Below are 144,179 nucleotides of genomic sequence, written 5' to 3'. Positions count from 1 at the left end.
TTGGAGCCTTTCAGTGTCTCTAAAATTGTAACATACCTTTGTTCGGGGCCAGCTGCAGGAGGAACTGTCTTAGGGACAGAAGGACTCCTTCCCTGCAGGGACTTCATAAGTGGGAACCAGGACTGGGACCTCACTGCCCAGAACTGCATTTGCTTCCTTCCAAATGGTTTTATATAAGCACAGATCATCCAGGAAAAGCAGAAATAGTCTTAGTGAAACCAGTCAAAACACCAGGTTAGGGCTTCCCTGGTGGCGCAGTGGTTGAGAGTCCGCCTGCCCATGCGGGGGACACAGGTTCGTGCCCCGGTCCGGGAAGATCCCACATGCTGTGGAGCGGCTGGGCCCGTGAGCCGTGGCCGCTGGGCCTGCGCGTCCGGAGCCTGTGCTCTGCAACGGGAGAGGCCACAACAGTGAGAGGCCCGCGTACTGCAAAAACAAAACAAAACAAAACAAAACAAAAAACCACCAGGTTACTTGAGGTAATATCATGATTGGGAAGTTCATTTTGTGAATAAGTATGTTGCTTTTTAGATATTTTTGTCTCTAATAATACATTCTCCTACACTTTCTGTGTTGGTGTTACTGATCAAATGACACTTCACGGATGTCAAATAAACCTTCTTTTCTATGGCATGCATTAAAGAGGATGTTTTCATATTATATCTGAGACTTCTTTACAGGAAAATCAAGTGGATCGGATCATTGAAATTAGCCTGAGATGAATGTTTCCCTTCCTCAAATTTAATCTTCCAAGAGTTTTAGGTCATATAATTCTCGATCTCCCCTTTTAATTGTGAGAGGTACATTTTCACCCTCCTTTCTTCCCTCTTTACAGTATTATATTATTAAGCTCCCCCCTTTTTTGGTTGGTTAAACCAGGGACATGAAACTGTCATTTCTCAAGCTGCCATCCTCTTTAACTGGCATTTCTTTTGGGGCAGATACCTTTGAGAACATCAGCCTTAACCAGGACCAAAGGCCTGTTTAACACAAGGGTTCTTTTAGACAAATCTTTTAAACAGGGAATGCATCCTTCTTTATACTATTTCTGGTAAATGGGCTGGCACCAAAGGCTAGCTTTATTTTGAGGACTTAGTAAATAAATTCTACTTGTGGTTTAAGGTGGTGTTCCTTTTAACATTAAATATAATTATAATAAGGTAGAGGTGCAGCGTGGGCATGCTGTTGGATAAATACTTTAAAATGTTAGTAATGTGCTAAATGAAGATGTTATTACTTCTCGGGTTTGATATTGTCATTCTGTAGTTATCATGCAATGACATAGGACTCTTCCAAATCTATTTTTCTTCTCCATATTTAAGAAGTTCAGTTAATATTTGTTTAGGAGCGATTGCTCACGAGGTTAGGTTTGGAGACTGGTCAGCTTTTTGGGGAACCTTAATTTAATGGTTGAGTTTAAGGAAAGGGGAGAAGCTCTTTATTCTTGCCCACTCCCCACACTGCCTCACATCTAGTGGAGAGAAGAGGGAGTGAAAGCATGTAGGGAAGAAGAGAGGAAGAACCGAAGGAGAATGAGGGCCCAGTTCCAGAGAGACTGTCATGCGTTTGAACAAGTGAAATAAAAGTAGCTCTCCACATGTAAGTTCAAACTGTTCATTTAAAAATAAAAAAGCCATCAAATTGTGTCATCTTGACCAAAGCTAGTAGCTCTTTATAATATTTTAGACTTTATTTACAGAACATTCAAATATTTCTTTCCATTTATAACCAATATATTTTAACAAAACTCCTCATGTTTTATGTGACCTCAAAAGCCATCTAATTTATTTTCCTAATTGTACAGGAGAACTGCTGAATAATCCATATTATAATTAGGGTGATTACGTACTTTATTGTCCAAATCTGGACACTGAGAGTAAAAGAGGTTGCTATTCATAATCCCCCAGGGCGACAGGTATAAACTGGGAAACTAGGATTTATGAGCACCTTGATTATAAAAAATAGAGACTAAGATTGCCAGGTGGTTGAGTCATTAAAATTAGTTGTAACTGCCTTTTTAGCGTTCTGCCATTATGACTGAGGGAAAAAGTTAAATAGGCCATTCTAAAAATAGCTAACATTTTTTGATCATTTATTATGTATTTAGAATTATTCTGAGCATTTTATTTATAAAAATATGATGAATCCTCACAGTAACTCCATGAGGTTGCTACTCTCTTCCCTATTTTATAGAAGAGGAAACTAAGATCTGGAGAATTACTTGTCCAAAGTCAAAAAACTAGTAACCAAGAGAGCTGGGATTCAAACCCAAGTATTTTAGCTCCGGAGTCCATGTCTCAGTCATCACCTTATTCTGCCTCTCATACATCCAGCATCCATGGTTGTGGAGGCAGGTCTTGAACAAGCATTTTGTAAATATAATCTAAAATTGCAAGATGTTATTTAGCTTTTTTAAAATAATAAACTTTTTTTTTTCTTTTAGATTTTATCACTGTACTTGACCATTTTGCAAAAATATAATTTTCCCATCTTGCTATTAAAATAAAAAAGAACCCTCCAGTTTTAAATTAGAAGGGAGATCAGAGGTTATCTAATTCAATCCCCTTCTTTATAGGGTGAGCAATGAAGGATCAGCCTCTTTCATGTCTTGTGTAAGTTCCTTGGGAACACAAACAGAACTGGAACCCAGGTTTCCTGTCCCTCAAACTGCAGCCCTTTTAATAGTTTTGTATTCACTTAAAATAAGAAAAATTAAATAACATATATCGAATACAGAATGTTCCCTATAAAACTAGCACTGAAAGATAAAAGCAGAAATATAATTCAGGAAGATGTATTTTTTTCTCTAACAAAATAACACATTCCTGTTATGCACACAAAGTACCAGCCAAAATCAGCAAACTGCATAAATAATTCTAAATTCTAATCTTGCTTCTGTCACTGTCTTTGTGCAGTATTTGGTAGGTCAGTTCACCTCAATGACAGTTACCCCATGGTTATAATAGGAAAAATAATGTCTTTACTTTCTGAGGCAGGGAAAAGGCTGCCCTTTTTTTTTTTTTTTTTTTTAATGCATTAACAGTTGGAAGGGACTTGCAAATTCCATGTTATGAGCATGCTACCACGTTTTGATAAGAAGCAAATTATCTAAAGTACTAACAATAATGGTTAAACAAGGCAGAAAATCTTTAAACATTGTAGTCTCTGTTTATGCCTTTGATTTCAATTCTGTTCTTCTGGATAGACAGAATTAAATAAATTTTCTGTATATATGTTTTTCTGTCTTGACCAAATTCTTGTTAGAAATAAATTGTGTTGTAAAACTACAATAAACTTTCCTGAATTTAGTAGGCGAAGCTAAATTATTCAAGCAGTTTCTCCCTGAATCTCCTTAGCTCAGTGGACTATTGCCATTGGTCACATTAACTGGGTAATTACTACATTTCCATTACTTTCTGTTATTACAGCTGAACCAAAAGTAAGAGAGCATGTACACTGAGGGTAAACTGTGAAAAAATAGCACTGTATTTAACTTTTTCTGTGTACATACATTTATAGTTTTTAGAGGTTAGGGGCAGACTTTCATTTAAGGTTAGAGAAGTAAAAATGAAGAACCAAAATAATCTATTTTGGACTAACAGAGTTTTTAAATTAAATGCTTAAATTATAGTATTAGAATAGGTATAACCCCAATCTGTATTTCAACTTCAGCAGATGCAAGACTTAATTATAGATATCATTTAAAATATTTGATGGTTTTTTTTCATAGGAACTGACACTTAAATCTATTTGACAAGGTCTGTTTGCTGTACCTCGTTTGCATTATCTATCGTACAGAATAAACAAAATGCGTATTTTTCTTGTTATTTATTAAAGACATATCCATTTTAATCTTGAAGGCATAGGTTCAAGTCAAAGAAGTATTTATTGAATAGAAATAAATATTCCTGGCAGTTAGTAAGTTGATACTTCTTTTATGGTTCTGATTATATTTTTATTTCAACCATTAGAGGGCACATTAGTTCAAGAAAAATTAAACAAAAAGCACAGCAACAAGAAGAAAATAGGCTTAGAAGTAGTAGGCAGAGAAAATTTATGTGTTTAGCTATGCTTATTTTCACTCATTTTATTGTCATTTGCAACATAATTTATTAGTTTTTTAAATCTGAAAAGAATTTAAATGCATATAGTTTCACATAAGAAATAACTCTTCACTTTTTATTGCTAGCTACTACTCCTAGAAGAATGACGTTGGCCTAGTTGAATTTGACGAGGTTGACTGTTATGTGACCAAGAAGGACATAATAAATCATGACATTTGAAGAACATCCTGAGTTCAAAGGTATGTACGATTAGGTTATTATGAAGTAAGTAAATGCTAGTCCCTGGTCTCGTAGTTATTAAAAAAAGAAAGACACCTAAGTGTGAATGAATGCAGCTTAACCGGCAAGTATTTATAACCTTTACAATTTGGTACAAATTACAGAGAGAACAATAGATGGCCCCAGAGTGAACACAGGGCTTTATTTCACTAGAAAGCCTTGACTGGGGTCATAAACTGCAAGAGGGCAGGCCCCTCAAGTGGCTTATGAATGACTTCGGAGTCTCAGAATGAGTTCATTTGTTTTCAGTCTACAGCAAACTGTTATTATTTCTAATGTTCAGTCTTTTGCTCTAAGGCTGCAGGTTTTTAATCTATAGAGGCTGAAATAGATACTAGCTAGTATTTAACAATAATGCTTATATTATGTTAAGTGAAATGAATGCTTTACATGATTAATTCATTAATTTAGTTAGTAAAATTAATTGAGCACCTACTAACTTTCATGTCCTGGCCTGTGTTCTAGGGAATAAAGACAGCTTAATACATTGTCCCGGACTTGAAAATATACTTTTTTTTATTGCCCTGTGATTTATGAGAAATAAATCAACAAATAACTGTAGCATATGATAACTTTATATATTAGTGGGGAAATAGGAAAGATTTATCAAACCTATTATAAAAATATTTTACATTGTATTTTTAAGGGAACAGAGGGGTTAGGCAAAATCTAGTATATACTATCTTCAGTTTAAGACTGCAGAACTTCTCTGATAATATTTTTTTCTGAGAGTCAGTTATACAATAAATTGTAGTAATTAGTAGCATAAAACAAGGTAATAATGTAATTAAAACCAAAATATTTACTTTCTATAGAAGATACTTCTATGCATCTTAATTCTGCTCCTTGCAAGCTAATAATATTCTATAGGAATTTCTGTGTGGCTTTTACATCTGGTGGTTGTGGAATTAGCATGTACAAAGAGAGCTCAGAATTATGCTTTAATTATGATTTGAATGATGATTTGAGTCTGCGCATGAGTTGTCAACAGAATTGTGAGGTGGGGGAAAAAGAGATAAGGACTGTTAGTGGGATAAAAAATATATTTGCAGTCACTTACTTTAAAGTGCCTTTTGTTTTAAAAGAAATAATTAATGTTAGGAATTAATTGGTTTAGATTCTTGATTTGAAAGTTATCTCTTGGTTGCTAAGATGAAGCCTTTTCAAAATTACTACACGATATGCAATGACAGGAACATTTCGATTGAAAGGTAGAAAACATAATTGACAAACTAGCTTTTGAGTGCCTGCTTATCACCCTAATTGATAGCAGATGAACCTGAGGAACTAAATGTTGTCGTTCAATAAAAAAAAGTATTTAGCTGGATTTCACATTATGTTGCATAGTTTCCTCTAAAAGCTAAACATTATTGCTAATGTTTTGATACAATACTAGGCTTTAAGTGGAGCCTGGTATGCATTAATTATCATAAAGCAATCACGAAGTCAAAATTATATGGAAAAAAATAGATCCAGATATAGCATCTAAAAATCTTTTAAAGTTTGGGTAACCAAATTAGGGCATTCATAAAATTCATAAAAACCATCCATAAAGAATGATGTTTTAGATGTATGTTTACTGGTATAGAAAACACAGTACAAAACAGGCTATATAGTATGAGACCCACTACTGTAAAAAAAAAAAAAAAAACAAGATATATAAGAATGGAAAAATCAGAAAGGATATATGCCGAATGTTAACAGTGGTCATTTCAGGCACTGGGGTTATGGAAGATTTTCATTTTTGTTAGGCATATCATTAGAATATGTTACTATTCCAGTCTACCTAATGTTTAGCAGGAAAACCTTCATATGACTTTAGAATACAACTGTGTACTCTTGCAGATATTTAGTTGGTCCTAACATATATTTACAATTCCTATTTATTCATTTATCCTGTTCTTGTATTTACATATTTTACAAGTATTAAAACTTTAACTAACATTCAGAAAGAATGAAAGGCAAGGAAATAGATCCACATTTTACCACATTTTGAGTCTGCACATGAGGAGGATGATAGACCTATAGGTAGTGGTTGGTCAAACCAATCACTCAGGACAGAAAGTGTGACTTTCCTTTAAAGAAAGATGATGGGTCAGCTAACATGCTGGCTGCCTATTTCTATAAGGCTGTATCCCTTTGAGTGAGGAGGAAACATGGTCCAATTGTTCTGCTCAAGGAGAATTTATTTTCTGATTTCTATTTAAAAGAAGAGTAGCTTTTGGCAGGTGTATTTTCAGGGGCACTGTTCACATTAGTGTGAACAGTCGGATCACTCATACAAAACTCAAATGAGACGGGTGGATTTGCGTGGAGGTTAAGCAGGAATTTCCAGCAATAGGAAGAGCAGAATTAGCCTCTAAATTATTTAGTTGAGAAGAAACACAGGCTGCCAGATATACATATATATCATAGTGCTCTGGGGCATCTGTACTCTAGGTCAAACAAAATCAAGCTATAACAGAAAAAAGATTGCTTTGCTAGTTGGGATTAATAGCTAATCACAAGGTGAGCATTTAATAAGTTGTTGGAAGTAAATGTTATAAAATCACAGTTTAAGGGAAGAAGTTATGTTTCTGGAGACACAGTAGTAAGCTTCTTTCTTCCCTTTCTGATTAAACGAGATACTCTAGTGGGGTTTTATTTTTTCTGCTTCATAGCCAGTCTTCATTCTGACATGTGGAAAACAGCTTTTAACTACTAGTGAATAGTCAATTTTCTGTCACAATTTTATTAACAGTAAGTAATTAATCAGTCTCACAATTTTATTTAGAATGTTGGTTCAAATATCTGGCTGTAATTTTTTTCAGCCCAAATGAAAATTTGTAAACCATGTTTCAAATTGGTCCTGTAACTGACGAACTGATTTTCTTGAGAGAGAAAGCTTAGAAAATTTTCTAATTAGTGCTAAGACCTGATTTTCTGTGGCTCACTGCTTCCTGTATTCCACTTCTTCAAATTATGCTGTAGGAAATTGCTTTAGAGGTTGGTGTTTTCTATTGATCTCTACAATTGTTCTCAGTAATTTAGAAGTTAACTGTGCAGTGAGTTTTCAAGAATGCGCTAGAGCCTTGAGTCAGCACACACTCCTCTCCACTGAGCCCAGGGGCAAAGATTCTTGTAGCCCCTCCTTGGCTCCAAGAGTTAAGAGTGGGAGGCCCGGACTTCAGCTGTCAGTTCATTTCCTCTGTGTAACTTTCCTGTTCTTTCAGCCTGCAGTTCACGCCTTAAAAGCCTCTTCCCTTATAAGCTGAGAAGGGATTTGTGCAGCGTGAGCTTACCTGAGAAACTAAAGGATATCATTAATTAGAAAGGTGCTTCTGGGCAACAGGAAATTTTTCACTGGAAAGGTTTCAAATCTAAGAAAGTAATTAATTTCTCTGTGGAAAAGGATCACATTTTTCTCTTCTGATGTCCTTCTTTACCGCAATTGAATGGTTTAAGGCACGACACAGGGAATAGGACTCCTCTCTCATTAACCCTCACAGTTTGGCTCCCTCTTTTCTGTCTCTTTCCTCTTCCATTTCAGCAGCAGTGGTGCCTTCTAGGGATTTGGGGGGACATTTTATTTTCTCTTCCTGAGGAAGAGTTAAGGAATGTAACACAGTAAGTATTTTTCTTAATGTACATATACTGTCAGAAGGAGTTTTTAAAAATGAAATATTCCTGTTTACTAAAAGAAAAATGACAAACTAGGAAAAATAGTTACAGTAAATATGATAAAGTTTTGTTAAAAGGAACACGACAAGTTGCAAATTTAGCTGCAATAAATATGATAAAGTTTTGCCATCATAGATGTACTATGATGATCAAAATATGGGGAAAGGACATGGGCTTATATTTCAAAGAAGAAACAGACGGATCTAAAATCCATTGTTATTAATAATCAAAGAAATTAATATTGAAACAAGATACGTTACAAAAGTTTATGTATTTAGGTATGTATGTGTCATCATCATCATTATCACTGTCATCTAGTATCAGTACGGACTCATGGATTCCTATTTTATTCAATAGATTATAATTCTTACTGTAATTATTTCCATGTCAAATTGGCCCAGATTGGGTCAGTGGGAGGCCCTTCAAGCTGGCTCTTGTGTTTTTTTTGACATGCTTCCATCATTTTTTTGAGTGCTTTCTTACTTTCTGGCATAAAAAAGATGTTTAAGGCTGATCTTAAATTCTTCCTGCCCCAGACCTGGAATCGGTATTTCTTCAAGGAGCTCGTGCAGAACTTGTGTATATTTGTGTATTAGAAACCATGAGCTCTTGCTGAGACCTCTGCTTTTAATCCAAATTCACAAGGCTTTTTACTTGCCTTTCTTCATTCCGTATTTACCTGTCTCTTCTGCACTGAGAACTCTGGCTTCTGGCAACATCAACGCATTTTCTCATTTGCTTATCCCTTCAACGCACATAAAATAGTTTAAGAATTCATACACCTTTGCCACCACAAAAACAAACCTACTAAGATGAGGTCCAGATTTGTTTGCTGTTCTTTTACTCCATGGCTGGTGTTCAAAAGTAACTTTGGTTAGTTCTTTAATTCTCCCACAGTATGCTTATATTGTTTAAAATACTTTTTGGATCACTTGTTTCTGTTTGCATTTAATTTTGTGGTTTTCCTCATCTGTGTTGATTAACTTTTATTTTTTTGGCTATATAGAACATTAACATGTTTCCAAAAGTATCTAAAAAGGTATAATCATGTATACTCAATCCCTCCTCTATTCTTTTCATTTTATTGCCCCAACCTCTTGGTAGGTAACTAATTTCATTCTTTTCTATATTATCTTTTCTATAGTTTTTCCAAAAACAAGCATATTCTTATACGTTTCCTGCTTTCCCTTCTTTCTTAGACAAAGGAAGTATATTGTATACACATTTTTGCACTGATATGAAAATCACTGCATATCAGTTCATAGATATTCTCCTTATTTCTTTTCACTGCTGCATGATATTTCAATGCATTTTTGTACCATAGTTAATTCATTCAATGTTTGGGCTCTTGGATTTTTCAATTGCAAATAATGTGGCAATGAATAACCTCATATTGTTGATGTATAACTTCTTGGTAAAAATAGTAGAAATGGGATCATTGGATTGAAAGGTAAATGTGTTTGCACTTTTGTTAGATACTGTTAAATTCCTCTCCATAAGGGTTGTATCATTTTGCATTACTCTGGTGTTGTATGAGAGTGCTTTTCTTCCATAACTTCGTGAACAGAGTATATTGTCAAGCTTTTGAATTTTTGCCAATTTGATGGTAAAATGGTAGCTCAGTGTAATTTTAATTTTCATTTATTTAATGAGTAAAGTTGAACATCTTTTCATATGTTTAGAGTCATTTTACAATCTTTATTTTTTTGGTGAATTGACTGTTCATGTCTCTTGCCTACTTTTCTGTAGAATTTTAGTTCATTATTTTCCTCATTTCTTTTTATATCAGAGATATCAGCCCTTTACCTGTGATATATGTTACCGATTTTCTTCCCAATTTGTCATTTGTCTTTTGATTTTGTTTGTGATATTCAAGTCAAGCAAATGTTTTTTTAAATTTTCATGTAGTAAAAATATCAATTTTTCTTTATTGCATCTGGATTTTGAGTTATTATTAGTTAATTTTTCCCCTATAGCAAGATTATAGGGGAATTTGTGTGTTTTCTTCTAGTGCTTGTGTTGTTTCATTTTGTTTTAATGTATGCTTCGGGAATGGATTTAATTTTATCTTTTCATCACCCCAGTAATTTGAGATACCACCTTTATCATATACTAAATTTCCATATGTAATTGGGCTTGTTGCTGCACTTTTTATTCTACTTAATTGGTCTGTCTGTTCACACATCAGTAGTACACTCTTCTACAGTATGTTTTAATATCTCGTAGGGTTAGTACCCTCTCACAGCTTTTCTTTTTCAGTGTTTTCCAAGTATTCTTGCATGTTTATTTTTCCATATGAACTTTAGGAGTCCCTTGTTTAGCTCTAGGAGAGAATTTGTAGGTATTTTTATTGGGATTGCATTAAATTCATAAATTAAGGGAGAACTGACATCTTGATGATGTTGAAATGTCCTAACCAGAGCAAGGAATGTCTTTCCACTTAGGAGTGCTTTGTAGTTTTATTCATATAGGTTTTGAACTTTTCTTGCTAAGTTTGTTCTCAAGTATTTTATCTTTTTTGTTGCTGTTGTAAATGGGGTTTTCTTTTCTATCATATCTTCTGTTTATTATTGTGTATAAGGAGGTTGCTGATTTTTGCATGTTAATTCTATATATTCCTACCTTGATTAATTCTTTAATTTTGTGAGATAGTTTTGTCATTGATTCCTTAGAGCTGTGTAGGTATATTAAAAAGTCCTCTGTGAGTTCCAGTTCAAGATGGCAACACAGGAGGCTCCTGAACTCACCTTTTTGCTGGCACACCAAGTCTACAGCTATATATGGAGCAATTTCCTCTGAAAGAAATCCAGAAACTGGTTGAGTGACTCCTACATATGGGGTAAACAAGAAGATATTTACATTAGGATGGATATGAAAGGCTAAGACAAACTTATGCCACAAACCCTACACCTGGCACAGGAACAAACAATCAGGAGGGAACTTACAACTCCCAGCTTCTCCCTGAGGAGTGAAGGGTTTGGACCCAACATCTAGCATCCCAATGTTGAAGACTTCTACCTGAGGGACAGGCCCCCCCAAACATCTAGCTCTGAGGGCTTACTTCCATGAGACCCACAAGACTATAGCAAAGAAATAAACAGTTATTAATGGGAACACAAGGACTCTGTATGGCTATTCCCCCAGGGCTCAGCACAGAAGGAGCAGACAGAATCACCTATCTTCCAGTCTGCCCCTGAAAGAGACCTATTTACACACTTTAAAAGCTGCTGCCTGAGGGTCAGGCTTTAATTTAGGACACTGGATTATTATTGTAAATGACAAATAAATAAATAATAATTATTATAAATGATTATGATCCTCCCCTGAGACCTGGGAGGCTGGTGGGCACTGTCTCCACATTCTCCCTCTGGCCTGCTCCAGGTCACTGGTGTCTCCCTGGAAGGAGCTTGTGCACACCTCTGGTGACCTAGCTTTTATGGCTTCAGATCAGATGATGAAACACTTGATAGTGCATCTCTGGTAGCCAGTACAGCTTGTGGTCATGGACCCCACAGGACTATAGCAAACAAAGAAAAAGTTCTTAACTGGCTATCCCCCTAAGACTCAGTGCAGAGAGAACAGACAAAAATGCCCAGCCCCCAGTCTTTCTTTAAAAGCTGCTGCCTAAATGTCTGGCTTCCCATCAGGTGCTGACTGATATCCTCCCCTTTGGGACACTGACAGGTCTTGGCCCAGCTTCAACTTCTGGGAGTTCTAAGAACAAAGGAGGCAACTTGGAAAATCACAAAGGTTCGAGACACAAACAAGAGCTAGGGCCGTGTTATAAGTTTCATCTCCTACATAAGACCACTGCGTCAAGATGGAGAGGTGGCTATTTTATCGAATGAACAGAAACCAACACAGAGAGTCAGGGAAAAGGAAGAAACAGTCGAATATGTTCCAAACAAAAGAATAAGATAAAACTCCAGAGACAGGCCTTAATGAAAAGGAGATAAGTAATTTCCCTGATACAGAATTCAAAAGGATGGTCTTAAAAATGCTCACTGAGAGCAGAAGAATGCATAGACAAAGTGAGAATTTCAACAGAGGTAGAAAATGTAAGAAAATACAGAGCTACAAACAGAAATTACAGAGCTGAATACAGTAATTGAACTGAAAAATTTATTAAGGGGTTCAAACTATATTACAGAGCTATAATAATCAAATCAGTATGGCTTTGGAATAAAAACAGACACATAGATCAGTGGAACAGAATAGAGCTCAGACATAAACCCATGAATATATGGTAAACTAATTTTTGACAGTGGTGCCAAGAACACACAGTAGAGAAAGGATAGTCTTTTCAATTAATAGTGCTTGGAAGACTGGACAGCCACATGTAAAAGAATGAAACTGGATCCCTATCTTACACCATATACAAAAATCAACAAAAAATGGATTAAAGACTTGAACATAAACCTGAAGCCACAAAATCCTAGAAGAAAACATAGGGAGGACAGACCTTCAAGATGGTGGAGGAATAAGACGTGCAGATCACCTTCCTCCCCACAAATACATCAAAAATACATCTACATGTGGAACAACTCCTACAGAACACCTACTAAATGCTGGCAGAAGACCTCAGACTTCCCAAAAGGCAAGAAACCCCCCACGTACCTGGGTAGGGTAAAAGAAAAAAGAAAAAACAGAGACAAAAGAATAGGGATGGGACCTGTACCTTGGGGAGATACCTGTGAAGGAGGAAAAGTTTCCACACACTAGGAAGGCCCTTCACTGGCAGAGACGGTGGGGGTGGGGGGGAAGCTTCAGAGCCACGGAGGAGAGCACAGCAACAGGGGTGTGGAGGGCAAAGCAGAGAGATCCCCGCACAGAGGATTGGTGCCGACCAGCACTCACCAGCCCTAGAGGCTTGTCTGCTCACCTGCTGGGGCTGGCGGGGGCTGGGAGCTGAGGCTCGGGCTTCGGAGGTCAGATCCCAGGGAGAGGACTGGGGTTGGCTGCGTGAACACAGCCTGAAGGGGGCTAGTGTGCCACAGCTAGCCAGGAGGGAGTCCGGGAAAAGGTCTGGACCTGCCTAAGAGGCAAGAGACCATTGTTTCGGGGTGTGCTAGGAGAGGGGATTCAGAGCACCGCCTAAACGAGCTCCAGAAACAGGTGCGAGCCGTGGCTACTAGTGCGGGCATGAGATGCTAAGGCTGCTGTTGCAGCCACCAAGAAGCCTGTGTGCAAGCCCAGGTCACTATCCACACCTCCCCTCCCGGGAGCCTCTGCAGACCGCCACTGCCAGGGTCCTGTGATCCAGGGACAACTTCCCCTGGAGAATACACGGAATGCCTCAGGCTGGTGCAACGTCACGCCGGCCTCTGCCGCTGCAGGCTCGCCCTGCACTCCGTGCCCCTCCCTCTCCCCGGCCTGAGTGAGCCAGAGCCCCCGAAGCAGCTGCTCCTTTAACCACCTCCTGTCTGGGCAAAGAACAGGTGCCAGAGGGCGACCTACATGCAGAGGCGGGGCCAAATCCAAAGCTGAAACGCAGGAGCCGAGCAAACAAAGAAGAGAAAGGGAAATTTCTCCGTGCAGCGTCAGGAGCAGCGGATTAAATCTCCACAATCAATTTGAGGTACCCTGCATCTGTGGAATACCTGAATAGACAAGGAATCATCCCAAAATTGAGGCGATGGACTTTGGGAGCAATTATAGACTTGGGGTTTGCTGTATGCAACTGACCAGTTTCTGATTTTTATGTTCATCTTAGTTTAGTTTTTATTTTTAAACATATTTATTAGAGTATAATTGCTTTACAATGCTGTGTTAGGTGACAAAGAAGACATCAAAGTTGCATAAAGTAGAAACATTGCAAACAACACACACTGACCAGAATGCAATAAAATTAGAAATGAAAAATGCAATTAAAAATAAAGGCCTTCCAACCTAGAAACAATTTTTTAATTTTATTAAACAACTCATTGAAAAAGTGAAAGAAAATATAAACAGAAATTATCAAACTTATGAATAATGTAAAAATGAAAAAACTACATGTGACAGTCTGTTGGATATATTTAAGGCAGTGATCAAAAGAAAATTCATACCCTTGAATACCTATATTAATTAAAATAAAAGAATAAAAATAAATGAATCTACAATTTAAAAAGGTACAGAAAGAGTGATGAATAAACCAGAAGTAAGCACTAAAAAGGAAGATAAAGATAAAAGTATAAATTAAAGATGCAGTGAATTGGGGAAAAAAAGATCAAAATTGAAAAATTAAAGTTCTGGTTCTTTGGTAGAAATTGACAAATTAGACAAACTACTAGTTAAATTAATAAAGGAAAATCAAGGGTTTTTTTTTTTTTTTGCTGTTGAGTTGTATGAGTTCTTTATATATGTTAGATATTAATCTATTATCAGGTATGTGATTTGCAAATATTTATTCCCATTCCAGAGACTGCCTTTTCACTTTATTGATGGTTTCCTATGCTGTGAAGAAAATTTTTAAATTGATATAATCCCACTTATTTATTTTTGCTTTTGTTGCTTTTGGTGCTAAATCCAAAAAAGCCATTGCCAAAAAATGATGTCTACAAGCTTACCCCCAATATTATCTTTTTTTTTTTAACAACTTTATTGGAGTATAATTGCTTTACATTGTTGTGTTAGATTCTGCTGTATAACAAAGTGAATCAGCTGTATGTATACTTACATCCCCATATCCCCTCCTTCTTGCGTCTCCCTCCCACCCTCCCTATCCCACCCCTCTAGGTGGTCACAAAGCACCGAGCTGATCTCCCTGTGCTATGCGACTGCTTCCCACTAGCTATCTATTTTACATTTGGTAGTGTGTATATGTCAGTGCTATCTCCACCTTTATCTTGCATCACTCTTCCCTTTTCACTGTTAGATATTATGTGGAGCCGGGAGGTCTCTGGTGGACCAATGTCCTGAACTCGGCTCTCCCACCTCACAGGCTGAGGCCTGAAACCTGCCCGGAGCACGAAGACCCTGTCAGCTACATGGCCTGGTATGTGGAGAGTTTCTTGCGTTTTGGGAAGTCTGAGGTCTTCTGCCAGCATTCAGTAGGTGTTCTGTAGGAGTTGTTCCACATGTAGATGTATTTGTGATGTACTTGTGGTGAGGAGGGTGATCTCCACATCTTACTCCTCCGCCATTTTGAAGGTCTCCTCTCCTTAGTTTAGTTTTTAGCGCTTCTTATCACTGGTGGATTTGTTTATTGCTTTGGTTGCTCTCTCTCTTTTTTTTTTTCTTGTATTACTTAAAAAATTTTTTTTATTTTAATAATATATTTAAAAATTTTTTATTTTAATAACTTTATTTTATTTAGTTTTCTTTCTTTCTTTTTTTTCCCTCCCTTTTCTACTGAGCCATGTGGCTGACACGGTCTTGGTGCTCAGGCCGGCTGTCAGGCCTGAGCCTCTGAGAGCCGAGTTCAGGATGTTGGACCACCAGAGACCTCCTGGCCCCATGTAACATCAATTGGCGAGCGCTCTCCCAGAGATCTCCCTTTCAGCGCTAAGACCCAGCTCCACTAAAGGACCAGCAAGCTCCAGTGCAGGACACCCCATTTCCAAAACTAGCAAGACAGGAACACAACCCGAACCATTAGCAGAGAGACTGCCTAAAATCATAATAAGGTCACAGACACCCCAAAACATACCACTGAATGTGGTCCTGCCCACCAGAAAGACAAGATCTAGCCTCCTCGACCAGAACACAGGCACCAGTCCCCTCCACCAGGAAGCCTACACAACCCACTGAACCAACCTTACCTACTGAGGGCAGACACCAAAATCAATGGGAATTACGAACCTGCAGCCTGCAAAAAGGAGACCCCAAACACAGTAAGTTAAGCAAAATGAGAAGACAGAGAAATACACAACAGATGAAGGAGCAAGTTAAAAACCCACCAGACCAAACAAATGAAGAGGAAGTAGGCAGTCTACCTGAAAAAGAATTCATAGTAATGATAGTAAAGATGATCCAAAATCTTGGAAATAAAATAGAGAAAATACACAAAATGTTTAGCAAGGACCTAGAAGAGCTAGTGAGCCAACAAATAATGATGAACAACACAATAAATAAAAATTCTCTAGAAGGAATTAACAGCTCAATAACTGAGGCAGAAGAATGGATAAGTGTCCTGGAAGATAAAATACTGGAAATAACTAATGCAGAGCAAATAAAGAAAAATGAGTGAAAAGAGTTGAGGACAGTCTCAGAGACCTCTGGGGCAACATTAAATGCACCAACTTTCGAATTATAGGGGTCCCAGAAAAAGAAGAGAAGAAGAAAGGGACTGAGAAAATATTTGAAGAGATTATAGGTGAAAACTTCCCTAATACGGGAAAGGAAATAGTCAAGTCCAGGAAGTGCAGAGAGTCCCATACAAGATAAATCCAAGGAGAAACATGCCAAGACACATATTAATCAAACTATCAAAAATTAAATACAAAGAAAAAATATTAAAAGCAGCAAGTGAAAACCAACAAATAACATACAAGGGAATCCCCATAAGGTTAACAGCTGATCTTTCAGCAGAAACTTTGCAAGCCAGAAGGGAGTGGCAGGACATATTCAAAGTGATGAAAGGCAAAAACCTACAACCAAGATTCCCCAGCAAGGATCTCATTCAGATTCGACAGAGAAATGAAAATCTTTGTAGACAAGCAAAAGCTAAGAAAATTCAGCACCACCAAACCAGCTTTACAACAAATGCTAAAAGAACTTCTCTAGGCAGGAATCACAGGAGAAGTAAAACACCTACAATTACAAACCCAAAACAATTATGAAAATTGTAATAGGAACATACATATCGGTAACTACCTTAAATGTAAATGGATTAAATGCTGCAACCAAAAGACATAGACTGGCTGAATGGATACAAAAAGAAGACCTGTAGATATGCTGTCTAAGAGACCTAGTTTAGACCTAGGGACACATACAGACTGAAAGTGAGGGGATGGAAAAAGATATTCCATGCAAATGGAAATGAGAAGAAAGCTGGAGTAGCAATTCTCATATCAGACAAAATAGATTTTAAAATAAAGACTATTACAAGGGACAAAGAAGGACACTACATAATGATCAAGGGATCAGTCCGAGAAGAGAATATAACAATTGTAAGTATTTATGAACCCAACCTAGGAACACCTCAATACATAAGGCATATGCTCACAGCCATAAAAGGTGAAATTAACAGTAACACAATAAGAGTAGGGAGCTTTAACACCCCACTTTCACCAATGACAGATCATACAAAATGAAAATAAGGAAACAGAAGCTTTAAATGACACATTAAGCAAGATGGACTTAATTGATATTTATAGGACATTCCATCCAAAAACAACAGAATACAGTTTCTTCTCAAGTGCTCATGGAACATTCTTCAGGATAGACCATATCTTGGGTCAGAAATCAAGCCTTGGTAAATTTAAGAAAATTGAAATCGTATCAAATATCTTTTCCTACCACAATGCTGAGACTAGATATTAATTACAGGAAAAATAATCTGTAAAAAATACAAATACATGGAGGCTAAACAATACAGTACTAAATAGCCAAGAGATCACTGAAGAAATCAAAGCGGGAATAAAAAAATACCTAGAAACAAATGACAATGAAAACACGATGACCCAGAACCTATAGGATGCAGCAAAAGCAGTTCTAAGAGGGAAGTTTATAGCAATGTAATCCTACCCCAAGAAACAAGAAACATCTCAAATAAAGAATCCAACCTTACACCTAAAGCAATTAGAGAAAGAAGAACAAAAAACCCCCAAAGTTAGCAGAAGGAAAGAAATCATAAAGATCAGATCAGAAATAAATGAAAATGAAATCAAGGAAATTATAGCAAAGATCGATAAAACTAAAAGCCGGTTCTTTGAGAAGATAAACAAAATTGATAAATCATTAGCCAGACTCATCAAGAAACAAAGGGAGAAGTCTCATATCAACAGAATTAGAAAGGAAAAAGGAGAAGTAACAACTGACACTGCAGAGGTACAAAGGATCATGAGAGATTACTACAAGCAACTATATGCCAACAAAATGGACAACCTGGAAGAAATGGACAAATTCTTAGAAAAGCACAACCTTCCAAGGCTGAACCAGGAAGAAACAGAAAATATAAACAGACCAATCACAAGCACTGAATTTGAGACTGTGATTAAAAATCTTCTAACAAACAAAAGCCCAGGACCAGATGGCTTCACAGGCAAATTCTATCAATCATTTAGAGAAGAGCTAAAACCTACCCTTCTCAAACTCTTCCAAAATATAGCAGAGGGAGGAACACTCCCAAACTCATTCTCCGAGGCCACCATCACCCTGATACCAAAACCAGACAAAAATGTCACAAAGAAAGAAAACTACAAGCCAATATCACTGATGAACATAGATGCAAAAATCCTCAACAAAATACTAGTGAACAGAATCCAAAAGCACATTAAAAGGATCATACACCATGATCAAGTGGGGTTTATCCCAGGAATGCAGGGATTTTTCAATGTACACAAATCAATCAATGTGGTACACCACATTAACAAATTGAAGGTTAAAAACCATGTGATTATCTCAATAGATGCAGAAAAAGCTTTCGACAAAATTCAACACCCATTTATGATAAAAACTCTCCAGAAAGTAGGCACAGAGGGAACTTACCTTAACATAATATAGGTCATATATGACAAACCCACAGCCAACATCGTTCTCAATGGTGAAAGAATGAAACCTATTCCACTATGATCAGGAGCAAGACAAGGTTGCTCACTCTCGCCACTATTACGCAACATAGTTTTGGAGTTTTAGCCACAGCAATCAGAGAAGAAAAAGAAATAAAAGGAATCCAAATCGGAAACGAAGAAGTAAAGCTGTCACTGTTTGTAGATGACATGATACTATACATAGAGAATCCTAAAGATGCTACCAGAAAACTACTAGAGCTAACCACTGTGTTTGGTAAAGTGGCCGGAAACAAAATTAATGCAGAGAAATCTCTTGCATTCCTATACACTAATGATGAAAAATCTGAAAGAGAAAGAAGGAAATACTCCTATTTACCATTGCAACAAAAAGAATAAAATACCTAGGAATAAACCTGCCTAAGGAGACAAAAGACCTTTATGCAGAAAACTATAAGACACTGAGGAAAGAAATTAACAACGCTGCAAAGAGATGGAGAGATATACCATGTTCTTGGATTGGAAGAATCAACAGTGTGAAAATGACTATACTACCCAAAGCAATCTACAGATTGAATGCAATCCCTATCAAACTACCAATGGCATTTTTCACAGCACTAGAACAAAAAATTTCACAATTTATATGGAAACACAAAAAACCCCGAATAGCCAAAGCAATCTTGAGAAAGAATAATGGAGCTGGAAGAATCAGGCTCCCTGACTTCAGACTATACTGCAAAGCTACAGTAATCAAGACAGTATGGTACTGGCACAAAATCAGAAATATAGATCAATGGAACAGAATAGAAAGCCCAGAGATAAACCCAGGCACATATGGTCACCTTATCTTTGAAAAAGGAGGCAAATATATACAATGGAGAAAAGATAGCCTCTTCAATAAGTGGTGCTGGGCAAACTGGACAGCTACATGTGTAAGAATGCAATTAGAACACTCCGTAACACTATACACAAAAATAAACTCAAAATGGATTAAAAACCCAAATGTAAGGCCAGACTGTATAAAACTGTTAAAGGAAAAGATAGGCAGAGCACTCTATGACATAAATCACAGCAAGATCCTTTTTGACCTGCCTCCTAGAGAAATGGAAATAAAAACAAAAATAAACTAATGGGACCTAATGGAACTTAAAAGCTTTTCCACAGCAAAGGAAACCATAAACAATACAAAAGACAGCCCTCAGAATGGGAGAAAATACTTGCACATGAAGCAACTGACAAGGATTAATCTCCAAAATATACAAGCAGCTCATGTAGCTCAATGTCAAAAAGACAAACAACCCAATCCAAAAATGGGCAGAAGACCTGAATAGAGATTTCTCCAAAGAAGATATACAGATTGCCAAGAAACACATGAAAGGATGCTCAACATCACTAATCATTAGAGAAATGCGAATCAAAACTACAGTGAGGTGTCACACCAGTCAGAATGGCCATCATCAAAAAATCTACAAAGAAAAAATGCTAAAGAGGGAGTGGAGAAAATGGTACCCTCTTACAGTGTTGGTAGGAATGTAAATTGATTCAGCCACTGTGGAGAACAGTATGGAGTTTCCTCAAAAACTAAATATAGAACTACCCTATGACCCAGCAATCCAACTACTGGGCACATACCTTGAGAAAGCCATAACTCAAAAAGAGGCGTGTTCCACAGTGTTCATTGCAGCACAATTTACAATAGCTAGGACATGGAAGCAACCTACGTGTTCATCAACAGATGAATGGATAAAGAAGATGTGGCACATACATACAATGCAATATTGCTCAGCCATAAAAAGAAATGAAACTGAGTTATTTGTAATGAGGTGGATGGACCTAGAGACTGTCATACAGAGTGAAGTAAGTCAGAAAGAGAAAAACAAATACCGTATGCCTACACATATATATTAATTCTAAAAAAGAAAAAAGTGGCTCTGAAGGACTTAGGGGCAGGACAAGAATAAAGACACAGATGTAGAGAATGGACTTGAGGACACGGGGAGGGGGATGGGTAAGCTAGGACGAAGTGAGAGAGTGAAATGGACATATACACACTACCAAATGTAAAATAGATAGCTAGTGGGAATTAGCTGCATAGCACAGGGGGATCAGCTCAGTGCTTTGTGACCACCTAGAGGGGTGGGAGGGAGACACAAGAGGAAGAAGATACAGGGATGTTTGTATATGTATAGCTGATTCACTTTGTTACATGGCAGAAACTAACACACCATTGTAAAGTAGTTATGCTCCAATAAGGATGTTAAAAAAATTATATTAAAAAAATCTAAAAGTAGAACTACCATATGACCCAGCAATCCCACTACTGGGCATATACCCTGAGAAAACCATAATTCAAAGAGAGTCATGTACCACAGTGTTCGTTGCAGCAGTATTTACAATAGCCAGGACATGGAAGCAACCTAGGTGTCCATTGACAGATGAATGGATAAAGAAGATGTGGCACATATATACAATGGAATATTACTTAGCCATAAAAACAAACGAAATTGTAGTTAGGTGGATGGACCTAGAATCTGTCATACAGAGTGAAGTAAGTCAGAAAGAGAAGAAAAAAATCCCGTATGCTAACACTTATATATGGAATCTAAAAAAAAATGGTTCTGAAGAACCTAGGGGCAGGACAGACATAAAGACGCAGACATAGAGAATGGACTTAAGGATACGGGGAGGGGGAAGGATGAGCTGGGACGAAGTGAGAGAATGGCATTGACATATATGCACTACCAAATGTAAAATAGACAGCTAGTGGGAAGCAGCTGCATAGCACAGGGAGATCAGCTCAGTGCTTTGTGACCACCTGTAGGGGTGGGATGGGGAGGGTGGGACGGAGACACCAGAGGGAGGGGATATGAAGGTATAAGTATACATATAGCTGATTCACTTTGTTATACAGCAGAATCTAACACAACAATGTAAAGCAATTATACTCCAATAAAGTTGTTAAAAAAAAAAGATAACATAGAGGGTAAGCTTGTAGACATCATTGTTTGGCAATGATTTTTTTGGATTTAGCACCAAAAGCAAAAGCAAAAATAAATAAGTGGGATTATATCACATTAGAATTTTTCTTCACAGCATAGGAAACCATCAGCGAAATGAAAAGGCAATCTCTGGAATGGGAATAAATATTTGCAAATCACATACCTGATAATAGATTAATATCTAACATATATAAAGAACTTATGAAACTCCACAGCAAAAAAAACCCCTTGATTTTCCTTTTTTAATTTAAGTAGTGATTTGTCTAATTTGTCAATTTCTACCAAAGAACCAGAACTTTGATTTTTAAATTTTGATCTTTTTTTTCCCAATTCACTGCATCTTTAATTTCTACTTTAATCTTTATCTTCCTTTTTAGTGCTTACTTCTGGTTTAATCAGTCACTCTTTCTGTACGTTTTTAAATTGTAAATTCATTTATTTTTATTCTTTTATTTTAATTAATGTAGGTATTCAAGGGTATGAATTTTCTTTTGATCACTGCCTTAAATATATCCAACGGACTCTGTCACATATCGTTTTTTCATTTTTACATTATTCATAAGTTTGATAATTTCTGTTTATATTTTCTTCACTTTTTCAATGAGTTTAATAAAATTTAAAAGTTTTTTCTAGGTTGGAAGGCGATTTTTATATTTAATTGCACTTTTCATTTCTAATTTTATTGCATTCTGGTCAGTGTGTATTGTTTGCAGTGTTTCTACTTTATGCAACTTTATGATGTTTTCTTTGTCACGTAACATATTAAGAATTTTGGTGAATTTTTCATGTGCACTCTGAAAGAATATATTTTTTATTTTCAAGGTTAGTGTTGTAGTTCATATATATTTTTTAAAGAGACATCCAATAATTATATTGTTTCTATCTTCTATATCCTTATTTATATTTTTTCTTTGGTTTTGTACTGAAAGTGATATTCCATCTCTTTCTCCTTGTATCATCGATAGTTTCTGATTTGCATAGGTACTATATGTGTTATTTGGGGCATAGGTATTTATAACTCTCCTATCTTTGTGGATTCTGGCTTTTAGCATTATATAGTGCTTTTATTTTTCTTGAATGTTGCTTTTTGGCCTGAATTCTACTTTATATTAGGATTATAAACCCTGCTGACTTATTGTTTCCATTTGGGCACTGCTGTATCCGTTAGAACCTTCCTTCTTTTAGTCTTCCACTTTTGGTTGAGAATCTTAAACATCCACTCTATATCAATCCCTTGATTTTTATTACCCTTAAAAATCCTTAAAATAAATTCTTCTCTCATGTTATGCTACAGCTACTATACAATCTATTTCTCCTCCTTTTTATTTAAACTTTTCAAAAGAGTAGTCCTCATTTGCTGCCTTTAATTCCTCTCCTCCTTTTTATGTTTGTACTCTATGCTGTTGTGCCTGCGTCCATAGGACTTATCAAATGTCTCTCTGTACCGTTACCGATAACTTCAAAATTTCCAATTCTAACAACATTTATATAACTGGAATTCTGTAGTTCCTTGGCTTCTATACCACAGCACACAGTAGTCCACCTTTTGGTTTTGTGATTGGGCCTCCCTGGTTTCCCTTGTGAGCTTTGTTCAGGGGAGTGACGAGAGGGATGTATCCTTAATAAGTCATAGTAATCTTTTGCCTAGCTCAGCGCTTGGCGTAGAGTAGAAGCTCAACATTTTCAGAAATACTACATAAGTGAAATAAAACCTGTCTCTAAACTATGACCTTCAATGTATGACCTGCTGTAATTAAGCCCAGCTAGGGCTGTAGACCCCAGTTACTCTCTAGTCTCATCGTTCACTTGAGGGACACTTAAAATTGGTAGATTTCATAGGTAAGTCTGGATTTCTTCCTTCTCTTGCTTGATGTGAAGCTGTGACAACACTGAGCTGGCATTTCTTTAGAGCAACCTGTCATGGATTTGAGTATCTAATGGTCTCTTATGGCTAGGCATGTATGACTTGATTCATTAATTTACCTTGCCTGCCTGGGGCATTTTAATTTAGACCTCCTAGTTCAACCTGTTATCTACACCCAAACTTTATGCTACCTTATGATATCCCAAGGAAGTAATATGGTCCGGGGTAGGTGTCTGGTTAGGAAAAAAAGGACTTGTTATCCTGAACACATTTACTTCTAACAATTAAGTCTTCCATTTGTGATTATTGGTTGACTTAGCATATAACTGACTTATAAAGAACTTTTGGAAATTTTAATCCAGGAAACAAAACTGGTAAAATCAAATCTCAATTTTCTGTGTCTTAAAGAGAGGACCATCACAAGCATAAAATAACATTTATGCTGGCCAGTGAAGGTATGCCGTGTTTTAAAAAACCACAAAACGTAAAATTTGAACTTACAAAGCAGAAGCACTATGACTTAATTTTGTTATGCATGTTTACTTTATAAAAGAAATCAGTGATGTATACTTTTGAGTAGTACCTGTCAAACCCAGGTAAGGCATGACTTTATTTATAAATAACTGTTTGACCTTTTTTGTTGAATTTAATACTGATAACATCCATTATTTTGAAAATTAAACATTTAAATGAAACATACAAATATTTCAGAAGAAATCTATATAATCCCTCAGTAACTATGTTTATTCATCTTCAGCTTTTTTATTTAAGCTCATATATCTTTACATGGTTGTAGTCAATGAGTTATGCCACATTTTCTTCTACTTTTTAATTTAGCATTATTTTACAGGAGAATTTATTTGTATGTATTTCATATTTAACCCTTTATTGGCATAATATATTCTATCAAATCAATATGTCAGAGTGTGCCCTGTTTTGAAGATTTGGATTGTCTTCGTTTTTCACTGCTATAGTAATGGTGTTATAAATATCTTTAATATACTTTTAACTCTCTTTAAATGATTTCCTCCCATTCCTTCTTAAAACTCTTTTCTTCCTTGGCATTTAGGAAAGTACTTGTCATTCCTTCTCCGTCTTTTTTTATGGCTTCTTTAGCTGTTCTTGAACCTTAACTGCTGTCTAGATCTCTGAAACAACTCATTTGGGAATTTTGAAATAGGAGTAGTTGTTCAGTAGCTTCAAGGGGTGGAAAGTATGAGTAGGGGAGATGTGGAGAGAAGGGTGCTCCAAGCAGAAAGAGTTACCCAAAGATACTGAGATGCAAACCAGATAGACTATTCAGACAATTCCATATATTTTCATTGTTTGGAGCTCTTAAGAAGGAAAAAAGGATAAGATTTTGAGGACCTTAAATTCTATATAGACCATGAGAATAGAAATTAAAGAATACATGATGATCTTATTTGCATTTTAGAAGATCATTCTGATAATTATATGGGGAAAGGCTAAAGTGGGAAGCAGGGTAGAGACAATGGAAGCAGTTAGGAGACAATTGCTATAATCAGGCCTGAGATGACAAGGGTCTAAGCCACAATGGCAGTAATAAGGATGGACAAATGGGAAGGAGGAGAAATCAACCAGGATTTGGTCACTAATTGGCTGCAGTCAGTGAGGTATTATAAAAGAAGGAGATGAAGATGCGTCCCAGGTTTCTGACTTCAATGACAATAATAAACAGCATGGATAACAGTATTAACCAAGCCTGAGAGTTCACATAATGAATTCAGTTTTGACCAATCTAAATTGGAGGTACTAGTGTCAGATGAGTGGTTGGATATATGATGATACTTTGGAGAGAGGCTTGGGGAGAGAGTTTGGAGAGTTTGGAGAGAGGTCTGGGTAGGAGCTGTAGACTGTGCTGTGAGCCCTGAGCAGTTCCTTATGTCCAATTGTAGGGCATGTCTACCTAGATATTCTACTATCACCTGAAATTCAACATAATCAAATTCTAACTCATCAGCTTTTCTCCCAAGCTAGTTATGTTAACTTCCTCATGGCTAACTGCGGTATTGTTAAACCACTCACCTCTAGACTCTAAGCCACAGAAGTAAGCTTTATGCCTTTTATCTTTATTGTTATTGCCAAACTAGCCTTTTATCAAGTCCTACAATTTCTTTCTTCAAAATTTCTTTAGTAGAATTATCCAGGTGCCCAGAAACCTAGGTTTCAGTCCCGACTCTGCTGCTAACTGGGAAGATGATCAACTTGTACAAGCCTAACAACCTTCCTAAGTCCTAGTATCCACATCTGAAAAAAGGAGGGCTTTGACTTAGTCAGTGAATTCTCTTCCAGGTAGTCAGTTCTATATCTTTTCTTTCTGATTCTGATACTACAATCTGTTATTCCAGCTTTCAGTTTCATTCCTACCCAATCCCATGCATATAGTTGTCACCAGAAGCTTCCTTAAACACTAATCTTTCATATTATATCTTTGTTTGGACACTAGCCTAGTGACTCCCTTTTACCTATTGCATCAAGCCTGACTTCTTTGTCAACTTATCAAGATTCTATAAAATGATTTCTGCCTGGCTAAGTTTATCCTTCATTACCTTCTAACATCATCCCTTATCTCCAGTCAGTCTAGACTTCTGACTGATTTCTTTAAAGAATTTGATCATGACCTTTTCTCCATTTGAAAATCCAGTACCCTTCCCTCTGAATCCTAAATTATTTTTCAAAGATCCACTCAAGTCCTCTCCTCCGGGGAGATTATACTGAACCATTCCATTACTTAGTGTTCTCCTTTCTTCTGACTTCCAAGCACAGTTGTATTCTGTGGCACGATTTAGCACTTAATCCGTAGGCTTAATTTTTGACAGATTCCTGTGTATGGGCCACCTTTTGTACCTGCCACAGCCTCACAGAGTACGAAGCCTAATGCACCATAAATACATGTTGGTTTATTAGCTTTCAGGAGCACACACATTTCTCAGGATAAGGAACAGACTATATAACCTGCACGTTTGAGACAGCAAAACAAAATAACAAAGCAAGAGCTCTGTTGGAGAGGTAACCTGTTAGATGATTTAAAAATCATATGCTACAATGGACTTGGGTAATTGAAGAGCCTAAATAGTCTATTAAATAGAAAGTTAACTCTTGAATTATTTTTGGTTGTATTTATACACAGTTGCCAATTTGGGCATTATGGGTCAAATATTGTTATTAGAAGTTGTGCATTTAGGATTTGAATCATCTATGCTATGATAAAAGCATTTTGGTTTTAAGGATGCCACTTTTAACTACTGGAAATCTTTAGTGAAATTTCAAGTTATATATTGTTTTAATAGGTCAAGGTTTCAAATAGATTCCATGAGTTTCTTGAAGAAAGCAGTCACAGAATAGGCCGTAAATTACTTGAGTATGTCCCAAAGTAATATTTTAGCTGAGTTTTGAAATTTAAATGCCTTTTTGGACTTAAGAATTTATTTCACAAGAGAAGAGAACTTATCTGCCACATCTTATCTTTTCTCCAGATCTGTCATCAAACATTTAGCTGGTTTTGCAATTATTATTTAGTACTTTTATATTTTGCAAGGCACCCTGAAGTAATTTTAATTATTATGACAAGCCTGTTGCAGAAATACTGTGTGATTCTTTATGAATTTTCTATATGACTTTCTCTGGTATCTCTGGGTTTTTGGCTGTCTCCTATTTATAAGAAAGTTTATTTTGCCATGCCACTGCCTTCAAAAAGTTTAAAGCCTCCCAGATTAACAATGTACCACAGAGCAAAGACAGGCCAACCTACATTCAGAATTTAACTATAAACCCTCATGGGCCAAAGACAGGATTCTAAAGAGAATCATGATTCATATTCTGTGTTCCCTAAGGTTGAACAAGTGTCTAGGCTCCTGAGAGCAGGTGTCAGCAGGCTTTACCACAGTGATTCTCAGTGTAGCTGAAGTTGTGGAAAACCATATCAAGGACTGAAAAGCTGAAGGGGACAAAGCTGTCTCTCAGAACACAAGAGACCCAGAGAATACGAAGTATGGCAGAGACCTCATGGTTTCCATCTGTTCAAAAACCACTTGGGTAAACATTTCAGTTGGTTTCCATTCCCTGCCCCATCCTGCTGGTGTTTACTTACTATTCACTGCATCTGCATTATATATTCTTATTAACTGAGAGAAATCTGCTTTTCCATAATTTGGGGATGTGATTGTACAGCCACTTATAATGATAATGGCACCATCACATAATTTATCTTTTACAGTTTTACAAAGCACTTTCATAGACATTATTGCATATGATCCTATGACAAGCCTGTGAGGTACGTAGGGCAGACGTTATTCTACTCGTGAATAATTTGAGGCCCAGAGCAGTTAATTGATTTTTTCCAAGATCACACAGCTAATAGAATGGTGTTGGAACCCAGGTCTCTTGACCTAAAGGCCAGAGATCTTTCTATTATTCTTGGATTTCTGTTATCAAGCTTGTTAATTATCACATTCATGGGTGACTGATTAAAGGGAAAATGATAAAGGTGTGAAAGGATTCACATTTCATGGAAAATGAGGATGAGAACTGTCTCCCTATGTTGCTTTTCTGATTTAATTGTAGACTTGTAGGAATTGATAATCAATAGAGAAATGAATGGATACAACCTTTTTTTATTATTATATACAAAGCCCGACAGTTACCTGAGCTCTTGATTTATGGATCCTGGAGGAAAATACATCTTGTTTTTCAAATAGGGTCAGCGGGGGCGGGGGGGCTCTAGTTTCTCTCAATATGACCCTTTCCAATATCTTAACTTGCCTTATCACAAAATATTTATTTCTATCTAACCTAAATCCTGACTGCTGTCATTTAGGCCCAAATCCTTTTGTTCAGCAGGTGCTAGTGTACAATTTTAATTTATAGCTTTGGAAGGGTGCAGGAAATATATTTGAATGATTTCTGACTGCTGACAAGCCCTAATAACTGATAGTCCCAGTCATTGAACTGAATGTCCTTTGGCAGGGATGGCTATTTTGAGGGCAGAAGACAGAAACTGGCAAAAACTTTTTTCATGCAGGTGTGGTTTTATGATGGCATTTTATGACAGAAATTAACCAAGTGTCCTTTATATGGTTTATGATGTTATCAGCTCCTAGGCTGAGATTTCATTCTCATTATTCGTGTTTATTTGATGTAAAGCAAATTAAATATCAGACAAGAATATTGTGATATAATTTCGATTTTGCAGATGTAATCTGACACCTGAGCAACTTCAGAGAAGCTGGCTTCTTTTATGTGTGCTATTTAGTTCTGTTCTGAAAAATGCTTTTGCATTTTCAAAGGCAGATGTTGTGCTTGTCTATGGCTTGTACAATTTTGAGCGCTGTATCAGCACTTGATATTAATGGCAAACAAGAGAAGCTTTACATATTATAGTTATTTTTGTAGCTTCAAAGATTTTAAAGGTAGGATTTAAAAAATTGCTCTGAATAAAAAACTGTAACTGGAGTTCTCTGACGGCAGTATATATTGATGCATTTCTTTGATTTTTTTTTCTTTAGTCTATACAATAAATGGGGTAAAATACATGGACAGAGTTTGTGTGTTTTCCCTTCTGAAAAGACTCCCTTCTGAAGTCCCAGTTTGTTATCATGCATGTTAAGTGCCAGAAATAGGTGTCGCACTAAGAGGGGTCCTAGAGCACTTGTCACCTTCACAGCTTTCTTGTGAACGGTCACTTTTCCACTGCAGCAGATGAACCTGGCCCTGACCAAGTCTGACTGGCCCAGTTGTGAGCATCGGACCAAAAGGCAGCATTTATAGGCTGACCAGTCTGTCCCGTCCAATATTTACCTCCCAGTTCCCCTGGCCCTTATGCTTTGCACTCAGCATGCAGACATGTGTGCGAAGATGATCTGTTTAGCTTGGGGTTTCAAGATGGTTCCTGTTGATCATGCCATTGTAATTTGTTTTTTGAAACCTGAGTCTGTAACCTCAATTTAGATGAGCACATATTGAAAATCAGACTCAGCTTTAAAAATGATAAAATAAACAAGTCAAAAAATGAATTGTACATTATATCACACAAATCGGAGGCTCAGACAGATAATGTGGTCCGTGGTAACAGGAAATAGCTTGTGGCTGTGAGTCATGCACATGTGTGTGGCCTTGCGTGTGTAGGACACGGCCTCTGTAACGATCCTCTGCAAGGGACCGTGTCAGTCAGGGGTTGGTTCACAACAGGGCCACTGTGAGTATTACGGGAATAAGAGATTTCTTATAGGAATTAGACCTGAAACAAATGTGGGAGGAACTGGGAAGTAGGGTCCTGCAGAGGAGTTGGAGGATCCAAGAAGGAGTTCTTAACCAATTTGCCTGAAGTGCTGGCCAGGATGGACAAATTGGAGCTTGCAGGGAAGTCTGTGTTGCCTGATCTGGGAAGCCAAGCTCATCCAGCTGCCAAAGTGGAACCATGGAAAAGTCTTTGGGAAACTGTTGCCTCTGTGTGGTTACTACCTCTGAGGGTCTGCAGCTGAGCAGCTGGTGGTGTTCCTGGGGCCACTGTTGGCCAGCAGGGCCATCAGTTGGCAAGAAGAGCTGGATGCAAAGCAGAGCAAAGTGAGAACAAGCTGGCACCTACCTGGCTCATCTGCATCTGTTTGCTACCATGTCAGACTGTGACCACCTTCCAAGAGTAAAGGCTGCTGCTTCGCTTCTGCCTTCCAAATCATGCACAAGTTCCTCTTTTGGCCAGCTTTAACCTGGAAACCTCAGGATCCTCAGCTTACCCAAGTAGACAAAGCACAGCACAGAACAGGACTGTCAGTTTCCACAGGGCTCTGTAGGACAGAAGAGTTATTATTTGTGGTTCAGAACCGGCACCATCCTAGGAGTGTCATTTGAGGGCTGTTGAAAAGTAAACCTGCTGACCAGTATCCCCCCATCTACCAGTTTGTGTTCGGTGGTGCCCAGGGTTCTTACCATTCATCTCTATTTTGGGTTAAAGTGTTATATCTATAAAAATTCCCGGTTAAATTGCAAAATCTTACTGGGAGAGTTAATACATTAAGTCTTGTGAATCATTTATATAAACATGGCTTTATCACTTAGCTGGCCTAACATCTGAGAAGGTGTGGAGAGAGAAGGTGGAGAAAGCTCCAGTGCTATCCTAGAAGGTAAGGATGAGTCAGGTATCTTGGTGGAAGCCCTTATACATATATCAATGGAGAAGAGAGGTGCCAAAGTGGAATTTGCCTACCTAACTGTATTTCCTGGTAATAATTCTGCTTAGAATTAGCCTCTCCACTATACTGCTCAAGGGTGAAATTACAAATGGTACTCGTGAGGTGTTACTATTCATATTTACGTTCATGGAGTTAAAACTAGAATATTTAGAATCATGTTCAGTTTGTAAAGATATATAACTGTGCAATGATTTGTTCTTTAGTACCAGAAAAATCAACTTAGTTTTAGGTTGCCTGCTCTTCACACATACTATTTTAATCTAGCATTGCTTGATTCCATTATAAATCTTGGGATAGAACTTTAAGACAAGAGTGTTTATTAAGTTTCCCTTCCCTTCCCCTCCCTTCTTTTCTTCTCTGATGTGGTTCTTTAAACAAAATGCAGTGGTGATTTCTGTCTCTGACCTCCGGCAAATTGTGATCTCCTGCAGTTGGCCTAGGTGCGTTCCTGTCAATGGGTAAGACTTCAGGCAGAGACGGGCACTGGGAGGCAGCCGCTCGTGTTCTGGTTACTGTGAGCCGGGAGGAAAATTAGGCAAAGACGGTTGATTGACATCAAGGACATCTGAGGTGAGCAAGTCCTTCTAGTTTATACGTGAGGCAGGAAGATAAATTAATAAGGGAAAGTGACAGTCATTTATACTGGCTGGCATCAGCAGGCATCTCAACTAGGCTGCCGACCAAAGGTCACAACTCACCTGCCATTGAGACAGCCCACAGTGAGGCTAGAAATGATTTATTTTCAACAGTTCTTTAGATACTTTATACTTTGTGGTGACAGAAGAGTGTCTCTTTTCCTCTCCCTCTTCCTCTCCAACCCCTTGACTCTTTAGCTCACTTGTGAGCATGCATGTGCTGTCTCTAAAAACATGCAGAAGCAATAAATCAGCCAGTTTAAGAAGACCCAGCCAGCCCAACACAGATCGATTTCACAGGGAAGTCGATGGCCTGCTAATAGAATTACAACTACCTGTCAAAACAGGGAAAACATATCTGTGACAGTGACAAAGGGCAAATCAATTTAAGAAGAGGTTTTTTCTTCTTCCAGAGACATAGATGTGGAATACATGGGTGTCTCTGAGAGTCTGTAATTGTGAATAGAAACCATATACTTGGACTGTTAAAGATAAACTTATGTCAATGATTCTGGAAGAGCAGACTGACTCTTCTAGGTTTGTCTGGTAACTAGCAGTTCGCTCTGAAATAGGATATATAACAGGAAGCCGCTGCCTGAAAACACATTCTTTTAACTTTGTTATACCAAATAAGTTGGTCTTGTCCATTAGATAAATTATATTCCCACAGACTTTGCATTTTCATGTTTCCTGTTGTGTCTCATTTCAGGCAAGGAGCTGTGCATTGCCAAGGACGACGTCTCTCTGGCAAATCTTTATCTTCTAAGTCAACTTGATCATTTTCAGAGACCTTGTAAAGCTGTTGGCAGTGTGACTTTTAGTAACAGCAACTTTTGTGTTCAGGCTTAGTTTCTTGCAAAGGGAATCTTAATCCTAAACACAGCTCCTAGCCTAAACCCTTTGTGTTTTAACGTGAGGCTCTTTCAGACCAAGGACTTGATTTTTAAAAACAATTTAATATGCAATAACTTAGCACAGCAGCATGGATTTTCTGCAAAATAAAGAAAGAAAATGTCACATAGTAAGAGATATATACTTGATTTCTGCCCCCATTTCCTGGCCTACAGCTTCTAACCCCCTCAGAGTCTCCAAAGTGACAAGTGTCTTTTTGTATGCTAAGAAGATTACTGGTGGCTAGGGGGCTCCAGGATAACCTCTGATGGAGGCTGGTTGTCAGGGGAACCAAACGTGTAGTTAGAAGTTGGAACTTCTAATCCCACCCCCTGACCTCTCTGGGGAGGGGAGGGAGCTGGAGGTTATTTAACTACAATGGCCAGTGATTTAATCAACCTTGCCCATATAATGAAGCCTCCATGAAAATCTTAAGTGAAGGGTTTCAGAGAGCTTCTGGACTGGTGAACACATGGAGGTACTGGGAGGGTGGCAAACCCTGGGAGAGGGCATGGGAGCTCTGTGCACCCCACCCCCAATACCATGCTCTATGCTTCTCTTTCATTCGGCTGTCCCTGAGTTGTGTCTTTTACAATAAACAGATAATAGTAAGTAAAGTGCTTTCCTGAGTTTTATGAGCTGTTCTAGCAAATTATCAACCTGAGGCGGAGGGTGTGGGTACCTCTGCTTTACAGTGAGTTGATCAGAAGCACAGGTGATAATCTGGCTTTTTGTGATTGCTGTCTGAAGAGAAGGGGAGGGCAGTCCTGTGGGACTGAGCCCTTAATTTATGGGGTCTGTGCTAATTCCGGGTGGTTAATGTCCGAATTGCTTGCTGGGGAAAACCCACACGTTCAGTGTCAGAAGTGGTAAGGTTAGTAGAAGCAAACAGGAGAGTTTTCCCTTTTAGAAACAAACAAAAAGTAATCCACTGTTACAAGAGAATCTAACCATGTCATTGTAATCAGGAAGCACACTGGGTCTTATACTCACCAAAGCTCAGTGATCAAATGGACCCGCATTGCTGCTCCCTCCCTGGAGAAGAGCTGCTTTGTGGCAGTAGAAGCATGGTTTGATAAACATTGTTCTGGAATCAGACACATTCGCATTTTGATCTGCAACCCCTTACTAGCTGCAGGACTTGGGTAAGAGCTTAGCCTCTGGACGTGCTAGTTTCCCATTCTGTACAATGGGGCCATTAGTAGTGCTTAACCTCCTTTGGTTGTTACGAGGAATAACTGAGCTACTGGGTAAATCCCATGGCACTGACATAGTGGGGAGGAGACCTGCCATCACTCATTTCTGTAATCTCCCTTGGGCTTATGACTAGGCCAAGGATTGAATGATCTCACTGGCCAGGTTTTGCTCCAGGAAGCTGGGCGATGTCTCCCCATGCTGTGTTTTAAGTTAACAGACACTGTGATTGTCTCCAACCCCCTCTCTCTATATATACCCTTTCCTTGTTGTGTCTTAAGAATCTTAATGCCTTCCATTGTCATTTCCATCTCTACCTTTCAAGACACCAGTCTCGTCCCTGCCTGGGGAACTGGTTAAAGGGGCCAGGAAAATGCCCGGTGGTATGTCTGCTGCCTTGTGTTTGGTGGGTGGTGGCTTTGGCACCTGGCATTGAGGGTCAGCGATTCAGCCTCCTGGCCCAGTCTGGCTTTGCTGACTACAGTTCTCATTCACAGGAACTCATTTGCATCCCCACTCCTACGGAAATGAAGACAGGAGCAAGATTTCAATCACTTCTCAGGAATGTTAGAGAGTAACCAATAACTTTTTTTTTTTTTTTGGATTCTTTTCTTCCAGACTAATGCTGATGAGAGCTGCATTCCACGAGGGCTTAGTAATAGAACCACAGTTGGCCCAGCTGTTTCAGAATGTTGTCTGTAGAGAAGGGGTAGTAACCCAGTTTGATGCTCTGGTATGAGCTTATATCCACATGCCTCTCACTTGGGCTCTAAGTCCATTCACTTTCCACTGCAGTTCCATGAAATTCATCCTGGATCTGTCCCAATTTCAGAGCTATTGTATTAGCATCATTGCTGGACATAAACAAATATTGACTATAGCCTTAATTTCTGTTCTTCCTTAAAGAAATTTATAAAAATGGCACTGTGGTGCATCTATGTGGATAAAGACAAAAATGCAAGTTTCCCTTGGCATTGATAGGATAAATGTACACTTTGTCTCACTTTTTAATTAGGATAATTGTGTGATGACTCTATACTTAGTACATTTATACATCATTACCCTGGAACTACTTCCTCATCATATTGGAAATTTCCTCTCCAAGGGCCGCGGAGCATGATGGCCTGTGGACTCAGTGTTGCATATTTTAAGTACGGCAGAGCCAGAGGAGGTGTGCTGAGTGACTGAAGATCTCTGTGTTAGCCCCTGTGTTGAAGCTCTTTGTGTAAGTCTACACTCTCTGCCTCAGATTCCTCTTGCTCTTGTGTGTGTGGGGAGAGCCTAAAAATAGTGCTTGAAAGTGTTGCCAAGATCTTAGCTTTGTGTTGGAGAAACCATCCACTCATCTTATTGCCTGAAACCAGAGTCAAAGAAGGTGCTCTGAAATGAAGGTTCAGAAGAACAAACATTTCCAGACTGATTTCCAGCAAGGCGTCCAGCCTTCTACTTGGTTACTGAGGAAATAAGGCAGATGAGAAGGTGCCTGGGGATCAGGGCCGGGGCGGGCGCATATCTCCCAGCTCTGGGTCCCTGCAGTTTGTGCCATGTTTGATGTGTAACTAACCCAACTCAGCCTCAGGTTTGCGGTACAGCAAGTGGAGGAAAGCTTTGCTGTGTTGCCCGTGACATAAAGTATTTTTAAGTTTAATAAACTCATTGTAGGATTATTCTTTTTTAGAACCACGGGCAAGGAGCCTGTAAGGCTCACTGTTCTGCAGCTGGCGCTGTGATTTCCTTCTCCTCGACAGACTCTCTCCACTCTTCCTCCAACCCGGAGACCTGCTGTGGCTCTCTCCTCTATTACAGAGTTAAGACTGTCTGGGGAATACTAGTTAATTGCTGAGCAGCTAATCAGAATCGTAAAGGTCAGTGATAACAGGCAAAGCTTACTCATGTTCACAAACAGCAGGATGTGACAAAAGCGATTTACCTTGAGAAATCTACTGAGCTTATGCTGTCTCCCTCGGGCCCTGTCTGTCCATCTTCATCTGCCCCTTTCAGTTTCTGCTTCTGCCCCCTCTTTGGGTCTTGCTTCTAGGTATTCCATGTTGCTGTTTGGTCCCCTTTGAAGGGGTTCTGCATCCAGTTCTGGTTTGTGAGGTTTGTGCCACACCACCACCACTGTCCGACACCGGCCGTGTGTCCTACCATTCAACTCCATCCTGACACTATCCACCCGGAGAGAGCGTCAGATTCCACAGGTTACGGGCTCAGTCCCGCAAGACTGCCCTCCGCTTCAGGTGCCAAGCAAAAGCCCAGGTTGTCACTCGTGCTTCTGACCCACATATAGATCAGAGGTTCCAGGCACCCCCTCCTCAGGTTCAATTAATGTGCTAGAGTGGCTCCCAGCAATCAGAAACATTTTACCTACTAGATTACCAGATTACCAGTTCTGGGCCTCCCTTGAGCTCCACTGTTTCCTTGTGAAGTCACATGGAACAGAACGCCTTCACCACTACTGCCTGTCCCACCGGTGGCCACGCTGACCGCTGTGCGGGGGTCAGGCTCCTTGTGCCCTGGAGGCCATGAGCCCTCCTGTTCCTAGGTGATGCACACATCCCGTGGCTGCTGCCATGCCTCATACTCCTCAGAAGTGGGGAGGGGGTCCCAGCCCCACCTTTCACTCCAGGACCGAAGCAACTTTCTTAGTGGCTTGCATCCAACAGTCCCAGAAGGAAACAGAGGACACAATTGAAAGGGGTTTTGGGGAGAGTTTGAAGGAGGGATTCTTTTCAAAGGTGTTATTAGTTATTAATAGTTCACAAAATATTTTTGCTGCCTTATTAGTAATACATAATGACAGTCACACGATCTTCTATATGTTGGGTATACAAATGAGATCATTACAGACTATTCAAGGCTTCCTTTTGAGACTTAGAATCAAATCCCAAACCCTTTACATGTCCTGTGACAGCGGTCCCCAGGCTTTTTGGCACCAGGGGCCGGTTTCGTGGAAGACAATTTTTCCACGGACCGGGGGAGGGGATGGTTTTGGGATGATTCCAGTGCATTGCATTTATTGTGTGCTTTATTAATAATAATAATGTAATGATTATTACATTATAATATATAATGAAATAATTATGCAGTTCATTGTAATGCAGAATCAGTGGGAACCCTGAGCTTGTTTTCCTGCATGCAACTAGGTGGTCCCATCTGGGGGTGATGGGAGACAGTGACACCCGAAGTGTGTTGCTATGTCCAGTCTACTACGTAATCTCGTTTTGGGTGCTGTCACTGCAGAAACCCTGCTTCGCAAAGATAGGATGCTGGAAATGGAAGCAGGCTTTTCAGGCCTCTTGTGGCAATCTCAGGATATCCTGCCTTGACTTTAATCCAGAACGTATGGAGATTTGAAATTGTCTCAGACATACTTTTAAGGACACTGTCACTTGCGATCTCAAGCAGTTGATTCTCTTCTAGCAGGGACAAAGTCGATTCACCTGCTTATTCACAACTGGGTCGCAGATCCATTCCTTCCCAGTTCGGGGGTCTTCTGTGGTTGGGAAGTAATGCTCAAACTCTTTTGAAAGCTGAGATAGGTGATCATGCACCAGCCGAGAGAAAGAAGGCCCTGGCTCCGTCTCTTTCAAAATCTCTGCTGATGTTTGAAACATGTCAGAGATCCCAGTGTTCACTAGTTGCCCCCATAATTCCAGTTTGGCTTTGAATGCAGCCACTCTATCTGCCGACTTGGACACAGTTGTTATTCTCCCCTGAAGTGACATACTGAGTTCGTTGAGCAGGTTGAATATGTCACACAAGTAAGCAAGTTTTGCGACCCATTCTGTGTTACTGAAATGTGCTGCCAGTGGTGACTGTTTTTCTAAAAGAAATCTCTGGAGCGGCTCTCATAACTCAGAAACTCTGGTCAGTGATTCCCCTTCAGAAAGCCTACTCACTCCTGTGTATAAGAGAAGACGTGTGTGCTCTGCCTCCATCTCCTCACAGAGCTGCACGAACAGACGTGAGTTAAGGGCATGTACTTTAATGTGGTTGATAATTTTAATCACATCCTGCAAAACGTTATTAAGTTCAGGTGACATTTTTCTGCTAGCCAGCATTTCTCTATGTATGACACAGAGCGTAGGCTCCGTTTAGAAGTGACCCCTCTGACCCAAGTAGTGAAACCAGGAAGCCGTCCAGTCATGGCAGCCACTCTGTCTGTGCATATACTGACACAAAATAACCAATTCAGTTTTCCTGATATGTAATCATTCAAAGACTTGAATAGTGCTGCAGCTGTGGTGTTGGTTGGCAACAAAAGTGCATGTAACATATCCTCATGCACATCCTCCTGAAAAATACAGCGTACAAAAACAAGCATTGTTGCCTTGTTGTCAACACCGGCAGACTTGTCAACCTGGATTGCATACCACAGTGACTCATTAATCCTGTCTAACAATTGTGCCTCAGTATCCTCTGCTATTTCATCATTTCATCTAGTTATGATGGTAGCCGAAAGAGGAACACTTGCCACGTTTTGAACTGCAGCCTCTCCTAAAAGTTCATGACAACTGTCCTTAGCAGCAGGCAGGATCAACTCTTCACCAACAGTAAAGGGCTTTTTAGCTTTAGCAATGCAGTTAGCCACTAAGAACGATGCTCTCAGTGCAGACGTATTTGATGAAGTGGTGGCCTTCAGTAATTGCTTCTGTTCTTCATGTTCACGTTTTTTTCTTTTGAAAAATTCCAGAAGCTTGTCTTTCATTGCAAGGTGCTTGGTCTCCATGTGGCAAAGTAATTTTCAAGGTTTTATGGTTTTGTCGGATAGCCAGTCACCACATATTATACAAAGCGGGATTGGAGAATGTGAATCACCTGTTGCAATGAACCCGTAATTTAAGTAGGACTCATGATATTTTCTTTTAAATGCAGCTTTCTTTGGGTTGGCAGTCTTAGAGTCTTCTGCTGTCTCATCATTTGGTCTTTCCCCCTTTTCAAAGAAGCTCTCCAGCGACGTTTGTTTTCTACTCATTTTGGCTAGGGTTAGTTAGCTTGTGGGCTTACCAAAACTGTAACTGAGACAAGTGCGTAGTGTGGGAAAGAGGTGCGGACAGAAGTGGTAAATAAAATAATGGGTGGGCCACGTGCAGACTAAAATAAGTGTTGGATTCCGACTTAAAGCCTGCCACCAGATGCAGCTTGTCACTTGCCACTCACTGATAGGGTTTTGATATGAGTCTGCAAGCAACTGATTTATTATGGTCTCTGCACAGTCAGACCTCTCTGCTAATGATACTCTGTGTGTTTGCAGCGCTAGCATCACCACCTCTGCTTCACCTCAGGTCATCAGGCATTAGATTCTCATAAGGAGCGGGCAGCCTAGATCCCTCACGTGCGCAGTTCACAGTAGGGTCCGAGTTCCTATGAGAATCTAATGCCGCCGCTGACCTGACAGGAGGTGGAGCTCTGGCGGTTATGCAAGCAGTGGGGAGAGGCTGTAAATACAGATGGAGCTTCACTCGCCTGCCCGCTGCTTACCTCCTGCTGTGCGGCCGGGTTCCTTACAGGCCATGGACTGGTACCAGTCTGTGGCCCGGGGGTTGGGGACCCCTGGCCTATAGGCCTCCAACCCCTCCCTACCTACCCAGCCCGATATTTAGACTCTCCCCAACCCCTAAACTCTTCATTTTGTTTTGCAAGTGGGCCAAACAGTTTTCCTCCTCAGGGTCTTTGCTCATGTTCATCTCTGCCTGTAACACACTTCCTCTGTCTTCCCTTCCCTCTAATGGTTAAGTCTTGGCTCAGCTTGCAGTGTCATTTCCACAGAGCACTGCTATGCACTCATAACAGCGTCTATGTTTTCTTCAAAGAACCATGGCAAACAAAATAAGGCAACAGAGGAGCATTTCACAGACCTTTCATGACAGTGATCAGTTTAACTCCGGCATGTGAGGTTGGGTGGGAGGGTTTATTTATATAATCTGTGATTGCTTAATACCCATCTCCCCACCACATGACTACAGGGATCACATGTACTGATGCTTCCCCAAGCCTAGCACATAAGAGACTAACTACCCACTATATGCCAGGGGCCTTACTTACGTTGTGTGGGTTACTTCAGTCCTCATCACAATTCTATAGGCAGAAGTTAGCAATCTATAGTTCATGAGCCAAATCCAGCATATCAGCAGTTTTTGTCAGTGAGGCATTATTAGAACATAGCAATGCCAATTTGTTTCTGTATTGTCTATGGCAGCTTTTGGGCTGGGAAAGCAAAATGGAGTAGTTACAGGAGAGACTTGTCTGCAAAGCCAAAAAGAATTACTCTCTGGCCTTTTAAAGAAAAGGTCTGCTGACTCTTGCTATATATAAGGTAACACAGAATCTCCGTTTCACAGGTGGGAAAACTGAAGATCAACTATCTCGTAGCTAGACTTCAAGTGGCAGAACTGAGATTCAAAGTCACCACACTCCCTTTTATCATCTTTCCCCAGAAACCAGATCTCCTTGCTGACATATGTTTAGCAAATTTCCACAGGGGAGGTGACATTTGGTCTAGGTCTTAAAGGAAAAGTTGGAATTCCGCAGTGGCCAGGAGAGGACAAAACATTCCACGCTGAGACACAGAGGTATGAGGGAGCTTGGTGTGTTTAGGAGATAGCTAGTCAGACTGACCAAAACATGGTGCTGGTAGTTGTGGGGATGGTGGGCAGAAATTGACAGGGAAAGAGGCTACTAGAATGAGAGAAAACCGTGCCAGACCAGGGAGCCTGAACTTTAGCTTCCAAATTGTGCTTTCTGCTTGTACATCTTCTCTCTCAGTAAAATAACTTGAGCATTTGTTCTAACTATATTTTCCATAAATTATCTGCATGTAACACTGTATTAGTACTATACTGTATACATTATAGTACGTACAAATATAGAAATTTAAAAAGATAGACTGAAGGTAAAATTAATATTTAAATACATTTTATTTTAGTTTATTAATGTCTTACAATACCTTTTGGCTGCCTTATAATGATGATGATGCTCACTGAGAGTGCTGTTAATGAATATGCTTAATTATATTTGAAAATCTTGGCTTAACACTGATACAGCTGTTTGAAGCTATTATTTCAAGATTAGTTTTCTTTAATTTGGGGTTTTAATGGTATCACAGCCAAAAATGATAACTCACAAAGATACATGGATTCAAGTGAAAGATATACATTGTTGGTTTCACTTACAAATTATGATAATTATTTTTCAAAACTATCCACCAATTATGCAAAAGTTTTTGTTTTAATTTGTGTGCTATGTTTGCACCTTCCCTGCTGTCAATTGCTTGTCAATATGCAAGTGAATTTGAAAGTGCTTTGTTTTCATATTTTGTACAATGTGTTTATAATGTGTTCAAGCCAGTAAAACTGTTCACCTGGAAATTTTTAAACAGGTTAGGAAATTGGAAGTTTAAGTCTCCAGATTTGGCAGTTTTTAAAGGTGATACGTATCATTTCCAGCAGCAAAAATCATATAACAAAGAAAATATTTCTAAACATTTTACTTTGAAATGCTCTCTCACAGGTTTCTCCAGGAAAGAAGTTATTCCCTATTGCCTTACACCGTCTCATTTATGTAGAAGGAAAAGATTTTGTGCTTATTTTTTGAAAAAAACTGTATCTCAGTGACAGATCTGATTATCTCATTGTTGCATTCACCTCCTCTTGTGGTTGACTGAGAATTCAAACTGGAAATGGAAGAAATGTTTGTCTGGCTATTTTCTTGTTATTCATTGGCTTCATTAGCATTTTCTTTAATCCACAGCTTCTTTGAAAGATCTCTTTAAGCCGTTTATCCCTTTTGTAATGGTTGGTCTAGTTGAAGGTATTTCATATACCCTGTAAGTCCACTTAGCCTGAGATATGGACACTGAACTGTGTTGTATTGTGCTCAAGTAACCGAATGACTGAGGGCTCCACTGTCAAATCCTTGAGATCAATGCGTATCTTTTTTTTTTTTTTTTTTTTTGCGGTACGCAGACCTCTCACTGTTGTGGCCTCTCCCGTTGCGGAGCACAGGCTCCGGACGTGCAGGTTCAGCGGCCATGGCTCACGGGCCCAGCCGCTCCGCGGCATGTGGGATCTTCCCGGACCAGGGCACGAACCCGTGTCCCCTGCATCGGCAGGCAGACTCTCAACCACTGCGCCACCAGGGAAGCCCAATGCGTATCTTAAATATTAGAAATCCTTAGCTACTTTCTTATATTTTAGATATCTAAAAATAGAAGTTCTAACATTTTACTTCTGCACCCCAGTGGCTCATCTTGTTTATCCCCTGGGTGTACACACCTTATTTTGGAGACTGCTGCTCTAAGTACTGGAAAGCAAACCACAAGTTATTAAATGGGAGGGGGTGACATGATCAGGTTCAGTTTGTCTTTGGGATTATATTTTGTGGCTTTGTGTCTAGACACTTTAAATATTCCCCTAAGGTTTTTATTGTGTACATATTCAAATAAATAAGTTAACTGGTTTTAAATAATATTATCCAAACATCTTCAGAATAGCAACCACTCTGAGCCTTGTGAAGGCTTGTCTAGCCTCATCAGTATCTCAGTGCCCCCAGAAGTTCCCTGATAAGTCCAGGGGCTTTGCCCTTTACGTTGGAGAATAATGTGCTTTGGGTACAAGGAGACCACTAAGGTGACTTAAGCGCCTCTGTGTGGAAAGAAGAATAGTTGTGTTCTGCAAGAGTCATGGCAAATACTTTTTGTGACCCTATTAAAACTGAAGATTTAAGAGGAAGAATTATTAGCTCTGACTCCATATTAAAAAAAGAGGAAGAAGAATTTAAAAAAATGAGAAATGACTCTAGGTTAAGAGTTGCTTGAGGAGTTATGCCCTTTTTAAGCTTTAATGAAAAATTCTTGTGTTTTTTCTTTAATATGAGCATATGAAGATAAAGAACCAACCACTGACCTTGAAACAAGGAGAGAAAAAAATGGAGTTGGTCCCTGAGAAATAGAAGTTGTCAAAACAATACCTACCTAGGCAAAATTTAATAGCCATTTTGGTTAAAAGTGCTGTGCTAGTTTATTTTGCAGGCCATGTACACAGTACATAAGGGACTTCATCCCTTGTTACGCCTGCAGGTTTACTTTTGAGAGAAGAATTTTTGTTATCTCTTTAGGAAATAATTATGTAAAAAGTCCATTGCTTCATTTTATAATTTTTCCAATTACAGTAATTGTGTGAGTTTAGAAGACAAAATAAATTAAAAAATTTAAAGACTACTCTGTGCAACTGCAAATGGCTTACAGCATGGCATCCACATAGAACTATGCTTTCCAAATTCTTGAGTGGTTGGAAAATACATTTTATGTCTTGGGAAAAAGAAGATATAGATATACAAAATGTTAAGGAATCTTACCCAAGGTACCGAGATATGATCAATATCAGACACCAGAATGTTGTGAGACAGAGCATCTGTTTGGAATTTCAAAGTAGGTGCTTAAAACCTGGTTTTATGACTCTTCAATCTTTTACTCACTTTGCATATAGAAAAGAGTTGAGAAGGTTCATATTTGTGGACAGGGAATTTTTGTAAAGGATTTCTTTGGAGGAAGGTGCTGGTTGAGTTGTGAGCTTTGCCCCCTCTTCCGTCAAGGGCAAGGGTTAGAAGTTACCTGCCTCCTGCTTCTGGTCTTCAACAAGACTACCTGGAGATCCTGAAATGTGCGCCTGTAGTTAGCCAGGCACCATGGACAGGGATTTGCCTTCTGCGTGGGGAATCTAGAACATGAGGGATGAGCTGCCTAGCTGCCTTGGTGCTACAGGAATGAATTGTTTCTGATATACTAGGATTAGCCTATATCCCCTGAATTTGTTTAGGTAAAGGATTTGTGGGTATTTCCCATGAAAGGTGTAAATCCTGCATGAGAGAGAGTTGATGATTGGAGGGGTGGTGGCACCCCAGCAGACAGAGTGAACTTTAGGTCACTGGTGGAGTCCCAGCAGCTGAAGGAGAAATCAGGTGACCAGCCAGACTGGAGATGCATTGTTTGAGTCAAAGAAGTGACCACAGAGGATGGCGATGCTTGAGAATCCCCAAGGAGCTCTCAAATGTGCTTCAAAAATAAGAGCTTTAGATAAGCCCAGAAAGCACGATGCTGTCTTGCAGTGTTACTAATCAAATGAAGCTTTCTTCCTCCTTTCCCTCTTTTACCTCCCCCAGTATACCCATGGCAGGACAAGAAGAAGAAGATGAGGTTTTGGAAGTATATGACAGGGACAGGAATGGAAAGCTAAGACAAGATGACCTGATTACCAAATTGAACCTGTGTTTGTGACCCACGGTGCCTGGAGGCATTTTGTACTCTGACAGTGAACTGAAAAGTATGGTATTGCCCAGGGTTGCAGTGGGGGGAGTGAAAGGACTTTCCTCCACTGAGTAAATTTTAATAGTATAGTGGGAGGCAAAAGTAAAGGCACTTGCTGATTACATCTCATGAGTCCTGCCTCGTCAACGTCCTAGTCACAGAGCCATCCCTTAACTCAGGGCCCCGAGAACAGAGGCAACAGGACATAGGGAGAGCACTGTTCTGGGGACCTGGAGGAAAGGCTGTCATGCAATGTTTCAGCCCCTTTCCCTTTCCTACTGGCTGCAGTGACTGGGGGCAGAGGGGGACTCTGCTGTGGAGTAAGCAGTGAGTGCTGTTTCCTTTGGTCTGCAAGGAGGGCTGTTTGGCAGCATCAGCTGGTCTCCTCATTAATGATCTGTTAAAGGGTTGATGGGCATTGTGCATCTGAGGCTTGGAAAGCAATGCAATATATATATACCCTCCCAGTTTTTATATATGTCTAATGCAAAGGTGATGATACTCTCAAGTATTATTGAATATGTGATTTTTTTGCATAAGGAGGTGAGGAAACATGGTAAAAAGCACTGGAGTATTCAGGCGTGGGTTGTTTGTGATCAGGTAAAATCACAGTATCTTACCGGTTCAGGGTGGGAAAACTAGTGAGACCCCATTACTGCACAGGGATTAAGAGTGCAGGTTTTGGAGTCAGGCTGTTGGAGTTTGAATCCTAGAACCTCAGATAAGTCCAAACCTCTGTTTTCTCATGTGTGAAAGGAGTAAACTACTGGTCTCATGGCATTATTATAGAAATTAAAGATTATCCCCATAGAGTACTGCCTTAGTTCCTGGTACCTGATAAGTGTGCACTAATTGTCAGCTAAGATCATCATTGTTTTGCTAATCGATAGAGTTGATTCTCACCGTTGAAGGTAGTATGTTCTATAAAGTCACCACAAACACTGAATTAGCACATTGCTCCTAGGGGAAATAAAGGGTTAGGTTCCTGTGAGCCTCTGGTCACAGTATTTTCATAACTTTGTATTATATGTGCTTCTGTTTAAAGACACCTTATTTAATATATATTGTTGATTTGTTAACATTGAACTCATGGATAACAGCACTGAAGCTCATGCCTGAATGAAGATTATCTAACACACCTATTTTCTCTAGAGGGCACATTCTCGTGCTTAGGAACTCCAGACAGCACTTCAGCACTGCACGTAGGGGTCATTCCAAATAGCAAAATCACCAACAAAAAGTACAAAACTGTGAAAAACATGACAACAAGGGGATGATACTCATTTATAGCATGAAAACTGAAATAAAAAGGCAGCTTGTTTGGCCTCAGCTGGGAACATGGAAATGGTGTAAAGCACCAGCAGTTCCGATCCATGAGAACACCCCAGGGGATTCTTCATGACCACCCTGGGAGTCATGTGCTCCAGATCACAAGGCTACAAGGCAGCTCTGGGTCCTGAGTTACCACATGGTACAGAGCTGTGCAGAAGAGCCGTTCAGTGCATCACCAGACTTGAAGTGACTGTGAAATTCAGTTTTATTATTTTAAACACCGTGATTTTTGGCAGCATACAATGTTAATTACTGTGATGAATATAATCTGTAATAGCTTCTTGTGTGGCCATATTGTGCTGTTGACTCACATAGAATGTGCTATAAGTTAAAATCCATTGTTCTTTTTAACACAGGCAGCTTCTTAGATACAAACCCCTATCATGAACTTGCTAAGTTTGGGGGAACTTAAGTCCAATATTACATTTTTCCCAATTAGATTTACTTTTAAGACCTAGCTAATCCTTTTCCAGCTCTCAAGAGCTTCTTAGATCTTGACTCTGTCAAGCGACCATCCTTTTGAATTTTGTGTCTTCCACAAATGTCCAAGCCTTTAACCTGCTCACTGATAAACATTTCTTATCCAATACCCTGGGCTTTGGTATTATACAAAGAGAATACAAATCTTGTTTCTAACCCAATTACATATTATTTTCCCATGTGAATTACTGGTCAATTCCAGTGCTGTTCCTTTTCCTTTTTTCCCTTTTTTAAGATATCTGTCCTTCAATATAATTACTGATTTTTTTAATCTGGATCTTTTTACCTCCCTTTAAAATTTTTAGCCTTAATCTTCAGTTTCTGGAAAACATATTCTTCCCTTTTCTTGAGAAAGTACCTGTCAGTAGCCAAGGTTATGTCATCCTGGAATTTGATGCCAGGGCCCAGGTACAAAACCCCTGCTCTTTGCCACCATCAGCAAAGTATTCTATTATTCCCCCTCCCATTTCCATAATCCTGGTTTTTGGAAGAACAAGTGACCATTACTTATAAAAAAGCTTAAAAACAGTATTGCGTCCTCAAGTATTGTGCACCGGTATTGTGTTTGCCTGGTGCAGTGGAAACACACTGCCCTCACAATTAGAAGACTCTGGTTTGAATCCTGGTGTTTCCAGTTACAAGCTTAATGACCTTGGAAAAAGGCCTTAATGTTTATGATACTCAGTTTTTACAAAAAAATCTGTAAATAGGGGCAATAGTTATCATTCTTGTGTGAGGATTGTATGAGTGAATGGTGCCAAACATTTAGTTCTAGATGAGTGTAGCTAGTTGCTGTCTGCTCCAGGGATGCTGCCTGAGTCTTCTCTGTCCCGGTCCTTCATCCCTTCACAGATCAGTAGGAGTGTATGGTGGTCAGTATGTCTGATATATCTTGGCACGTCCTTAGATATACGCTGTATATCTGTCCGAGAGAGGAAAATTCCACACTGACTATATTTGATCTATGCCTAGTGACTTTCACTCCTCAGTGGTAGACGAGGGCGCCAGCTCTGGGACTGCAGGCACCTGAATTATTATTGATGGGCTCAGCTTCAGACGTCCCCGCTGTCCCTCTAGATGCTCTATGAAAAAAAAGTCTTTTATGGTCACAGAGGTCTAGAAATAAAGAATTCATTTTGCAGATTTAGAATACATCATTACATATTAAAAGCTCCGAGGAACGCTGCAAGAAAGAAGGCTACTTAACTTCACTGAATCCAGTGGTTCTCACAGTTATCTGATCTTGGAACCCATTCTTTCATGAGATTCATATTAATGTCACACTAGCTTTGAACAGAAGCCCCTTCTGAAAATGTTGGACAGTAAGATGACAGTTTACTTATTTATTTAGTTCTGATCTTTCCTCCAACCTGGCCCTGGCCCAGCAAGGTTTTGGAGAAAACTCGGAAACCGCTAGTCTGTGTATAGATTGTTAGATACTTACACACACACGGAGAGAAGTAGTTCCTTATTTTAATTTCCTCTGCCCTGCCAGCTCTCCAGGATGTTCCTGGAAATCTTCCCAAACTGGCCTGTTTCCTCCCTTGGGGCCATCCTGTATGTAGGTAGTGTGGCATCAAACAGCTGTGGGGGGCTGGGTGACTTTTGTCTGTGACACTGAGAACAGGTTCTAAAAGCTGGCGGTGGAAGGGACACAGGAGGACACCGGGGATACCCCCCCACCCTCCACGGCCATCGCCACGTCCTACGCTTCTTCACAGACACAAAACCTAGTGCTGGATTTAACACAGCCAATCAGCTCAAGGAAATGTGAGGTGTAGGCAAACTCTCGCCTATTTCTGCAGTCCTCATATTCTCTATTATAGTCCACTCCTAAGGACTCCACTGTGACCCCGATCAACTTCACCAAGTGACATCACTGAGATCTTGAACTTTAGGTTCTCATTTTCTGCCAGCAGCTGGTGTTCATCTGCTGCTTGTTTCCTTCTCTCAATGCACTAACATGAATTCAGCCGTGAGGGTCACAGCTATTGCTTCCTGAGTACTTACTATGCGCCAGGTGTCGTTTGAAGCCCTTCACATGCATCAGAGTACTTAATCCTTACAACATCAGTGTGATCTAGGAATATCTACTGCACAATTGCAGAGAAGTTAAATAATTTTCATGAAGACATATAGCTAGTCAGAGGTAAAGCTGGGGTCTAAAACTAGGTCTGTCTTTCCCCCAGGCCCATGCTAATATCAATGACTGTAGATTGCCTTATTTAGGATATATCGGGCACCTCCACACCAGATACCCTGGAGAGCTACCGCAATCCGGTACTCTCCAGCATCTTTTATTTCCTCACTTCCAATATTTAAGGCTGCATTGAGCTAATTGTGCCCCAGACAGTTTCTTCAGGGGCTTTCTCTTCTCCTGTGGCTAATATCCAGGCACTGCTAGAGGAGACACTGAGTCACAGACATCTAGAGCATAGCATATATATAGGGTCCAACTTTAATCTGGCCCCACTATGCTTGTCAGCCCTTTTCATCTCTCATTGACCCAAAACATTCTTCATGGGAGTTAGTCTTTTCTCTCTTAAGCTCCCAAACCTTCCATTGACATCATATTGATTTTACGCAGAAGACTGAAAGAAATGATATGGTGAAGAAAAGGCAAGGTGTTCAATGTTAAAGCCAACCCTAATATCTTTATGTCCTTTGCCTTCACTCTAGCAAATCGCTCACCCTCCTTCTCCTCTCATCCCACCTTTGAAACTCAAAGATGGCAGGTTCTTGGCTCTGGTTACAGCCTCCCTTGTATTCTTGGACATCATTTCTTACTGTTTCCCTCTGTCTCTCCTGCCCAAATCATTCTTTTCTCTGCTACTTTAACCCTTAATCATTTGACGTCTGTTTTGTATTTGTATTACCCCTGTGCACTGAGTCTCATTTCTCAAAGATGACTACTGATTTCTTTCTTTCCAGATCTAAAAAACTTTCCTCTGTTTTTATCTGCTTTGACTCCTTAGACATTTGATAATGCTGACTACCCATTAGAAAAAAAATTCTCTTCTCATTGACTTCTACAGTGAAGTGCTTTCCTGTTTTCTTCCCCTGCTCTTTTTCTGTGTTCTTCGCTAGCTCTTATGTCACTCTCAATTCCATTCCTATTCCTGTTTCCCAAAGCCAAAGCCATGTTCTTTACTCTGTTTCCCACATGTACCTCTCTAGACTTCAGATATTGCTCTATGTTGAATAACTTCCAAATATGCGTTAGTAACCTTACTTCCTCCCTTGCTCCAGTTATGCATTTCCAGCTGTCTCTGGCATAAGTGCACTTGAAAGGAAAATTGAAGGCTTTCACTTACCTCTGAAACGGGTTCCTTTTTATAACCACTTTATTTCTGTTAGTGGCCTCACCAATATTACAATCTTCACATAATTTTGAAGTTGTGTTTTACATGTTTTCTCTCCTTCATGCACTCTACACTAGCTTTGTCCTTCATTTTCAAAATGTTTTTCATATTTTCTGCATGTCCACTTTCCTCACACGGTACCCTGGTTGAAACTGAAGCCTGTGAATTTTGCGTATGGGACCCTCACTCAAACAGTTCTAGATCCTGAGCACCCCTAGTGATGTCTGTTTCCTGTTCCCTCAAATTTATAGTGCCAACAGTCTATCTGCCTTCCTCTAATCAAAATTCTCTTTCTCGAAAAACAAAAATGCCTATCTTGAGGTAGGAATATCTGATAGCAGTTTATCACGTTACCCAGTGTAATTTCTATTACTATTACTGCAACTCAAGTTTTTAAAAAGTGGAATCAAGCTTTGCATTGAAGTAATGAAGGCTCTGAATCTTAGATATCATTCACCATGAATAAGGACCACTGAAAATAAGCAGCTTATATGGTTACCTACTTTGCTTGAATGAAAGCCCAGTGCCCCTCTCCTTGCTGAAGTCCTAATCTTACCAGTCTTTGTCTTACCTCTTTGATCCCAGGGTCTCATTTTTCCAATCCATCCAGCTACCAACTTCACAGCTGTTACCTCCTTCACTGCTTCCAACATTGCCTGCTGTACTGAGTTAGGTTCATTGTTTTGGACACTGTGGACCCTACTCTCTCACTACCTTTCCAACACTGTTTTCAATCACTCTCTATATTCTCCCAGTCAGCAAGCGGGCCTTTTATTCTTGCTCTTCTTTTGTGCTCTGCTTTTGCTATTCTTTTGACCCTTCTCTGCATCTATTGAAATCATATTTGGCTCTTAAGGACAACATAAATCCTACTTTCTCTAGAAAGGTAATCTTTCACTTTAGCAACACCAGTTTCTCTTTCTTTTGAATTGCTCTTTTAATTACAGTCATCAGAACCACTTAAATCAGCATATAACTGTTCTCTAAATTGTTCATTACTCTTTATTTTACCTCTCTAACTTGTGGGCCAGGGTGACAGCTCACCCTCCTTTAAATATTTATACATTATAAGCATTCGGTAAGTATGTGTGGATTGGCAGCTTGTTCTTCGATGTTTATTAGAAGTTGACCCACATTGATAACTACTTGAATATATTGCTGAAGTTATTCTTTTGAATTAGTGAAGAATGGATTTATTTTTCCCACCTGAAGAGGTAAAATACATGCCTATCATATTCACAACATTAGTGTGAATTCCACAGATGTTACTACAAATACTTGGTTTACAATAAAAGTTTTGGAATTCGGTTCTAAATGATAGGGTAGGGTTTAAAGGAGTTCGATAATGAAGGCATTTAAAATAAAAATGTAAATGAATGTATGAATATGCCTCAGACCGAGTCACACAACCTTTCCAAAATGAGTTGCAAAAATAAGGATTAAAATAATTTCTCGGGCTCTTACTGTTAAATTATAGTGAAATGAAAGCATTTAGATGGGTGTTATAGGCATTGCATAGTTAATTATAGTGGTTGTACTTGCTTTTGTTCCAGCGCATTGTAATTAATGAAGATCTACAGCTCTGTGCTTTGTCTTGGAAAACATACACTGCTTTCAATAAGCATCAATATAGCTACGATATTCTTCACTTATTTCTCAAAAATGACTCTTTCTAACACAGGGGAGCCGATTGTTGAGGCAGCAACACGAAAATCAAAGCAAGATTTGAGCTTGGACGAATAAGAGCGATTGACACTATTCACATATGCCTAACCTTGTCTTGACACCCCACAAATGTGGGCTATAATGACATATACGACATTGTTTAGACCAACTCAGTAATCATAGTATAATCATGCCTTTTTGAAAAATTCAAGCTGTAAGAATGACTTTAGGGTACAAATGAGGAAAAGTTAGCAATAGTATAAGTTAAAATATATACTCTGGTCCTGAATCTTAGTTCAACCTGTGTGATTATGTACGTTTGCCATTTTGAGTAGAAGGCTTTAACAAACTTTGGGGGAGAGAGACAGAAGGTCTCCAACCTTAATGGTATCAGTGTTTTATAAGCACGAAATATGAAGAGCCAAACACAAAAGGGAGGAGAAGGTAAGACTTCTGCCTCCTGTTAGCAGTATTCCATAAATGTAGAATTAATAATAAAGATTATAACATCCATCTTTTTCTCTGATGAGCCCCAATTGCTATGATCCATCTGCAAGGGGCACTAGCTCCAAAAGAAAAGGCAATGGATTGGACTTGGCACGTGGCCCAGCAGGAGCCTGACAGTTACCTCAGCACAGCCTTCGTGGACATTTGAGGGCTTTGCGCTGCTGCTATTTTGAAATAATCGGTGTGCACACAAGAGTGAACATACAAATTGTGCTGCTTGATCCTTCCTCCCTGCTCTGCAGGGGCCAAAAGGGCCCCCTATGGAGATGTGGATGGCAGAAAAATGTCTCTCTAACTCTCTCCCAAATTACCTGTTGGAGATAGGCGTGCAGCCTAGTAGGTGTTGGGACTGATTGCCAGCACCTTTCTGTGAGGCCGCTGGCTCGGATGTGGCCCTCTCTACCTCTCCGAAGTGAGCCCTTTTCAGTGTTAGAAGCCTCTAAGAATTCTCAAGGGTGCAAATGGTGGCCCAGAGGGTGGCAGCGAGAGGGCAACTCCTTCAGTGCTCAGGAGCTGACACAGTCCTCTGTGCCCTAGGGGGCAGAGACGATTGCACCCTCTCTCCTAAATCCATACAGGCTTATGAGCTATGAGTTGATAAGAGCCCCACTTCCTCTCTGGGTGTTGAAAAAAGTGGGCTGATTTTGATATTTTGAAAAGGAGTTTTAGAATTTTGTTGTAAGTGCCACTTAAGGTTTTTCAAAAAAGCACTTCCCTGTTTATAGAGGAAAACACTCCCTACATAATATGAAGAAGAAAATCTCTCAAATCTGGAAGAAGCTAATTGACTTTAGATTGTCTTATCAAAATATGAACTGATATCATAGGACTCCAGCAGATTTATCCACTACAGATCTTTTACTTTAATTTATTGGTTACTTCACAGAATTGCCAACTGCATTACAGTCCCGTGTGTAGTGGGAAAAGCACTATCATATAACTCTTGAGCAGATGTGCTACAAGAGTCTTTTCATTTCCTTTCTTAAACCCAAAGAATAATGACACTGCAATATCATGTGGTGAAAAGAGCAATAATTTGATAAACATTGTCTTTCCATTAGATTAGAGCAATTAATCTGATTCTAATTTGGCTGAAACATTATCATGGTGGAGTCCCCAGAGCCCTGTGAATAATCTCTAAACACATTGGCACACTCAGTAGACAAACATTATCTCCACTCGAACTGTTCTTCCATATGGTCTTCTCCCATGGTGATGGAGGGCACCCTGCTGTTTCAATCAAATAAATGTCAATTATCTGAGATAGATTTTTAGTTCTCGAGTCCAGGCTTGCAGTGCAGCCAGAGTGACTGGGTAGAAGGGTCTGCAGCTCTTTACTGCACATGCTGCTTGCATTTTATAAGGAATTCACACCTTGCCACATCATCCGGCATTCCAGGAACTCCATAAGTAAAATGGGTGGTTTCAGAGACTGTGTGTGTGTGTGTGTGTGTGTGTGTGTGTGTGTGTGTGTGTGTATGTCTGTGTGTGTGTGTGTGTGTGTGTGAGAGAGAGAGAGAGAGAGAGAGAGAGAGAGAGATTCTTGACTTTCATTTAGCTTTATTTACTTATTCTGGGAGGTAGAGAATATTTTTACATTCAAGAAGAGATACTCTTCACCATCCATGGTCTAAAATAGGGTTTCTATGAATGTTCACTCCCTATTCAGTCACTTCCCCCTTGGTAGCAGCCCTCTCTGTCCCTGAATGGAAATCTGGACATAAAGATCTCAGAAACAAAAACCCGTATCTGACTGCTGGTTTATTTTGCAGGCCTTTCCCTAGACATGCTTGTTCTGAGTATGGAGGGCCTTGGTGGTAAGAACTGCAGGATTTTTACCAATCTTGTGGGGCTTGCTGATGAGATCAGGGGCAGTTCTGGGCTCCAAAAGGCAGCGGAGGGAAGGAGGGCACTTCTGGAGCCAAAGAGAAGGATCTAGCCTTTTCGAAAGAGGGCTCTGGATATGAAGCTGACAGCATCAAACTGAGCAAAAGTTGACTGGGCGAAAAGTGACGTGCTGAGAAGACTGTCAGTTCTACATTTCTTTGCAGTGCTCTTTATCTTTAGGGTGTCAATTATCAGGTGTTGGTTTTGTTATCAGACAAGACCTTGCTTTAAAAGCTTGTAAGTTTGCCCAGAGACCTGAGGGCCCCTGATGACTGCATGTCTAGACTAAAAGCACTAGGTCACCTTCCTTGCTTTCTACTACTGTGACAAGCTGGCACAAAGAAAAAGACAGTCCATGGGGATCTGGACTAATCCACTGTGGCAATCCAGCAAACGTTGTCAGAAAGGATTTCAGTTTCCACGTTGACTGTGATCCTGAATCAAGGAGGAAATCCACTGAAGGCTCAGTGAAAAAAATACAGTCGCATCAAACCCTTCCTGTCCCTGAAGTGGCTTAATCAGAGACTGTGAGTCATTGACAACAAACGTCAGGCCCTGGGTCACCCACGGCAATTAGAGCAAAGGAAGTTCCTTACTCCAGAGGTGGGTCCTGTGCACCTGCTCTGCAAAGCGGGAGATATGGAGGATGGGTATTTTAGCAACAACTGGAGCACTTGCTGAAGAGAGCGACCCTTCTGCTAGGCTGACATGTGGAGGAGGTTTGTGAAGAGAAGACTGAGATGAATTAGAGGTGGTGAGGTGCAGTGGTTAAACACGGAGGCTCTGGCAGGAGGTGGCTTGGATTCAAAGCCTGAGGCCACCACTTGCTATATAATCAGGAGAAAGTTCCTTAGCCTGAGAATTCTCAGTCTCCTTATCTATAAAATGGAGATGGAGATAGCATCTAGCCCCTGTGTTTGTCCTGGGAACTGAATAAGGTAATGAATGTAAAGCATATAGCATACTCTGGCACATAGTATGTGCTCAGTGAACATCTGCTGCTATTCTTAGAGAGCGAAGGGTTCAGGAGACTTGGCTTTGAATTGTGTGGCTTCACCACTAACCAGTTTTGTGTCTTCGACTGGGTCGCTAAATTGGTCTAAGCCTTAATGTCCTAAGAATCTTACTGATGTTACACAGTTATTTTGAGACTCAAGTGACAGCGATGCATTGTTGTAATGAGGACATGGCAAAGTGTCTATAATGTGCATGGCAGCAGGACTATAGACCTCTATATGCAAACCAGGCAAAGTGCCTTCTTCAGTGCTATAGTACAGAGCTGCTGAATATGTAGGTTAAACATGCATTGTATGGGGAAAGGGCTCTGAGTCTGTACAAGTTTGCCAGGACTGCCATAACTAAGTACCACAGACTGGGTGACTTAAAAACTGACTCCTCAGAGTTCTGGAGTCTAGAAATCCAAGATAAAGGTGTCAGCAGGGTTGTTTCTTCTGAGGACCTCTCTCTTTCTATATTATTATTTTTTATTTATGAATCACATTGGTGTAGATGCTGACAATAAATTATAAAGGTCCGACTTCTCTCTTAAAATTCAGATTTCAGTTTTTCTTAGGGGGCAAAACATTGCAGTTACCTTACTGAGAACCTAAACAAACTTGTGCTCATTAAAAAAGTAACATCCCCTAGAGTCTGATGGTTCTAGGATAAAGTAGAATCATCAATCATCTGTTTATTTATTTTTAAAAGATACAGCCACTATAGAGAACAGTATGGAGGTTCCTTAAAGAACTAAAAACAGAACTACCATACGACCCAGCAATCCCACTACTGGGCATATACCCTGAGAAAACCATAATTCAAAAAGAGTCATGTACCACAATGTTCGTTGCAGCTCTATTTACAATAGCCAGGACATGGAAGCAACCTAAGTGTCCATCAACAGATGAATGGATAAAGAAGATGTGGCACATATATACAATGGAATATTACTCAGCCATAAAAAGAAATGAAATTGAGTTATTTGTAGTGAGGTGGATGGACCTAGAGTCTGTCATACAGAGTGAAGTAAGACATAAAGAGAAAAACAAATACCGTATGCTAACACATATATATGGAATCTTAAAAAAAAAAGAAAAATGGTCAAGAAGAACCTAGGGGCAAGATGGGAATAAAGACGCAGACCTACTAGAGAATGGACTTGAGGACACGGGAAGCGGGAAGGGTAAGCTGGGACAAAGTGAGAGAGTGGCATGTACATATAAACACTACCAAATGTAAAATAGGTAGCTAGTGGGAATCAACCGCATAGCACAGGGAGATCAGCTCAGTGCTTTGTGACCACCTAGAGGGGTGGGATAGGGAGGGTGGAAGGGAGGGAGATACAAGAGGGAAGAGATATGGGGATATATGTATATGTATAGCTGATTCACTTTGTTATAGAGCAGAAACTAACACACCATTGTAAAGCAACTATACTCCAATAAAGATGTTAAAAAAAGAAAAAACGATTTATCATGACTGCCTGACCGTTTCTTGTGTGTATGTGTGTGTTCTCATTCAGAGAGGCAGTGTGATGCAGGATGAAATGATCACAGATGTGTATGTGACAAAAATATTTCTTTTCCCCCCAGTTTTATTCAGATATGATTGACATATAACATTGTGTTAATTTTAGGTGTACACCATAGTGATTTGATATATGTATATATTAAGAGGTAATTACCACAAAACAGTAGTCAACATTCATCACCTCACATAGTTACAGTTTTTTTTTCTTGTGATGAGAACTTTTAAGATTTACTCTCTTAGTGACTTTCGGATATACAGTACAATATTGTTAACTATAGTCACTGTGCTGTACATCACATCCCCAGAACTTACTTAAGGAAGTTACTAAGGAAGTTTGTACCTTTGGGCCACCTTCACCCATTTTGCCCACCCCTTCTCTTATTGGCTTGTAGTTGTCTTCACGTGGTCTTACCTCTGTTTGTGTCCTAATTTCCTCTTATTATAAGGATACCTGTCACACTGAATTAGAGTCAGCCCTAGGGACCTCCTTTTAACCTAATTACTTCTTTAAAGGGCTTACCTCCGTATCAGCTCACATTCTGAGGTACTTGGGGTTAATATTTACACATATGAACTTTAGGAGGACAAAACTCAGCCCATAACTGAGTCCCACATCAGGCTTATATTCTCGTCGTGATACTCTCAGTATCTCAGATTTGAAAAAAAGGAAGGTAATCAAAAGAATATTGGACGAGGTATCATAGCTGCTGTGGTCTAGTCAGCATTTATATAAACTAGCTGAGTGACACTGAGAAAATCCTTTACTATTTTAGACCTCAGCTTCCTCTTCTCTAAAGTTCATTCCAGCATTAACATAGTGATTTAAATAATATCTATCCATCTGTCCCTCTTTCCATCCCAACATCCACTCATCTCATCATCTATCCATCCATCTTCTCATTCAATAAACATTTATTGAGTACCTATTGTATTCCCAGCACCAAGCTAATGTCTCGGAATACAATGATGGATGAAACGCATTCTCTTCCCTCAAGGCTTTTGCTAGTCTAATGGGGGAGACAGACAAGTAAAACGGACGTAGACTCTCTCTATTCCCTCTTCTATGTGACAATCCTCCAAATATTTGAAGAAGGTAACATTTTGCACTTTTTCTCTCCTGGGTTTTTATTTCTAGATTACATATAGTCTGCTTTCTTTAAATACTCCTCACAGAACACAGTCTCCAGACTCTTCATTCTTTTAAATTAATGTTATGTGGTATTTTCTAGTTGCTTTTTAAAAAACTCAGAAATAAGTTAAGAACTATATGAAGATACTTTAATGCCACTTGATTAGGAAGCAGACAATAATCAGACTTTACCCATGCTGGGGCCTCACACTGATTTAATCTAGATCAAGATGGGATGTTAACAAATTACATTGGTGTCTCAGGATGCATTTCTCTCCCATGTTCTCCAGTTGTGTCTTATAGTCACATTTATTGAGCTTCATTTCTTGTGGAGTGCTGTACTGGGCAAGGTTAGCATATACTTCTTAGTCAAACACAGAAGTCATAATATTGACATAAGTCACAATATTAAACAAAAAAACAATGAGACCTATTAATCATGTGCCAGGCACTTTGTGAACTTTATCTCTTTTAATCATTGTAACAACTCTATGAAATATCCACTATTTTATAATTGAGGGTACTGAGTTTTGGAGGTTAAGTGACTTGTTTACGGTCACACAGCTGGTGGGAGGAGCCAGAATTTATCCCCAGATCTCACTGATTCTAGAGATTTGGCTCATAACCCCTAATCTTAAGTCCCTCTCTAAGAGCCCTCCGTTCAGTGAAAGGTCAGGGGACTGCGTGGTGGGTTTTCTGGGCTGTTCAGATATTGAGTTCCCTTGTAAGGTTGATGTTAGCAGCAGATTTAGGCCAGGCCTCATGGGCATTCCACCTTGACAAAGACGTTATGGCTCTGTGCCTGGGCCTCAGCTTTTCCCTTTTGAGATCTCACTTTTACTATTTTGTCAGGGTGGTCAGGCTTTGCAGGATAGGATCTCTAACAAAATACAAAAGAGAATGAATTATAAGCCACAGTTCCCATTTACCATGGGAAATAGAAAGAATTTTTTAAAATCAGGAGTATTTCTTTAACAAGTCACTCCCTTTCTGTGGGGATCAGCCACTCAGAAGGACAAATAATAATTCAGAAGGTTGCTTGGTGAGCATAGGATTTACAGCAAAGAGATTAGGTTTTGCCCAAGGGAAGTCTCCTCAGGCTAATATAATTTAGAGTTAAATCCTTCTCTCCCCTACCGTTATTTCTTCCTAAATTACTGGAATCCATCTTCTAGAATCACAACATGATTTTCTTTGGTCACTGTTAGACACACTGACAGTCTAACCTCCCAATTCTCTTTAGGCAGTATTTCTCTTTTGGAAATATCTATTATCAAAAATATTGCTTGTGGCATCCTTCATGTTATAACATGCTAAATTATTGTTTGCCTTTACTAGTTTACACTGTAGGTTGTCTACTCCTTAATGAGTTTGGATTGGACCTTGTATTGGATGTAGGAGTTGAGTCATCCATTTCACAGTAGGCAGGGGGTTTGGGGCTTTGACCTCACCTAGAAGGATGAGCCCTAATTAGGCTAAGCGACTCACAGTAAAGCCTTACTCCCAAGCCAGCACTGGTGTCTGTTTTAGGATGCTGGGCTTAAGCTGGCATGCCATTTCCTTAGCTAGAGGGATTGGTCAAAGAATTTGTATATATTCCAATTTTGGCAAATGGACATGAAGCGAGATTTGGGGGAGGGGAACTTCTGGACAAAAAAGCACACCTGCTTTTAAGAGGGATCCATAGAAAGAGTAAGGGTGTGAGGACAGAATGTTTGGAATTACTTTTCTGCCGATCTAAGGATGAAGCACCCATGGAGGAGGGAAGAACCTAGAGCAATGCAGGGGAATGGGGCTGGCGTCACTGTACTAAGTCAAGGCCAAAGCCCAGCTTACCTCTAGACATTCACTTACATGAGCAAATACATTCCTTCTTTGTGGGAACCAGTTTGATTTAGGTTTTCAGATACATGCAGCTAGAAGCATACTAATTGAATGATGACTTTCTCAAATCCATTTCAAATTCACAAACCACCAGGAAAATTTCTGCAGATGGCCAAACCTATCCCTTATATGTAATTTTTTGATACTCTCAGTTCAGAAGGTGAGATCTTTTAAACAGCCATTAGATTATGGGATCCAATTTACTTTTGTGCAATTTTGTAGTTATTAATCCAACCATAGCTCATCAGCATAGCCAATTCTCTGAGCTCGAGGCAAGAAGTGTTCTGAAAGTATACCTATATATCAGTCAAATGCATCTTTCCTCAGCACCATCTGATTACCAGCTCCAAAAGTCTCTCCTAGACCTCACCCTGGCACTAAGAGCTTCTTTGTTTAGCACTGGTCCACAGACATTGTCAGAGACTTTACCACCTCTGGGTCCCCAGATGAATCAAATTTAGTGGCCTGTTGTTCAGGATCCAACCAGAATCATATATGTTATCAAAGTGCTGGTTCCTGATGCAATTAAGAGCTAATGCTGCAAAGTGAATCAATGTACTGTTTCGTTCATAGTAACAATAAAAATGTCTGCTGAACTAAACAATATACTTCATGACCTAATTAACTTACTTTCTGGAGCAAGTTCCTTATGTTGTTATGGATTAGTAATAAACAATTAACACTTTGACAGCTGGCCTGTAGACCCCACTTTTGAATAGCAATGAATATGGTTCTAAACAAACCATTCACTCATTTCTTCATTCTTTTAATAAACAATTACTAAATGAATATGTGGAAGTAACCCAAGAATAATCTGGGGAGTTATCTAAGAAATCTTCTGCCTTATTCTTCAGCCATAGTCAACCAGATATCATGCCTTACTCTGCATCCCCGCTGCCATTGACTTGATTCAGGATTCCATTACTTTCTGAAACACTGCCATTTCCTTGCTGCCAGTCTTGCCCTCTTTAGGCCACAACATGCTCTTAAAATATATATCTGTGTGCTCAAGGTGCTTTGCTACTTCTCTGCCATGTTGGGTTCTTTGCAGAGCACACTGAACGGATGTTAGTGCCTTGTATTGTAAATGTTCTTGGTTAATGAGACTTGCACCCTGCTCTCCTGAGATAAATTATCCGCAACTTGTGTGCTTTCCTCTGTGGCCTCTCTTCATGCCATTTGTGTTTTGGAGGAAATTTTTGACTCATAATGGTTGACAAATGATGTGCAAATGATAATGCTAGACCTGTGGCAAAGAGACAAAGAATGTCATGTTGGGTATTATAATGCAAGTTATGTGGTAGTTCCGCTATCTTCAGGAAGTGATTCAAGAAAGAGAGGCTATGACAGGGTGGGTGGACATTCTTTGAAGTTAGGAAGTGCATCATAGCTATTACTGCAAGCTGAGAGAACTAACCAACAATTGTTTGATTGAGAGTGGAGAGAAACTATAGTTAGAAGCATATAATGACTTCAGATGATTTGATGAGAAAGGAAGTGCAATGATCTTTGGGTCACTGGGGGGTTCTGGGACCTCTTCTCTCAAGGAAGCATGCTTTAATGAACCCTAAGTGCTCAATTTTGGCTCAATTTCCACCAATGTATCCCTGTGCCTAAAGGATTATTTTTTTTTATTATAGATGCATATTAGTGATCTCTGTCCTTTAGTTTTTGAAGAGCTAAAATTTTATTTTATTATACTATTATTTTACATAAATATCACTAAAATGCATCATATTCTTTTCCGCTTTATTTCTGTCAATGCTGTTAAGCAGATTTAAAGTTTTTGTGATAATTTTTGGAGTCATCACTATGAACATTAATTATATTGTATTATTCTGTAATGTGTGATATCTTTGGTAGGCAATTAACATGTAGAACTGTTTTACCTCTGTATAAATCTCATATGTGGGAATAGCCTAGAACATTTTAGATAAACAAGAGAGATGATGGGAGACTGGTTCTACCAGGTACTTTAATGCCTTATAAAGCTACTGTAATCAATACTGTCTTTATGGTATAGAAACAGAATATACAGTCCAGAAATTTAATCCAATATATATATGTAAGTATTTAGCATATAATGAATATGGAATTTAAAACTAGTTGAGAAAGAAAGATTATTAAGAAATGACAATAGGACAATAGTCCAATCACTATGACCGAAGAATTTTTTAGTCTCTACTTCACATGATTAATCCCAGATGGATTAAAGAAGTGCTAGAAAATGTAGTAGAAATGAATCTTTATATAATCTTGGGATGGGGAGGGGTTTTTGAAACAAGATATTAGAGCCTTAAAGATAGAGATTGCTAATTTATCTACATAAAAATTTAAAAACTTCCCAAACACATAAATTAAGAGAAGGATGGCGTCACATCCATTAAGATGGCTACCATTTAAAAAGAAAAAAAAAGCAGAAAATAGCAAGTGTTTGTGAGGATGTGGAAAAACTGGAACGTTTGTACACTGTTGGTAGGAATGTAAAATGGTATAACTGCTATGACAAACAGTATAGCAGTTCCTCAAAAAATCAAAAATAAAACAACCATATGATTCAACAATTCCACTTCTGGTACATATCCAAAAGATTAAAAGCAAGAACATATTGAAGACGATATTTGTGCACCCATATTCATAGCAGCATTATTCACAATAGCCAAGGGGTGGAAGCAATTCAAGTGTCCACTGACAGATGAATGGATAAACAAAATGTGGTACGTCCATACAATGGAATTTTATTTACTCTCAAAAAGGAAGGAAATTCTGACACATGCTGCAACATGGATGAACATTGAGGACATTATGTATGTTAAGTGAAATAAGCCAGTCACAAAAGCACAAATACTGTATGATTCCACTTATATGAGAAACCCAGTGTAGTCAAATTCGTAGAGACAGGAGGTAGAATGGTGGTTACCAGAGGCAGGGTTAGGGGTGGTGGGAAATGGGGAGTTAGTGTTTAATGGGCCCAGAGTTTCAGTTTTGTAAGAGAAAAAGAGTTCTGGGGATGGCTGGTGGTGACGGTTGCACAACAGTGTGAATGTACTTAATGTCACTGAACTGTACACTTAGACATGGTTAAGGTGGTAAATTTTATGTTATGTGTATTTTACCACAATTAAAAAAGTAATAATAATAAGAGGAATGGTGATGCTTAATGATTAAGAGCATGCTCCAGAGTCAGACGCACCCGGTTTATCCCTACTCTTCTTTCCTCTTATTATATCAATGACTTCAGGCAAATTTGTTAAACTCTTGGGGCCATACTTTTTTCATTGGATGGTTATTTTGAGTACTCAATGAGTTAATTCCTGTAAAGTGTTATTTATAGTGCACGGAACATAATAACTGCCCAATAACTGCTGTCTACTATTATGTTAAAAGTCAAATGATGAATATATACTACAGATTTATAGACTCGATGTGCAAAGAACTCTAACAAATCAATGAGAAAGTGATAAAACCCCAGAGTTTATGGACAAAGGACATGTTAGGCATTTCTGATTTCAAGGAATGAAGACAGTTCCAGGCTAGTTTAAGTAATTAGGGACTTTTTGAGAAAGAAATTAAAGAGGCAGAGTCTCAGAGAAATCCAAGAACAGGAAATTAGCACAAGATTAGAAATAAAAGGTAGTTCTAGGGATTTTGACAGTAGAACCTCCATTTATCTCCTCTTTAATCTGTGTGTCATTTCTTCCCCTCTGATAAGTCATTGGCTCACTCTTTTATTTTATCAACATCATCGCTTACTCTTGCGCTGTGCTTCCTTATATCTTTGATTTCTTCATGACTTCGGTTTGCTCTTTGCCCCGCAAGGGTCTTACGCAGAGCATCTTTTCAGCTTCAGTTCCCATTGCTAACAGCCTGATTTTTCTCCATGTATCCAAATCCTATTAGAAATGGAATCTGACTGGAACTTTCCTTGCTTTTGTCAAGAATCTCACTGGACCTTTCTTTCTGATGCATCTTTTCGTACTAGGTCATCTTGAAGCGCACTGCTCAGCTGACTTTTGGCTGTATTTATATCACCTGACCAGCCTTAGTCCAATCAGCTGTGGTCTGGGTGGCAGATTTCTGTGTGGAACCAAACAGGATCATCTAGGGCTGCCTATACTCAAGGCGCCATTTGTATTTTCTAAATTTTCTTTTTATTAATCACTTTTGTAATGTCCAGATTTTGTTGGATTTTTCTAGTTGAAGATTGACGGACTCCTCCTTCAGTTTTTATGTCTGTTTTTAATAGCTTATCCTTGTTTCTATCACCTTGTTTACAAGCTGCTAGTCTGTTATTCAACTTTCCATTTGTAAATCAGAACAGGACAGAGGCGCAGTGGGAGCATAAGATAACCAAGTTGGTAAAAGCTTAATTTACAGTGATTTGCAGAGGTGAATAAGAGAATGAACTCTGCTTTGAAAGCAGTTTTTTTTTTTTTTTTTTTCAATAAGCCCATGATGTTGGAGCAGAGGCTTTGTGGATTACTTCAGGTTTGTTCTGGGTTCTGGGAAGCTGAAGTGGCTAAAGTCTATCAGATTCAGGGTAAGTATCTTATACATTTGAGCAGATGTGACACCTTTATCCACAGTATATCATAGTCCTTTATGTACTTGTGTTACTTTTTTCTCCACAGTTCCCTTGCTATGAAATGTTTCCTTTTCAGTAAAAAAATAAGCCAAATTTTCTTGTTATCTTTTGGTTAAGGGAGGGAGTGCTCCTTTCAGGGAAAACAATTAAAAGTAATACAAAACTACAGTGTCAAAGTATGATGATCTTTTTATGCAAATACTACCTTGCAGTTTTTAGCCATCTGTTCTTAATTGTACTTGCCTGAGATTATCCTCATATTCCAAGAGATGTACTGTGAATGCTTAGGTACGTGCCTAAGAGAGCCCAAGAAAGTAGGGATCAACATCATGTATGTTAAGAGAAATTAGTCAAAGAAAAAATTTTACCTTTGTTTGTGCATGAAAGATGGAACTAAATTGAAAAGAAGGAAATAATTTTTCTATTTCAGTGGTGGAAACAGTCAAAGGTAAAGCATGGTGATTCTGTTTGGGGACCCCTATATATGCATATCATGTAGTGAGACACAGTTGCTTCCATAGCAATAAACTGTTTCTATTTCTTCCTGTTTGTTATGAATTAAGCTTTGTTGTTCTCCTGGACCCCCAGAGATTTTAAAGGAAGATAAGACAAAGATGGATAAAGCATAGCCTCTATCACATCTATACCTGGAGAAGTCAATATATTTTTAGTGTAAAAACGTTGGTTGTAGGGCTTCCCTGGTGGCGCAGTGGTTGAGAGTCCGCCTGCCGATGCAGGGGACGCGGGTTCGTGCCCCGGTCCGGGAAGATCCCACATGCCGCGGAGCGGCTGGGCCCGTGAGCCATGGCCGCTGAGCCTGCGCGTCCGGAGCCTGTGCTCCGCAACGGGAGAGGCCACAACAGTGAGAGGCCCGCGTACCACAAAAAAAAAAAAAAAAAAAAAAAAAGTTGGTTGTAACTTGTTGATGAGGGCACCATGGCTTGCAAAGGAAGACTCCCTGAAAACTCACAGAATGAGTCTTGAGTCTTGGAGAGCTGGTATAAGGTGGGTAAGACACTGGGGCAACAGTGAGTTGACAGCATTTCTGGAGCACACATCAAGTGCAGAATACTGTAAAAGATGTAATACTAGTTCCAGTTTTGCATCATGTGACATGTATAGTTTGACAGATTTATAGATTGATAGAGAAATATCATTAGGACTGTTGGTTTGACTGCAGAGAAGCAGCATAAATGAACCTCTGTCCAAGAGGGAATTTGTTCTGCTGCTTTTTCTCCCATTCTAACTCAGCAAAATCACATGAAAACCATAGAGCTGAAAAGGACCTTGAAATCCAATTTCTGCATTTTAGAAATTAGGAAATGGAGCCTTGGAGAGGTTGTCCGAGTTGCTCTAGGTAACCCAGCTAAAGAGTGGTCGATTCAGGATGGGAAACCAGATCTGCGGTCCAATTGTCATTTTAATATACTGCACAGAACATGCACCCTGTTGTGCTTGCAAAAATAGCAATTCATTTCACACTGTGTTACTAAAATAATTATTTCAAAGTTTACTGTTTATTGAGCTTTAGAATGATTATTTGTTTTGTATCAGGCAGCCTTGATGCTTCTTCTCATACATAGACAGAGAACTTATGACTAGGTCCTCTTCCTGTGTATTCTGTAAGGTGACCAGGGGTCATTAATGGACATATGGTGGGACTCTGTGTCAGTGTGAGAGGAGGAAATAGGGCTGTGTAATTGCCACATGCTGGTAATGACTCCAAACTGCGAGCTAACACATCTGGACTATGGTCCCACCTCTGGATTAACTAACTTTGTCTTCTGTCATCTGACCAAGGAAAGCTTCAGTTAAATAATCTCTAAGGTCCCCACAAGCCGAAATATCAGAATATTCTAGATCTAGGAAAAACCTAGAGAAAATTTAGTCTATACTTATTACAAGGCTGTTATGGGCTAACGATGTGAAAAAGTCCAAGTCTGCTTTGTCACAGTTCACTAAACAATTGCCCAACTCTTAATTTCACACTGTGTTTTGGATTTTCTTACTCACCAAGCTGTCTAAATTGAACTGTCAAGTAGTAAGAAGTGAGTACATCTACCTTAATGTATGCATTATAAACACACTGCACTCTCCAGTCCACTAATGAAGTGCTGGAACTCGCATGCTTGTCTGCCTTTGTATGGGTCGTTTTCCCTTCCTACCATCCCTTTACCCCATCTTGGCCTTGGCCTAGCAAACTCCTACTCACTTTTTAAGATCCAACTCAAATGTCACCTCCTCAAGAAGCCTCCCATAACCATCTCAGCTGTCAGTCAAACCACATATTCATTGTTCACCTACTATGTGCAAAGCATTCATCAGTAGCTAAGGGTGGTCACAGCTCAAGCTCTCATAGCTTAGTAACAAAGACTGACATCAAGTAAATGATTACAAATAAATCATAATTACAGAAATGCCAAGTGATGTGAGGGAAAAGCTCTGAGAGCTCTTGGAAGGTCTACTGGAGGGAACTAAACTCAGGCAGAATTAGTGGCTCTCTCCTCTCTCCTCCCAGAGTGCTTTCTTGCCTGTCTCTACTGTACACTAATTATATTGCATTCTTACCGGTGTTACAGGTTAATAGATCTACCTCGTCTTCTAAACCTGTGTTGTCCAGTATGGTAGCCACTAGCCACATGCTACCTTTACATTTAAACTTAAGGTAATTAACAGAAAATAAAAATTCGTTCCTTAGTCACACTAGCCACATTTCAGGTGCTCAGTAGCCACTTGATGCTAGTGGCTGCTGTATTGGACGGCGCAGATGGAGACTATTTCCATCACCATGGAAAGTTCTGTCGAACAGTGCTGCTCTAGACCGTGAACTCCTCAGTGTCAAATATTGTGTTTCATTCGTCTCTGTATCCCTACCTGGAACTGTTATTTATGTAGCAGGAGCTCAATATTGATTCATTCATTCATTCATTTACTTACGCAAAGAATATTTGTATATGTGCCTATTATGTGTCAGGTACAGTTCTTTCACAGAGCTTACATTTTAGTGGGGTTGAGGGGAAATGGACAATCAACAAATCAGTAAGTAAATATGTAATATAAGAGATGGCGACGAGCACTATGGAGAAAAATAAAACAGGTTAAGTTATGTAGGAAGCAGCAGGAGAAGGGGTGAGGGGTAGGTGTGTTGCTTTTTTATATGCAGTGGGCGGGAAAGGCCTCACTGAGGGAATGAGTCATGCAGAGGGAGCAACAAGCCCCGTGCCCCTGGGGCGGGCGTGTGTTTGCCTTGTTCTGGGAACAGCGAGGAGGCTGGTGTTCCTGGAGCTGAGCAAGTGCCACAGAGAGTCACAGAAATGAGGACAGTGGGCAGCAGAGGCGGGAGCAGGGCCTTTGGCTTTTGCTCCCGAGTGAGATGAGAAGAGATGGGAGTGCTTGATCGGAGAAGTGAAGGGGTTGGACTTAGGTTCTAAATGTGACCAGAATGGTTGCTGCTTGAGAACAGACTGAAGGGAGCAAAGCTGGTGACTGGTTGGAGGCTGTCAGGCAAGAGAAAAAGTGGCCTGTTGGATGGTGATCATGAGGGCTGCAAGAAGTATACATTTTTTAAAAAAATTGTGATTTATTTATTAAGTATCTTACTAGCTTTATTTAGATGTAGTTGACATGTAACATTGTATAAGTTTAAGGTGTACAGTGTGTCAATTTGATACACTTTTACATTGCTAAATGATTACCACCATAGCATTAGCTAACACCTCCATCACATCATATAATTATCATGTCTTTTTTGTGGTGAGAACATTTATTTATTTACCTACTTATTCTTTTTCAAATTCTTTTCCCAGTTAGGTTGTTACAGAATGTAGAGCAGGCAGGGTATACTGAGGGATTATATAGGAAGTGTGAGGGAAACAGAGGAGACAAGGATGACTCCAAATATTTTGGCCTAAAAGCAAGTAGAGGAATGGACTTTGGATCCACTGAAGCGAAGAAGCCTCTGGAAGTTGCGAAGTGGGTAGGAACATCAGGAATTTGGTTTTGGACATATTAAGTTGAAATATTGGTTGGTATGACTTAGATATTTGATATCTGAGGTCCAGGGGAGAGGTCTGGCTAGAGGTGTACATGATTGTTGACTCACTCACTAATCAAACGAGTGAATGAGACATTTTCTTAAAAGAGCAATTCTGAATGTGAAGCCGCAGGACTTAGTCCTAGGGAGCAGTTTACATATGGACGAGACAAAAATCAGTGTGGAGGCCTTAGAATCTGAGCAGGCAAGGGATGTATAGTGCGACAAGTAAGATTTATTCATTCACTCTTAGGATTATTATTTGAAGAGGGATTTTAAGGCTTTAAATCCAAAATTTCCTCCTCTTCAGATGTAGGGGCAAGATGTGTTCACTTCCCATAGTTGTTATAGAAATTACTACAAAGTTAGTGGCTTACAACAACACAAATTTATTATCTTCCAGTTCTGGAGGTCAGAAGTCTGAAAGAGTCTCAGGCTAAAGTGAGTCTCAGGTGTATGCAGGGCTGTGTTCCTTTCGAGAGGCTCCAGGGGAGAATTTGTCTTTCCCATATTATGTCACTCTGACTCTGGCTCTCCTGCCCCCCTCTTTCACTTTTAAGAATGCTTGTAAGTACATTGAGCCCACCTGGATAATCCAGGCTGATCTCCCCATCTCAACGTAGTTGGTTAGCAACCTTAATTTCAACTGGAACCTTAATTCCCCCTTGCCATGTAATATGACATATTCACAAATCCTGGGGCTTAGGATGTGGTTACACTGTGGGAGGTGATGTCTTGAGTTTGTTCATTCTTTTAGTGCCCAAAGATCAATATACAACAATAAAAGTGATTGAGAGGATATCTAGAGTATAAACAAGGCCTAATTAGACATCCTCTCAGTCATTTTTATTATTGTATATTGATCTTTTGACACTAAAAGTCAAAAAAGGCTGAGAAAAGCTAAGCAAAAGAGGAACTTGAACAGGAGTCAACATTTACACCAAGTCGTTCACATGTTCTGCTTTCAATTAACCTTAAGAATATTTATGGTATGTGTAAAAACAAACTCAGACCTAAGGATATTGTGCTGGAGGGCATATGTGTGTGAGTGTGTATATGTGTGTGTTTGTGTAATTATTCTGTATAAACATTTTTATTGGTTATAAATCTTACATGAAATCATATAAATTGAATACTGGAGTTTGTACTATGCTGCTCTCAGGATTTATTTTTTGACTTTTATGTATACCTCAGATTTATGAGGGCCATATTTTCTGAACCCACAGTCCGTAAAATGCAAATGCCCTTATGGGTCATGGCATAGAACATATGAAGCTGAGATTATCCTGGGGTAACGACTATATGTAATTGGTCCAAAACTGTTGAATCTTTTTTTTAATAAATTTATTTTAGACTGCGTTTGTTGCTGTGTGCGGGGGTTTCTCTAGTTGCGGCGAGCAGGGGCTACTCTTCATTGTGGTGTGCATGCTTCTCATTGCGGTGGCTTCTCTTTCTGGCGGAGCATGGGCTGTAGGCACGCAGGCTTCAGTAGTTTTGGCACGCGAGCTTAGTAGTTGTGGCTCATGGGCTCAGTAGTTGTGGCTCGTGGGCTCAGTAGTTGTGGCTGAAGGGCTCTAGAGCGCAGGCTCAGTAGTTGTGGCACACGGGCTTAGTTGCTCCGCGGCATGTGGGATCTTCCTGGACCAGGGCTCTAACCCGTGTCCCCTGCATTGGCAGGCAGATGCTTAACCACTGCACCACCAGGGAAACCCAAACTGTTGAATCTTACTCTGAAACGTCTTCCCCAGCTATTCTCACCAATGTTCTCATGACTGCCTTTTCAACCCAGTCCAGGACCAACATACCAGCTTCCTAATTGGCCTTCCTTAGGTGAATCTGGAAGCAGAGAGTGCAGTGGTTAAGAGAGAGGGTTCTGGAATCAAATTATCTGAGTCTAGTCTTATTTTGACTATTTACTAGATGGATGGCTGTAGACAATTACCTCATCTCAGTAAACCTCAGCTTCTATTCTGTACAATGGGGATGGTACTGATCTCATAGAGCTGTCATGAGGTTTATACTAAATTAAGGAGTAAACAAACTTGACTAAGACAGCTAGTTATCAAATTATTGAGTATCAGATCCAAATCTACCTCTTGTTGCCTCCTAGTTCTTGCGTCTTTTCTTTTCGTCCTAAGGCTCAGCTATCAGTATGTGGGAGACCCAGTGGAGTTCACCTGCTGGCATTCCAATGGGCAGTTTTCTACATGCCACCTCTGACTTGTCCATACCCCAGCAGGCAGCTTCCAGCAGACCATCCCTGGCCTATAGTACCCCAGCAAATGTTGCTGGTACCTCATGGACAGTTTCCTGGCCTACAGCACCCCAGAAAACTTTGCCACCCAGTAGGCTCAAATCACAAGAAGGAAGACAGAGGCCAGAGGGATCTTTCCCTTCTCAGATCCAACGCCGGTTCTTGATCATCTGATTGAGGCTAGTTACAGGAGTGACCCAGCAATGCCCATATATTCGAACTGGAATTGTCATGGTTGCTGAAAATGTTTAGAGAAGGAAATTTCATAGTACTCAGATTTCATGTAAAGGGAACTCATGGTTGGGGAGGGAGAACTCTAAACATATCTGACTGCATTAAACCATAGAATTATAGAATCCTATGTTATTAAGGCTGGGAGAAACCTTAGAAGTTTTCTAGTTTAACCTTTTCATTTTTCATCTATTGTGGGGTTATTTAAAGCTGTGTCTAAAGGCACAATTGGCTCAACTCTTTTCTAATTTATCTTGACAATCATAACAGTCAAACCAATTGTGTGTAGAAAGAGACATAGAGACAATTTCAAGTGGGGTATTAACCTCTTGATACATTATTTAAAATATCAATCATAAAAAAACCCGAAGTTTAGAAGCCCAGCGTATGGCTTATGTCATCCTGCATATTTTAAATGCACCATAGTTGAAATTTAAATGCCAGGTTGTCTAGATATCACATACGGCCAAATATGCCTTAAATAGACAAGGACTATGCTATTTATAACCTACAGAACACCATGAAAAACTTCATTTTCCTAAGTGTAAAGTGTGGAAGCTAGGATGAAAGAGAGTGTTTCACTTGATTTATAAGCTTTTAATATTAAAAAATAAAGCACTCCAAATCAAGACCTGGCTTCCAACATTTGACGAGTATTTATTTGACTGCATGAACTGTCTCTCTGCATAAACTGCCTCATTACGGTTAGAACGCTTTTTCAAAGTGTTCTCGAAAATTGTCTTCCAAGTAGATGTGAATAGTTCACAAAGTGGGGAAATTGACCAGGAGGAATTTTTTAAAGTCCATGCAGTTTTTCTGGAAAAAATGGAGAGAAACCTCTGGAGGCTGTCTATATGAGGCATGATAGAGCTTGTAGGAAACATAGAAATCCTTTTGGGCTTCTAGGTCACTTGTGTGCTGTCTTCTGGCAGAGAGCAATGGAATTTAATGTGCAAGGCTTTTATTAGGGGTGCCTGTGAAAGGAAATGTAAGGCTGGGAGAATCAGTTCAGGAGGCGAGCCTGATGCTGAGAGAGAGGAAGAAAATGCTGGGTGGGAGAGTCCTAGATTGCTGTGCAATCTAAGGAAGGTTTGTCCTGGCCTTGAGCCCAACTTGGACAGTAAAGTAATCTCATGTCTCCCAGGAAGCAGGAACCTATCCACCTGAGTGTGTCTGCAGCACCTGGTCAATGGCAGGCAGCTGCCTGTGGGGCGTACATCCTTGGGGCAAAGCGCAGAAGGATTTCATAGAACAGCAGCTAGGGCCCTGGATCAATTTCACTCCCTGATATGGGATGTCTACAACATGTGTTCTTAAAGAGGCTGCTACATGGAACCATGGGAAAATGATGAAATAGGCAGTTTCATCTGTATTCTTTCACCTTCTTTTCTCCACCACATCTCTTTTCCTTTATAGGGTGTTGCTTCTTTTCTACTCCTCATAGACATTCAGTCAGAGCCTTTGAAATACCTCCTGCTCTAGGAAAATGGTTTGATTCTGGAAAAGATCTGATTATTGTGCAGTAGGGCATAATTCCATGTTCTTCAAATATTTTGTTTTTGTACCCCTTAAAAGAATTTTAAAAAATGATGTACGTATTCACAAATTCTTGATTTGGAGTACCTTATTTTTAATATTTTAAAGCTCATAAATCAAGTGAAAGGCTTTCTTTTATCCTAGCTTCCACACTTTACGCTTAGAAAATGAGGTTTTTCATGGTATTCTGTAGGTTATAAATAGCATAGTCCTTGTCTATTTAAGGCATATTTGGCAGTATGTGATATCTAGACAATTTGCATTTAAATTTCAACTGTGGTGCATTTAAAATATGCAAGGTTGCATGATTTAAAAAATGACGTACACATTTACAAATTTTGTTGTAGACATCTACCAATTTTCTCCTATAATGCCTCTGTGTATCACAGTGGTGACATTCTTTCCTAGGATTCCATAATGAGGCTCTCTTTTATTGTTTCCTATATTATGCCAGAGATTCAGGGAGGCTGCAGTGAGTAGAGGGGATTCAGGTAGCAGGGCTGCAGTGGCTGAAAGTTGAAGATGAGTTGGTGGGCACCTTTTGGTGGAGGTCCATCCTTTTCTGTTATCTCACTTACCCCACGTGTCTCATAGAGAACCTGCTGAGGACGATGGCATTAAAGGGAACTATGGCTTAATTTAATTGACTCTGGGGTCCTGGCAAGGCAGGTGCTACTTGGTTAGGCCCCACTCAGTTCTTAGGGCCCAAAATGGCACAATAAAGGTTTGTTGCATGTTAACACAAAACTTAATCATTTGCTTTTCTTCTTAGATATGTTCTCTCTCAATTCCTGAACTTCACTAGTATCTCAAGAAGTTTATTTGCTTCAGGTTGACTGCATCTTATCAAATTTAGGCCCATTCCCCCCACTCCTCCCAGGAAGACTGTTGCACTTTGCACTGGCTGGTATTGTTTGTCTGTCCTTAACTGTGACCCGAGGAAGAGTGGATTGTTCCTAATGTGCTCAAAGCACTTCTAATTTCCTCCAGGTGAGTGTCCATGTGCAACTTCCTAGTTGAATTCTGATGGGGAAATACATTACTGACCATGGTGGAAATCTGGAATTTGCAGCCAGTTGAAGACTTAAAACAGGGGGAGACCCCATGCAGAGAAGATGCATCATTTGTCCTCAGACATCTTTATTCAAATCTTCATTCAAGTTGTCTCTTCTTACTCTCCTATATTGGTTGTGGTTTATACAGAGTACAATTCAGTCATTTTGTTTTCATCTGTGGTTCAAGGACATCTTGGCTAATGCAGCATATTGCTAGTACTAAGTCTGTAGACTCTGCTTTTGTTTGGGAAAATGATCTGATTTTTCAATAGAGTAGGATTCAGTGCCACTAATACACTTTAAAATAACATTTTAAAATTGCCTTTCCCCCTTACTTAGACATTTATTTGCTTCTCCTACATACATTTCTTTATGGATGAGATTTTCATTTAACACCACAATTTAGATTAAATTACTTTCTTAAAATCACATTGCTCCCATAGTCTACTTAGTTTTCTAATTCCCATACGTTCCACTATAGCCGAAGCAACTTCATCTGTATAATGTGACTGAAGATGCAGTTTTCATTCACAACACGGCACAATCTGTTAAAGTGGTAAATATTACCCATTTCTATTATTAGAGCTGAAATAGAATTTTCTCTTGTTGCATTTTCAAGATGTGACATAATTAGATAGCAAGCATGGGAAAGTCAGAAATAGTGGAAGCTAATGGTTGTCATATCAGTACCAGGGAAGCTTGAATTCGGTCTGCCTTGCCTGGCTCCTGACTCCTTCTCACAACATTCCAGGCCGTCTCATTCCCTGTGTGAATTACAGGGTGCTATGTGAGCTTTGCAGGTACTGGGGTAAGGAAGTGTGAAGCAGCGTTTCCAGTTCTATATTGGTTTTCAGACTGAATGACAACAGGGAAATTCTCACTTGATGTTTCAATTCTCTTCAGCCTCCAAAAGACACACCTTCTCAGTTCTGAGAAGTATCTTCATTCTACCTAGAGAGGCTTCTGATTTATCCCTTCTTTACCACAAATCAGAATTGTTAAAAAACAAAAAAAAACCCACAATTGCCCTTTCTGCAGAAGTGTTATTGAAAGTACTGCAGTGTTCAGTTCTTGGCAGAAATGGGGGGAGGGGATGGAGGAATGGGACTCTATGTGTGCACGTTTGTGTGTGTGTGTTGACTTCACAAAAGTGAATGAGGAAGGAACTGGGTTAACTGGAGAAAACTGCAAAGCAGTAATTTTTTTATGATAAAATGTTACCATAAGAACTTTATAGTTAAAAATTGGATTTATTTTGGGCCTATCAACTTGTTAAAGGAAAACTTTTATATCTTCAGCAGGGCTATTAACATTATAGCATAGCAGTTAATGCCTTCATTGAGTGCATCAGAGAAATTCAACTCAGTTCTCCCAATACCCAAGTTGTGCATTAATCACTGATACAGCATGGTCTGGATTGTCTCATTGCTTAGTTTCCTACTCTTTTATTTTATTATTTGACCCTAGCATATTGAGGATTCTAAGAAAAATTAATAGGATAGCATGGCTTGATTCGTTTTAATAAACATTAGGTAAAATTGCTGGTTTCACTAGAGTCGCCTGATTTGCAACTCCGCATGGAGATCTTCCTTTTGACTCTTGTACTTTGGAATTAGAAGAGGTGCAAACCTCTGGTCCTCCTTCTAAGTCATATGCGGGAAGTGCAAAGAGGCCTGGATGGACTCTCAGGAACCTTGCCTTCTAATACAGCTTTGCCTATAATGAGCCTTCTGACCTCAAGTGAATTACTAACCTCTCTGTGGCCTGCTTTTTTCATATGTACAATCATAAGGGATGAACTTTATGATCTTTATGATTTAGGCATGACGGAAAATCCCTAAGATCTGACAAGAAACACAAGTGGAGTTCTGGATGTTTGGCCTTGATCTTTGTCTTCCTCAGTGAGTAAATAACAGGGACACCAAAGTTTATTCATGTCTTTGCCAACACTCAACAAACCGTGTTGAGATTGTGTCTCTTTGACAGATGGAATATGGTTTTGGTGGAAAGAGGAATGACTGAATCAGTAATTTATTTTGTTTGTTAAGATGTTTGCAGCAGGCTAGCTGAAAATCAGGGTTTAGCCACACACGGCAGTAACTTTTTCAAATTGTCTCTGTTCCCCTTGATGACAAACTGTTATAAGTTCACAGATAATTCACAGGTATCTCAGAGGCCTCTGGAGCAACCATTGTAGAGAGACTTGATGACTCCTTTCTAGATCCGGTGCTTAAGGGTATGTATCTTCAGCTTTTTTCCAGAGCTGAGGGTAATGATGAACTCAGACATTTTATGTGTGGCCATAAGAACTCACCTATAAAAGTATACACTAGCATCTGAGAATGCTTGTCTTGTTTCTATGTAAATGATTCCCTACCTTAAACCTCCCTCATCACACAAAAATGTTTTGACCAGAAAGGTTCATATTATGAGCTTGATATAGTCATTTTCTAAGATTAAAATTTCAGTGATGAATAATGATGTGACAGGTCGTTGTCATTTATTGCATTTCAGGCACTGTGCACTATACATTCATTACCATTTATAGGCATTACCTCATTTTAATGTTAAACAACAATCTTATAAAGAGGGATTATTGTTGTGCCCATTTTGCAGATAATGTAACTGAGGTTCAGAAGGATTAGGTGACTTCTCCAGCCTCAACCTACATAGGAAATGTCAATTTGACCAGAAAGCTTTGTCTTCATGAACACTACACAATTCTGTCTCACCAGGTCATCTTCCTTTTGCCCAGGAACAAATTCCCTCACCACCAGCAGGTGATACCATAAGTGCAAAGATACTTTCTTTAACACAGAGATACTTTAAAGGACATATGTTCCTGCCCCATCAGCTGAGTATTCTGAAATTTCCCTTCCCATGGAGAGCCACTGGAAAATATCTGGAAAGTCACATATTCCTATTTACATGAAGACATTGCTCTTTCCTGAATTTAAGGTGATTCCTCCAAATTTAAATGAACGTCTCTCTTCCCACTGAAAACAAAAGTGCCTCTCAGCCAACAAATGAGTGGAACATCTCCCCAACAGTTCTTTTAATTTGCAGATGCTTGAAAATGAATTAAGATCAAGAGCTTTTTAGCAGACTGCTTTTCCCTCTGGGGGATATTTGAACATGTTAAGAATAAGCATCATTTAAAAAAAAATAATAAAACAAGTTGGATTTTAAATGTTTCAAAAAATAGGTTTGCACAAATATGCCATCTTGTGCTGTTCATCTTGTGTTTCAGGCACCTAATAAATAGTTCTTTCCTCTATCTAACCCATGTTGTTTGTACACATAGGTTTTTGTAGCACAGAACATCTTAATTTAACTGGAAAGATCATTACCAGGCAACACATTGGTATATTGCAGAAAGCTCCACAAAAAGGTATCTGTGTCCTTGTAGATAAGGATGTTCCCATTTAGATTAACTGAAAGAAAAACAAGCCTAACAATGGATGTTGCCTTTAAAAAATAATCTGATTTTCAAATAACATCCCAAAGCCACTGTGGGGATGGCTGTCATTCCGTCAAATAGAGTCGGCCTAGTTTGTAGTGGATCGTCTTAAATGGCAAGGGCCAAGTGTGTGTTTCAGATTCCCAATTGAGTTCTTTCTTCTGGAGGCATATGGACTGTTTGACCATCTCTTTTTGTTAGGATTAGGGTTAGTATTTTCTGTCTTGTTTATTGGATTTACTTAGCCCCGACTAGGACCAGCTCTAGACAAAAATATGATGAAGATAAAGCTTGTTTAAAGTATCCCCTAATCTTCCTTCGAGCACCTTCCTGTGGGATGCATGTTGTGTACCCCGCTTCTACGGGGGTGGGAGACCTACTGGTTCATTGCCTGTCCCTCTAGCTGCTGAGCCCAGTGCACTCTGTTTAACCGCCCCCATTCATATTTCTGCTCCCCACACAAGTTCTGGAACATCCCTTTCACCTTGCCTTTCTTTAGTGCTTACCCGACCAAGTTCCATTTTCCCAGGGTGACTGAGGCTAATGTGATAAACTAATGACTGATATTGGGTGAGCAAAACATTAGCATTTAAATTGGGACCTTCTGGAGGGGATGCACTTAACAGGGACGAAGGTCTTCAGAGGGAGCAATTTCAGACATTATGACAGAACCGGGTCAAAGATAATTTTGTCAGATGGGGCCATGAGGTTATGAGCAGGGTCAGCCCTAGTTTCTAGCCTTTCTCTCAGTCAGGATTTCAAACATTTATGGCAGGATCCCAACAGCTTTCACAGGACTTTTGACATAAGTACATTGACCCAAGAGCATTTCTGCCTGCTCCTTGACAGGCCCCACCTTTCCTCCTTCAGAGGAGTAGCCTGCTCTTGAGACAATTGAAAATAGAACTTCTCTAGAAGTTAGTAAGGAAACAGGATTAAAAGTGTGGCAAGTGGAGATTTTCAAAAGGCCCTAAGTCCAGAGCCTCAGCATTGCCCAGCTCTGGGGCACTGTCCACGTAGAATCGCAGTGATCACTGCCTCCTGGAGATTTGAACACAAAAGGCTCTGCAGAAATCTGGATTTGTGCTTGGAGCTCCTGAACAAAAGGGGGCTTTTTTCAGCCTAATCAGAACTACAGATGAGTTTTCAGTCTCCCACTTTCTGCACATACAACATAAGTCTCCTGATTTAGGGCTCCATGCTCACCATCATCCATTTACTGCCCGAAATACTGGGAAAATAAGAGGTTGCTACATGATGCAGAAACTACAAGGGGTGCTTTGAAACCGTTTAACAAGTCTGCCTGAAGAATACCTGACTAAAAGCGGCACTGACTTAAGGCTGGTTGCCTTATTATCTTTATTTATATATTCAATGTCCCCTCCCTGGTTCTTTGTATAAAGACGATGGGAGACACATCTGTTCCAAAGCTGTTCCACAGAATGGTGATTTTGATGACTTAATGCCTTTTCAGACTTCTGCTGCCACTGCTGTTCTTTGGTTTTGCTTTTAAAGCAGCTGAATGGAATCTCTAAGCCTTCCATTATGTCTGCTTTTTTTTTTTTAATTCTGAGGAAATAATTCAGAACACAACAAGGACAAATGCTTGAGTTATAGAAACTTTTTAAAAAATTACTATTATTATTACAAAGCAACGCAAAAGATCTTTTAATTTCTTTGATTGTTTAAAGCACTTTGGTAGAAACATGATGTCTTAGATGTGGAGACAGTTTATAATTGAGCACGAAGTCTGAGTGCCAGGACAGTGCAGTCGGTTGCTGGGATTCCCAGGGACTCCGGAAAGTGAACAGGGTCAGGAAAAGTTTATCGGAATTTGATAGCAGCCTCCATACAAGCATCCCGATAAAACTACAGCCAATTACTATGCACGGCTTATTATGCTCCCCCGCCCCAAATTCCCCTAATTCTGTGGAGATTTAAATCTTTCATCCAGAATAAAGATTTGTAGCGTAATGACCTGATTTAGCTACAAAGAAGAAATCAATCTGACAGCTGGGACCAGAAGAGGTATTAATCTCCAAACTTCATGTGCGCCTTTGTCTCCCTCTTTCAGTTTTTATGCAACAGGAGCAAAAAAAAAGAGTGTGAGCGACTCTGTTTGTATTTCAGCTCAAGTTACATTGCTTGGGAGAAAAAGGGCAGGGAAGTGGGGAGTGGGTGTTAGACTGAGTAGAAAGAAAGATTTTCCATTCTTTAGAGACGGAGCAACTGATGAGAAAGCGGAGAGCTGGAGCCGTGCTGGTCCCTTCCATGATCTGCCCAGGGCTGCGGAGAGGCAGGTAGCTAGGGGGCTTCAGCAGGAGGAATGCTGGGGTCACCTAGATGTGGTTTCTGATCACCCAGGCATAGTTCAGTGGTACTTCCACGATGTGTGTGGAGTTGGTACTGAATGGATAATTATTCTACTTTTCAGTGTCAGGTGACTCCTGGCACACACTGACCCCAGGTGAAGACAGAGCCCACTCTGCAGTTGACCAAAGATGGGCTCTGATCTCAGCCCTCTGAAGCCACCTTGGCTTCTGGATATATGACCTCTTCAATTAAGCTTCTTTACGTTTCACATGGATGGAGAGCTTTTGGCTCACGTCCCCACTCTGCCTTTGCTCAATGTGAAAACACACTGTAAAATATAATCATTTGAGGATGATTCTAACAGTTCTAACCAACTGGCTGTTCTGCAAGAGAAAAATAATACAGTTTTAAAGAACCCTAACTTTGAAAGTGAAATGAGTACTGCACGCCGCAAAGGAGTATATTGACTTAATGCTCACACAGAATCCTGTAAAATTAGCCATGAAACAGACACTAATTTTAAAGAATCGTGCTGCTATTAAAATATATCTCTACTCAGCTGTAGGACAACCAGATTTGATTCCCCTAGGGGGAGACTGAGAGGTCTGTGTGGTCTTTGCCAGTCTATGAACTTGCTGTGTGTTAGTGACAGTTTGAGTACTTCAGGCCATAGAACTTGGATTTCTAAACAAATTCTCTAGGCTCCCACAGAAATAAGCGATAAAAATTGCCCTTCTGTGTTTTTAACTTCCCTTAGATCTCACTGAGCCAAGAGTCAAATCCACCGTGAATAAATGTGTTGAGCATTGTCAGAGAGCTGTATTAATGGACAAAGGCCCACTTTAAAGATCATAAAGTGTTTCTCTCACATGGGTGATGGATGGCAGTTTGGAATTTTCTTGGCTTTGTTATACTGTGTGCTGAGGTGGTGGTAACGTTCATCAGGGGCAGCCTTTCTTGGCTCATTGAACTAAATGAGAGTCTAAGAATTGAATTCTCTGCCATGGCAGGGTCTTATAGATAAGTCATGATATTTTCTCTACTGAGGTTTGCAAAGGATCAGTTTTTTTTTTTTGCGGTACACGGGCCTCTCACTGTTGTGGCCTCTCCCGTTGCGGAGCACAGGCTCCGGACGCGCAGGCTCAGCGGCCATGGCTCACGGGCCCAGCCACTCCGCGGCATGTGGGATCTTCCCGGACCGGGGCACGAACCCATGTCCCCTGCATCGGCAGGTGGACTCTCAACCACTGTGCCACCAGGGAAACCCAAAGGATCAGTTTTAACATTAGAAGCTATAGCTACTGGTTATAACTATTGTTCAAAACAAGCTGGGCTTGAACTCAGTGAAACTGTTAGAGTTTCATCCAAGACCTGTATCACTGGAACAGAAAATCTAACCCATAGGGCTACCAGATATCCATACAAAACTGGGCAGAACTTTGAGAATATGGGGTTAAGATTTAAAATCTCATTGAGGGGCTTCCCTGGTGGCGCTAGTGGTTGAGAAACTAGGGAAGCAGAATAAAGCAGAAGAGGTCTGGTAATGACAAGATCATAGTATTAAATCTGCAGAAAAAGCCATTTGTGCAAAAATCAGGTAGGAAATAACAGCTAGTATACATTACTAGCCGAAAACATAATTTGCTCACGTCTAATTATTTTCTGTTCAGTTGTTCCATCATTTCGTAATTCAAGATGCTGTCTGGTAAATCTTCTTCCAGTGGAAATAGACCCAGCGGGGAGCACAAACTTATTAGGAGTTTGCTTATTTCCCCACCTCCACCTTCAAAGCAAAGGTGGTTTTGAGGCAGGGTTGTGAGAGTCCAAATACTGAAAAATGACAGCTCACAGTGAAAGTTAGAGAAGTCTGAGGCTGTAGAGTCTCCCATTAGGGAGCAGCCTGGGGCTATTTGGTATAGAGACAAACAGCCTGTACATCTAATAGTTATGAGGCTACTACTACTACTATATTAAAGCATAGCACAATAATTATTTTTATAATGCTAACACAAAGTCATTATGAAAATGTGAAATGATGTCCACTAAAAGTCTGGGCTCTTAAAGAATTAAATGTATCTATGGGGAACTTCTTATTCTATAATGACACTGGATAAATTTACTGACTTTGCAATCTATTATTACTGTTATTTTCTTTTTACAGATAGCACTAAAGTAAACTTCAGAATAGCTCTTCACAAATAATCATGCAGTGTGAAGTAGTAGGGGCTAAATTGATAGGTTTTCAAGGATATAATTTTGAAAGCAAAAGTAGTTAGGAGACTTTAGATATTTTAACTGTTTCTTACCTTTATTCACATCCATCTTTACATAGCACATTTCTTATAAAAATTTAAAGCATGCAGAGGAAATGAGAGAAAAAATATCTTTCTGTGTATTGTACTTACATATTGAGTCCAAGAATAAGTAAAAATGATTCTCTTATCTGGTTAAATGATTCCCAGCTTGTGTCATCTTCTTCAAATGTAACATTTTTTCATGGCTTCTGAAGCTAGGATAAATAAACACGGAACCTCATTTTAAAACAAGGATTGGGCTTCCCTGGTGGCGCAGTGGTTGGGAGTCCGCCTGCCGATGCAGGGGACACGGGTTCGTGCCCCGGTCCGGGGAGATCCCACATGCCGCGGAGCGGATAGGCCCGTGAGCCATGGCCGCTGAGCCTGCGCGTCCGGGGCCTGTGCTCCGCAACGGGAGAGGCCACAACAGTGCGAGGCCCGCGTACCGCAAAAAAAAAAAAAAACCAAAACAAGGATTTCAAGCAAAACAGAAAGAAAAAAACCCTTTGGCATAACTATTTTAAAGATCCTGGCCTATATGATTTGCTGTTGAAAACAGTTCCTCAGTGTAGGGAAAACCAACCAGTCATACACATCCATGGATAAGCTGCAACACCATGTTATCATGTTGAATACTGCAAATGTCCGTGACTATTCACACTGGTAGATCCAAATAGTTCATAGCAACTTTGGTTCTATCTATGCAAACACAGTTTGCTAGATTAGGACAGAGTGTGTTGGTGACACAGGCCAAGGGAAATGGAGTGTGATTTCAACATAAGAGAGCCTCCTCAGTGCAGAGAGAGAGCACTGTTTTTCCTTGGCTTCAACACAAACTTGTCTTTGACAAAATGACCAAAAGTACATTAAATCGCAACTTAGTCAAAGCCAAAGAGATACAACCTCACAACTGCCCCCCGTATTTTGGCTGTTTTCTTGGTCCATCTTCATAGTACAGACTCTAGTTATCAGAATAAAGGCCTTCTTTCACTTTGTTCTGAATTAAGGATTTCTTGGAATTGTGCACTGGGTCAAAAATGTAAGCCAATTCCAACTGCTCTCTTTCATCCTGTTGAAAAATTAGTAATGAATATTCTCTAAATATTGAGTGATCTTTAGTAGTGCAGAATGCATTTTTAAGGTGGTAGGCTGTGAAATATTGCTAATGGTGTCCTTGTAAAATAAACACTGGGGTGACAGAGCTAGTTGTTTTTGCTTTATGTTCTCTTCAGGAACCAGTTCATTATGAGTATTCAATAAATGTTAAACAATTAGGGTAGCTCTGGAAGCATAGCCAAAGGCTAAGTGGCATTTTCAAGGTTGTAAAACGTGTTAGCAAGAAAACGTGGGATTGAAATGAAGAGTTCTTAACCTCTTCCTGGGGCTTGGATCTGTATGTCCCTCTGTTTCCTTAATCATATATAACCATTGGGTTCCTTGGCAACTCCTAATCCAGTGCTCAGTTAGGCAAAATTTGTAAACCTCCAGGCAATGACCTATTTTTCAATGGGAGAACGTATTTACTTCTAGCTGGAACACATCAAGACAAGCCATTTCTCTTATAGCCCCATTCTTGCCAAAAGACTGGAAAATACCTTATTAGTGAGTCTAACATCTCAAGAGCCACAACAACAGCTGCACTGAATATAGAACACACAGAATGACTGAACGCTGTGAAACTGGGATGACTGAGACCAATGCAATGATAATTCCAGGCCTCACTTTGATCTTTTCAGCTGGAGGGAGAGTCGGAAGGAAACATTAACACCTACATGATCAGATTGATTTCGCTCTTCTGTTCATTTGTACATTATTTTTGTAGCCTTTGTGTATGTGCTACTTGAGATCATATCTAAATTAATTATAGAGACTTATGACTGAATTTTATTTTTAGAACCTCTCTATAGTTCACATTTCAAGATTCTTAATTAGGCCAAACAGCATACTGGGCATATAAACTCAGTTTAAAAATATATGTATGTTAGTCGTGAAATTCAAATACTCAATAAGATCAAAGGAAACTAGGTTCAAATAATACATTATTTGTAATATGCACTCCCATCACAGTACTGAATATTTAGAGATTTAATGAATTGAGTAACTTAGAAATTATACCATTTACCAAATATATGAATTTAATTGGTTTTTGGGCAGTGGTATTTGCTTTTCAGCCAGTTGGCAACAGCATTTTTGGAAAATCTCCTGTGTTCTGGACAAGTATAAAGAATGAAGAGGGAATAATTCCAATCCTTTACTGTTTCATTTCTTAAAAAATCTCATTCTTGCTAGTTTAATAAAAAGATTTAAAAGTTGAAAGTAAATACTATCACCTAACCACTTAAGTGCTGCTAAGATACTAGACAGTTCAAACTTTGATAGTTTAGAAGAGGAAAACCTCTTATCTTTTCTTTAAAATTTGAATTTATTTCCTATTTGGTCCAATTATGTCAACTGGTATGCATCTCCTCAACAGTGTTTTGGTAGTATATACACAATCTAAATGTTGAGCAGACATTTAAAAATATTTATTGAAATATGATCATTTATATTTGTGTGGCATATGAGCACTAGTCCTAGATATATTGTATAACTAAGCTAATTATCATATAAATAAACAAAAAGAAATTAAAATTCTAATAAAAGTTTTGATGGCCTAGTGATAAAAGTAGGTTTTGATTTCAGCTGTTACTGGGAAAACAACAAAAATTTAACTGCAGTAGTAATAATATAACAAAATAAATGAATGCTATTATCTTTTATATGTTGTACTTTATGCACATTGTTTCATTGACTACTACAGTAACCCAATGAGTCCGGACTACTCTAATGATTTTATATGTGAAGAAACTGAGCTCAGGGAGAGTGATATCACACAGTTGGACAATGGCAGGGCCAGGCTTTGAACTTAACCCACTGTGTCTCTAAAACCTTTTTATGCTCTCCTGCATTAAATGTTGAAAGATGTTACAGGGTTAGATTCCAGTCTGGAGCACTGTATATATATATCAGAATGAAAGCCTTCACTGTTATCAAGTACACTTGTACTTAATGAGATTGGAGTAGATGTTGTTTACCCACTCATTTGTCTGAAAGATGGGTAGAAGGAAGAGGAAGTGCAGAAACAATGTATGAGTGTGAGTCTGTATGTAGTTTTACTCTCAAAAGTACACAGATACTGTGGGTCAGGGGAAGGTGCTTATTTTGTTAAAATAAACCATATGCTGTGAAATTCTATCACCACTTTCACTGAAAAAAAAATTTACTTCTATATTGTTTGTATATATCTCATAGAAATATGTTGGAGTTTAAAGAACATCTCTGAAAATTGTTGTGATTTTAAGATTGACAATAAATGACTAAAATAATTTTGGGATAACCTGTACAGTATTGAGAGGACCTTAAAGAAGAAATACAAAACTGTGCATAGCAACTCTTAACAATTGTTTATTTTTCCAGTCAAGAGTAGAGCATGGCCTAAAAATTGGAGCTTTCTTCTTAAGCTTGTCTATTAAAGTAAAAATTCCTGAAAAATTCTTTGACACTGCAGAAGAATGCAAGGATAGCAAATGGGTTTCAATTCTATTGCCAACTCCAGTTCATTAATAGTTGCTATAGGGGGGGAATTCCCTGGTGGTCCAGTGGTTAGGACTCCTCATCTTCACTGCAGGGGGCATGGGTTAGATCCCTGGTAGGGGGACTAAGATTCCACATGTCACTAGGCCAAAAACCAAACAAAGAAAGAAACAAACAAATAAATAAAATGAGTTTATGGACTTAAAAAAGAATAGTTGCTATCTGGAAAAGCATTGTGTTGGGAAGGATTCTGAGGCTATGTCTGAGCTCAAGAAAGAAGTCTGTGATCTATTAGCAATATCTACCATGGGTGAAAGATTTAGGCCAGGTCACACATGTGCCATACATTACTTTTCCTGACTAGTATTTTTCCCTCCACTAATTTATTACGTTCTCATTAGATACGAAATAATCGAAGGCAGAGGCAATGCTTTACATTTTATAAAGTGATCAACTGTCCCAGTTTGCCAGGATCTGAGTGGTTTTCGAGGATGTGGGAATTTTAGTGCTAAAATGGATAGAGTCCTGGACAGTCGGTAACCCTATTTTTTTAAAAAACTATTTATTTTGAAACAATTATAGACTCAGGGAGATTGCAAAAAAATAGTACAGAGTCCCATGTACTCTTCCTTCAGCTTCTTCCCGTGGTGCCATTTAATATAGTTATATTGCAGTACACACCCTACTTTTGTCTCCCCATCAGTGTCAGGTGCCTACATAGACACCCAGCAAAAGTGTGTTGAGTGATGAATAAATACTGATGTCAGGTGAGATGTTCCTCATCTGTTTTTATGAGCACTTTTATCCCCTTCCAATAAAGAAACAAGGTTAAATGTTTTCAAAGCTTAAAAATTATGCAAAGGCCATGTAAGAAGCACTTGATTTAAACACAGGAAAAGTGAAAGAAGCATAAAATCCTCTTTAAACTGGACTGTACACAAAGGAAGTTGGGATTATAAAGTCAGAATTGTGACCTTTAAAAGAAGGTCTGGCACAACGGTTCAAATCTCAGTTCAATAATACAAAACTATGGGCTTTCTTCAATTTCTAGGCAGTTGAAAAGATACATTCTGGTAGATTTGAAAGTATACTCAGTATGCTCCAGTGTACTATTTAGTGTAGAAGCTAAAAGCAGAGAGAGCTGGCAGCTGTGTGTGAGTGGTGAATCATCAGGATTCAGTGTGGGATGGACAAGCAGAGCGGAATTTTCTTATCTTCTTAGGAGACAACCAGGCTGAAAGTGATCTGGGATGCTTTTTTGCAGAGTGCATTATAGTTTGCTTTGGTCTTTAGAAAATGCTCAGTTTGGAAATTGTCCATGTAGCAATAGCATGAGTCAATGATTCAAACTTATGGGAAAATCAGAGTTTTATGTCTCTGAAACCATCATGGACACACACACACACACACACACACACACACACACACACACACACACACTGCATACACTAAACATCCTGTAGACATTAATGCTATAGGCAAAGTTTATTTAAAACTTAGAGCATCTAAAAAAAGTGATTTAAGAAAATTGATCACTTTTCTACTTTTTCTGTTGATATTTAATTTTGAGCTCCTTTATCTAACTTCTAAGTTCATGCTAAGTCTAATTCAAAACCAAACTCCACATCCCATAGAACTTGAGACTTATTCTATCTTGTCTTTGACCTCATAGTCACCTTTGACCTCCGGTACTATTCATTTTTACCTCAACTTTCTCCTTTAATTTGTTTCCCTGCTTTCTTATCTTCTCTCTTCCCCTCCCCATAGTTGCAGCAGTGAGGAGTCATGTAAATAATTTTATTATATGCCTTTCTCCTCATTGTGTGATTAAACTCCCTTTGAAGTCTATGAAATTGGACACTAAATGACCTGTAAGAAATTAAAGAGTGCTGGCTTTCATTATACTGGTGCCCAAAAGATATTCCTTTAAACCAATTAGGGGAAATTTTGCCTTCTACTAATAGACTGAAATCAAAGTTGTCTGTGTGTTCCTAACAAACAGGTTAACATCAAGTCTTTCTTCTTAGAATTCTACTCATGCCATATATCTTTCCATATCTTTTGCTTGGAGCATGGTGGGGGTGGAGTAAGAAAAATAGAGGGGCATCAAACCTCCTCGCCAGCTGTGTGGAACAGGGCAGTGACCCTAGCCACTGGGCATCCTGCTCCAGAGAGGGAGGAAGCCATAGCACCTCACCCCAGCTGGGACACACCTCCAGTGAGGTAGCAAAGCTGCCCTAAAGGGAAACTACAGGTTTGCTCACATTGTGTCCACACATGCACCAGTGTGACTGAAGTTAATTGAAAGCAAAGCCAAATAAAGTAAGATACACACTTTGATGCCAATCAGTTGTTTTTTGCTAATGTTTTCACTTCTGTGATTCCATTCTCAGCTCTGGCTGGCTGTGCTGCACAAGTTCAGGCAGCTGCTGTTTTTAGGCCCGTCTTTTCCTCACCTCCCAGGACTCCGCTGGCATAACCCTCCTTAGTGATTGATGGGACACCACCCCCTACATCTGGGGGAGCGGCGATGGCCTACTTGCAGGGGGGTTCCTGGATCAGGGGCACACACAAAGCAGCCTGTCTGCCTCTGCATTCCTGCGAGAATTGGGGTTCCCAGCTTCCTTTGTGTGAAGTGAAAGAATAGAGCTGATTTACAGGGTAAATAAAATATCAGCAGAAGTAGAGGTTAGCTGATACTTACGGCTAAGAGAGATTTATGAGATTACATAGTAACTGAACCTACCCTTTAAGCTGTAGTCATTATGGCCTACGTAGTTCCATACCTCATTAGAGGGAAATAATTGTGGAGAATGGAGAACACTAAGTCCTTCTTCTGTTGAAAAAAAGTTTCTGGTCTTGGTGCAGATGTGATCCATAATCAAAAGAACACTCTACATTTTTACAGCGTCTTTCCATAGCAGGTTTCCCTAGAGACTGTAAATCCTACTCCAACAAGGTTGAGTAGAAAAATCCTCTCTTTTATGTTTGGACAAACTGAGGCTCAGAGCAGTCAGCACTTGAAGGTGCTCGCAAGAAGCGAATGACTGAGGCAAGAAGACCTGGAAATTTAATTTTGTTTCTAGTCTGTTTTTACATCTCAAAAAAATTCAGTGAATAACGAAAGAGGGGGAAAAAAGCCCTTACTGGATTCACTGATATGCTAGGCAGCGCCCCATGTTCAATTCCATTTCAAAAGCTTTTTTACCCCAGAGCACTGATGGATTCTGCAAGTCTTGGAGCAGGTGAAGGGACTGAAGGTGCTTGTGGGTACAATGAGCTCTTCTGAGTACGCTTTTTGAAAACTGTAATTACTGGAGCAAAATCTGTAAAGGCTCGATGTTGTACTTGTTATATAAGGGGAAGGATTCCTGTAAATCCAGTTATGCGGCTCAAGAAGTGGACAAAGTTAGAGGCAGCCCAGTCTCCATGCCAACATCTCCTTGGATGCTAAATCCTTGCTACTAAAGGTGTGGTTCCTGGACCAGCAGCAACAGCATCGCTGGGGTGCTTGTTAGAAATGCAGAGCTTCAGACTCCATCCCAGAAATAGTGAGTCAGAGTATGCCTTTCAGCAAGATCCTGGGGATTTGTATGCAAATTTGAGAAGCACTGTGCTAACGGACAGCAAGGAGGGGGTCAGACCTGGGCCAGAATAGGTGAGACCCCATTGCTGAGCCAGGGACAGGCATGCAGATTTGGGATGGCATGATGAGGAGAACTAATGCTAAGTGGGACGATCAAGGTGAGTGGTGGTGTGTGTTCATCGAATCAAGACAGGGAAAGGGAAGGTGAGAAGAGTCAGCAGAGAGGCACAGGGACATGGAAATGGACAGGTTTGAGAGCCCCTTCATGGAGTGAGCCAGCAAGTAGTAGGGCTGGGGGGAAAGCCAGGTGAAGAGAGGGCTAGTGGAAGAGGGGGTGGGGGGAAGGCAGCTCCCAGAAGATAGCGAAGAGAAACGCTGGTTGTGTTGTCTGAAAGAAAACCATGCTTGGAAACTAGAAAAGCTGTGGAGGTTGAGGGGGGTTCTTGCGTGGTTAAGATCCCTCTCGGGAAGGAGGGTTTTGTTGATAAGGCCCTTAGACAGATGATGCAGGCAGTGCAGGCCCTTCTCAGGGCGGTCCCATCTGTTTTTAGAGGGATAAGGCATATGGATCCTTGCTTTGGCCTCTAACACGGGCATTTTCCAGTCAAATCAATTTCTTTGTTTCTATTCCATTTAACCCAGAAATGGAGCTAATAGCAATTTTCTTGGGCATACTGCTGCTGGCTTTGAAGAGAATGTTCTAAATGACCATTGGGAAATACATGAATAAATAGGAAGTTTGAAAACCTATAGTATTATAGGCCAAATTATAGTCTAACTTCTGACATTGTGGCTACTAAATTACAAATGCTAATTTATAAGGAAGATTTTGTTTTAGAAGCCATTAAAAAATTTGGTCCTGAGCTTGCTTAACTCCTACCTCTTCATCCCCAGCCAGGGATAGAATTAGTCATACTTAAAATTAGTAACGGAAAATAAAATCCTAACCCTATATCTGGTGCCTCACTTCACATGGTTGTTTCAGAGAGAGGAATGTATGCACTGAGCCTGATCTCATTGTTACACACTATTTTGTAAGCTTGTTTTATCTGGAAATAAAAGACCAATTTAGGGGCTTCCCTGGTGGCGCAGTGGTTGGGGGTCTGCCTGCCGATGCAGGGGACGCGGGTTCGTGCCCAGGTCTGGGAGGATCCCACATGCCGCGGAGCGGCTGGGCCTGTGAGCCATGCCGCTGAGCCTGTGCGTCCGGAGCCTGTGCTCCGCAACAGGAGAGGCCACAACAGTGAGAGGCCCACATACCGCCAAAAAAAAAAAAAAAAAAAGACCAATTTAGTCCTTGGGCAATGTTAATTATAAACCAGAGGAGGCACCATGCCTGTCTTTGCAGGATGAGGAAGCACATAAAGTTTCTTTGGAGACTAGATTCTTTTAATGAGATAAATGCAGGGCCATGTTTCTATTTGTAACTAAGTTGTTTAAGGAGAAAAAGGTCTTTGAATTCTGCAGATGAGCCCCAGGCTAGAAAACACAGAAATACCATTGCCTTCTGTGCACTTGGACCCCAAGTAGCAATCTTTTTAGAGGAAGAAGGGCTCAACCTTTTGCAAGAGTGACCATGATTAATACACATAATAATACAAATCCAAGAAGGGTTTCCATAATACTCCACCTCTTTTGCTGAAAGGAATTTCTATGTGATGGACTGAGTAGGAGCCTACAGAGCCTTGTAGTTGCTGCTGGAATTGGATGGCACCTCTGCAAGTTGTTCAAGCCCATATGGGAACAGTTATTAGCAAATGCAATTGCTAATTAAGCATCACCTCCTCCCATGAAGAGGATAGGTATATTCTGGAGGAGATGAGGTGGAGTGGGGAAGGAGCAGAAAGGTCCTATAAAGATGAAGTCCTTAGTCTGTACTTAAATGATCCTTTCTGGATTCACCACCAACTTTTGATACAAGAGTCAACTGTGTCCATAGGCCACTGCTTCTTGCTCTTCAGTGGTATAGTCAGTGGTAGAGTTAGAACCTCCATGTATCCAGAGTTGGTCACCAATATCTTATAATCATCTAATTGATTTAACTACTTTATCACTTTTTATTTTTATTTCCCTAAAGAGGAAGAAGAGTTGACCAAGAGGCAGGGAAAACTGATGAAACTCAATGAAGAGAATCTCTTTATTGACCACGAGGGGATTCTTGTTTGGCTATGGCTACCACCTATTCATTCTTTCATAAGGCTCTTTTGGAAAAGATGACAATGCCAAGAATATTTTTATTTACTGTATAACAATTGCTGCCATTTATTGAACGCTTAATATGCACCACTGTACTAAGCATTTTACATGTATGTAATCCCACAATAACCTTATGACATTGATCTTGTTACAGTATGAGATGAGAAAAATGATGAGTTTTACAGATGAGAAAACTGAGTCTCAAAGACATGTTAACTCTTCTGTGGTCAAACAGCTTGTAAGTGTCAGAGTTAGAGCTCAAACCCCTGATTTGTTTGGGACCAGAGACCATGCTCCAAATCCCTGTGCTAGCTTGTGTACCATAGAACAAAGGCTTTGAGCTTTTCAGTTGAAACATACCATATCAAATAAGAATGATTACACTTCCAATATAATCAAGTACTTCATTGTCCTCCATCAACAAGTTAACATATTTCCCATCTTTTAGTGGGTTTCCCAGCATGACAGCTCTACTTGTGTTCCCTTTTGTGGTCCCTTAAATTCTCCTTCCCATATATTCTAGTAAAGCAAACCATCCTGGGTCCCTTAAGTTTCTCTTCTTTTCTTTTTACTCTGGCTTCCCTTCATTTTCCCACATCAGACAGACACTAAATGAGAGAGTAGATGTGAAAGTATTTTGAAATGTTAGAAGGAAATCAAGCAGAAAGTATTATGATTATGTCTGAAACAGCTTTCTACATCTGCTCAACGAAACTACTCTTCTCTGTCCAATCAAGACACTCAGCAAAATTCTTTCTGGAAATTCCAGAAGGCAGAAAGGCTATGAATCAGGCGCATGAGCTGCCAAGTCAGTCAAAAGTAGCAAACCAGGTTACGTGTACAGGTGCACCTTAAACCAGGTTACGTGTGTAAGTGCACCTTAAACCTAGTGAAGGCCAGTTTCCAGGTAAAGGTCGTGAAGAAATTTTGGAGCAGAGTGAGTACTGTATCACCTGAAAGGCATTGCATGACCAAGAGGTTAAATAACCTTATTTTGCCAAGAAAAATGAGTAGACTAAGTACGATAGCATACAGACTGGCTAAAATGAGGTGAATGAGGAAATAAAAAAGTGACACAAAAAAGAGAAAAAGGGCCAAGAACTCTGTTTCAAGAAGAAGCAATACATAGTTTTTAAAGAAAAACTGACTGCTAAAACCAAGACTTTCTCTTAGTTTGTATACCTGACACCACAACTAGTTTGGGGATACTATGGGAGTTATAAGTCAATGAAGAGTAACTGATTGCAGTGAGTGGCTCTGAAATCTCAAACTGGGTGCAATTTTTGATTTATCTTCTTAAAATTTTATGCTCACACAGTTGCTTTGTGAGTCATGCCAAGTGAATCACCATCTACATGTTCTCAGATTTCTACCACGGCCCCTAGACACAATCCTGCTATTAGTTATGGGACTTAAAATTTGGTTCTAGTCACATGATGATTTATAGACTGCACAGCAATTAAAGTATTTAATGACTGTTCACAGCACCAGTGTCTCCTCCAGAAAGTTCTCCTTCTTGCTCTAGAGATGCTCTCTACTCTTCTGTTCTGCCCTGCATTTCAGCTGGTAGAGACCAAGAAGGTCTTGGCCAATGAAGTATTCCAAATGGCAATGAGGACACAGCAAAGGAATTCATTTTTATAAATCTCTATTTATTTGTAATGAACTGGTTTAAAAATAGTTTACAGAAACCTCTCAAATAAACTAATTATTGAAAATGAAGAAATGAAACTTTATTGTTTTGTAAATGTAGGTCTCATCCCTAGGTAAAATATGAAGCATGCATTACTGCCTTATTCGCCCATCTCATCTTTTTTGCATCTCTTTCCTGTTTCCTGACACCTCAGTTTTTCAGATCCTATGCTGGATGTAGGAAGACTTTACTCAGGCATGTATACTATCTTTGCTGCCTGCAATGTAATGATTAGATCAAGCCCAATCAATCAATCCGATCATTTAATGTATACAAACTGTGTTGAATAAAGTAATGTTTTACCTCCTTAAGGGGTACTTAAATTTTAAAGAGAGTTTCACTTTGTTATAAAGCAGAAACTAACACACCACTGTAAAGCAATTATATTCCAATAAAGATGTTAAATAAAAAAATTTTTAAAGAGAAACCTGAAACAATAAATGCTTATGCAAAGGAATGAATGTAAACGTGATGGCAGTAAAAGTGTTTTTACTTAAATGATTTGTGAATAAAATTTTCACTCCAAAATTCATCATGGATTTGGGGTACCCACAGAGACTCTGAAAAAAGGGATATTGAAAAATAGTTATGTTTTATATGCATTCATGTTCTGGGAAGATATTTTTGAGAAGAGATACTGGTCCAGAGATGACTAACTGCACAGAACTTCTGGGAAGTATGAAACTGTCTTAGCCCAGGATTCCTAGAAAACAGAGCATCTGAGGGGAAACTGCTAATGCTTTACTGAGGTGAGAGGTGCAATACCAAGTCAGCAAGAGTGAGGGGACAAGGGAAACGAGGCAGGGAAGGAGGTGGTGCATTCATTACTGAGCTTCATGAGAAACACAGCTTGGTAATACTGTATCTCTGAAGAGTCCTTATGGTACTAGTACAGCTCAGGACAGTCTTGGTGGAAGGAAGGGTGTGGAATTTATCTGCTGACACTTCCTGTCTCCTGATGTCACTGGTTCAGGTCTATTCCAGAGGGCATGAACTCCCCTGCACTCTGGGTTGTGTTGCCAGGGAGGCTGCGATAGGCAACTAGGCTCTCCCTGCAGTGAGAGGCTGAGGCCAGACATCGAGTGGGGGGAGGAGGGGAGGGCATATATGGCCCAGTGAATCTGGGGGGCCTGTTGGTGATCCCAGGTGGTGGCTCTTCATGCTGACAGCCCCAGAGAGAAATGATGGTGGTGAGAAAAGAACAAAACCACAGAAATAGTCCCAAGCAATATGAAAATAACCCAAAAAGAGAAAATGGAAGTGTTAAATGTAAGTTAATAGTCATGGAGAACATTTTCAGGTGAGGTAGGCTGGTGCAGGATGCCTGGAAGAGGGGAGAGGAGAGATTCAGTAACAGAGATGCTGCTTCCTTGTGGTTCCAGTCGACATACACTGTGACTGGATTCTAAGGCCCTGAGGACAAGCTCATGTCCTTTTCAGTTGTGTCACTCCAGGCACCTAGCATATGGCCTAGGTGAGCTGTAGTTACTCTAATAAGCATTTATTAAATCAGGGATCAAATGCTTTAAGTTGAATCAAATTCATCTCTTTGTTTACAAATAAGTTTTGCTTTGGCAAATGAGCTTAAAGCTTTTGTATGCGGGGGCCACGGCTCTGTATGGAAGAATGCAGGCTTCCTTAGGGCAGAGAAGAAGCCTGTATTGCTTTGGAGTTCATACAGTAAAAGGGTTAGAATCAAAGAAATTTAGGTCAAACACACCATTGTAAAGCAATTATACTCCAATAAAGATGTTAAAAAAAAAATTTAGGTCAAATCCTGGCTCTGTCACTTACTTGCAGTGTGACCATGGGCAAGTTAATTAACATCTCAAAGCCTCACTTTTCCTCATCTGTAAAATGTATATAAATAATAGTACTTACCTGTGGGATCATTGATACAAGACTAGGGGGTATACACTAAATGGGCAATTACTATTAGCTGTAATTACCGTTGTTATTATATGCTCTTCCTGCTGTGAATAACTACAAAAGGTAGATTAAACCTGGTCTGACAAAGAATTTCTTTTAAATTTATTTTATGTCAATATTTATAAACCTCTTTATAGGAAAGTGAAATAGTAAAAAGCATTTGGTTTGCAAGTCCTATACAATTATTTTTAAGGCAGTTTCAAGCTTCAGTGCTATGAAAAATAAAAAATTCTAATGAGTTCAGTAGTTTCTTTTTTTTTTTCAATTTATTTATTTATTTATGGCTGTGTTGGGTCTTCGTTTCTGCGCCAGGGCTTTCTCCAGTTGCGGCGAACGGGGGCCACTCTTCATCGCGGTGCGCGGGCCTCTCACTATCGCAGCCTCTCTTGTTGCGGAGCACAGGCTCCAGACGTGCAGGCTCAGTAATTGTGGCGCACGGGCCCAGTTGCTCTGCGACATGTGGGATCTTCCCAGACCAGGGCTCGAACCCGTGTCCCCTGCATCGGCAGGCAGATTCTCAACCACTGCGCCACCAGAGAAGGGAAGGGAAGGGAAGGGAAGCCCCTCGTAGTTTCTTTTTAGAAGATAACTATATGGCATGTATGACTTATTCAAGTTAAATTGAAATGAGACTTAAGTGGCTTTAGTGTCTCATGCTATGAATGTGAACAGAATTTGAACTGAAACGTCCTATTTGCTACTTTCCGTGTTATTACGATGCTCCATTAACAAACAGGAAAAATACTGCCCATAAATAATTACTACTTAATCATGTCCTAGGTGGATTTTGTAGTTATCTATTTGATATACAGATGATAAAAGTTACTTTCTTTTTAGCAGCACTCTTCGCTATAATTTAACAAGTAAAAATGTCACATAGTAGTCGTTACAAATCAAAGCAGATGTGCCAGCCTCTACACAGTTGTTTGAATAATGTTAAAAACTCAGAGCCAACCAACATCTATGTGAGGCAGAAAAGTAAGCAAATTAATAATTTGCTTTGCTGTCCACAGTTACTTTTGAAGAAAATTATTTATTTTTCTCTAATTAAGATTTGTGCCCTTATCAGAAGTGTAACCACAATGAAATACTTCCTGGCTCTTGTTTCCTACTACAAAGTGGAAATCTCATGAAAGCAAAAATGTGAGAGGAGGGAATAGCAAAAACAAACAAAAAATCTCACAGGAATTTAAATATATTAGGGGATTTATAATCAAGGCATAAGCCCTTATATCAAGGAACACTTAGTTTTGGAAATAAAATTGTAAATAGAATCATAGTTCACAAATGTTTCCAGAAGTAGTGGGTTCAAACACTGGCTCTGGCACTTACCAGCTGTGTGAACTGGGGCTAATTAGCATACTTGTTTCCCCTTTTTAAAAACTGAAGTATGGTTGATTTACAATGTTGTATTAGTTTCAGGTGTACAGCAACATGATTCATATATACGTGTGTATATATATACATATTCTTTTTCAGATTCTTTTCCATTGCAGGTTATTAGAAAATATTGAATATATTTCTCTGTGCTATACAGTAGGTCCTTGTTGTTTATCTGTTTTATATATAGTAGTGTGTATCTGTTAATCCAAAACTCTTAATTTATCCCTCCCTCCCATTCCCCTTTGGTAACCGTAAGTTTGTTTTCTATGTCTGTGAGTCTATTTCTGTTTTGTAAATCAGTTCATTTGTATCATTTTTTCAAGATTCCACATATAAGTGATATAATATTTGTCTTTCTCTGTCTTACTTCACTTAGTATGATAATCTCTAGGTCTATGCATGTTGCTGCAAATGGCATTATTGCTTTTTTATGGTTGAGTAGTATTCCACTGTGTGTGTGTGTGTGTGTGTGTGTGTGTGTGTGTGTGTGTGTATACCACATCTTCTTTATCCATTCATCTGTCGATAGACACTTAGGTTGCTTCAGTGTCTCGGCGATTGTAAATACTGTTGCTATGAATATTGGGGTGCATGTATCTTTTCAAATTAAAGTTTTCACCTTTTCTGGGTATATGCCCAGGAATGGGATTGTAGATGTTCTGATGATGGCCATTCTGATTGGTGTGAGGTGATACCTCATTGTGGTTTTGATTTGCATTTCTCTAATAATTAGCAATATTGAGCATATTTTCATGTGCCTAATGGCCATCTGTATGTTTTCTTTGGAGAAATGTCTATTTAGGACTTCTGCCCATGTTTTGATCGGGTTGTTTAGAACACCTTTTGAATTAAAATAATATTATTAAAAAATGGAAACTCTAATAATCACTTTACATACTTTTCTGGAGTTTTGGATTAATGAACAAAGCACAGCGTGAAGCATCTGTCAGACAATAGAAATTTAATAAATACAAGCTTTTATTATGTTCCTACCTTCAGTGAATATTGTTATCGTACAAACCACCTCCTCTATGAGAAACCCCTGCCCTCACTGTGTTTATTGACTGAGACAGACTGCATATATTTTGTCAGACATAGAGTTCATTATTAATTGCATTTTGATTGAGGGGAGCATGGAAAGTTCTAGGTAGCCCCTCATCTGGACACTCTCATCTATTATCCTAAATATTGCCTGGGGACTTGTTTCTGATGTAAATTTCTAGGAAAAATGTGGCCTTAAGAGAAATGTTATTTAGATTATTGAATCCAGTACATAGCCAGAGAAATTAATATAAAAAGATTGCACAACTGCAATTTCGTTTCTGTTGATTAGTAATTTGTACTTTGCAGTGAGGTTAAAAAGAAAAATAAAGTAATCTAGTTTGAGACCTCAGTTCTGGGGATTTAGTAGCAGAGGAAAGCTCTCAGCTCCATTATGCTGCTGACCTTCTGAAATTAAGAAATAAAGAAGTTATGGGATTTGGAATTCATAGCAAGGATTGCATTATGATAGCCTGATAAATAACTATGAAAAGTTTATTAGCCCACTTATTAAAATCAGCGTCCATTTTTATTCCTTTGAATAAATCGTTTCTCACCTTTGATGAAAAGGTGAGTGGTTATTTCTATTACTGTCTCACAATGTCGGTATTTTATGGTTTCCCGGCTTTTGGAATTCCAATCACCACAAATTTTTATCAGGCCCCAACTTTATAATAATAATATAAAGTAAACCCGACTATCTATTGACCATTACCTATTTACTCGAAAATGGTATTCATTTAATACCAGGGAAGATATACTCCATATTTTTTAGCTTTCTACTTGTGTATACAAATTATGTTAGAGCTGAAACTCTCCAGTAGTCATTGACTTGTTGAAGAAGAGAAAATCCATCAGCAGACATCAGGGATTATTAACTGGAGCAGAGGGGCCGTCCTTTCCTGCTCCTATGTGACGACTGGGGACTGTACCAGAATCATTTGAGTTTTTTCAAACATGCTCCTCTCTTCAGGTATGATATGCCCACCCACTTCCTGGCAGGTGATGGCGGTGGTGGGATTCTTCTATCCTGTGGTAATCACACTCTAATAATGTGAGCAGTTCATATCTCTCCCTTGCTTTGTCTTGGGACAGAAAGTTTTTGAAAATCCCTTGTCCTGATAGAATGTATAAAGTTAAAGAATGTTCGCTTGAGATGCATATAGACAGGGCCTCTTGTTGCCTAAAAAATTATCAAAAAACACACAATCTAATAAAAAAAATTCTTCAAATCAATACATTTCTTCCTTGAAAACTTAGAGACTAAGGGCTTGATATCAAATTGTCTGAGTCTGTTTATATCAAGCTGCCTGGTATTTCCAAGGTAAGTCTTGGAGGCATGAATATATCTTAGGAAAGGTTTTTGACTTTGTGCTTTCTAGACTGGTGTCCTGGAGAACACTGCTCTTGCAAGACATACTGGGAAAGAAAAAAGGGAAAAATTTGGATGGTTTGCATGGCCACACTAATTGGGAAATCCTGTATCATACTCCAAAGGTTGAGAGGTCTTGCAATTAAAACATCCATCATACTCGAAAACCAAATGAAAATGCATGCTGCTCTCTTCCTTAGCTTACACTTTGAGCAAATCCTGACTATTTGAAATACAGGGGTGGGGGAGGGATTTTTTTTTTAACATCTTTATTGGGGTATAATTGATTTACAATGGTGTGTTAGTTTCTGCTTTATAACAAAGTGAATCAGTTATACATATACATATGTTCCCATATGTCTTCCCTCTTGCGTCTCCCTCCCTCCCACCCTCCCTATCCCACCCCTCCAGGCTGTCACAAAGCACCGAGCCAATATCCCTGTGCCATGCGGCTGCTTCCCACTAGCTATCTACCTTACTACGTTTGTTAGTGTGTATATGTCCATGACTCTCTCTCGCCCTGTCACAGCTTACCCTTCCCCCTCCCTATATCCTCAAGTCCGTTCTCCAGTAGGTCTGCGTCTTTATTCCTGTCTTACCCCTAGGTTCTTCATGACATTTTTTTTCTTAAATTCCATATATATGTGTTAGCATACGGTATTTGTCTTTTATTTGAATCACCATCATTGACTTGGTGGCAAGCAACCAAAATTGTTAGCAAAATTCTTAGAAATTTTAATGATTCTAAACATGGTGCATATTCACTTTTTTTTTTTTTTTTTTTTTGGTGGTACGCGGGCCTCTCACTGTTGTGGCCTCTCCCGTTGCGGAGCACAGGCTCCGGACGCGCAGGCTCAGCGGCCATGGCTCACGGGCCTAGCCGCTCCGCGGCATGTGGGATCTTCCCGGATTGGGGCACGAACCCGTGTGCTCTGCATCGGTAGGCGGACTCTCAACCACTGCACCACCAGGGAAGCCCCATATTCACTTTTGATGTAGCCTTATATCTTCCCACCACAACTGAATATGTTGAAGGACATTACAAAAGGATGCAGTAAACTTTTTGAAGCATGAAAATTAATGAATGAAGGAAGCTACTTTACCTTTTGATGTTTTACTACTTCGCTGTGCGAATTGCTTTTGGCAGCTCAGAGACAACTTTAAAAACCTAAACGCTATAAAGTAATCCTTGCATTTCCAAGCATGAGTCAATCAGGGGCAAGATTTGAATATCTATGGCTCTGTGATTGGATGGCCCTACCTTTGTCCTAGGTCAAAACTTGGTTTTCCAAGGCCTTCCATGACCAGCTGACAGTGACAAGTAGAGCAAAGAGTTTTTGCACAAAATATAGGGCCCAGTGATGCCATCCTTAGGGATTCTGTGCTTACTCATGGAATCCTGCTTACTTGCTTGTTTCCATTGCAAACTGTTAGCTTACACAGCTTCACCGTTGGAACTGAGGTCTCAAGGATGTACCAGAAACTCTATGATACTAAATACCTGAGGATAAAAAAAAAACAAAACAAAACACATCCACAACATTTAAAAAGTAAAATGTACTTTCTAGTTATAAAATAAATACACATGTAATGTTGTAAGTGGTTTATATGTATAACTTATTTAATCTTTACCATATGACATATTTAAACCATTTTTAAATACAAAAAACTGCAGTCAGAGATCATACAGCTAGTGTGTCCTGAATGGGTCTGGTATTGAATCTGACCATCTGGCTCCAGAAACCCTGCTCGTAACCTCTGTGAATGACTGCCTCCCATGCCACTGAAATAGATGAATCAAGATGTGAAAAGTTAAATGAACTCACATTCAAGTAGTTATTGGAAATGGAAGATATGTCAAAAGGCAGTGTATGATTAATTACCAAATAAATTATATACGCCATACATATTATTGGAGTATAAAAAAAGAAGGAATTAGATTAGATTGGGGATGCATTGTCAGGCCATGCTTCCTTGAGCATGATTGGAGAGGAGAGTGTGGTATTAGCTTAGGCTTGAAGGAAGGGCGATGTTTGCAACATTAGAGAGCACAGTGTCTTGGGAATGAAGTGGGTCCTGGTCAGTTACCTACAGTTGGGCAGGTTAGTCCAGGAGAGATTCCATGCCTGGAATTAGATCTCTTTACTAGAGTAGGATAGAAATTGGGGAGCTGACTCAGGTGTAGGTGCTGATATGCTGCTCAGTCTGACAATCATGGAGCTGTTTTCAAGGGGCAGAATTACTATTGGTAAACAGTTGACTTTGGAAGAATTATGATGACGTAGCACTTTACATTTTTGATAAAAATTCGCTCTTTTAAATATTATCTCAGGCGGTGGAAGTGGAAAAGTGGGTGATACAATAATGAAGCAGGTGATTTAAGTGTCACCTTCGGTATCTTGGTGCTCATGCCACATGCTTACTGAGGCTGGGGCATTAATTAAGGGGCTTGGTAGCAAAGTGGCAGGGTACTGAATCTTATGGACTATATTTTGAAGCCTCAATAATGTCCTACCAAAAAGAGACAAGCTTAAATAGAAGCTGTCCTGTTTGAAGTCAGAGAGGGAGAAAAGTGTGTCTTGCTAAGAGAGGCCTTTTATACCCATAGCCCAGAATCCAAGACTGTTTAAGAGTCTGGTTTTATAGGTTTGAAAAATACTAATCCTGAACCTCAGATAAAAGATATTCACACAAAGTCAGGATGGTGTGTTCAGGCAGGAAGGTGGGAAACAGTAGGAACTAAGATGGAGGCCTGGGAAAAAGTCTGATTCCCCAGGGCTTTTCAGGCTACTTCTATTATGCCTTCCTGCCTTATAAAAGAGGCCAGTTTTCCCACAATAGCTGAGAGGCAGTTTTGGGCACAGGGCAATTAGCATCTTGTTGACAAATTGCTCCCAGGCAGAAGCCAAGATGGATGTCATTAGATTGAGCCGAGAGAGGATGGGCTGAGCACCTAGACTCTTGCTGAAAGACAAAATTCCCAGGTGGGTTCTAGATTTGAAAATGATGACCTAACCAAATCCATGGAGTTGAATACTAAGTCAGTGAGTCGACTGGGAATGAAAAAACCAAAAACCTACCAGGGATTTAAGAGAATTATAATGCCAGAGAAATGCCAAGTTTGGCACACTGGCTCAACATCAGTTACCTCAGACCCCAAACCTCCACCAGCAAGTGTATTTAAATGAAATATTCTGAACCAATATTTATGTATTCTGTCAAAAAATATTTAATGGGTGCCAAGGGTCAGGCACTGTGCTCCAAGTGGTCATATGATTTTAAATGAAACAGATGTCCCTCTCCGCCATACACAATGAAGAGAGCCAGACAATAAAAAGTAGACAAATAAATGAATAGATGAAGTCAGATTATATTAGTGTTACAAGAAAAAAGGAGACAGCTGATCGAGGTTGACTGAAGGAGGTGGTAATATGAAAATCTGGAAACTCTCCCTTTTCTTCTATAAAATGTGGACAGGTTATTTTGGCCCTTCTACTAAAAAGCACTGAAGTAGTAAATTAGCGTTGGCTTTGATGTTGTACTTGTGTCTTCAGAAGGTCCAGATCTTTAGTATATGTCAGTTTCCAGTACAAAGGTAGGCAGTAGCGAGTTGACTTAATCTTTGGTATATTTGAGCAGATTTGTCAAAGGCCATCTTCCTTGTGCAGAGACAGTAACCTGAAATGCTGCCTGCATGGCATTTTACAACCACCTAATGAATCTTTTCCCTCCCAGTTGGGATCTTGGGCGCATTTATTCATCTTCAACCAGTGTAATTAAAGATGAAAAGTATAACAGTGATGTATACTTCTCTGGGGAGGGAGTTGTTTTAATTGTAGACCCATCAGTGGAAAATGAACTATGCTGGAGAAAGATCAGGCTTAATTATACAGCTGTTGGTGGTATCAAGTGAAGCTATTGCACTCTGCTATAATAGGGGAACTACCTAGAAAAACCCTGCGATTTGGCAAAGCTCAAAATATCACCTCATTAGAGCTTGTAATTTCTGTCTTTTAAATTATTGAGTCGTCAAGTTTTAGGTGAAAGGAACTTGAGGTTGTTTAGTCTAATTCACCTAATTTACAGATGAGAAAACCAGAGTCTGGAGTAGTTAAGTGACTTGTTCAAATTCACACAAATGATTTGAGAGGCATTTTATTAAGGTTCTTTGCTAACTTCTCATGTCTTCTAAATGCTATCTTAGATTTGAAAGTGGATGGTAGAGGCCAGGACCTCCATTCAGAATATTAGAAAAAGTTTAAAAATCAAAACTAGACAAGTTTCATTTTCAGACAGCTTTTCTCAAAATGTGAGATGCAGACTGTTAGTTGGAGAGAAATAACTATGATTCTAGATCTTTAGACAGCTGCTCACCCACTGGAGCTATAACTAATTCTTCTAAATTCCTGAAAGATGTAAGGGATTAAAAGGATAGAGAACTCTCTGGGAAAAGTTGTATTTTCAAATGTCATCTCAAAATTTAACCTCAAATTCCTATTTAATTTCTTTTTCCTGGTTACTGTTCTGACGTGTGTGATCCTGAAAGTCTTCTCCTACCATTTTGCTTAATCCTAGACTGCATGTGGGTCTGAGTTGTTGGCCCCATGCATCATTTTCCCTGGGCTACCTCCTGGGATCTGCTTGGCTTTCCTAAGGCAATGTCTTCCAAAACAAGCTGTACACCTAGGCTCAACAGAGGGAGAGTACTCTAAGATGCAAGACAAAAGGTGCATGTATTCTCATGCGCACGTGTGTATGAGAGAGAAGTGGGGGAGGAAGAGAGAGAGAGATCCATCTACTAATTCAACAACTTTTTTCCTGAGAGCCTAGTTTGTGCCGGGCGCTCTGATGGGTTCTGGGTATAGAGATATAAATGATTACTCTCTTTATGTAATCTACAGCTTTGGAGGAATTTGAGCACACTTTTGGCACGATTACTGTCTTGGGCTAGATAATTCTTTGTTGTGGGGGCCGTGCTGTATGTTGTAGGATATTTTGTAGGATTCCTGGCTTCTACCCACCAGATAGCCCCAGTTGTGGCAATCAGACATGACTCTAGACGTTGCCAAATGTCCTCTGCATTGTTCACAGCTGAGAACCACCGAGCTAGAGAATAAGCAAATGTTCACACGTCATTAATCACAATGGTATCTAATTCCTTTTTGTTATATTTCCTGGTTGGTTACTTTGGACAATCAGTACAGAAAAGAAATGCTATTTTTTGGAGGTAAAATTTGGAATAGAATATACATACATGAAAATGCATAACTCCTAGGTGCATAGCTTGGAGAGTTTTTACAAATTGAACACACCATGTAAATACCCACATAAAGAAATAAAATATGGCCAGTTTCTTAGAATCCTTCTCACGTCCCATCTCTGTCACTATTATAACTTCTAACACCACAGTATGGGCTTCTTTTATGGGCTTCCTCTACTCATTGTGTCTTTTATGAGAGTCATACATGTTGTTGCATGTGAAGAGTTTGCTTTTTTCTCGTTTCTGTATAATATCCTATATATTCTACTTTAGTGGACATTTGGGTTGTCTCTAGTTTTGGTCTGTTAACAATTATGCTGTTTTGAGTGATGTCATTAAGATGGCAGAATAGGCGTTTTCTACTGTCTTACCCTCAAAGAACACCGATTTTGACAATCACCTATGAACAAGAGTACTTTTGGGGAAGTCTGGGAGTCCAGTGAAAAAGTACCAATACACCACTGGAGGAAATATATCTGAAGTTTGGACACAGTGAAGAAGATTTGAGGAATAGTTTTACTTTACTTGCATCACCCCTCCTCCAAGGTGGGACAACTCAGTACCAAGAGAGACCTTCTTGTCCTGTGATTTCTCCCATAAGGGAAAGTGAGAGCATGAGAGTGAGTGTCTGATTTCCCCAGCTGTGCAGGATGCTGTCAAAGAGGCTCACTTCTTTCTTGCCCCATCCAGAAAACTGAGGTGTGCTGTGTGACTGAGGGGCAGTATGGGGTGGGAGAATAGCAGCCAGGGCTTGGAACATATAAAAAAGACATGCCTATTAGCTGCTTTGTGGACTCCATCAGGAAGCCCATCCATGGGTCACATCAGCCTTACCTGCTGATACTCCCAATGGGCATGACGAATACTCATTGTCTCACCAACCCACACCCCCCAACCCTGAGGCTGGCCTGAGGCTGGCTCCCTGTGTGTGGCCCCAAGGGCAGTAATGGTGAGGTTTTGTAGATGGCTAGTGAGCATGCACAGAAATCCAGACTGACTCTGTGGTATTGGAAGAAATCACAGGAAGTTGAGCATTTAGCACCACCCTGGGGAAAGCAAACAGGAGGCTGTCTGCACCTGGCCTGGCTTTTCAGAATTGAGAGAAGGCATTCATAGAGGAATAGATAGAGGAAATTTTAAAAATTTCTTCTTGTTAGGAAACAAGAGCAGGGGTGTCCGTAGAAAATGTTGAGAAAGCCTCAGAATCCCCAGCATCACTGACAGATGGTACTTCTTTCCCAAAGCCAGTCAGTAAAGACTAGAGGAGGTGACTACTACTTCAGATGCAAAGATAGCAACATAAGACTTCAAGGAACATGAAAAATCAAGGAAACACAATAATTTTCTTGTAACCAACCACAGAGATATGGAGATCTGTGATTTGTCTGATAGCAAGTTCCAAATAATTATTTTAAGGAAGCTCAGTGAACTACAAGAAAACATGGAAAGTCAGTTCGAGGAAGTCAGGAAAACAATACATGAACAAAACAGCAAGTTCATCAGAGAGATAGAGATCATAAAAAAGAATCAAACAGAAATTCTGGAGCTGAAGAATACCACGAATGAAATGAAAGATACAAGAGCGAGGATCAACAACAGACTTGATCAAGCAGAAGAAAGAATTCGACCCGTGAACTTGAAGAGAGATCATCTGAAATTATCCAGTCGGTGAACAAAGAAAAAAGGATGGGAAAATTGAAGAAAGATTCTATGAGTTATGGGTTAACATCAAAAGCAACAATTTACACATTACTGCAGTCCCTGAAGGAGAGGAGAGAGAGAAAGGGGCAGAAAGCTTATTCAGAGGAATAATGGTTACTACTACAATGTTATATGTCAATTATACTTCAGTAAAACTGGGAAAAAATAATGACTGGGAATTTCCCCGAATCTGAGGACAGATTTGGACATCCAAGCTCATGAAGCTCATAGGTCCCCCGAAAAATTCAACCCAAAGAGATCTTCTCCAAGACACATTACAATAAAACTGTCTAAAGTCAAAGACAATTTTAAAAACGGCAGGAAAAAAAAAATCCTTGACTACAAAGGAATCCTCATAAGGTTATCAACAATTTCTCAGCAGAAACTTTGCAGGCCAGGAGAGAGGGAAATTGTATATTCAAAATGCTGAAAGAAAAAGAAAAACCCTGCCAAACAAGACTACTTATCCAGAAAAGCTGTTCTGCAGAAATGAAGGAGGGATAGACTTTTCCAGAAAAATAAAACTAAGGGAATGCATCACCACTACACTTGCCTTACAAGGAATGCTATAGGGAGTTTTTCAAGCTGAAATGAAAGGATACTAATTAATAACATGGAAACATATGAAAATATACACTTGAAAAAGTAAGTATATAGTCAAATTCAGAATACTCTAATACTCTAAAATGGTAGTGTATTCATCATTTAGCTCTAGTATAAAGGTTGAAGGACAAAAGTAATAAAAATAACTATAGCTACAACAATTTGTTAATGAACACACAATATTAAAAGATGTAAATTGTGATGTCAAAAACACAGAAGTTGAGGGGAAGGTAAAAGGGTAGAATTTTATATGTGGTCAAAGTTAGCAGCATAAAATAGACTGTTATAATCGTAAGATATTTTATGTAAACCTCATGGTAACAACAAAGCAAAAACCTGTAGTAGATACACAAAAGATAAAAAGAAAAGTATCAAAGTTTACCACTATGGAAAATCATCAATTCACAAAGGAGGACAGTGATAGAGGAAGAAAGGAATAAAGGAATTACAAAACAGCCAGAAAACAAATAATAAGATGACATTAGTAAGTGCTCACAAATCAATAATTACTTTAATGTAAATGAATTAAATTTTCCAATCAAAAGACATACAGTGGCTGAATGGATAAAAAAATCAAGACCTGACTGTATGCTGCCCACAAGAGACTCAGTTTAGCTTAAAGAACACACATAGGCTCAAAGTGAAGGGATGGAAAAAGATATTCCATGCAATGGAAAGCACAAGAGAGCAGGAGTATCTATATTTTATATTAGAGAAAAATAGACTTTAGGTCATAAGCTGCAACAAGAGACAAAGAAGATCATTATATGATAATAAAGAGGTCAATTCATGAAGAGATGTAACAATTTTAAATATATATGTACTCAACATTGGAACACCTAAATACATAAAGCTGTACTATGAACAATTATATAACAACTATTTGAATAATATAGAAGAAATGGATAAATTCCTAGAAACATATAACTTACCAAAACTGAATCATAAAGAAAGTCTGAACAGACCAATACAGATAAGGAGATTAAATCAGTAATCAAATATCTCCTAACAAATTAAAGTCCAAAACCTATGGCTTTGCTGATGAATTGTAGTAAACATTTAAAGAATTGCTACCAATCCTTCTCAAACTGTTTCAAAAGAATAGAGCAAACACTTAAAATCTCTTTATGAGGCCAGCATCATCCTCATACCAAAGCCAAATAAAGACACTACAAGAAAAAATTACAGGCCAATATCTCTGATAAAATTAAATGCAAAAATCCTCAACAAAATACTAGCAAACTGAATTCAACAGCACAAAGATTCATAAATCATGATCGAGTTGGATTTATCCCTGGGATGCATGAGTGATTCAACATGCGCAAACCAAGAAATGTGGTACACCGGGCTACCCTGGTGGCGCAGTGGTTGAGAGTCCACCTGCCGATGCAGGGGACACGGGTTCGTGCCCCGGTCTGGGAAGGTCCCACATGCCGCGGAGTGGCTGGGCCCATGAGCCACGGCCGCTGAGCCTGCGCATCCGGAGCCTGTGCTCCGCAACGGGAGAGGCCACAACAGTGAGAGGCCCGCGTACCGCAAAAAAAAAAAAAAAAAATTAAAAAAAAAAAGAAAAAAGAAATGTGGTACATCACATTAACGGAATGAAGGATAAAAATCACATGATCATCTCATACCATAAAACTCACCCTTTTAAAGTGTACAGTTAAGTGATTTTTGATATATTCCCAGAGTTGTGCAACCATCACCACCACCAAATTTTAGAACACTTCCATCACTCCAAGAAGAAATCCTGTACCTTTTAGCAATGACTTTCCATTCCCCCCCTCCCCCATCCTCAGCCCCTGGCAACCCTAGTATACTTTCTGTTTCCATTGATTTGCCTATTCTGGATGTTTCATACAAATGATCATTTAATGTGTGGTCTTTTGTAACTGACATCTTCACTTAACAGGTTTTTTTTTAAGGTTCCTCCATGTTGTACTTTGTGTCAGTACTTCATTCCTTTTTATGGTCAATTAACATTTCATTGTATGGTCACATTTTGTTTATTCATTCATCAGATGATGAACATTTGGGTTTTTTCCACTTTTTGTCTATTATGAATAATGCTGCTGTAAACATTCATGTACAAGTTTTGTGTGGATATATGTTTTTATTTTTCGTGGGTGTATACCTAGGAGTGTAATTGCTGTATCCATTATGATATCACTATGTTTGATTTTTTTAAAAACTCTGTTTTCTATAGCAGCTACACCATTTTACAATCCCATCAGTAATAATGTGTTCCAATTTCTTCACACCCTCATTGACACTTGCTGTTGTCTGTGTCTGTCTTATTTTAGCCATCCTAGTGGGTATGAAGTGATATCATATTGTAGTTTTGATTTGCATTTCTCTAATGACTAATGATGTTGAGGATATTTTCATGTTCCTATTATCTTCTTTGGAAAAATTTTGATTCAGATCCTTTGCCCATTTTTAATTGGGTTATTGTTGAATTGTAATAGTTGTTTATATATTCTGGAAAAAATGTCCCTTATCAAATATATGATTTGAAAATATCTTCTTCCATTTTTGTGGGCTGCCTTATTCACTTTCTTCATAATGTCCTTTGAAGCACAGAAGTTTTAAATTTTGTTGAAGCCCAATTTATCTATTTTTCTTTTGTTGATTGTGGTTTTAGTGTCATATCTGAGAAACCCATTGCTTCATCCAAGCTCACAAAGATTTACGCCTTGTTTCCTTCTAAGAATTTTACAGTTTTAGCTCTTACATTTAGGTCTATGACCCATTTTGAGTTAATTTTTGTATATGGTGTGAGGTAGGAGTCCAACCTCATTCTTTGGCATGGACATTCAATTGTTCTAGCACTGTTTGTTGAAAAGAGTATTCTTTGCCCAGTGAATTGTGTTGGGCACCCTTGTTGGAATCAACTGATCATAAGTGCAAGGTTTCATGTCTGTATTCTCAATGTGCTCAGTCCCACATTGTCTTGATTTCTGTAGCTTTGTAGTAAGTTTTGAAATTAGAAGTGTGAGTCTTCCAACTTTGTTCTTTTTCAAGATGCTTTGGCCTTTCTGGGTTCCTTGAGTTTCTATCCAAATTTTAGACTTAGTGTGTCCAAATAGCAGCTGGGATTTTGACAGAGATCACACTGCATCTGTAGAACAATTTGGGAAATATTGCCATCTTAACCCTATTAAACCTTCTGATTCATGAACATGGAATGTCTTTCCATTTATTTAGCTCTTTAATTTTTTTTCACTAATGTTTTACAGTTTTCAGAGTACAAGTCTTGCATTTCTTTTGCTAAATTTATATCTATTTCATTCTTTTTGATGCTATTGCAAATGTAATAGTTTCCCTAATTTTAGTTTGGGTTGTTTATTAGTCAGGCATAGAAATACAGTTGATTTTTGTGTATTGATATTGTAATGCTGCAACCTTGCCAAACTTTTTTATTTGTTGTAATAGTGTGTATGTGTGTGTGCATTTTAGAATTTTCTATATACAATATCATGTCATCTGCAAATAGAGATAGTTTTACTTATTTCCTTCCAATCTGGATGGCTTTTATTTCTTATTCTTGCCTAAATGTCTGGCTAGAATATCCTGTAATGTTGAAGAGTGGGGGAGAGCTGACATCTTTGTCTTGTTACTAATTTCAGGGGGAAAGAATCCAGTATTTCAGGGTTAAGTATTATGTTAGCTATGGATTTTTTTGTAATTCTTTTTATAGGTTTCCTTTTATCAGGTTGAGGAAATTGTATTCTTTGTTCATTGTTTTTATCATGAAAAGGTGTTGAATTTTGTCAAATGCATTTTCTGTGTCTATTAATATGATCATATATTTTGTCCTTCATTCTCTTAATTGGTTGTATTACACTGATTGATTTTTTTTTTTTCGCGGTACGCGGGCCTCTCACTGCTGTGGTCTCTCCCGTTGCAGAGCACAGACTCCAGATGCGCAGGCTCAGCGGCCATGGCTCATGGGCCCAGCCGCTGCGCGGCATGTGGGATCTTCCTGGACCGGGGCACAAACCCATGTCCCCTGCATTGGCAGGCGGACTCTCAACCACTGTGCCACCAGGGGAGCCCCACTGATTGATTTTTGGACGTTAAATACATTGTGCTTCCTAGAATAAATCCCACTTTGTCATGGTGTGTAATCCTTTTTATATGTGATGAGTTTTAGTTTTTTGTGTGTGTGTATTTTGTTGATGATTTTTGGTTGTATATTCAGAAAGGATATTGGTCTGTAATTTTGTCTTCTTGTAACATCTTTGTCTGGTTTTTGTACCAGAGTAATACTGCCTTAATAAAGTTAGGAAGTGTTACCTCTTCTATTTTATGGAAGAATTTTAGAGGAATTGACATTAATTCTTTTTTTGACATTGGTAAGAATTTGCCAGTGAAGATTTCTGGGCCTGGGATTTTCTTCTTGGGAATTTTTAAAATTACTAATCCAATCTCTTTACTTGTTACATGTGTATTCAGATTTTCTATTTCTTCTTGAGTTGGTTTTGTAGTTTGTATCTTTTTAGAAATTTGTCCATTTCATCTAATTTATCTAATATGTTGGCCTACAGTTTTTCATAGTATTCCCTTATAATCCTTTTTATTTCTGTAAGAGTTGTAGTTTTGTCTCTCTTTCACTGAAGATTTTAATAATTTGAGTCTTTTCTCTTTTATTCTTGGTCACTGTTATGGACTGAACTGTGTCCTCCCAAAATTCATATGTTGAAGCTCTAACCCCCCAATATTACTGTCTTTGGAGATAAGGCCTTTAAGGAGGTAATTAAGATTAAAGAGGTAAAAAAATTGGGACTCTAATTCAATTGGATTGGTGTCCTTATAAGAAGAGGAAGAGGAAGAGACACAGGAGTGTGCATGCACAGAGAGAAGGCCATATGAGGACACAGTGAAAAGACAGCTGTCTGAAAGCCAAGGGAAAGGATTCCCCAGAAACCAATCCTGCCAGAACCTTGATCTTAGACTTCCAGCGTCCAGAACTATGAGAAAATTAATTTCTGTAGTTTGAACTCCCCAGTGTGTAGTATTCTGTTAGCAAGTACTTATACATTAAAAAGAAAAGTAATTTTATGATGTCTATTTTTATCTTTTGGCAAGTTTCAAGAATTTTATCTTCATCTTTGGCTTTCAGTAGTTTTGTTATAACATGTATGTTGTGATTTTCTTTGTATTTATCCTGCTTGATATTCATGGCTACATAGCTATCAGTTTTGAAAATATTTGACCATCATTTCTTCAGATGTTGCTTCTGCTTCATTCTCTTTCCCTTCCCTTTCTGAGACTGCAGTTTCACAAGTTAGACGTTGTTGTCATGTTCTAAAAGTTATTTGTGCTCTTTTCTATATATACCATTTTTTTTCTCTCCTTGCCTCAATCTGCATATTTCTTCTGACATTTTCCAGTGTATTATTTTTTCCTTCAGCTGTGATTAACTTGCTTCAAGCCTTACTGTTGAATTATTATTTTCTGTTATTGTATTTTTTGCTCCTAGGATGTCCATGGGTAATATATTCTATCACATTTACATTTGGTAATTTATTATTTTCTGGTGAAACTCTTCATCTTGTCCTCAAATTCCTAATACACATTAATTAGAGTTGTTTTAAAGTCCAAATCTTATGTTAATATCTGGATCCCCTCTGGGTCTGTTTCTATTGTTTGTTTTTTCCTTTGGCTTTTTGGCCATGCGGTATTGTTTCCTTGTATGCCTGGGAGTTTTTAAATTGAAGGCCAAGTATTGTGTATGAAATGTTTTATGGATAATTTCAGCCTCTGCATTGTATTATCTTCCTCCAGAGGGGGTTTATTTTTGCTTTGGATTAAGGACAAGAGTATCTCAATACATTCAGAGATTGAGCAGAGTTGACTGTTTCCTTCAAGAGTATTTTTAAAGTGTGTCAGTATGTCACAAAACTTCTAAGGATGTCTTTGTTATAATCTCACATTTAAATTCTTTTCTAGCTAGATATAAAACTCTCAGATCAAGATATTTTCTCTTTATTTCTTTTAGAAGCATTATTCCATTATTCTCTTGCATCTGTTCTTTCCTATATAAAGACCTGCTCTTTCTATTTGTAAGTTTTTAGTCTTTTCTATTGTTCTCTTATATTTTAAAATTTTATTATAATCTGCCCAGGTGGAGACTTTATTTATTCTTTTAAGCATTACATGACCATTTATCAAATTGAAGCTTTTAATCTTCCTTTAATTCTTGGAAATATATCATCATCATTTTAGGAATATTTACTTTCTTCCATGAAAGAGAGCATATTATAGTGGATAATATCACATGTTTTAGAGTCAGAGAGATCTAGATTTGAATGCTGTGTCACTTATTAACTATGTGAATCACTCAGTCTCTATTCTGTGTCTTAATTTCCTCATTTGTAAAATGAGAATAATAATGTTCCCTCCTTCTTAGGGTTTTAATAAAGGTTAAATAAAATTTATGCCTAAAAAGTGCTTAAAAGAATGCCTGGCATAGAATAAGAGTTGCATAATAATACTTATTTTTTTTCTTCTGCTTCTGGTCTTTCTATACTCCCAGAGAAGACCTTTCCACTTCTATATTCAAAAACTCATCTTTCCTTTTTTCTATTTCAATCTACTTTTGCTTTCCTGCTGCCTTCTGGCAGAGTTTTTCATATGATCTATCTGCTAGCTAACTTGTTCTTCAGCTGTAATCATATACTTTTATCTCATGTATACTATGTTTTAAAATTTCAGCCATTTTGTCATTAATTTCTAATGTTACCTCCTAGTCATTTTTATGATTTCTTGTTCCTGCTTCAAGTTACTGGTAGCCTTCTTGCTTATCTTTTAAATTTTTAATCTTAAAAATAATTTATTTAATGTAGTATTTCAATGTTAGGAGTGTAATAAGTAAAATTAAGTATTTTACCTAAAGTGATAGAGTTCTGTCTAGCAAAAGCTTAGAACATCTGAAATGATATCATGTCTGAGATGTTTCAAAATAGTTATGAGCAGGGGGAGTGGTTGGGGATATAGATGAAATAAGACTGGCCATGAATTGATAACTATTTTAAGTTAAGTGATGGCTTACAGAGATTTTTTTATACCATTATATTTATTTAATATGTGTTTGAAATATTCCATAATAAAATGTTAAAAGAAATAAAAGCCTAGGAAAAACGTCAGAAAATATAATTCAAGAAATGATTTTAGGTTATAGATGCTCCTCCTATAACAGTAAACAATTTTCCACTGATGATTATCTTTGGGAATCAAATTGCACAAAATTGAATCATTTATTAAAACATCAAGCAATAATTTCCTTACTCATGCCAAAAATTGTATTTTCTTATAATAAGGAATTTTCTAGAGATTTAAACCTAATGTATTTTTTTGAAATACTGAAATTTCTCTGATAAACTAATTTGAAATTAATACTAAAATAAGAGATGAGATGGTTGTTTCCCCAAATGCATACTCGAAAACTACTGTTCATGGGAGAGAGTTACACTAGAGTTAATCATGTTTTTCTCTAGCTGGTGGAAATATGGGTGGCTTAAATAGTTCATTTAAAACTTTTTTGATAGTCTCTCAATGTGTTGTCTACATTAAGTTTCATCTTCATGTAGGTGAAAAATAACTACAGTACAATTAATTCAGATTCTGAATAGACAATGCTGGGAGGGAGGAATGGATGATAATACTGAAATCACATTTTTTCATTTTTTAAAATGGAATGAGCTTTATAATTTTCTCTAGTCTCAAAAGAAATATATGCTCATTGTAAAATATTTTAGGCTATATATAGAAACATATAAAGTATGAATAAAAAATCCACTGTTCCTTTGAAGATGTTTTAATGTAAACCCACACATTTCTTTTAAATGAGATCAAAAAACATAGACACAGTGATTACGACATTTCCTAAGTTTTATGCAACATCCATATCTTTATTTTTTTTTATCACTAGCTTTATTTCTATTCCAAGTCCTGTTACTAATGCTGAAACCTCTGGAGTCACTTCCAGGTAGATGCAGCTTTTTGAAGTGATTTCTCAGTCGATTCACCCCTCTCCCAGTCTTCAGGTTATCTCAAGATGACGTCTCCCCTCTCTGCTCGGGGTAACATCGCAGTTTCAGTTGCTGTGCTTATTAGGCAGTGGTGGAAAGGGCACATGGCCAGAGAGCATCCTCAGGCATCCACTGAGGGGTAACTCATCCACCGTGTCTTTGATCGTTCATCTCTGCTGCATTGCATCTGCTGATAGGATGGAGTTGGCCTTGGCCATGAGTTATGCCCATGCAGATCACTTTATGTTTTCCTGGTCCTAACTGTAAGCCTTCACCTGCCCTGTTTTGGACCCCTTTTGGGGATACAGGAGAAATTTGAGCTCTTTGATGTATAGTCAGACTCTTCATTGACTATTGTTACTATCTATTATATAGTTTTTATACATCGTTATTGGAGTATAATTGCTTCACAGTGCTGTGTTAGTTTCTGTTGTACAAGAAAGTTAATAAGCCATATGCATACATATATCCCCATATCCTCTCCCTCTTGCCTCTCCCTTGCCACCCCTCTACGTTGTCACAAAGCACCAAGCTGATCTCCCTGTGCTATGTGGCTGCTTCCCACTAGCTATCTATTTTACATGTGGTAGTGTATATATGTCCATGCCACTCTCACTTTGCCCCAGCTTCGCCCTCCTCACCCAGTGTCCTCAAGTCTATTCTCTATGTCTGTGTCTTCATTCCTGCCCTGCCACTAGGTTCATCAGTACCATTTTTTTTTTAAATTCCATATATGTCTTAGCATACTGTATTTGTTTTTCTCTTTTTGACTTACTTCACTCTGTATGACAGACTCTAGGTCCATCCACCTCACTGCAATTCTTTTTACGGCTGAGTAATATTCCATTGTATATATGTGCCACATCTTCTTTATCTATTCATCTGTCGATGGACACTTAGGTTGCTTCCATGTCCTGGCTATTGTAAACAGTGCTGCAATGAACATTGTGGTACATGTCTCTTTTTGAATTATGGTTTTCTCAGGGTATATGCCCGGTACGGTAGTGGGATTGCTGGGTCATATGGTAGTTCTACTTTTTTTTTTTTTTTTTTGCCATACGCAGGCCTCTCACTGCTGTGGCCTCTCCCGTTGCGGAGCACAGGCTCTGGACGCACAGGCTCAGTGGCCATGGCTCATGGGTCCAGCCGCTCTGTAGCATGTGGGATCCTCCCAGACCGGGGCACGAACCCGTGTCCCTGCATCGGCAGGCGGACTCTCAACCACTGCGCCACCAGGGAAGCCCTAGATTTTTTGATAATGACCATTCTGACCGGTGTGAGGTGATACCTCATTGTAGTTTTGATTTGCGTTTCTTTTTTATTAATTGCATAAATTTTAAGCCCAGCTTGCTTCAGTAAGTTCTAACATTATCCAGCTCTGGTAAATTAATTGCCTTGACTTTCAAACCTTTCATTCTGTTAGAGGCTCCTACAGCCTATTTTGAAATTCAAAGTCCAGAATATTTCCTCTCTCTCTCTCTCTCTCTTGTTTTGGAATGACCTCTGAGACAAAGAATAGTATTGAATTGATGGGGCTATCAAGGGGAAGGGACAAAAAGAAAATGCAGGGGGAAATGCTAGAGGTAAAATATATCCAAATTCAATCCCACCAAATGGATCTACCTTCTTTTTTTCTCTAAAATGGGAGGTTTGTGATTTCCTTCTGCCATATGAAAATGATGTATAATCATACAGAAGAGTCAGTCTTTCCAATCAAATATGTCATCCTATATATTTATTTTTCCTAGACCACTGATAACTGATTCACCCTGTCTACATCTCATATTACCATTTGTTATACATCCATATGCCCTTATTTTATGTGGATGATATATACTCTATTTGCCATCTTGTAACCTGCTTCTTTTTTCAGAAATAATTTTTAGTAAACATTGAGTAATAAAAATATATTATAAAATATGTGTGGTATGTAAAGGATTACATAACAAATACTAATATGCTAACCACCTAGTTAAAGAAATGCAAACTCATTTACCTCTGAAGCCCCCTAAGTCCTCCTTCCAATTTTCTTTTCTGAACTCTCCCCAGAGGAAATTATTTTGAATTTTATGCTCATCTTTTCTTGTTTTTAATTATAGTTTTCCTACATGAGTATACTCCTAACCAATAAGCTAACTAATAATTAACCAATAAATGCAGTTGTGCATTAAAAAATTCTGTAGATGGACTCATACTTTATTTACTTTTCTGTGACTTCTTTCCTCCCCCTTAACATTTCAATCCTAGATTCTTCTACGTTGTGTGTACAGTGTACTGTATTCATTTCCACTGCTCTATAGTATTTCATCATAGAATATACTATAATTTATTTATCTGTTTTGCTGTTGATAGATGTTTGGGTTGTTCTAGTATTTTGCTAGTACCAAAAGTTGTCATATGACATAACCTTCTTGTACATACCTCCTAGAGTAATTCCAAGTTCTTCAAGCTACGTAGATTCCATTTCTGGATCAAGAGTTATGGGTAATCCACATTTGGTTGTTACTTTTTTATATTTTCCAATTAGATGAGTGTAAATGATGGTTTACTTTGATTTTAATTGCATTTTCCTGAATACTAGTGAAGTTGAGCATCTTTCAATGTCTACTAATCATTCAAATTCTTTTTCATCTTTAAAATGAAAAATTCTATTTCATACTTGTCCAGATATTTTTCTGCTGATTTCTTTGTCTTATTAATTTGTATGATTTTTAAAAACTTGTTTTTGATAAGAATTCCTTATTGTTTATGTGAATTGCAAATATCCTAATTTATGTTTATGTATATTAGGACACATTTGGGCAATTAGATGGCTTTCAGTGTTTTGCTATCACAATATACCATTGAATATTTTGTAGCAGTTTGTTCCATTTAAAAAACTGGTATTGAGTAGACTAAATCTTGAGTTCAGTTATTGGGTCAAAGGGTGTGAATATCTTCATGAATTCTAGATAAATATTGCTGAATTACTTCCCAAAAAGTTTGTACCAATTTGCAATGCCAGAAACAGTCAAAGATGTAGCAGTTTCACTCTAGTAAACCTTAGGTTTTTTTTTTTTTTGCGGTACGCGGGCCTCTCACTGTTGTGGCCTCTCCCGTTGCGGAGCACAGGCTCCGGACGCGCAGGTTCAGTTGCCATGGCTCACGGGCCCAGCCGCTCCGCGGCATGTGGGATCTTCCCGGACCGGGGCACGAACCCGTGTCCCCTGCATCGGCAGGCGGACTCTCAACCACTGCGCCACCAGGGAAGCCCCAACCTTAGGCTTTATCATTAAATATTTTTAGCTAGTATAACGTGCAACATGTTTCTCAACATTGCTTTCATTTGCATTTCCTGATTACCAGCACGGATGAACATTTTTCACAGTGTTTGTTCACTAATAGTATTTTCACTTATGTAAATTGTGTATTTTTACCTTCCAGGTCTTTATTTTACGTTAAACTAAGAATAATAAATATAGCTCTTGCAAACCAAAAGTAGAAAGTGATCTTCTGTTTTCAAAATGATTTCAGTAGATTTTCAAAGTCTGAGTGTCTTACATACAGTTACTTGCGATAATTTTAATAAATATAAAAAATGTCATCTATGTCTTTGGCTTTGGGAAAAGAAAGGTAAAAGAATTGGCCCTTCCTCTCAAAGAGATTTAGTCTTTCAGGTTAAAGCAGAGTTATGACAGAGAAGTTCTCCAGTGTTTGGGGGCCCTGAGATGGTATCTCTACCTCAGATGAAGGTTCTAAAGGCATCCCAAGGCGTTAACCCTTGCATTAGACCAGGGAGATTAGTGCAACTGGAGCAGGTGCCATGTATCGAGCTGACTGCATGTGCAAAGGAACAGAGGTGGGGAAGAGCGTGGCCCTTCCCTGTGTCAGACTGGAGCTGGTACTGGGGCAGTAAACTGGAGACCCACGTTTCCACTCTTAAGGATTTTGAACTCTATTCAGAAAGTGCTGAAGAGTCTTTGAGGATTTTTAAGCAAATCTGGAAAACTTCTCACAATGGCAGAGTAGGATGGAGGATAGATGGGTCATGGAAAAAACAGTGTAGAGGCATTTAGAAGCATTCTAGGGTGAAGGGATGAAAAAGTAGTGCTGAGAACAAAGAAGAGGTGATGAACTTGAGAACTATTTGAAAGTATATCAGTAGCCTTAAGAAAACCCAATATTTAAGTCAAATTTGCTATGGGAAGAGAAGACAAAGAAAGGCTACCACACCATCAGGGACAGGAGTGACAATCTCAGGGCAGAGTCAGAGATGGGCAAAGGGAGGCCTGAACGCTCTCTCTTCTCACCTGCAGGTACATATGAAGAGCCTCTCTTGCAATCCTGCGGACACCTCACACAATTGTGTCCTAGTCTCCCTACAATACCTGAAGGTGTGCATAGTGGCTCCATCTGCCCCTGCGCTTGTGCAGGGCTTTAGAACAGGTACAAGGCTATGGGGACAAGGAGCTCCAGGCTCCTGGGTGCCCAGACTGTGCTCTAGGAAGAGGAGCATTGGGCTGCAGGTAGCCATGTACCCTGGGTCTCAGAGGCTCCTTGCTCTATGAAGCAGGGCCTAGCCAGAGGACAGAGCCAGCCCGCTTCGCTGGAACTGAGGGCAGTACAGGTGAGAGGCCCTGACTCAGCAGACGGGATCTCCTGGTAGGCACATGGCTTTGAGACTGTAGGCTGAACCTGTGTCATGTAGATTCTGCGGGCAAGGTTTGGCAGGTGACCTGACCCCACTGAGCTTTAAGTGGCTAGAACAACCTCTTAGGAACAGGGAAACTAAGAGACCTTTGCAAACTTGATGACACACTATATATAAAATAGATAACTAATAAAGACCTACTGTATAATACAGGGAACTCTACTCAATACTATGTAATGACTTATATGGGAAAAGAATCTAAAAAAGAGTGGATATATGTATATGTATAACTGATTCACCATGCTGTACAGCAGAAAGTAACACAACATTGTAAATCAAATATTCTCTATAAAAAAAACTTGATGACAACCACAGTTTTTCGAGACACCCACAAGGGATGACATTTATCCACTTTTATCCAACTCTAGCTTTAGGTTAGGCTGTCTGAGGAAATATGTTATAGAAAACTTATGTTAATGAAAATCTTTTCAAAGTTTTAATACTTCTTTTGATTCTGAATGGTCACAAATGGCTTTTCTATAAGTATCAGTCTTTTCTAAAAGTATCACTTTTTCTGTTAAGTATCAGTTTTCTCATTCTTAGTAATGACAACTTATTTACAAATTAGCAAGTTTAAAATATTCAATTCTCAATAAATATTTATTGAGTAACTACTATGTATGGGATGGGTATATAGCAGTGAACTAGATGGGAAAAAATGGCCTTTCTGGAGCTTAGATTATAGTGGCAGACAGAAAATAAAAATGTAAAATGTGAGTATATAAGATAATTTAAAAAATGATAAATGCTATATGAAAAAAACAGTAATGTGCTAGAGAGTAACAGCAGAGTGGGGAGAAGACTTTTCTAAGGACTGAATTTTCAGCATGTCTCACTTAGGTTTAAGCTCTACTGAGATCCTGAAAATGTTTCCTTTAACCATAAAGACCATTTTCTCTCCAAAGCCATCTCTTTGTTAAATACTTCTTTTGCTCTAAAAGCTCCATGCACTGTTCGTTACAGCAGTGATTATGTTTGCATTTCACATTTATTTGGGTGATCATTTGATTGATGCTCTCCCCCAGAGACTGTGTTCTATGAGAACAAAGATGAGGTCAGTCTTCATTCTCCGCTCCATCCAGCACTAGCAATGAGCTTGCTTGTTGTAGGAGTGAACGAACGACTAGCAGTTTTTAAATGCTTAACAAATCTAGAACTGTGCATATTTTTCTGAACTGTCTCAAGGTCAGAGTGCACTTGACAAAGTGGGCACATGATAAATGTCTCATTGAATAGAAATAAAATTTTCCAGATCTTAATATGTTGATCAGGGTGAATAATACGTGGCCCTGTTCGATTTTGAAAATTGGATCATTCCTACTGAGGAACAATGGTGGAAATACAGGTAAGAGTGGAAAAGAGGAGAGAAGCCCTTTTTGAAGTGGAAACTGTTTCTGAACTGACAGAATAAGCTCCCTCTGTCAGAAGAGGTAAGGGAGCAAAGTGCTGGGTGGGAAAGCTGAAATTTAAGCAGAATTTAGACAGGAACAAATATAGGATTACTATGTCATCAGGACATAGATTTATGCATAATTTCATAATATTTTTAATTGGAACTCAGGAGGAAACTATTTTAGAACAAGCAGTATGAAAGAGTGTAAATTTACAACTTACCTTTGCCAAATTACTGAGTATTGTTAGGATTCAAAGACTTTGAGTCTTTTCCTTTTAGGGGCTACTAAAACTAGAAGGAAAAGAGAAATATGGGATCACTGGGCTTGAACCAAAAAAAAAAAAAAAAGGATGAAACAAAAGGGAAGGAGCAAGTGGGGAGGCTGACTGCTTAGGAGAAAGATCAGCCCTGGCCAGATCCTCCTTCTACAACCCAGACAAGCCCAAGTCTCCAGTGGATATTTGCTAACTTTTCTGATCAACTCCGATCCATTTGAGCTTTGCAACGTAGAAAGATGGGATCACCTGTGGCTTCTTCCTTCTAGGCCTAGAAGATTCTCAGTGATGAGGAATCCACTGCTTTCCAAGCAGCTCATGTTACCTCTAGACACTATTGTTAGAAAATACTTATTCATGTGGAGCCTGTGTCTGTCTTCTTATAGCTTTTGTTTATTGTTCTTAGTTCTAACTAAGTTATTGGTGCCTTCAAAACCAATCTAATTCATGTTCTACATAAGAGTCCCCAAACATTTGTAGCCATGTCCCTGCTCCTCTTGTCCCTGTTTCTTCCTCTGTAGGGGTACCTTCTTTTCTCCCCTCTGCAAATGCATGGTCTTATCTGTGTCCTTCTTTATCTGTGATACCACTGATTTCAGTATGGAGTTGGGGTGACTACTTCTTTTATGCTAAATATGATTTTGCCATTAATGGAAAACAATATTCTTGGTAGCCACACCATACTGTACACACATATTGAGTTCAATGCCAGATAAAACTGTTAAGGCTTGTGTAAAGTATCCTGTTGCTGAGTCATGTCACCCCATTCTGCCTTTATGTAGTCACTTGTTTAGAACAGTTGTTTTCCTATAACTCTAGCCTGTTGAATGTTTTAGATTCTAATTCTGTCATCTAAACTCTTTACTATTCTTCACAGTTTTATGCAATAGAAAAAAACTGTTAAGCATGCCTCCATCCAAGTCACTGGTAAATCTTGATCATGAAAGGACCATGCTCAAAGCCTGTAATTACCATTAAAAGTAACTTCCTCAAAGGTTGGCATCAATCTGTTAATTGGTATCTTCTTTGGCATGGTTATCAAATCTATTACAGATCTGTCTTATGATGCTGTCATCGTGCCTTAGTGGTTTTCAACTTTTGCAGGGCATTCGAGTCAACGGAAGAACTTTCAGAAATCCAAATGTCCAGTCCCCATCCCCGACCAATTAAGTCAGAATCTCTAGGATGGGACTGAGGTATTAGTATTTTTAAAAGCTTTCCAGGTGATTTTAATATGCAGCCAAGGTTGGGAACACCCAGCCTAACCCAATATTCCCCAAACTTCTCTGATGACAAGCATTATCTGGGAGTACATCTTATAAGTACAAACCCCTGGTCCCATCCCCTACCCACTGGGTCAGAATCTCCTGGAAAGCTTCAGAAACTTGGGAACACTGATAGCTCATACTTAAGTCTTTCTTCCTCCAAAAGGGTATGACCAGAGAAGTAGTCAAATCCCTGCTGAAATCCAGATTTACTATTTCAACACATTTTTCTGTAAAGGAAGGAAATGGGTCAGTATGACTTACACACACGTAATCAAATGTACTTTTTGTGGTAAAATATCATCTAAATAACGTCAGTGGTCCACGTGAGGAGTGCTTGTCTCGTAACCCTGGAACTCCTACCTGTTCCCTCTTTGCCACAGAAGCAGTAGCAGTCTTTGAATATGATATGGGAGATGGAGGTTTGGACTCCTCATTTTGCCACTTTCTAGTTCTGAGACCTTGGGCAGACTCTGGACTGCTCAGCACCTATTTCTATGATCTTTTAAGTGAGACCAATAATACCTTCCTTGTGGGGTCTTTGTGAAGGTGAAGTGTGGGAATTTAAGCCTTATAAACGCTCAAGTTTGCCCCTGTACGTGTTGCGTGCGTGCATATGTGTATGTATGGAGGAGACGGCCGCGATGGGGATGCTCAAACGGAAGAAATTGCTGGAGGATTAGAGACAAGATAGGGGCACACTCTGGCTCGTCAGAAGTCAACAGAGTTGTTTGAGGCTCTCTTTCAGCAATTGTTCTTCCGTTTTATTGAGCCTTACAGGCTTACAATACAAACTTGATTAGCAAGGACGGTTTACTGCAAAGCTTTAAAGCAGTGCTCATCAATTGATGGTCACGGTGGGGGAAACAAATGCTGAAGGGACGAGCAACCTAAGATTTTGATATATCAATATTCCATAGGTCTCCATCCTCCTACTTCCCCAGCAGGAAAACCGTTGGTGAAATGGTTCCATTCTTTCAGTTGGAGCCTTGCATTGCTTTGGTGGGCTGGGGAAGCAGGAAAGTTGAAAGCCACTGTTGTGGAGAATAAATAGCGGCGTCCTGTAAATTTAACCAGCAAGATTCATAAGGTAACCTAAGACCCATGGCTTCACGGTGGTTTTCTACTATTTCGGAAAGAGTGAGCTCATGGCTAAGAGTCACTGTGGATTAAGAAATGCTCAGATGGCCAAGGTTACGACTACCAAAAGTCAAATAGGTGGTTTCAGTTGAGGGATTGGGACAGGTCTTGGCCCCTTTCTTTGAATTCTTCCATCTACTGTTTCATTCTAACTCTTTGAGCTATTGCACTCAAGCCTTAGCCTCTGGTCTTTCATCATGACTTTGGTCAGATACAGTGACAGTCTGTAGTGATTACAGATTTATTTTAAAAGACAACCTACTGACCTTTTTATGAATAGCAGCTTTAAACAGAAGATGAGAAAACGTCTCTAAGTCAAGCATATATGCTTAGTATTAGGTTTAAATTTAGAAGTGATGCAGTGAGTAAGGCTAACCCCATTCTCCATGTGTTTTTAGTTATTATATTGTTTAGTATAGTGCAATTAATATAAACTTAATCAAATCTATTATCTTTGACAAAAAGGCAAATGCTTGGAATATTAAGGGTTTTTTTAAGATGAAGAACATAATTAATTTTTCCAAATTGTCTAAAAATGCTTAGTGGTCAGTTTTGCCATTTAGATTTATTTAAACACATGTAAATTTGGCATTTTGAGCAGCAATTAATAAAGTTGCTGTAATTTTAATCTTGGATTTTCTCTTCCTCTCTGGCTTTTTGAAAATGTACTAGGCTAAGCAATTTAAATTACTGTTCCAGAGATATGGGGATATATGTATCTGTATAGCTAATTCACTTTGTTATAAAGCAGAAACTAACACCCCATTGTAAAGCAATTATACTCCAATAAAGATGTTAAAGTAAATAAATAAATAAATAAATTACTGTTTCAATTTTCAAAGATTTTGGCTAGTACTTTCTGGGATAGTAAAATAAATAGTATGAAAGCAGTTTAATCATGGATTTTTTTAAAGGTACATGGTTTTATTAAAAATAGCATTTGCTTGTCCTTATTTTAAAGTGTAAATGTGTTAGTCAATTATGACAATTAATAATCTTTAAATTGTAAATGAAATTATGATATTATTTAGTTGATTCACAAATATTCCTTATCTTAGTACTTAAACTTCTGAATGCATTCTTTTTTTGCATTTGTTTTCCATGTAGTATTCATTTATAGCAATTTAGTTTTACCTTTTGAGCAACTACCTAACTGTGAGTGATTTTGGACAGGTCATTTTGAACCTTTTTGGGCCTCATTTTCTTCATCTGTAAAATATCTAAGGCCCTTTCCAGCTTTAAAATTGTTACTCAGAGATCTCTCACCTTTGAACACATGTGTTGACAATTTTCTTGACCCTTTTGGGAGCATTTATTTATTAAGCATCTTGTTTGATTTCTTTATGTAGGCATCTTACCTGATCTATTTTCTAAGCTCTGTGGAGGTGTAGATGCCTCATTTCTTAATTCGTTTTGAATTGCTCTTAGCATTTAGAAGAAAATCCCACACAAACAGAAATTCAGTAAACATTTGTGAAATGAATAAGTAAAATTTCTCCCCAAAGCTATTCATTTCCATATAGAAGATTATAAAATTACTAAGCTCTTGCTTTTTTTTTGTTTGTACAGTAAGTTTTAAAAACAGAAATATCTGAATTTAAGTTTTCTCAGACCCATAACTTAATGTAATATAGTATATACTTAAAAATGTTTGATGAAAATAAAAATGTCTAGAAAGTGTCACTTGTGCTCACCAAGATGCTAGTCCTCCTCCCCTTCAGGCAGATACTACACTGAAGTTGGGCACAGCCTTGAGACTTGTTTTGATAATGAAGAGCCACTCCTCAGTAGATGTATTAAAGAGCTGATGTGTGATTCCTTTTGCTCTCTTCCCCAGCTCAGGGAAGCTGAAACGTCAGCTGAGAGACAGTCATAAATGATGGAATTCTCGGATGACAAAAATGAAGAGGTCCCCCTTCCTCCCACTTGACAGGTTCTGAGGTAGATATATAGTTAGACAGGTAGCATAAGGCAGAAATAAGACTTTATTTTTTTAAGTCACTGATATTTTTTTGTTACCACAGCATAACATTAGCCTATTCTATATCAAGTTGTAAATTGAATGAAAATAATTTTAAACTTCATTAAAGTTGTAAGAAAAACGCTTCGTAAATTGAAATGTTTCATATTTAATTATGAGCCTCCAATATGTTTTGTGAAAAGCTTAATCCAAACACTTGAGTAAAATTTAGCTCAACGTTCACATACTTTCACAGAGTGAAAATACTGCTTTTGATACAGCTGCAAAGTAAATTATTAAAGAAATATTTTTAGAATTGTGTTACAATAGAGATAATGGAAAATCTCTGGTGGTGTGAATGCTTGTTGGATATGTTTTCATTCAAACTCACTTTTCCCAGGTAAGAACCAGACTCAACTGCTTCCTAAATTCATTATCCTATTTATTTATCACCAGTGATTTTCAAGTCAGTTATTAATTTCATTACAGAAAATAGGTTTTTAGCATGTATAAACAGACTGCATTTGAATCTTCTCTAGTTTTAATTTCAGATCTTTCAGTGGTCGTTTCTCCCAGAGGAAAATATAGAGGCTAAAAAATTTAAGAAAACTGTCTAAAAGTTTACTGTTTTGTGTAGCAACACCTCAAGACACAGTAGTTACTAGCACAGAACCTAGGGCTGGATGTGTGGGTTTAAATTCCAGCTTGACTAGTAATGAACCTTATGATCTTGAGTAAGTTACTCCCTCTCTTTGTGCTTCAGTTTTCTCGCCTGATAAATGGGGATAGTAATCCTAAATCATAGCGCGTAGTGAACATTACCTTATATAAAACACTTAAAACGGTATCTGCCACATAGTGAGTGCTCAATAATGGTTGCTCACTCTATTAAGAGGACCCTTCTATTATTGGAGATGTCTGTTGACAAATTTTCACTTATTTTACTGTATGCTCTTTGGCTTTTTTTAGTTTAGAGTTTGTTCTTCCACCATTTTTTTCTTTGTCACATTTTGTTATCATGCTGGTACTTAATCATGCATGCATATTGTAAATTATACTTTCAATTTATTTTTGTTGATATCCAGTGGCCTTTGAAGTTAGTTACCTCTAAATGATTATTACTATGACTAATTCCAATAATAGTTTTAGAAATCTATAATACTAAAACATGTTTCTAGAATCATAAAATTTATTTCTCATCCAAAGTTTACAATATAGATGAAACATTAGTCAAGATAAAAAGCTAAGCCAACATACATCTGTTAATGTATTTCGCTCTGGGTGGGTGTGTGGGAAATAAAATAGTTAAAAGGACAGGGCTCCTGCCCACCAGGAATTTGTAATATAGTTGAAGAATTATGAATAATAAACATGAAGCAGAGACTCATACAAGATAGGTTAGAAACAAATCATCGTTCTTAAATAAGTGATATAGAAAGTTTGAGGAGGGAAACATCACTTGAGGCTGAAGAATTCACAGAGGCTTCAAGAAGGAGCTATTATGTACATGTTCCAAATAACATATTTAAATTTAGCTTAACTCATATACACTGTTTCTATAGCATGGGAAAGCAATGCAGCTTAAGGTACAGCTGCATGGCAATGCATAGATTAATACATCTTTAAGAGTCTTCTGTGTTGTTATAACATAGAGCTGCTAGGAATCGATGGAGCAAGATGGGGACAGTGTTTGGGAGTGGAAATATCCCAGAAGAATGGATTGCATGAGAGAGGAGGTGGTGAAGTCAGGTCTGGTAGAGCGGGGGAGCTCACGATAGGGAGCCTGCTGGGGGGCTGGATAGTCACTACACGGCTGGAACGGGAGAGACTGAAGCTCTTAGACGAGGCATATTGTGGGGTGGCTGGTCTTTAGTCTTAGGACTCAGTGCAACTTTTCAGAATATCCTCTGTGGCTCCTGGATTATAAAGGGAGAAGATTGCATTATGGACCACACTGATAATGTGATTTGGAGTATAGTGATTGTGACTTAAAGGCCTAAAATGACATTATAATGTAGAAATATGGGGTCTTTTATACATGTTTTAAAATATATTAATATTTAAGAAATAAATTACAGTAGCTTTCTATTAGTAGCTGGTGAATTCTGGCTACTCTGGGCCACAGTGAGGCATAAAGGTTTGTATTCTGGAAACAGTAATCCAACAACATTTTCAGAAAGGATTATAAGGGAGAGAGAACGTCAAGAAGAGGCATCCAGGCAGGGGGTGATGAAGGGGTAGAGCAGGGGGCCGGATGAATGCATGGAGAGGGTGTGGGAAATCAAAGACACTTGAAATGGTGAATCAGCTATTTTGTCAAACATCTCTATTCCCTGGCTTACTTTAATGAGAAAAACTATTTTTCTGAAAATAAGATTTGAAAAGGTATGTAAGAGGCTTAACTAGGGAAGGGGGGAGGGACAGAAAGCAAAGAGAGAATTAAGGAAAGTAAAAGAAAAGGAACCTAACCTTCCCTGTTCGTTGGGTGGGAGCTCTCCCAGAGGATGTCAGCCTGAGCTGCTTGAGAGCCAGCCCTGGGATGTCTCACACCACCACCTCTGCCTCTCCCCCGCATCCTGACTGTGCAAAACTCATTGGACTTTTAAAAAGAGAATCCCAATAGAGTCATCTGCAACAAATTGTGGGAGCAGATGTGAAATTTCTTCTTTGTCTGGCACTGGGGAAGGATCAACATAGAAAAGCATTTTGAAAGTATTTCCCAATCAATAATGCTTGAATAAAAATGACTTCACAGATTAGGAGGACATTTATGAGACAGCCTCTTTTAAAACTTCTTACCATATAAAAGGAGTAACTCATATGTAATTAAATGGTCAGGATGATAGACATACACATATTATCTGTTCAAATATATCAAAGGAAATGATCCCTGATAGTTTTTCTCGATCTTTATTTCCCACAAACCTCACAGTAGTTGTAGATGTAGTAAGTAAGGAAAAGCTGCTTTCTTTCCTAGTTGGCTGTATGTCTTTGTTCTTGGCATGTAGGCAAATGGCAAATTTGAAAACTAAATCACCCCATCAGCATGGGTTCTGAGTTTTGCCACATTCTACAGGAGAAAGCGCTAAGTGGAGGTTGATGGCAAGTTGAGTGATTTGTTACCTTTTAAATAAGCTCATTAAGCCTAACATCCACACAAGTCTGCACACTTCGTTCCTGTGTGCCATGGTTGCTAATTATTCCCTGCTGACTGAATTAGTTATGAGAAAGCAGTACAGCAGGACAAAAGTTGGGAAGTTCCTAGGAAAAGTTGTTGATGAATATTGATTCATACCTGTCGGAGGTATAGCTCAGGGCTAGAGCATTTGACTGCATACCTGTTTACAGTTCCCAGTTCAGTTGCTTGGTAGCCAGTCCAAAGCTTGCAACATTACATCCCCGATCAAAAGAGGTGCCAGTGGACAAGTGTCCTCAGCTGACAGGACGTTGCACTCCAGTGAATGAGAGCAAAGCTACCGAGCCAGTCAGGTACAGTTTGTTTAGAATAAAGGTGGATCCCAAGATAACTAATCCTACCACGTGGCCCATCCAGCCTAGCTCACTTTCACTTTCAGCCACTGTAGAGTCAAGAACTACTCCACTTTCTTTTCTAGGTCAGATCCCTCTCTGGCCATTTCTTTAGGGTCATCATGACTTGAGCCTGAGCTACAAAAATACTACCTTCTCTGCAGAAGGAGGGGAGATCTTTATGGTGAAGATATTCATCCTGTACTCACTTCCCTGATCAGGTGCTCTGAATCAGTGAATGAGAAAACTCCCATTTGAGTTGGTTGACTTAGTGCCAACAATGATAAGGCTGCCATTTATTGATCCTTTACCCTATACCAGGCCCTGTGGTAGAATTTACCACAAATTCTCTTTTAATCTCCACAAGAACCCTTTGCAATAGGTATTATTATTAGACTCAATTTACAGATGAAGGGACTGAAGATTATAGAAGACATAGGTATTAACAGGTGGTTAGTGGAATTAGAATCCTTGCCCCTCTGAAGCTAAGCCTATGCTCTTTATGTAGAATGGTGTTAATCTAAAACAAGATATTTTTCAATAAATAGCTTGTTGGAGGAGGGGTATCTGTCTTTTTCAATCATCTCTAGCCCAGCCTCTGAAAAGTTTAGAATTTAGACATAGCAGGAGAAAATAATTGAGAAATAAACTGGCTCGTATGTTTACCCCAGGGGGTGGGAGGTATCTGTACTCCTTCAGAGGGCAGCCAAGTATGACCTGGGTTTGCCTTGCATCAGGGGATTAAATTAAAAGGCTTTTATTTTTTAAAGTCTAGGCTCAGTGAAGGAGGAGCTGGGTTAATAGAGAGTGACACTGAGGGAGGAGAAAAGTAGCCCAACCCTGTAGTAGAAAGAGTTGGAGTGTGAGTGCTGTGTGTATGCATGTTTGGCAAGTAGGGGGACTGGGGAGGAGGATGAGGGAGAAACCTCTGCTCTGGTTTCCTGAAGTCCCTGGAGGGGGCAGAGCTGAGAGCAGCCCAGTGGCAACCATGATAGACTAAAACCTGGGGTCCCTTTGCAGTTTTCCAGCATCATACCAGCCTTAATGTGGGTAAACCCCAAATCACTAAGGCTGGATTTTCTGCCTAATGTTTTCAATTTGATTGGTAGTCTAGATTTAATTTGATTTAGAAAAATAATCGGAACCTCTCCTATATCTAGTATATCAGAACAAAATTTTACTTAAAACCCTAAAAGGTGTGTTCTCAATAAGGGTGATGTCATCCGCAAGGGGAATCCGATTAGTTCTTGGGGAGGGTTGAAAAAAAGGCTTACTCCCCCCTTTTATGTGCAAGCCACAGATATACATATAGTCCGTAAACAGCTACAAAGTCTATCTGTGGTATATCATGGGGTGATTAGGAAAAAATGTTTAAAAATGCCTCTTTAACAAGAGGTGTAAAAATGAAAATCAGTTGAGAAATGCTGCTTTAAAGTGTCAGATTCTCAGAGAAATATTCAAAGTTACAAGGGTTGGAGAGGGAGATATGAAGTGCCATTTAGGAGGGAAGATGAATGTGCAATACTTGCAGGAACAGAAGGAAGTGAGGAGAAGGACAGGTATATCGCATCGTAAAAAAGAACTTTTGTTGTTTAGATGGACACTCACATACATAAAACAATAAATTAGTTAAGTTCATTTCTTTAACCTAGGAGATATTGTTATAAGCTCTTTGAAGTGTCTCTGCAAATGTCAGGAAACAGAAAGTTCCCCTTATGCGTGTTCAACACATTCTCTCTCTCAAGCAGGATCTGCCAATTGTTGGGCATGAAATCTGTACATCTCTTGCAGTTTGGCTTTAGGTGTCCTCCTTCCCAGAGTCCCGTTAATACAATCCTACACTCTGCTCCCTCCGTAAACACTTGCTGTCAGAATCCCTAGAACGTTTAACTGCTTTTAAGTTTCCTCCAAATTGTAAAAGGGCCACATAAGGGTGAGATGCTTTGGTTCTTTTTGGCTGAGGCTTAATTTATTACTATTATTTTTATTTTAATTTTTTGGGGTTTTTTGAGGTATAGTTGATGTACAATGTTATATAAATTTCAGGTATACAACATAATGATTCACAACTTTTAAAGGTTATACTCCATTTATATTTATTATAAAATATTGACTAAAGTTCCTGTGTGGTACTATATTTCCTTGTAGCTTATTTGTTTTATACATAGTTGTTTGCACATCTTAATCCCCTATCTTGCCCCTTCCCTCTTCCTCACTGGTAACCACTAGTTTGTTCTGTATATCTGTGAGTCTGTTTCTTTTTTAAAAAAATATTAATTCATTTGTTTCATTTTATAGAATACACATATAAGTGATAATATAAAGTATTTGACTTTCTCTGTCTGACTTATTTCACTTAGCATAATACCGTCCAGGTCATCCATGTTGTTGCAAATGACAAAATTTCATTCATTTTTTATGGCTGAGTAATATTCCATCACATATATATGCCACATCTTTTTAATCCATTCATCTGTTGATAGATACTTAGATTGCTTCCAAGTCTTGGCTATTGGAAATAATGCTGCTGTGAACACTGGGGTGCATGTATGTTTTCAAATTAATGTTTTCATTTTTTTTTTCAGCTATATACCAAGGAGGGGAGTTGCTAGGTCATATGGTAGTTCTATTTTTAGTTTTTTAGGAATGTCCATACTGCTGCACCAATTTACATTCCCGCCAACAGTGCACAAGGGTTCCCTTTTCTCCACATCCACTGAGGCTTAATTTAAATTCCCTAGATCAATGGTTTTCAAACTTTAGCTGCATCTGAACCACTTGGAGATCTTGCTAAAGCTCAGGTGGCTTGCTGGCCCCTATCCCTGGACTCTTTGATTCAGGAGGCCTGGTGGGGGGGCAATAATTGACGTTTCAAATGCTCGTGCTGCTGGTTGGGGACTACACTTTGAGAACCACTGCCCTTGATCAATGACTTCCCTAACTGGGTGGGTCATCAGAATCATTGAGCAGCTATCCTGGGCTCACCTCTTGAGAATCTGGGTCAGTGAGTCTAGAGAGGCACTCAGATTTTATACATTTTTATAGCCTCCCAGACAGTTCTGATAAGCATTTGGGTGTGGGAATTCCTCTTCTACGTGGCTCTGTTCAGAATTATCCTCTGGCACTGAGAATTGACTGCCCTTTTGTTCTTCTTTTGTGAGATATCTTTGCTGGGCAATGTATTGCTCCCAGTGGGTGATGTAACTTTGTATATTCATTTATTAATATACTCATTCTTATAAAATGAATGTTGATTGCATTCTCAATATTTCAGGGAAAAGAGCAGAGCTCTCTCTTTGGAGGTTGGTTTATGAAACCATGCTGCCCAGAGACAGAATATTAATTAGACCATTTATGAGGAAATATATAAAAAGAAAGACCCTGGATTCTGTGTTCAACTGAACTGTTCAAATAAATCAAACAATGGGCCCCTGATAAATGTATAATATTTTACTTATCGTTTTGGACTTTTCATGAAAACCTTGTCTTTGAGTTGGGGCGGGAGAATCTAAAGCACTGGCAAAATTCTACTAATATTTGGGAAATCAGTTGGGGATGCTTGGGATGGCAATACTGATACCTGGGCTTGAAGAAAATATAATTTTTTGAACCTAATGTAATTTTCTTGAACTTGAACTATCCCCAGATAGACCTTAGAAAAAATCTTTCTAGGGATTTTTCTGAATTCAGGATGTTTAGCAAACCCAGTCTAGGGAGAAACACAATGATTTATGCTATGAATGAACAAGGGAATTCTGAGAGATCATGTTAGGCTACGACGGTGATACTGAGTCAGCTAAGCCTTTCTTCCTGGAGACTTGAGGACTAGAGAGGACTTATGACTCAGGGATCACAAATTATTGGTTCTGGAATTAGTTACAGATCCTCAAGGTACTAGCCCAGCAGCTGGAAAGGATATTTATCAGAGAGTCATGGATATACAATCACTTAATTATTACCTTTCTGGGTATTTGGAATATATGCTATCAATTACCCATCAGGTTTCATTGCTAGGGTCAAAGACTTCAGCAGCTCCTTTTCACCTCAGTGAATAATTCCACAGCAAAGTTTAGGCATGGGAGGCCCTGTGATGGATCTTTGGCATCCTAACAAGTTGTTTTCTTTAATTGTTTTATAGACTACTGTCCATGCTAATTTTACTATAATATTATTATTTTACTATAATATAATGTAATTTTTCTACATTGCCTTGTTCATTCACTCTCCCCAATAATTGAGAAGTAGAAATGCCTGCTCATACATATCTATTGACTCAACCTAGCCACTAACGTTTAACCCCTATAACCTTCCCCAACGTGACACCTTGGAAGCAATGATACATGAAATTTTACTCACGTGTATACAGATATCCACTTCTGTCATGTCACTGAAAGATATTTATTTCATGATCAAAAGCAGTGACTCATAAGAGTCTAACCATATTTCCATTCATTCCTTATATTCCAGGGTGCCTGATGGTCCACTGCTGAGTTGTGACAGCTCTATTAGTCTCCCAGTTTAGGGTTCTGAGTGGGAGTGTGGTCTTTGTCACTTTAAACCCTGTAGGAGAAGGGGGTCAAAGGGCGTGGAGGTAGAGGATAAGGGGGAGTAAACAGACGTGCACTGACTGTGAAGAGAGGTGACTTGCAGGAGGGTTAGTGGGGACAGATGAGATTGGGGGAGGAGCAGGTATCAAGCAAAGATTGTTTCCCCCAAAGAATAATGGTAAAAACTTTTCTCTCTGCTTCAGAATGGGTGCAACCCTTGAAGAATTGGGGGAGATTCTGATCTTCTGAGCTTCCGTGGTGAAACATCAACACTGAAAAATTTGCAGTCAGATTGTATCCAAAGTCATCATGCTAAATGAATGCATTTTATTTTTAGGGTATGGAAACCAGATAAGCATTGTTCAGGAGTGTGGGGCTTGGAGTGGAAATTAACACAAGCTTAGCCATATCTTTTCATGTCTGTTGGTGTTAATGCTGTCCCTCTTAAAGCAGAGAATGTCAGAGACCCAGACAAGTATCATCTGATTACACACGTGTCCTGGTGCTTTGTCACCAGTGAGTGTTCTGTAAATGCTCCTGAGTGGTGTTTTCACCACAAATGCTTGTTTCAAAGAGATATGTGTTAGAAATGGTCATTGGTTTCAAGCAGGGAAACATTTGCAGTAAATATGTCTTATTAAATATGTGATAGGCATCGGAGACACAAATTTCCTGTGCTTAATAACTACAAAGGATCTTTGATAATAAGCCCCAGCCCTCACTTTCAAAAGTTTCTATTTTAGTGGGAAAGAGGGAACACAGGCAAATCACTATCCTGAGAGACTTAAAAAATGGCTGAGTTGACTCATTGTTTAAATGGGACAGGATCTTAGATCTCTTATCTTTTGATGGCATACAGAGATGGAGGATTGGAGAAAAGCAAGGAAAATGAACCTTTCATTTACTTGATGAGGTTATACCAATAACAACGCAGACTCTATAATGAAAGTCAGAAATGTTAACCCAAGTGGACATAAGGAAGGCTGGTGTTTTTTTTTCATAAGTTCCCTTGGGTTCCACAGTGTTATTTCTTCCACACTATTGCATATCTTTTCTGTACAAATAATTCCCTTTGGAGTTAATGAAACACTCATTTAACTGTACCATAAGTCATATATGTTTCCCAAACATGAGAAGCCATGACTGAACTCACATTTAGCTAACTAAGCAGAGTAAGAAGATATCTTGGAATTGAATTGCAATTGTAAATATTGTTTGGTGTGATCAAAACTCCCATAAAACAGCAATTAATTTTAGATAATTACTACTTGGAAACTACATAATTGCATGTTTCCCTCTGGAGTCACCTTGCCTTTGTGCAGAGTATTTAATCGGTTATGCAGTTAACCTGAAAGGGAACGGCATTTATAGTAGAATTAAGCACTGCAGCCATATGACATTCTAAATTGCAATATGGGAGGCCACTGAGATTTGTAATCACGTTAGTTATTATATCTTTGGAATTAAATCTGGTAAGACAAATAAGTTTTGGTCCTGGGTTAGTTACATATGAGCCTTCCTTCTCAGAATATAAAAGAGCTGTGTATGTGCAAATCAGAGGACCATTCTTGGAGGTGAAATAGTTTTTCATCCACCTTGTGCTTGTGGCAAGACTAAACTTGGGAGATTTACACATGCATCTTGCCCAGCAGGAATGCCCCATGTCTCAACAGCATGGTGCTCAAAACACAGGCTACAGAGTCACATCCTTTGGCTTGGAAGCTTTGTTCTGCCACTTCTGTGCTGAACAAGTTATATCATTTTTGAACTTTAGTTTCATCACCTATAAAATGGAAATAATAAAGTACCTGCTTGGGAAGATTGTAGGGACTTTTACGAACTAATATATGTAAAATGCTTAGTATGGTGCCTAAATTTGGTAAATGTTTATTTTTATTATGTTTAGTTTTGTAGTGGCAATTTCTTCCCTAAGACAAGTACTATAAAATATAAACAGACTCCCAAATTTTGCTTCAGTTGTGCTGTCTCATTCTCTTTTCAAAGAGATTTAGTTTAAATTAGCCAGATACGCATTATGATCCTTAAATAAGATGATACATGTTGTATTTTTTTGTTTCTTTGTTTTTTAACATCTTTATTGGAGCATAATTGCTTTACAGTGGTGTGTTAGTTTCTGCTGTATAACAAAGTGAATCAGCTATACATATACATATATCCCCATATCTCCTTCCTCTTGCAATTCCCTCCCACCCTCCCTATCCCACCCCTCCAGGTAGTCACAAAGCACCGAGCTGATCTCCCTGTGCTATGCAGCTGCTTCCCACTAGCTATCGGTTTTACATTTGGTAGTGTATATATGTATATGCCACTCTCTCACTTTGTCGCAGCTTACCCTTCCTCCTCCCCGTGTCCTCAAGTCCATTCTCTATGTCTGCATCTTTATTCCTGTCCTGCCCCTAGGTTCATCAGAAACATTTTTTTTTTTTTTTTTTGCGGTACGCGGATCTCTCACTGTTGTGGCCTCTCCCGTTGTGGAGCACAGGCTCCGGACGCGCAGGCTCAGCGGCCATGGCTCACGGCCCCAGCCGCTCCACGGCATGTGGGATCTTCCCGGACCGGGGCACGAACCCGTGTCCGCTGCATCGGCAGGCAGACTCTCAACCACTGCGCCACCAGGGAAGCCCTCAGAAACATTTTTTTTTTTTAGAGTCCATACATATGTGCTAGCATATGGTATTTGTTTTTCTCTTTCTGACTTACTTCACTCTGTATGACAGACTCTAGGTTCATCCACCTCACTACAAATAACTCAATTTCGTTTCTTTTTATGGCTGAGTAATATTCCATTGTATATATGTGCCACATCTTCTTTATCCATTCATCTGTCAATGGACACTTAGGTTGCTTCCATGTCCTGGCTATTGTAAATAGAGCTGCAATGAACAGTGTGGTTCATGCCTCTTTTTTTTTTTTTTTTTTTTTTTTGCGGTACCCGGGCCTCTCACTGTTGTAGCCTCTACCGTTGCGAAGCACAGGCTCTGGACGCGCAGGCTCAGTGGCCATGGCTCACGGGCCCAGCCGCTCTGCGACCTGTGGGATCTTCCTGGACCGGGGCACGAACCCGTGTCCCCTGCATTGGCAGGTGGACTCTCAACCACTGCGCCACCAGGGAAGCCCCATGCCTCTTTTTGAATTATGGTTTTCTCAGAGTATATGCCCAGTGGTGGTATTGCTGGGTCGTATGGTAGTGCTGTTTTTACTTTTTTGAAGAACCTCCATACTGTTCTCCATAGTGGCTGTATCAATTTACATTCCCAACCAGCAGTGCAAGAGTGTTCCCTTTTCTCCACAACCTCTCCAGCACTTATTGTTTCTAGATTTTTGATGATGGCCATTCTGACTGGTATGAGGTGATACCTCATTGTAGTTTTGATTTGCATTTCTCTCATGATTAGTGATGATGCGTATCCTTTCATGTGTTTGTTGGCAATCTGTATATCTTCTTTGGAGAAATGTCTATTTAGGTCTTCTGCCCATTTTTGGATTTGGTTGTTTGTTTTCTTGATGTGAGCTGCAGGAGTGGCTTGTATATTTTGGAGATTAATTCTTTGTCAGTTGCTTCGTTGCAAATATTTTCTCGTTTTCTGAGGGTTGTCTTTTTGTCTTGTTTTTGGTTTCCTTTGCTGTGCAAAAGCTTTTAAGTTTCATTAGGTCCCATTAGTTTATTTTTGTTTTTATTTCCATTTCTCTAGGAGGTGGGTCAAAAAGGACTTTGCTGTGATGTATGTCATAGAGTGTTCTGCCTATGTTTTCCTCTAAGGGTTTGATAGTGTCTCATCTTATATTTAGGTCTTTAATCCATTTTGAGTTTATTTTTGTGTATGGTGTTAGGGAGTGTTCTACTTTCATTCTTTTACATGTAGCTGTCCAGTTTTTCCAGCACCACTTATTGAAGAGGCTCTCTTTTCTCCATTGTATATTCTTTCCTCCTTTATCAAACATAAGGTGACCATATGTGCCTGGGTTTATCTCTGGGCTTTCTATCCTGTTCCATTGATCTATATTTCTGTTTTTGTGCCAGTACCATGCTGTCTTGATTACTGTAGCTTTGTAGTGTAGTCTGAAGTCAAGGAGCCTGATTCCTCCAGCTCCATTTTTCTTTCTCAAGATTGCTTTGGCTATTTGGGGCCTTTTGTGTTTCCATACAAATTGTGAACTTTTTTGTTCTAGTTCTGTGAAAAATGCCATTGGTAGTTTGATAGGGATTGCATGGAATCTGTAGATTGCTTTGGGTAGTATAGTCATTTTCACAATGTGGATTCTTCCAGTCCAAGAACATGGTGTATGTCTCCATCTGTTTGTATCATCTTTAATTTCTTTCATCAGTGTCTTACAGTTTTTTGCATATAGGTCTTTTCTCTCCTTAGGTAGGTTTATTCCTAGGTATTTTATTCTTTTTGTTGCAGTGGTAAGTGGGAATGTTTCCTTAATTTCTCTTTCAGATTTTTCATCATTAGTATATAGGAATGCAAGAGATTTCTGTGCATTAATTTTGTATCCTGCTACTTTACCAAATTCATTGATTAGCTCTGGTAGTTTTCTGGTAGCATCTTTAGGATTCTCTGTGTAACTATCCTGTCATCTGCAAACAGTGACAGTTTTACTTCTTCTTTTCTGAATTGGATTCCTTTTATTTCTTTTTCTTCTCTGATTGCTGTGGCTAAAACTATGTTGAATGATAGTGGTGGGAGTGGGCATCCTTGTCTTCTTACTGATTTTAGAGGAAATGGTTTCAGTTTTTCACCATTGAGAATGATGTTGGCTGTGGGTTTGTCATATATGGCCTTTATTATGTTGAGGTAAGTTCCCTCTATGCCTACTTTCTGGAAGGGTTTTATCATAAATGGGTGTTGAATTTTGTTGAAAGCTTTTTGCATCTATTGAGATGATCATATGTTTTTTCTCCTTCAATTTTTTAAAATGGTATATCACGTTTATTGATTTGCATATATTGAAGAATCCTTGCATTCCTGGGATAAACCCCACTTGATCATGGTGTCAGAGCCTTTTAATGTGCTGTTGGATTCTGTTTGCTAGTATTTTGTTGAGTATTTTTGCATCTATTTTCATCAGTGATATTGGCCTGTAGTTTTCTTTCTTTGTAACATCTTTGTTTAGTTTTGGTATCAGGGTGATGGTGTTCTCGTAGGATGAGTTTGGGAGTGTTCCTCCCTCTGCTATATTTTGGAAGAGTTTGAGCAGGATAGGTGTTATCTGTTCTCTAAATGTTTGATAGAATTCCCCTGTGAAGCCATCTGGTCTGGAGCTTCTGTTTGTTGGAAGATTTTTAATCACAGTCTCAATTTCAGTGCTTGTGATTGGTCTGTTTATATTTTCTATTTCTTCTTGGTCCAGTCTCAGAAGGTTGTGCTTTTCTAAGAATTTGTCCATTTCTTCCAGGTTGTCCATTTTGTTGGCATGTAGTTGCTTGTAGTAATCGCTCATGATCCTTTGTACCTCTGCAGTGTCAGTTGTTACTTCTCCTTTTTCATTTCTAATTCTATTGATTTGAGTCTTCTCCCTTTTTTTCTTGATGAGTCTGGCTAATGGTTTATCAATTTTGTTTGTCTTCTCAAAGAACCTGGTTTTAGTTTTATTGATCTTTGCTATCATTTCCTTCATTTCATTTTCATTTATTTCTGATCTGATCTTTATGATTTCTTTCTTCTGCTAACTTTTGGGTTTTGTTGTTCTTCTTTCTCTAATTGCTTTAGGTGTAAGGTTGGATTGTTTATTTGTTTCTTGTTTCTTGAGGTAGGATTGTATTGCTATAAACTTCCCTCTTAGAACTGCTTTTGCTGCATCCCATAGGTTTTGGGTCATCCTGTTTTCATTGTCATTTGTTGCTAGGTATCTTTTGATTTCCTCTTTGATTTCTTCAGTGTTCTCTTGGTTATTTATTAGCATATTATTTAGCCTCCATGTGTTTGTATTTTTTACAGATTTTTCCTGTAATTAATATCTAGTCTCATAGCCTTGTGGTTGGAAAAGATACTTGATACGAATTCAAATTTCTTAAATTTACCAAGGCTTGATTTGTGACCCAGGATATGATCTGTCCTGGCGAATGTTCCATGAGCACTTGAGAAGAAAGTGTAATCTGATTTTTTTGGATGGAATGTCCTATTAATATCAATTAAATCTATCTGGTCTATTGTGTCATTTAATGCTTGTGTTTCCTCATTTATTTTCATTTTGGATGATTTGTCCATTGGTGAAAGTGGGGTGTTAAAGTCCCCTAGTATGATTGTGTTACTGTCGATGTCCCCTTTTATGGCTGTTAGCTTTTGCCTTATGTATTGAGGTGCTCCTATGTTGGGTGCATAAATATTTAAAATTGTTATACCTTCTTCTTGGATTGAGCCCTTGATCATTATGTAGTGTCCTTCTTTGTCTCTTATAATAGTCTTTATTTTAAAGTCTATTTTTTCTGATATGCGAATTGCTACTCCAGCTTTCTTTTGATTTCCTTTTGCATGTTATAACTTTTTGCATCCCCTCACTTTCAGTCTGTGTGTGTCTCTCGGTCTGAAGTGGGTCTCTTGTAGACAGCATATATATGGGTCTTGTTTTTGTATCCATTCAACCAGTCTATGTCTATTGGTTGGAGCATTTAATCCATTTACATTTAAGGTAGTTATTGATATGTATGTTCCTATTACCATTTTCTTAATTGTTTTTGGTTTGTTATTGTAAGTCTTTTCCTTCTCTTGTGTTTCCTGCTTAGAGAAGTTCCTTTAGCATTTGTTGTAGAGCTGGTTTGGTGGTGCTGAATTCTCTTTGCTTTTGCGTAAAGGTTTTAATTTCTCCGTTGAATCTGAATGAGATCCTTGCTGGGTAGAGTAATCTTTTTTTCTTTTTTTTTTTTTTTTGCGGTACACGGTCCTCTCACTGTTGTGGCCTCTCCTGTCACAGAGCACAGGCTCTGGACACACCCTAGGGAACACCAGTATTTAAGAAACAAGCAGAAGGCAGGAAATAAATAGAGTCTTTGAAGAAAATATCAAAAAACAGCGTCGAATTTTATCATTGAAAATTCCCAAGGGATGCTGAACAGGATCTCTAGGTGTAATGTCTTCTATCTCTAGGAGTATACTCTTCTATCTCTAGCTGTATAGTCTTCTATCTCTAGAAGTATAATCTTCTATCTCTAGGTGTAAAGTCTTCTATCTCAGTGGCCATGGCTCATGGGCCTAGCCGCTCCGCGGCATGTGGGATCTTCTTGGACCAGGGCATGAACCATTGTCCCCTGCATCGTCAGGCAGACTCTCAACCACTGCGCCACCAGGGAAGCCCTAGGTAGAGTAATCTTGGTTGTAAGTTTTACCCTTTCATCACTTTAAATATGTCCTGCCACTGCCTTCTGGCTTGCAGAGGTTCTGCTGAAAGATTAGTTGTTAACCTTATGGGGATTCCCTTGTATGGTAATTGTTGCTCTTCCCTTGCTGCTTTTAATACTTTTTTTTTGTAATTAAATTTTGATAGTTTGATTAATATGTGTCTTCGCGTGTTTCTCCTTGGATTTATTCTGTATGGGACTCTGTGCTTCCTGGACTTGATTGACTATTTCCTTACCCATATTAGGGAAGTTTTCAACTATAATCTTTTCAAATATTTTCTCAGTCTCTTCTTTTTTCTTTTCTTCTTCTGGGACCCCTATAGTTCGAATGTTGGTGCATTTAATGTTGTCCCAGATGTCTCTGAGACTGTCCTCAATTCTTTTCATTCTTTTTTCTTTATTCTGCTTTGCAGTAGTTATTTCCACTATTTTTGCTTAACATCTTTATTGGAGTATAATTACTTTACAATGGTGTGTTAGTTTCTGCTTTATAACAAAGTGAATCAGCTATATGTATACATATAAACCCATATCTCCTCCCTCTTGTGTTTCCTTCCCAACCTCCCTATCCCACCCCTCTAGGTGGTCACAAAAGCCCGAGCCGATCTCCCTGTGCTATGCAGCTGTTTCTCACTAGCTATCTATTTTTCATTTCGTAGTATTTATAAGTCCATATATTTCCACTATTTTATCTTACAGGTCACTTATCTGTTCTTTGTCCTCAGTTATTGTTCTATTGATTCCTTGTAGAGAATTTTTAATTTCATTTATTGTGTTGTTCATCATTGTTTGTTTGCTCTTTAATTCTTTTAGGTCCTTGTTAAACATTTTTGTATTTTCTCCATTCTATTTCCAAGATTTTGGAACATGTTTACTATCGTTACTCTGAATTCCTTTTTAGGTAGACTGCCTATTTCCTCTTCATTTGTTTGGTCTGGTGGGTTTTTATTTTGCCCCTTCATCTGCTGTGTATTTCTCTGTCTTCTCATTTTGCTTAACTTACTATGTTTGGGGTCTCCTTTTCACAGGCTGCAGGTTCATAGTTCCTGTTGTTTTTGGTGTCTGCCCCCAGTGGCTAAGGTTGGTTCAGTGAGTTGGGTAGCCTTCCTGGTAGAGGGGACTGGTGATTGTGTTCTGGTGGATGAGGCTGGGTCTTGTCTTTCTGGTGAGCAGGACCACAGCCAATGGTGTGATTTTGGGCTGTCTGTGAACTTATTATGATTTTAGGCGGCCTCTCTGCCGATGGGTGGGGTTGTGTTCCTTTCTTGCTAGTTGTTTGGCATAGGGTGTCCAGCACTGGAGCTTGCTGGTCATTGAGTGGAACTGGGTCTTAGTGTTGAGTTGGAGATCTCTGGGAGAGCTTTCGTCGTTTGATATTCTGTGGGGCTGGGAGGTCTCTGGTGGACCAATGCCCTGTACTTGGCTCTCCCATGTCAGAGGCTCAGGCCTGACGCCTGGCCAGAGCAGCAAGACCCTCTTGGGAAGTCTGAGGTCTTCTGCCAGCATTCAGTAGGTGTTCTGTAGTAGTTGTTCCACATGTAGATGTAGTTTTGATGTATTTGTGGGGAGGAAGGTGATCTCCACGTCTTACTCCTCTGCCATCTTGAAGGCACCCTTCTGATACATGTTTTAAAAGCATTTCTATGTTTGCACTTTTGGATAATTTAAAAATATAACCGGTGCACCTATTTATTATGTCCACCATAAAAATATGCATTGGAAGGCTGCATTTTAAAAGCACAAGGAGAAATTTTTTTTCAGTCATCAAAATTGTTCAAAGTCTTTTCAAGTACTCCTTCTTTGTTAAACTCTACGTGCAAGATTCCTTTTGAGTGGTTCAGATTTAAATTTCTCTCATCTTTTAAAAGGCAATATTCTACATCCCTTAAAGGACATATTTTATTGTACATTTCCATCCAAATTTAATGACAGTTTCTCCTTTAAATAATTTTTGGGTTTCTCAAGTCTGTATTTTATTTGTGGAACATACAGTTTGTGCGATAATCTCCTGACTGTTCACTAGTATATTCTTTATTGCTTTATGGGAAAGTTCTCAGTAATCATAGGGCTGTGAGAAGGTCCTTGACTCTCTAGTCTGGACAAAGTTAAATGTCATGAACTATATATGCATCTGCAGTTACCGATGCCTGCACAACCCCTGTCTCTTACTATTATATCAAGAATCTAGGCAGGTATGAATGGTCTTCTGCAAAGTAGAGATCAATTCACAAGGGTATAAAGCAAGGCTGTATTCTGCCCCCCCACCCCGCTTTTATTATAGTTTTAAAGTTACTTATAAATTTCGATGGTAATGAGGCATGGCCTCCCATCATAAAGAAGTTTTTTTTATGCAGACAGTATGGTTTAACTGTCATGCACCAGGAAAGGCTTTGTTCAGGACTGGTCCTATTAACTCACTGTGTCTAAAGGAATGACATAAGTTCCCCTATCATATTTTTTGGAATCTAAGATGCCATTAATTGTAAATTTCACCAAAGATTTAATAACGTGTTTTAAAAATATTGTATTTGATGTTTTCAGTAAACAAAAGAGCTTCTCATTTCAGAGGTGTCAACATGTGAGAAACCATGCACGTGTATTTTATAACTGGGCAATAAGCTAATGGGGCATGAGCAGTTCTTAAAGGACTCTGGAAATGCTGCTTGGTGGGCTCATGCCAAGACTCCATCTCTGCTCTAGCAAGTACCTACATGGATAATTCTCTACTGAAATGAACACCAGTGATGAAATCTCTTGAAGGGGTGGTCTGGATACAACATTGTATTAAATGTTGAAGTTGTTTATAGGGTTGAGAACATTTCATGTCTCCCAGGGAACCTGATAGGAGGCATACCAATGCTATAAATCAATTGAAATGATAAAAATCTTGCATTCAAGTTTGGATAAGAATCATATTGACAATTGCAAACAGTGGACTAAATTAGAGTGAAATTTGGAAGAATATATTTACTTTTTATGAGTCTCAAGTGGGGAATATCAGTAGAGAAGAATTTGGTGGAAATACATAAGTGGGAAATAAAATATTTAGAAAAATGTGTAAAAGGTTGGAAAATGTTGAGTAGGAGTTGTAAGAAAAAAATCTACTTTACTGGAGGAGATATATATATAAGATTTAGTACATAAAAATAAAATGTATAAGATATAAATATAAAATACATAAGCACAAACTATTCAGTAAGACAAGGTTCCAAACAGAAGTGTTCTTATTCTGGAGATCATAAGAATAAGAAAAATTGAAGTTGACCAAATAACTCAAAAGCTGCCTGATGCTGTTTTGTACAGCTGTGAAGACCCCCCGTTCCTGTTAGTGAGATTATAATAAAAGAAATGACATGGAAATGAAATAAACATTTTTTAGGGGCAAAATTACTTATAGCCAAGTTAGCTCTACCTTCGGGGAAGGTTTGATAATTGACCTGGGACAGAGGGTGAGATCCCCAGGTCACCACGTTGTGGAGAGCATTAGGACTTATGCTCCCAAAGGCTTCAGTGCATTCCTTAGGTTATAAGGATTTGTGTCAGGTGGCTGCCTCAGTGGATTTTCTCACCATGAGTAGCCATTAAGTCTTGCTGCATCCATTCAAAAAGATTAGTGCAGGCATAAGAGAGAGTTGCCAGACCTGCTTCAATTCCAAACCACTGCTCCCTTCCCCACCCTCATACTCTGCAAAATTACTTTCACTAATTTATGGTTTGACGTTCTGTCCTTGGTTTATACTAAGGGATATTATACAAAAGAAAAAAAATTCTTATAAAAGCCCATTAATGCATATACTGTGTTTCATATACTGAAAATGTTGTCTTCTATATCCCTTAAAACAGTCCTGTTTTAAAGCCTGTGAAAAATTCTTCTTTGAATTCTTCTTTTTACATGACTAAAAAAAAAGCCATTTATCTGATTTTTAAAATCCATTTCTTAGAAGATATCCAGACACTTGGAAATAAAATTTTAGCTCAATTTTAATAGCAGCGTAGAACATGTTTGCAAGTCTAACTTTCCTTTGGGTCTTGCTATTCTATCTCAATTTACATTTTCCCAGGCCCTAATTTTTCATTTACAGTTGATGCCTGGACAGTGAAGCCCCTCTCTCCCCATCCTTGAAGTCAAAAATCTGTGTATAACTTTACAGCGGGCCCTCTGTGTCTGTGGATTCAACCAACCTCGGATCTTGTAGTACTGTAGAACATATTCATTGAAAAAAAATCCGAGCATAAGTGGACCCCACAGTTGAAAACTGTGTTAAGGATCAACTGTATTTATATTTTAGTGTAAGTAATCTTGTGAGCTGTTTCAAATAATCTGTGTAACAAAGCTTGTTATAAATAAACATGCACAATATAACACTTGTAATAAATTAAATATATTTTGCTCTTGCCTTTTAATATCATTTTTGTTTGGTTTAGTGTGTTTGATGAGGTGAACAGTCAGCGTGTTATAAAAAATGTGCATCGAAGAAGTCGGAAGTCGGATTTGTTAGAAAGGCAGAAAGACTGGTGAGAAATAATGTCTGGTTCATGGGCTGACTAAAATTTTGGTAATATAGGGCAATTTCAAAGTTATTTATGGGATTATGTAGTCAATTCCTTTTGTATCTTGTTCCTCTTGGTCTCTAAAATTGTTTTTGCTGGCTATGCAGTGTGTTATTCCTTGTTCATATAATCACCTCAGTGAGTTAATCTCTCTCTTATGGGAAACAAAACTTCTAGCTGAGATCTCCAGGGAAAACCTTGATGGATCATGAGAGAAGGATGAGTCATGAGGAAGGGGACCTACGTTTTTCTTACCAGCTTAGAGGAAGGTTATTACAATAATTATGAAGGTTCTGTGTAGGAAAAACAAAAGCCATAAATACATATCATATGAACAATTCTTAGTTAAATATATTATGGGATTAAATAGACCTTTTGAAGCCCTGTGCTGTTGTTTAAAGAGCAGCTAAGTGGCTTACCCATTGTCTCACAGTGCTCTGGTGGCAGCGTTGAGACTGCGTTCAGCTCTCTGGAGGCTCAGCCCATGTTCCTGCCCTACCAACCCTAAACCAAATACGGAAGAGACTGTACTTCTAACTTTGGGAGTGACCGTCATTCTGTTTATGTGGCATTGTGCAAATGTTCTTAGGGATTTGGAAAGTAAGATTGAATTTTAATTTTGTGTGTATTTGGATAATTTTATCTGACTCATCCCTATGATACACTTTTTAGAAGAATGTATATTCTATATAGAACTCTGACTGGTGAAATAATCAGTTGTTTAAAATCAGTAAATATCACTCTTAGTCATTAGCATAGAGTTAAGACTATATAGGCTTTGGAACCTGGCAGCCTAAATTTGAATCCTG

The sequence above is a fragment of the Leucopleurus acutus genome (assembly GCF_964270905.1).
Source record: "Leucopleurus acutus genome assembly, chromosome: 15".
In the NCBI taxonomy this organism is placed as follows: domain Eukaryota; kingdom Metazoa; phylum Chordata; class Mammalia; order Artiodactyla; family Delphinidae; genus Leucopleurus; species Leucopleurus acutus.
Note: the sequence above shows the minus strand (reverse complement) of the source record.